The 129,446-nt window shown below is 35.5% G+C and overlaps 8 protein-coding genes, 1 long non-coding RNA gene and 3 pseudogenes across 9 annotated transcripts; 5 read left to right on the forward strand and 7 right to left on the reverse strand.

Annotated features, from left to right (window-relative positions):
- Positions 1 to 640: 640 nt before the first annotated feature.
- On the reverse strand, positions 641 to 2,746 carry LOC147291075 (uncharacterized). Its single transcript, XM_086237700.1, has 2 exons — positions 2,549 to 2,746; positions 641 to 1,202 (listed from the first exon to the last, which is right to left on the reverse strand). The coding sequence occupies exons 1-2, from the start codon at positions 2,705 to 2,707 to the stop codon at positions 807 to 809; spliced, it is 555 nt and encodes a 184-aa protein (XP_086093826.1). The 5' UTR covers positions 2,708 to 2,746; the 3' UTR covers positions 641 to 806.
- A 4,510-nt stretch (positions 2,747 to 7,256) lies between these two features.
- On the forward strand, positions 7,257 to 8,045 carry LOC147291076 (uncharacterized). Its single transcript, XM_086235866.1, has 2 exons — positions 7,257 to 7,320; positions 7,363 to 8,045. The coding sequence occupies exons 1-2, from the start codon at positions 7,257 to 7,259 to the stop codon at positions 8,043 to 8,045; spliced, it is 747 nt and encodes a 248-aa protein (XP_086091992.1).
- A 2,647-nt stretch (positions 8,046 to 10,692) lies between these two features.
- LOC147291077 (coatomer subunit beta'-1-like) lies at positions 10,693 to 12,864 on the reverse strand. The gene is made up of 5 exons (XM_086235867.1): positions 12,847 to 12,864; positions 12,671 to 12,777; positions 12,346 to 12,475; positions 11,791 to 11,986; positions 10,693 to 10,871 (listed from the first exon to the last, which is right to left on the reverse strand). Exons 1-5 carry the CDS (start codon positions 12,862 to 12,864, stop codon positions 10,852 to 10,854), a joined length of 471 nt encoding a protein of 156 aa, XP_086091993.1. The 3' UTR covers positions 10,693 to 10,851.
- A 467-nt stretch (positions 12,865 to 13,331) lies between these two features.
- On the reverse strand, positions 13,332 to 14,352 carry LOC147291078 (uncharacterized). Its single transcript, XR_015121381.1, has 3 exons — positions 14,164 to 14,352; positions 13,776 to 13,791; positions 13,332 to 13,645 (listed from the first exon to the last, which is right to left on the reverse strand). It is a non-coding gene; the product is annotated as an uncharacterized LOC147291078 (long non-coding RNA).
- A 5,994-nt stretch (positions 14,353 to 20,346) lies between these two features.
- LOC147291079 (immunoglobulin) lies at positions 20,347 to 27,622 on the forward strand. The gene is given in 13 exon segments (XM_086236637.1): positions 20,347 to 20,991; positions 21,103 to 21,180; positions 21,568 to 21,725; positions 22,321 to 22,396; positions 23,926 to 23,993; positions 24,176 to 24,428; positions 24,690 to 24,821; positions 24,929 to 25,035; positions 25,141 to 25,194; positions 25,287 to 25,370; positions 27,041 to 27,204; positions 27,477 to 27,587; positions 27,589 to 27,622. Coding segments are annotated over 13 exon segments (1,611 nt in total). The 5' UTR covers positions 20,347 to 20,699.
- Positions 27,623 to 30,952: 3,330 nt separating this feature from the next.
- On the reverse strand, positions 30,953 to 35,763 carry LOC147291080 (very-long-chain aldehyde decarbonylase CER1-like). Its single transcript, XM_086235869.1, has 10 exons — positions 35,704 to 35,763; positions 35,328 to 35,560; positions 34,733 to 34,965; positions 34,291 to 34,510; positions 32,584 to 32,965; positions 32,377 to 32,484; positions 32,004 to 32,204; positions 31,832 to 31,927; positions 31,480 to 31,653; positions 30,953 to 31,322 (listed from the first exon to the last, which is right to left on the reverse strand). Exons 1-10 carry the CDS (start codon positions 35,761 to 35,763, stop codon positions 31,143 to 31,145), a joined length of 1,887 nt encoding a protein of 628 aa, XP_086091995.1. The 3' UTR covers positions 30,953 to 31,142.
- An 893-nt stretch (positions 35,764 to 36,656) lies between these two features.
- Positions 36,657 to 44,773, reverse strand: LOC147291081 (very-long-chain aldehyde decarbonylase CER1-like; annotated as a pseudogene).
- A 543-nt stretch (positions 44,774 to 45,316) lies between these two features.
- On the forward strand, positions 45,317 to 48,619 carry LOC147291082 (beta-galactosidase 16-like; annotated as a pseudogene).
- Positions 48,620 to 51,473: 2,854 nt separating this feature from the next.
- On the forward strand, positions 51,474 to 59,357 carry LOC147291083 (uncharacterized). The gene has a single exon (XM_086235716.1). The coding sequence runs from the start codon at positions 51,654 to 51,656 to the stop codon at positions 57,093 to 57,095; it is 5,442 nt and encodes a 1,813-aa protein (XP_086091842.1). The 5' UTR covers positions 51,474 to 51,653; the 3' UTR covers positions 57,096 to 59,357.
- Positions 59,358 to 64,694: 5,337 nt separating this feature from the next.
- On the reverse strand, positions 64,695 to 70,725 carry LOC147291084 (very-long-chain aldehyde decarbonylase CER1-like). Its single transcript, XM_086235013.1, has 10 exons — positions 70,582 to 70,725; positions 68,903 to 69,135; positions 68,477 to 68,709; positions 68,029 to 68,248; positions 66,326 to 66,707; positions 66,119 to 66,226; positions 65,746 to 65,946; positions 65,574 to 65,669; positions 65,222 to 65,395; positions 64,695 to 65,064 (listed from the first exon to the last, which is right to left on the reverse strand). The coding sequence occupies exons 1-10, from the start codon at positions 70,639 to 70,641 to the stop codon at positions 64,885 to 64,887; spliced, it is 1,887 nt and encodes a 628-aa protein (XP_086091139.1). The 5' UTR covers positions 70,642 to 70,725; the 3' UTR covers positions 64,695 to 64,884.
- Positions 70,726 to 91,140: 20,415 nt separating this feature from the next.
- LOC147291085 (uncharacterized) lies at positions 91,141 to 93,089 on the reverse strand (annotated as a pseudogene).
- A 12,646-nt stretch (positions 93,090 to 105,735) lies between these two features.
- Positions 105,736 to 118,582, forward strand: EMB2411 (DNA replication helicase). The gene is made up of 34 exons (XM_086236335.1): positions 105,736 to 106,220; positions 106,453 to 106,620; positions 106,709 to 106,933; positions 107,264 to 107,326; positions 107,597 to 107,806; positions 107,895 to 107,948; positions 108,030 to 108,091; positions 109,284 to 109,416; positions 109,558 to 109,668; positions 109,792 to 109,888; positions 110,081 to 110,163; positions 110,303 to 110,365; positions 110,781 to 110,936; positions 111,063 to 111,118; positions 111,232 to 111,289; positions 111,370 to 111,480; positions 111,577 to 111,633; positions 112,795 to 112,929; positions 113,041 to 113,289; positions 113,791 to 113,865; positions 114,053 to 114,174; positions 114,269 to 114,341; positions 114,437 to 114,541; positions 114,680 to 114,847; positions 115,194 to 115,263; positions 115,349 to 115,500; positions 115,964 to 116,041; positions 116,127 to 116,219; positions 116,301 to 116,438; positions 117,076 to 117,115; positions 117,218 to 117,291; positions 117,434 to 117,571; positions 117,929 to 118,048; positions 118,338 to 118,582. Exons 1-34 carry the CDS (start codon positions 105,762 to 105,764, stop codon positions 118,494 to 118,496), a joined length of 4,155 nt encoding a protein of 1,384 aa, XP_086092461.1. The 5' UTR covers positions 105,736 to 105,761; the 3' UTR covers positions 118,497 to 118,582.
- Positions 118,583 to 129,446: the final 10,864 nt, after the last annotated feature.

Below are 129,446 nucleotides of genomic sequence, written 5' to 3' on the forward strand. Positions count from 1 at the left end.
GCACTTTTTTGTGTTTGTTGGGGATGCTGATAATCAGGCAAAATCGTACTTTGAGTTCAAAAGAGTCATTTGGTTTGAACATGTTCTTAAGTTTATCAAAGTTAAAATTAGAGGTTGCAATTTGTGTTTTTGGGTTGTATTTGTGTCATGCCTTGGCATTTCATATTAGTGTCGAAAACTAATCGTACATAATCCAATTTGTTTAATTAATCATGTCATGTGACTCAATACTAACTCAACTTATTTAGTAATCGTGTATTATTTGGATTGACCTACATATTTCTTTATTTTTAAACTAAACTATCATTTTTACTTATAAAAAGTCCAAAGCAGTGTGAAAGAGTGTTAAAAAGGGTTACATGTGAAGCCTAAGTTTGGAAATTACCCTAGAAAAAGGGAGGAAAGAAAAAAAACACCAAATGAACCACCATTCATCGTCATTGAATTTTTTTTTTTTTCTGGCCATGGAAGTCCTTGATTTCTTATTGCCGGAAAAAACTCGATTTCTGAAAATTTCAGAATTCTTCCCTGGAATGGCTTTTATGTGTATAAGTTCTGTGTTAGGCCCCTTCGCTTTAACTCATTGAGAAAAGACATATTAAAATTTTGGTGATATTTGCTAGATCATGAAGCATTGAAGGGTCTGAAATCCGAGCAAGTATTACATATATCGTAGAAATACAATGTTAAGCCTACGAAGGATCCCTTATTTAAGAGATTCCTTAACGGAAGCTCCCCATATGTATACACATATATATAGAGAGAGAGATTAATACAAAAATGACCCTGAAACTGATGGGCAGGTTCTAAACAAATATTATACCGTTCTCCTGAATGGTATCAAGGACAATTCCTAGCTTACCCTCAATCCTCTCATTCTTTTTGGGCTCAAAAGACATTGCAAATACATCAGCTTCCATGGACCTCTCTGCAATCAGGTTTCCTATAACTCGACATGCATCGTTATCGGTAAGCGATGGCAACGAATATCTCAAATCCTTGGAATTAGTGCTTGCCACAGAGATCACTTTGCTGGTACCCCGGTGCATCACTTTGGCATGAATAAATCGCTTTGAAAAGAAAACATCCAGTAAAAATGGCCTCATATACATATCTGTCCTCTGCTTCCATGATTTCCTATTAGGTCTTTTTGCAGCCTCGCCTCGAGATCTCCGGGTATATGCAGCTCGAACGAAGGAATCCTGCATATACAAGCAAGAGAAATTTGAAGCCTTTTCCTCCATTTTGGAGGTTGAAGTTTAACTAAGAAACCACAGCTGAATTAACACATCAATCATGACTTGTGAGACTGGCTAATAGACTTACACTTTGTGAAGGATGTTTGAGCCAAAACTCGGACAATTTAGAAACCCTGACTAAAAGAAATAAGGAATGGAGACTCATGCATAAAAAGAAAAGTATCTTATTCAATTTAATTATGCTATTTGTGAGTCTTCATAATAACATTATTGAATTCTTTACTGCCTTCCCAATTACACACTAGCAATTTGTACCATCGTCTTCCTAACTATATTTGTCGCAAAGATTTTATAAAATCATAAGAAATGTACATGCACCATTGTCTGGCTCTGCTCAATATTGATTCCTTGCCAATTCATCCACTTTTCATATTATTGATGGACTTCTTAACCAGCGTATAAAGAGAAAAGCAGAACAAAAGAAATTTAAGTCGATGCTCATTACCGCATGTCAAGAACGAAGATTGAGTACCTGAAAGATTCTATAACTGACTGGAAAAGAAAAATAGATTCTATAATTGTTTAAGTCAGTAAAAGTTGAAGCTCGAGGATATGGAGCTGTTTACAACTTTGGGCAACATGGCTGATTATGATGTATCTTGTGTAATAAAATATACCATCCAGATCATGATCATTATTTGTCATGCTTAAGGATTTAACTAAAGTGACATCATCCAAAAGAGAACTAAAATTGTCTTGTCCAAAACATAAACTCCATATATTGGCTTTCATCAAGTGTCTGCTAGGTTTCTATAAGTCATATTACACAGTTGCTCCGGCATTCAAAATCCAAATAGTTGAGTCCACCATAGTTCATTTTCTGAAAGATAAACCTCAAACTTGTCAAAACCAAAAAATTCCCCTCAGCTACCACATTCAAATAAAACCCATTTTACTGGAGACCAAACTTGACCCATCATTTCAAAACATTTCCTCTTCCATTCTCCTATTGATTTCATCAAACACCTTAGCTACATTAATGCAGCACTTCCCATTCTAAAAAAATACCAACAATAGGATTTTGTATACCGCACAAAATCGAACTGGGTCAGAAGCTGTTAACAATTTACCAATACCTCTCTCAACTAAAGGTGACAAAACCCGGTTTTCTCATTGAAACAATTCAGTCCATATATGCATACAATCACAACATCACAAAATCAAGCTCTATGAAGAATTCCCAACATTTTTTTCATTGTCAATATAAGGATTTAAGAAAAAGCAAACTTAACATGAAGAAGAAAAAAGAGAGAGAGAGAGAGAGTTGAAGCGAAGTAGTGGAAGCATGCCTTGTTGGGAGTGCGGATGAGATTAGGAATAGGAGTGGTTGTGTTGCAGTTGAAGGAGATGCCAAGCTTGGGAAAAGAAGATGCCCATGAAAGCCGAGTGGGGTTTACTGAACCACATGGATATGGCGATGGAGGAGGACGAGCTGAAATGCAGGCCATTCCGAGACTGCAGACTCAAGACTGAAAAGCACATAGATGATAGATATTAGTATATTACTCAATTTTCACTCCAAGGCAAAAATAACGAGATTACTTTACCCAAGGAGTAAAATTTCGGTTTCGAGGAAATTTTCGATGGAAATTTCGACGGAAATTTTCGAGGAAATTTCGATTAAAATTTCGATTTCGACAAAATGAGATAAAAACGACGGAAATTGCTATCAAAATACGGAAATTTTGAATGAAACTTGACCATATGCTTATTTAACATATTATCTACTGTATTGATAAAAAAAATTAAAGAAACCAAATTATATAGTAAGTTTTATGTAATATAAGATGAATATAATGTGCGCTGGTGGTAAATACTGTTAAAAAAATGGGTCACTAATTAGTAATTATATAAATTACACATTTACACCTCAAATTTATTTATATTACAATTTTAACTCAATTATGGAGGAGTGACCTACTGACCTCCCAAAATTATTTTCTTTTCACATAAATCTCAATCGACCACTGTCTTAGTCTCTGTGGAAGGATGTAAAATCAATGATTCGTCACTGTCACTCTTAGACAGTTAGACTCTTAGTATATCCCAAAAATTCCACAAATTTGACCAAAAAAGAAAGCTCTAAGCCTCTAACCTCGGATTCATTGAAATTAACCAAATCCCTAATCTCCCAAAATACAATAATGCAAAAAGCTTTGAACCGTCCACCATCTATATTTTTTTTGGCCAAGAATCCACCATCTATATTTGATAGATGATAAAAGTCTTAAAAGATTAGATTATAGATCGTAGACTATAAGTCTATAACCAAAGATCCATCCATCTGGATATTCTGGAGCTATACTGGCAAAACATAATAAACATCGCTCAACTTCACTAAACAACAAGTCAACAACAAACTATTAAAAATATCTATTCAATATATTCTACAGTTTGAAACTTTGAACAACAAGTCAACAACAACAAAAAAAATATATAAAAAAGACAAAAAAACCCAACCTTGAGAACGTGAAGGTTGCTCAATTTTTACAGATTGAATCTTCTCTTCCGTTGGTTCTCAATCGATTGTGCGAAGATCGCAGCTTTTCTCCCTCAGATGGGGAGACTTATCTCTCCATTTTCTCTATTCTCTCTTCAGATGGGTGTTGTAGTGTAGTGGGTCATGGGTCCTATTTTACTTCTCTGGGGTTTAAATGGATCAGTCCAGTCACAGCCGTCCTTTGATCCTACAGCTGACATTCAATTCACAGTGGGTCGTCCTATTTATTTAGAAAATACCGAGAAATTCTACCATGCAAGTGATGCAACTATGTTACCTTTGCAGGGGGTCACGCCGCGCCGGAGAAGACAGAGTGAAGAGAGAGAAAGAGTCACGCCGCGCCGGAGAAGGAGGCCACTGGGAGAGAAACCTTGTGCGCAGGGGAGAAGAAGACAGAGAGAATAGGTTCAAATTTGAGTGTGTGGATGAAAAGAGGAAGAGATCCGAGTGATAAGGTAAGGGCCGTAAGGCTGCACAGTGAAATTTTTTCTGTTCACTACGAAATTTCGATGAAATTTTACAGAAATGCATGTGAGGGGGATCGAAATTTCGGCCGAAATTTCGCCGAAAAATTACCGAAAATTAAGGGTAATGTGATAAAATTTCGGGATCCCTGAAAAACGAAAATTTCGGCGAAATTTCGCTGAAATTTTCGAAATTTCACTCCTTGACTTTACCCACTAAATAGTAAATATCATTTTTTTTTTCTTTTAAGAAGAGCTTTTTAAGAATATTTTTGGAGTCCAGGCCAAAAATAAAAAAGAGTATTTTTGGAGTACTTTTTTGTGAAGTGATTTTGCTCAATAACCAGGGGTGGGAATTAAGATCAAAAATACCTAAACCGTCCTATTCCGTGCAGTTCCGTTCCGGTCAATCCCACCCCAAAATTTTTTTCTCACATCCCGTCCTGTTCCTAAATGGGATAGGAACGTCCTATATCATTTCAAAATATATTTTATTTATTATTTTGAATTTTAAAACTTTCTTTCTTTCTCCAACATTTTATTTATTATTTTAAAATTTAAAATTTTAAACTTTTTTTCTCTCTCTCTCAAACTCGTGACACACCCCCAGCCCTCACTTTCTTTCGCTTTAGTTTGGGAGAAGATGCAATCAGCAAGGCAAAGGCATTTGATGAGAAATACCAGTTTACTTCCACTGCTTTAGCCACATTACAAGATTAAAATGGAGTTTTGGATATGGGTCACTAATTAGTTAAGTGCTTTAATTTAATTTCTTTTGGTACTAGGTATGTGCTTTACACTGTGTTTGGATGTGAAACTTTTAGCTGGAATTTAGTGATATACGAGATTTTGAAAATCAAAATTCAATAAGTACCTTGTTTGGCAAATTAGAAATGGAATTATGTCAATTCCACAAATTTGAAAGAGTTCAAATGATGCCTAAACATGCGTTTTTTTAGAAATTATGTGTTTGAGTGAAAACAATTTTTCAGCTGTGCTACTCCATGGAGATGGAGGACCAGTGGTGCAGTATGAATTGTATGTTGAAGCTTCTCTGTACTTGCTTTTCAATCAATATGTTGGTGAGATGGAATAAATTAATTTTCAATCAATTTATGTTGCTGAAGACCTTGAATCAGAGTTTTCCTTCATCTGTAACGAAACTGCTCAAGGCCTCTAGTATTTAGACCTTAGTTAATTTCTATTGTTTTCTGAAGTAGAAATAACTCTTCTTCTTGGTATCTCTTTAAATATTAAAAAGGAAAGAGAGATTGAAGAGAACTCTACCCATGATCTTGTATTTTTTATATTGATAAAGATTTCATAGGATCCCTGTAAAATGGATGACGTCCAGTAAGAAGGGGTAGACATTTAACGAAGTTGTCAGTAATTAGAGTTGGAATTGTTTTGGCCAAAAAAAAAAAAAAGAGTTGGAATTAATCATCCTGGTGTAAAAAGATAATTCAATTAGATTTGAACTTAAAATACAATCTGGCATTCATTTGCAATAATAATATGGAACCCAGCCATTTGACAGAACGAGCACCTATTACACCAGGCACATTTACATGCAGTGGATACCCATGATCCCTGTTTAGAGGCTTTGGCATATATAGTAACAAATACTAATTAACATATATAAGATACAAGATTTGTACGATCTGCCCTTTTCCTCTTAACACATTTGCATTAGGAACATTGATCAAACATTGCGAGTCATATGATATAAAAGTGAGTCTCAAGTACATATTGTAAGAGGAATGTCACATGGTACCGAATAATGTAAAATTGAATTAGCTCACCTTGCACATGTCAACGCTAACCAACTCAACATGCTTTCCTCCTAAGGGGGAATATTGATGTTAACTTGGCGATTCCTACAAGTTGAAGAACATCGGCAAGTTTTGCACCACCCCAAATGGCTGAAAGGAGATAATTAATAACAGAAACATATTAAAGTTTAATTTTTCACTTTAATTTGCAGTTTGCACTTGCATTTAATTAAAATATGAAGGAAATTAATCAATAAGCATGTATATATAGTAGCAAATTAACCATTTCCAATGGAAGAAACATCCCAGCCAACACCTTTCACTGCTTTGACTTTGCTCATTGCAGTTCTTCTATTACTTGCACACTAATTATAAGCAGCTTAAAACAAACTGAATCAAACCAGCTCATTGCAGCCCTTCTATTACATGTACCTAAAATGGGCAATTAACCAACAAACTTGTAAAGTGGCTGTCACAATGTGCTTTGGTAGCTTCCTGTTTCAGTATCAAAAATGGAGGAGCTTAATTTTCCAACCATGCATGTTCTGCTTGCTTAATATGTTTATGCATACTGTTGCAGACATCTTTTTTGTGTCAAATATCACATTTATGATCATGCAAATGCTTGACCTTGAAGCCAGTAATTGTCAGAGCTAGGGCACCTTTAATTTGTTATGACTTAGGATATATATCAATTCTAGTAAATTTAGCAAATAATTAACAAGTTAGAGCTATTCTAATTCTCTAGAATCTATGCTTGTTATTTGGCAGCAAAACGTAGGACTTGAATAAAGAGCCTGCAATTACCTCCTAGTTACTGTATATGATTTTGGGTTCCACATTTGAGTGCCCAATAAACTGTTTTTTTTTTCTTGGTCAAGACTAGTGCTGCCTATTGCGCTAAACCCAGAATATTGAAGATAATGATCAAGTAAAGGAGGAGAAGATCCGGTTTATTGATGAGGCAGAGTGACAGAATGTAGTTTTCATATTCTAGCTAGAAAATCTCGGTGTAGTCCTGTAAGTTAGAGATTATTGTAAACGTGTACATGAGTTGTTAGGGTTTGATTTTGTATATATATCTTGTAAACAGTCCTTGATGAATAAGATGAATTCTTCCACAAACACAAACTTCATTATGGTATCAAAGCGCCGTTCCTCGGCCTAAAACCTCGATCAAAACACAACCTCTCTTTCTCAACAAAATCCTAAATACCTCGACCAAAACCTCATCTCCTTTCTCAACAAAATCAATTCAACCATGGACAGTGATGAAAAGAAAGCACTAGCGTTATTGACGGAGAAAATTTTGAAAGAAGCAGCAGGCTCTCCTTCAGGGCCTCCTGCACGCACACCTGAACCATGAGATTATTCTAATCATCCTCTCTATCTCCATCATTCCGACCAACCAGGTGCTATACTAGTGCCTCAAGCGTTGATGGAGGACAATTATGATGAATGGGTTGGATCCATGAGTATGGCTTTGACGATCAAGAATAAGATGAGCTTTGTCAATGGCTCTAGCACTCGACCAACTGCTCAAGATGATGAGCAACAACAATGGGATCATTGTGATACGTTAGTCAAAACTTGGCTAACTGGTTTCATGTCGAAAGAAATCTCCAAAAATGTTAAGCACTGCAAGACAGCTCGGGCAATTTGGACTGAGTTTAAAGAGAGATTTAGTCAGACAAACATGGTGCAATTATTCAACCTTGAGAATGCTATCTCTGCGTGTCTACAAGGTTCAGACTCGGTGACAACATTCTATACAAAGCTCAAGAGTTTGTGGGACGAAAGGGACTCACGGTGTGGCCTTACGGTATGTAACTGTGAAGATGGAATGAAACTTGGTGAGTATGTCAAGAACCAACAAACCATGAAGTTCCTCATGAGACTTAATGAAAGTTATGATGCTTTGCGGAGTAATATTGTTTCTATCGATCCTCTTCCTAATGTCAATAAGGCATATGCAATGGCGTTACGCCAAGAGAAACAAGTACAAGGCCTCGGATGCAGCAACTTTCTTGATTCACAAGCCAAGCCGTGACATCGAGAGGGCTCCTACAAGGGCTCCTGAGCGAGCCCATGCCCGCAACAAGAAACCTACCAATGCCACAAGGTGGTGTGACATTTGCAGTAAAGACATCCATTCCACAAAATTCTGTCGTGCACATTTAACGTGTGAATACTGCAATTGGAAAGGACATGATTCTGAGAATTGTTGTAAAAGAAAAGCAGATGAGGAGGCTGCCAGAAGTTCTAGCCGAAGTAATCATGTACTTGCCATGCCGGATTCTAAGGAAAACCTGAATTTTCCTTTCTCCAAAGAGAATTGCAAACAGATCTTGGAACTCTTGCACAAGAACAAGATCTCCACCGCTAACCAAGTTGGTAATATTCCTCCTTCTTTTGATGAAATTTCAGGTAAAGCCTTTCAAATTACTTGTCATGATCAAAACAGTATTTGGATCTTAGATAGTGGTGCAAGTGATCATATTATTTGTGATAGTAGCCTACTCACCAAGTCGTACGTTGTGCATAATCGTTTTGCCAAACTTCCAAATGGTTCTAGGGCACAAGTCAGTCATATTGGTTCAGTTACCTTCTCTTCTCAATTCACACTTCATAACGTCTTATGTGTCCCATTATTCTATCTCAACTCACTACTAGGAAGTACCCCATTAGAGATCAGTGGAACACTGATGTCTATTAGGTTTACGACCGATAAGGGCAGACGTGATATCTAATGTACCCTATTTTCAATATCGGTTTTTACCCGATGTTTATAAAAACTTAGACATCCTATTTGTTGAATTTCCGATATTGTTAATAATTAATATATATCGAATTTTCAAGTTTCCGCTATCTATATGAATGGATTCCGATATGTGATGTACTTTCAATATCATTAGTTTTTTAAAAACTGACATTAAAGTGTATATTACATATCGGTTTGGTTATATTTTTCGATATTGTAAACTCAGCAAAAGCTATGTTTGGTAAGTTGTTACATCACTTTTTTTATTAAAGCGATATTTAATATTGTTAACACATCAGAGTTTTAAATAAAACCGATATATCTATATAGATTAGATATCTGTTTGTCTGTTGTTTTAGATATTATAAGTCTTTTAAACATCATGTTTGAGCTACCATGTGATATAAAAATTATATTAGATATCGCTATTATTTTTTTTTCCGATGTATATGCCTGTATAAATATCAAATTTAAGACATTAGATATCAGTGTTGAATGGATATTGTAAATGTTTTTTAATTAAAAAAAACAAAATTAAAATGGATTGTTAGATATCAGTTTGTCCTGTCAAATATTTGATATAAAAATTCGAACATGCACCATCCAATTTGTGCAATTTAAATGCTTCCATCAATTTCATCCAACATTCTCATACAATATTTCCAACATCCAATTTCAACCATATTCAAGTTAACAAAAATAAATTACAAATCCCTCAACAAGTAGGGATAACCCTAGCTAGCTAATCCATTTTTAACCCCCCTAAGAAACTTCAAAAATCTGCACAAAATATAAGGCATGGCTAGTTCTAAATTATGCACACTAGTTAGCTAGCTAGCTAGTTCTAAATTCTGCCTTTTCCTTTACAAAAGATTGGAATGGCAGCACTAATACCATATCCACAAAATGTATGTCAAAACAGTATACCAACATGCATGTCTAAAAATAATGCTCGGTGACATAGTCTCCCCACTCAACTCGGACTTCATCAATTTGGGCTTGGGTGTAACCAGTCCGCTTGTTCTTCGTCTTAGACCACTGAAAACATTAAAGACAAGTGCATGATCAGCCACCAAAAGATATGCAATTATATATTCAAATGATAAAAGTTATGGTCTTGCTGCAATCCCAAAACCTATACATGGCAGAGTGCAAATAATATATATAAGGCTAGCTGCATGCTATCAGAGCCACCTAGACATGCAATTATTCAAATAAAGAAGCTAGGCAGCTTATAGCAATCCCAAAATCCAAAAGGAAGAGTTGCATGTGATAGCCCCCAGCAACAAGCTTAAGTACATGTGATGGTCCAGCAAGCTTTAAAGTTCAATTTACCAGATTTACAACAGCCAAAACCATATCCTAGTTTCCTATCAATCCAAAACCAGTTTCAAATTTAAAGATTGAGAAAGCCATATCCAAGTTTCCTATAAATTAAGCTGCATATCCATGAAATTAAAAAAGTCAATTGCATGCAGTTGGAAATTCTAAAGACAAGGGGCAGTTCCAAGTTCAACATGCAAAGTTGCAAACATTCATGCAAAGGACAAATATATGCAGGGCAGTTCAAGCCAATCAAACACCATATCCAAAGGCAGTGCATGCCTATATATATAACTTCAAAATCTCCAAAATAACAGATTGATGACATAACCAAAACAAAAATGCAATCAAAATTACATCGGATAATAATTTATATATACTGAAATAGTCAAAAGGATTCTAACCATGGTCTCAAAGGCAAGGTTTGTGTCCTCAATGATCTCTTTCATGTACCTCATCACATAATATGCACATTCAACACCACCTGGTTGTTTAGGACACTACATACAAGCAAAAGTGCAGGGTGAATGGCTTCTTTAAGTGCATAAATGTGTCGTGTGTAATATGCCCAAACTATTCATAAAGGCAGTAAAGAATGGAAAACTATGATTACATAATCTGATAAAATATCCCAATAATAGAACACACTACCAGATCATCCTACTGGCATTTAACTCTGCTCAAGCCTTGAGTTTGATTAAGTATAATATATGTATCTTTTCTCACCTTTGCAAAGGATCCATACAGCTGGACCAGCAGTCTTTATAGGGACCTAGTGACGTGGTGTAAGCACTGCAAACAGGAAAGAGATGCAAGAATTAGGAAGTAACAAAACAACTTGAGTAGAGAAAATACCAAACACAATCCTTAAGCTCCTCAAAAAATGCAACAGCTAAGAATAGACAACTATATAAAAAAAATAAAAATAAAAACAACTTTTAGTAATTTTTACAATGACAATAATGATAGCTGACAATGAAAAATCCTCACATGGTCCATCCAAATGCAAAGAGAGAGTAACAACAAAACTACCAAGTTCAATCATTTACAAGTTAATTACGCATACAGAAAGAATAAGAGCAATCTCATGTTACAAATGAAGCCAATACTGAAATCAAACAAGAGGAAGCCAAAAAGATAATAGAAAAAACCAATCATACAGAATCAACAGCGAAACCAAGCTACAGAAAATCAATTTTTGGATTAAGTGGATGACAATTGTGCATACTGCTTCCAGGTATTCTATAAAGGAATTCTGGGTATCTATGCAGTTAGATGTTAGATTCACACTGCTTTTTCTCTAAAAAAGTTTTTTTACATGAAAAAAAAAAATTGTTGAAACTGTTAGCAATCAAATCTTCGAATCTATTTTGCAGTTATTCCACAGGGAATAAATAACACATAGCTAACTTCGAATAAAGTCAATAAACACAGCTCACTGGTACAATGCTGAGGCATTCCGTGAAGATGAACCCTAATAGAGTCAGCATTAATAGTACTTATTGTAGTAATTATACCGATAAAAAAATATTTAAAATCTCAAAAAGCAGTTATTAGAGAAAGTGGTATGATTAGTTATATCAGAAAGTTGTCAGAATAGGAGTCAGAGATGGCACTTTAGAATCAATTAATCACCAGAGACAAAATTGGATTTTCACATTGGCCCAACCAATAGCTTTTTAGGCTGACGAGGTTCCTTCATTATTCGTACCCCACTCTTCGTCAGCCTCGTTACCATTAATGAGTACAGCACCATCCGTTGAATCAGCGTCTACCACAACAGGCTCCTCCTGGCTTCCTTCCTCCTCTCCATACTGTTCATCTGCATTCTGTTCCCCATACTGTTCATCTGCAGTCTGTTCCCCATACTGTTCATCTGCAGTATGTTCCCCATTCTGTTCCAAAACCTGTGGTAAAACAGATCACAAGCAGAAATGAAACTTTAGTGTTTAAAAGCCAATTCATAAAGCAAAAGCAAAGAGAAACTATAATATGGGTTCTTTATGCAATGAAATCCATATCAGCTTCATACAAATAAGTCTACAAGTTAGAAGACCTAGCTTGTACCAATCATATAGACCAAACATTCAAATATATTAACTAGAAGTAGTCCAACATGCAGATCACATAAAAAAGAACAAATATGTCCTGAGACAGGCAGGAAATCTGCATATCTTATCATGCAAATATCAACGGTTTAAAATAAATTCGCAATGAGAAATAATATCTTCCAGCAAGCAATATAAAATTTGCATCCATTGTCTACCTCATGATTAGCATCTCCATTTTCAAGAGGTTCCTCTTCATTCAATTGCATGTTCCTGAAAGCATCCACAAGGGTGACGTGTGCTTTGTCAACATGGTTTATGTACTCCTCGGCAGGAGGATAAACACCCCTAAAAAAAAAACAATCAAAAGAAAGCTATTAATACAACAAGGCAAATAGCGTCAAGCCAAAAGAAAAAAAAAATAAGCTGGAGATGTCAAGAAACTTGTGCTAAAACAAAGGATAGAAGGTTGACGTATGTGTGTGTGTGTGTGAGTGAGAGAGAGAGTGAGAGAGAGAGAGAGAGAGAGGGAGAGAGAGATACCTTGTCTCTGAAGCTTTAGATTCAACAGAAAGAGCAACTTGCCAATCCTCAAACAAATTAGGATACTCTTCAGGATTAGCCAAAGACTCAGCAGATTTTGGATTAACCTGCAGGTAACATTAATCAAAATGTAAGCCACATAATGTATTATACTTGAGCATACCAAAATAAATTACAATGAACCCATTGACCATTGTCTATCAGTGTGAAACCATTAATAACATAGCACCCAATATCAAAAATTGAAGGATCATAAGAAAATCACAGTAGAAAGATTGAATACTGTGGAAAGATGGTTACACAAACAAAGCTGCTGTGAAATTGAGAATTAGTAAAACTGGAAATGATGGCACCTATATTTACTAAAAACAAAATGATGACAACTATTCTGGTGAAATTTTTCTGCAGAAATTAGTTTAAAAATGAGCCAAGTTAATTGTTCTTAACTTCGATAGTAGAATTAGTACCTTACTTTCCTAGAAAAACTGCATGCAAAGGAGATATTTGCCTAAATATTTGCAATAACAAAATTGTGGATGAAAAATATATATATATATATATATTTAAAAATAAACTCTGTTATATGTGAATGTCAATGTGAATTTGTGATATCTCTAAGCTATTATAAACTGTGATCAATCATTTATATGTCCCCCATCGATCATCATTATTATGTTATGTAAAGTGCAGACAATGCATAGCAAATTTACTATCTCTAGCTATTTATCATAGATGGATGAAAAGTAAAAGCTAAGAAAAACATATATGTAAAGAAAATAATGGGCATACCAGTTAAGCTAAATCCCTTTGTATCTTTGTTATCAATGGCAATGGAATTCTGAATATCACACTTGCCAACAACAACACAGGAACCCCATATTAGTGTAAGAATCAATACAATTGACCCAGCTAGCAACCCCATTCCAACTGAGACCTGACTTTGAGCTGTTTCTTTACTCCCCGAAAGTCCCGATACTGAAAAGAAGCAATTTAGAGCTAATTATTAAGTACATTATGTTGTAGACGTTGCTCAGATGCACGAAAAGCCAACATGGTAGCTAAGACTGATGTCAACCTCCCAAGTCGACAGAAACTGTACACCTACCAAAGCTCCTGTGGTGCTGAAACCAAAAGCCAGAATTAGCACAAATAAAAACCCAAACTTCCTAAGTTAATTCACAGAATCAATCATGCCAAGAAAACCACAGAATAAGCCCCTAATTAAAAGAAGCAAATGAAGCATTAAGCCCACAAAAAATTAACGCTAATTTGAAGAAACAAATGCACCAGATCCCTAATTTCATGAAGCATACGAACCTAGCTAAGAAATCCATAATTTGAAGAAAAACCTAAACAATAGAAAAGCCCAATTTTGAAACCCTAATTTCAGTAAAGAGAGAAGAGGACAGAGAGAAAGAGAGAACCCAGGATGAGATAGAGAGAAGATCGAGGACAGAGAGAAAGAGAGAACCTAGGACGATGACTAATCTTACCTTTTGGCTGCAACCCAGGACGATGAGTGTGGCAGAGAAAGCTCTTGAGGGCCGACGATATGGCTAAGGTCAACTACGCGACGATGACAAGGCCGGACTGTGAGAACGGCGACGCCACGATGAGGGCGTGGGTGAGAGAGATCGCCGCCACGATGAGGGCGTGGGTGAGAGAGAGAGAGAGAGAGAGAGAGAGAGAGAGAGAGAGAGAGAGGAGTGTGAGAGGAGTGTCTGAGCTATAGTGTTTCTGTGTTAATTGTGTTTGAGAGGGGGGGAGTGTCGGGTCTAACTTAAGTCAAAACACTTAAGTTGTAACAAAAATTTTTATATTTGATTTTGAGCTGAAACAATTAATATCAGTTTATGGTTTAGATATCGGTTATTGTAGAATTTTAATTTTTACCCAAAAATTTAGATATCGAATTTGAAAACTTGGCGATATATAAATGTATTTAGACATCATTTTTAGAAAACTAAAAATCCAACTGATATAAAAAACTTTGACAATATCAATTTGTTTAAAACCGATATATTTTTAGTGATATCTAATGGGGTACTTCCTAGTAGTGACTTGATTTCTGTTAGTAAGTTGTGTAGAGATTCCTTTTGTATCACCATTTTTCTTAAACACGTGTGTTACATACAGGACCTATGCTCGGGGAGGATGATTGGGACGGGATCTGAGAAGGAAGGACTCTATTGCCTTAACAAAGTTCAGCAAGTCACATGCAATGCCGTTGACAGTAGCTCTCAAACGCTCTGGCATCAACGGCTTGGTCATCCATCCTCTAGAATTTATCATTTATTTCCTTTTCTTTCTAATACGTCTTGTGATTCAAGCAAGTGTTCTATTTGTCCGCTAGCCAAACAAACTCGTATTCCATTTTCTTTGAGTTCAATTTCAAGTACTTCTTCGTTTGTTTTAATTCATGTTGACATTTGGGGAGGTTATCATGAACCTTCAACGTCAGGTGCTAAATACTTTCTTACAATTGTTGATGATTTTACTCGTTGTACTTGGGTTTATTTGATGGTACAGAAATCTGAAGCAAGAAAGTTTTTGATCAATTTTATACATATGGTTGAAACTCAGTTTGATACCAAAATCAAAACAATTCGGAGTGATAATGGTCCCGAGTTTAAAATGCCTGATTTTTACTCATCCAAAGGTATTGTGCATCAAATGAGTTGCGTCAACACACCACAACAAAATGGTGTTGTTGAACGTAAACATCGTCATCTGCTCAACATGGCTAGAGCCCTTTTATTTCAAGTGCAATTACCTACGTCTTTTTGGGGAGAAGCCATTCTCACTTCCACTTATCTTATTAATCGAACTCCTACTCCCTTTCTTAAAGGCAAAACTCCTTAAGGTTTTCGGTTATCTTTGTTTCGCATTAACACACTCATGCAAACCTACCAAATTTGATCCCCGGGCTACCAGATGTATGTTTCTTGGGTATCCAAATGGCCAAAAGGGTTATAAAGTTTTTGATCTCGAAATTGAGCAAATCTTTGTTTCTAGAGACGTGATCTTTTATGAAGATACATTCCCATATCCGTCTTCTAGTCATTCTCGGGTTTCAACCAATCCTTCTATTTCGCCAACTAGGGTTTTTGATGACGATGCAAACACTGGGGATTCGGGTACTACTCTCTCTAATCCTACCAATTTCGAAAATCCTAGCGTGCCTAACACTCTTCCAAACCCTATTCTCTCATCCGAACTGTCTAATGTGCCTCCAAACCCCACTTCATCTCTTTCATCATCTACACTGCCTTCTTCGAACACCTCCACTCATCCACCACAACATGCTTCTGCTACAGAACCTCGTCGCTTTACTCGTCCAAAAAGTACTCCTGGTTACTTGCATGACTTCTATGTTGAGGCAACTCTGCCTACTCGCTCTCTCCCATCAGATTCCACGAGCACAGGTATTCCCCATTCTTTATCTACTGTTTTATCTTATGATCACTTGTCTCCTTCTCATCGAGTTTTTAGTGCACAGTTATCCCTTCTCAAAGAACCAAACAGTTTTTCTGAAGTAGTCAATCACAAAGTATGGCGTTATGCCATGTTCCAGGAACTTAAAGCCTTACAAGAAAATAAGACGTGGAGTCTAGTTCCTTTGCCTCCCAACAAACGTCCGATCGGTTGTAAATGGGTGTACAAGATTAAGCTCAATCCTGATGGAACAGTTGAGAGGTACAAAGCACGGCTTGTGGCTAAAGGCTATAGTCAAGTTGAAGGAGTTGACTATCGGAAAACTTTTGCACCGGTTGCTAAACTTACTATCGTTCGAGTTCTGCTTGGCCTAGCTGCTCTTCGCGGTTGGCATCTCCACCAATTGGATGTCAACAACGCTTTTCTTCATGGAGACCTCACTGAAGATGTCTACATGCACTTGCCACCTGGATTTGGTCGAAACGGGGAGAATGTTGTATGTAAGTTGTATAAAAGTTTGTATGGTTTGAAGCAAGCATCTCGGCAATGGTTCATTAAATTGTCACTGGCTCTCAAATCTGCGGGTTTTCATCAATCATGTAGTGATTACTCATTGTTCATCTGAAATCAAGATGGCAAGTTCACAGTGTTACTAGTATATGTGGACGATGTTATTCTTGTAGGAAACAATCTAGAAGACATCACAAGTACAAAGAAGTTTCTCTCGAGCAAATTCAAATTGAAAGATCTAGGAAAGCTCAATTACTTCCTAGGAATTGAAGTGGCTAGGTCTCGGCATAGCATAGCTTTGTGCCAAAGAAAATATGCACTTGAGATACTTGAAGATACAGGTTTCTTGGCCTCTAAACCTTCTCGTTTTCCAGTTGATCGTAATCTTGTTCTGACATAATCAGAAGGAAGTTTATTGGCAGATCCTTCACAATACAGGAGACTTGTTGGACGTATGATCTACTTGACAATCACAAGACCGGACTTGGCATATGCAGTCCACATTTTGATTCAATTCATGGACAAACCGCGGCAACCACACTTGGATGCTGCACACCAAGTTCTTTGGTACATTAAAGGAACACCAGGTCAAGGCATTCTATTGCCTTCAACTGGAAAGCTCTAACTAACAGGCTTTTGTGATGCTGACTGGGCTACATGTAAAGACACAAGAAAATCAATCACAGGTTATTGTGTAATGCTTGGGAGAGCACCAGTTTCATGGAGAGCAAAGAAACAAACTACAGTTTCACGATCTAGTGCAGAAGCAGAGTATAGATCGATGGCTACCACAGTTTGTGAGATTACATGGTTGAGAAATATTTTGCGAGACTTGAATGAGAAGCAGTTTCGGCCAACAAAGTTGTTTTGTGACAACCAAGCAGCCCTTCATATTGCATCTAATCTAGTCTTTCATGAACGTACGAAGCATATAGAGATAGATTGTCATGTAGTACGAGAAAAGATGCAGCAAGGAATCATTCAAACTGCTCACATAAGAACAAAGGAACAACCGGCGGATTTGTTTACCAAGCCGGTAAGTTCAGCACAATTTCAAACATTACTTGGCAAGTTGAATGTGATCAATATACATTCCAACTTGAGGGAGAGTATTGAAGATAATGATCAAGTAAAGGAGGAAAAGATCCGGTTTATTAATGAGGCAGAGTAACAGAATGTAGTTTTCCTATTCTAGCTAGAAAATCTCGGTGTAGTCCTGTAAGTTAGGGATTACTGTAAACGTGTACATGAGTTGTTAAGGTTTGATTTTGTATATATATCCTGTAAACAGTCCTTGATGAATAAGATGAATTCTTCCACAAACACAAACTTCATTACTAGAACCAGAACACGCCAATGTTGCACTGAAACATGCATTTTTGGCTGCCTTTGGGGTTGCGTTGCCTTTGCCCTCTTTTTTATTGTCCTTTTTTCATTGCATAGCCATCTTAAAAGATGGAAATGAATATGATGATCTCTCAATTCAACAAGTCAATGCCTCATAATATGATATTGACAATGGTATATCATGATCATATTCAAATTTGGCGAACATGTGATACACTACTTAATTATATGGGAAAAAAAGAAAAATTCTCAAAATAGAGATGGTGAAGTGCTATTTTGTAGGATTTTTGCCTTGCATTTTCAGCATATAGAAAACCATTATCCTGTGGAGTATCATAAAAGACTTATAAATTTGCTGTCCCATATTCTTGAGCTAGTGCTGACAACTGACAAGCCTAGTTTGCGTAATGAGAAGAGTAAAGAGACTGGGTCACTTTTCCTTTTCGTGGTGAGATCTTGAATTACTTAGTGCAGAACTATGCTTTTGTGGCTAGTGATTTTGAAAATAATTAAGCTCTAAATCAGGTGGTAATGATCCTGTTAAGAACTTGATTCCATACCTAATGTAGGTGAATAAAGTTAAATGTTCCCATCTATACATGGAGCGAAAAATGTTACCTACTAATTTGTCTCTATTTAGAGTAATTTATATAATAAAAATTAAGATTAAATACCAAATATCAATAGTTTTTTTTTTAGTTTAGGTACTAACCTTGAGTAGGACATTTTGGATTATGTCACAAATCGGTTTGCTATACAATTGTCGACAGTCACAATTTCAAATTCATAAAAATTCAAAATTTATAAAGATTTAATGCTTTTGATTTAGGCTTGGGTGATGAAGTCTTATAATCCAAAGATTAAACATTAAAGTTGAAGCCTTATAAATATTGAAAAAACAACAAATCAATAAAAAAGTTATGACTGTTAGACAGTCACAGCTCGGTATAACCATGTTTTTTAAAGTTGGTACATAAACTGAAATTTAGTATCTAAAGTGAAATGACATAAACGTTTTGATAGTTAAAATGAAAAAACATTACAATTTAGTACCTAAAGTAAACGGATTTATTTAGGCTTGAGGAATAAAGTCTTATAACTCAGAGACTAAATATTAAAGTTTAAGTTTTGCAAATATTGAAAAAACAACAAATCAATAAAAAAATTATGACTGTTAAACAGTCACAACTCGGTATAACCATGTTTTTTAATATTAATACCTAAACTGAAATTTAGTATCTAAAGTGAAATGATATAAACGTTTTGGTACTTAAAATGAAAAACCATTACAATTTGGTATCTAAAGTCAACAAACCTTTTTGTATAATTGACCCCCTACGCCAATGACTATCAACCAGAATTAATCAAATATAATTAAATATTGGTATCAAAATTAAGTAGGAGAAAGATTGTTTATCAAAAATTATTACCTAATGTAGCTTACATATATTGTTTTAAGTAGGAGAAAGATTGTCCCTTGTTGAAGAAATCTTATACTTCCAAAATTATTGAAAATTTTGTCAAAAAATTATAAAAGATTAGGATTAAATACCAAATATCAATAGTTTTTCAACAAAACAGCAAGTTAGACACTAATTTTTTTTAGTTTAGATACAAACTTAGAACAAGATATTTTGGATTAGGTCACAAATTAATTTGCTATACAGTTGTAACTGTCGAACAATCACAAATGTGACTATTTCAAATTCATAAAAATTCAAAATTTACAAAAGTTTAATGTTTTTATTTAGATTTGAGGGATGAAGTACTATAATCCAAAGACTAAACATTAAAATTTAAAACTTGTAAATATTGAAAAAATAAAAAATCAATAAAAAAGTTATGACTATTAGACAATTAGTTTTTTAAAATTGGTACCTAAATTGAAATTTAGTATCTAAAATGAAATGACATAAACGTTTTGGTAGTTAAAATAAAAAAACATTGTAATTTGGTACCTATATAAAGTCAACGGACCTAAAAAATTAAGGTGCCGTTATTTGGATCCAATTTTTTTATTAGTAGTCCTAACAATTTAATAACATGTTAATTTCTTATTTTATCCTAATGTAAATTGATTATTGAGGACAAATATTTAATTTAAAATTTTTAAAAATAATTAACTTAAACAGTTAAACTATACCAAACATCATTTTGTATACCTATTATCTCCATATCTTTTCAATATTTCTACACACCTCTCTTCTTTAACAAAACCTTAAAATATGATACTCAATATAAAAATGATTGTAAAAATGAGATGTGTACTTTTAAATTTAATATAAAAGATTTGATGGTCGGTCAAAATTGTGATAAAAATTGAAAAAAAAAAAAAAAAAAAATCTTTAATCCACACAAAATGATTAAAAATTGTGTCCGTCGCAATGAAAATGCCGTCGCGCCAGACGAAAAAAAAAAAAGAAATGCCGTCGCGCGCTGGCACATGGAGTGAGAGCAGATCTACCCAGTACCCAAAAAAATTAACAGAAAAAACTCCAATCGACTGCTCGCATCTACATTCCACCTGACTCATCAACTCAATTACCAAACCAAACACACACACTCTCTCTCTCTCTGTGCGAAGAAGAACAACAACAAACAATAACAGCAATGGACCAACCCAAACGCTGTCGTTCCGCGAGATCCTTCTCCAACGTCCATTCCAAGTTCGAGCTCTGAGCTTTCTTTGCTCCATTAAGATCCAGCAAAACGAGAATTGGAGTTCAAACGAAGCCAAATGTTGCCGGGAAGGTTATCCGCCATTTTCGGAGGCCTCGGTTCCAACACAACGACTGTGACCAGCGACCTCTTCCCCACTCTCAAGCTCCAGACCGATAAGGAAGTCTACAGGCCCGGCGATCCCATTCTCATCACCATAGAGGTTTCAAACCCTAGCCACAACAATGACGAGGATATGGCCTGTTCGCTCCTCATCGAACGCCTAGGGTTTGAGATTAAGGGGATTGAGAAGCTCGATTCCCAGTGGTTCGCCACCCAGAAGCCCGTGTCTGGATCCAAACAGAGGAGAGGTAGCAAAGAAAATTGAACAAGTTGAATAATTTGGTTTCTGTTTCAAATTTTCAATGCGTTTTGGAATTTATTTTGGTTTTCGTGGTTTTTTTGTTACATGAGACGTTTAGGTGAAAATGTGTTTATGGAGGGCTCGACGGCTTCGCTGGTTTCGAATCAGATTGTTTCGCCCGGGGGCACGAAATCATGTGAGTAATGTTTTGTGGATTGTAACATTTTCGATATTTACGCGTTTTGCTTTTTTTTTTTTTTGTGTGTGTAATTTAAGATGATTTTTTAAGTAGTCTTGAATTGTTGGTGTTGGATTTACGTGGAGAAAGATCAATCTTGAGCTGTCTTATGTATTAGAATGGCATAGTGTTGTTGTAATAAACCAACAAGCAGCGAAAATCAATCAAGAGGCTAGTATTATGAAGGAGGGGCCTTGGCCAAGAATTGTATGGTATTTTTATTCCAAGGAAGGTTGTGGACCTGTGGTAACGTGGAGCTTTTAGCTTGCTTGAGAGAGAGCTTTTAGCTTGGAATTGTTTTGACTTTAAATTTCATTGCTGTTAAATAGTTAATGTTTTCTGCAGACGTGGTGAAAACGTTTCTGGCAAGCATTATACCACCATCATACAAAGGTGCTACCATTCGCTATATGTACTATGTTAGAAGTACAATGTCCGGACAATGGCTGATACTGGAGAATGCCCACTCACGTGGAGAATCAGTAAAAGATTTCACTAATATGGTTGGTTTTCTTTAACCTTACCTGATGGCTGTTGACATGACTTTTCTCCTCTGTGATAGATTTATGCACTGCTTATTGTAGATTATATTTTCTGCTTCTGATGTATCATAGTTTATTTGTCTTTCACCATGGTTAACAACCTTTGTTTCTTTAATAAACATTATATATGACTATGTTGAGTGAGAAATGGGCTTGTGGAAGTATTCTGGTGCTACATTCTCTGAAGCATTCTTTGCTAATTTACCAGATTTTGGAGCTAATGTATGCTTATCTGTAGTAATCAGTATGCTCGTGGAACATTTACTTTTTTTTTTTTCAAATTTTGTATTAAACTTATATTTTTATAAATGCTCATCTTTTTGGTCAACAGAAGGAACATTTTTATCTGTAGTTACCATTATCAAACATTCACACAGAGAGAGACAAACACACACACAGATTTGTGTGCATGTATGTATGTGTGTGTGAACATGTGCGTAAGTACATATTGGTAAAAAGCCCTCGACTTTACTTACATTCTAGCCTCTTTCTTTATACATTGATTTGATATGCTCACATTTTAGATTTCTGAACCTCATGAACTTTAATCATCCAGGAAGCTCGGATTCCAGTACAAGTATGGGTCACTCAGAAAGCTAGTGGCTTGGAAATGGAAGAAGGTCAAAGTGATGGTGAGTTTTTTCTTTAGGTCTGATCACTGCTTCTATCTCAAAATTTTATTCTTTAGGTTCAAGATATGGCTTGAAGTTTATTATGTAAGCCTGCAAATTCCAATTACTGTGATTTTTATCTATGCAAGAAAGATTCGAAAGTGATGTTGGCTGAATGTTATTTGCAATTGTAACAAATTTAAGAATTATGTGTAAGTTGAAGCTAAGTTTGAGGCACCATTTAACACTACTTTAGGATTTGCAGCTTAATAATAATTTTAACTTAACTTTTGCTCATGCTCAATATAAATTCACATATAGCACCCGGCAGTTTAGTGTTTTGACTTTTGATCATAACTTAATTGGGACCATAACCAAATCTTAATATCTCATGCACCAGGCTAGAAATATGTACTAGAATTGAGCACTCTTATGCATCTTATGAACATAACAGGTCATTCATCAATGGCTTGTTTGTTTTTCTGGAGCCCTATTGGACCCCTATGTATATTGGATGATGTCTTCTCTACAAACCATATTCTTAAAATGTAGTCATTGTAAGTAATTGGAGATGTCAACTTGGTAATGAGCTAGAATAATTTTTTTGAAAATAGTGAATATTCCTCTTTTAAATTTATGTAAGATCTCATTCTTCAATTGTGTGTAATAAAATTTACAATATATGAATGCTGCTGTTCAAGTTCTTTTGGGCAACAAACATGCCCTTGAAGGTTGCTCATATACACAGAATTTCAAATCAAAGGTATAATTCTAATATAATCAGATACTAGTTTAATGAAGATACTGTAGTATCTCTTTTAATACTTATTTTCAGACTTGTAATTTCTTATATTTGATACATTCTAAAACAAACCAGTTTATTTCCAACGCATATATTTGATTTTTTTTGGGACAACATATAGTTGATTTTTGTTTATACTGGTTAATTGACAATATTTTGAGTGTTTCTTTTCCTATTACATCGATAAGTAGATTGTAGCTGTAAAATAAAAATTGTTTTCTTACAAATATTTATATAAGCTTGTAAAATTTAACCAAAATTAATATAGCACATTTTAATTATTTGGTCTATATAACTCCGAAGTAAATTATTAAAAAGTCCAAATTTCAAGTTTAGGCACAAAAAATTAGTCCAAGTCAATTCAGCATTAGAAACTCTTATTTGGCTTTAATTTACGTACATAGTATAGACTTTTTAACTTAATATGATTAAGTCCCGCGTGCATGCAAACATATGCTCGCACAGCCCTCTTGATACCTTTTCACAATTTGGAAGTAAGATTTACCAGTGTACACACAAATGCTGCTGTGCCATTTTCTGTGACGATTTATATGGTGGAAGAGAGGCAGACATAACATCAGTATGGAGTGGTTGGAGCAGTACATTTTTCGTCCTATTAAAGTAGTTATATGTAAATCTGTAGGCCATACTTATATTCTTAATAATTTTAGAAATATTTTTGTTTGTCTTGATTTCCAGATATGTTAGATAATATTATGAGATATTTCTGTCAATTATATGTTTTCAGGGATTGTTCCTTCTGCAACCATCCAAATGGATATGTATTGGAAAGAGATGGACGGTGACTCTGAATGGGTAGGCTCTTACCACCACAATGTCTTTTTTTCATTTATATGTTTCGGGAATTATGTTTCCCTTTAGGCATATAAAGTCATTACACAATTCTCTATTAAGGAATGTTTATCTCTAGGAGTTCCAAAATAAGAAATTACCCATCCATTTTATCCTTTATAAGGCAGAAATAATTCCTCTTGCAGGTGAAAGCAAATGATATATATGATGGGGTTGAGGAAGGCTATGAAAGCTCAAGAGATGAGATCTCATCCGTTTCTTCATACAATCCCATGAAAGAACATATGAACAGAACCTTTGGAAGTTCACTATCCTTGCAATCAACAAGGTCTTCATTTAAGGATACCACATATCCTGAAGGAGAACAGACAAGCCTATCTTCAAATCTAGCACTTCCACGGCTCTCTGTGGCTGAAGTCTTGTATGATTCTGGTACTGGTGAGTTATGTGACCTAGCGAAATTTTCAAGTGGTTCTGCACATTGAACTTCTCATTATTTCCTCATTTTCAAAATAGTTTCTATGCTGTTTCACCTATAGTGTTGAGATATTGTGATAGTTTTTTCCCTTTATTATTTTGTTGAGTTCTTATTGCAATTTCTTCAGCATTTCCTTCAAGCAATAAGAACCTTGTTTTGCTATTTTCTTTATAAGTCAGAAAGAGTAGCTTTTCTGAGTGACAGATTACATTTTCAAGCAGATCTTCCATCGCCGCTGAATTCATCTGCTATTGACTCTCCAAGCCAGCGGCAGAAACTTGCAAAGCCACTTTCTTTAGATGATGAAGCTAGGGCATCTTCGCCAGCAGCTGGAGCTGTTGAGACCTTAGCATGTAAATTAATGCACTTCTTTTCCTTTTCCTACATATATATCTTCAATCCTATAGTTTCTGCCTGTGTAAATACTGGAAAACTTATTTTCTGCAAATATTTTCTGCAGCAGAAGGCTTTATTCGAGGGAGGTCTTACAATATCCGGCTGGACGACAAAGTTCTGCTTAGATTTTCCCCAAAAAATTCTGATTCTAATTATTACTTCGGTGATATGGTAATTGCATTTTTATTTATATTATCTTTTCACTTCTTTGCATCATATTTATTATATATTTTTCTGTTCTGGGCATGAATTTTCAACAACTTTCCATGGACATAGATTGGTGGAACTCTTACTTTCTTTCATGAAGAAGGAGCTAGAAGATGCCTTGAGGTAGTTGTGATATTACAAGTAGTTGAGAAATCATATACAGTGATTAGTGAAATGTATACAGTTATCACTACAGGAAGGATTCTGTTTTTCAGGTTTCTATAACATTGGAGACCTCAGAGACTATTAGTCGGCGATTTGTCCATCCTTCTCGGAGGAATTCTCCCACAATTACAAAGGTATGACTTTTTTATTTCTGGCTGTCAGTTGAATGATAAATGTATCAGAATCATTTATAGAAAATTTGTTGTGTTTCTCAACAGTTATTTGAATAATAGTGTAAGATTACTTGCTTTTACGGTCAAAGAATCCAAAAACATGAGGCAGTTAAGCAAGCACATTAGTTATTTTAATGATTAGATTGTTAGGAGTGAAGAAACATTTCCAGGTAACAAAACACTATTTTACTGTAGGTTTCTGGTTAAAACAATATTTTCTTTGGGTCTTTTTTTTGAGTTATAAGGTGACTTTTGATAGTAGCTGAATTATAATTTTCTGCAGATATGGCAGAGAGTACTAATTTTAGGGTGTTCTTATGTTTTTGTAATTAATCTTTTCTAGGGATTTTTAGAAATTTCTAAGAGATATATAAGTGTTTTCTTAGTTTTAAGTTGGTCTTTGTATGTGCTTATTAGGCAGTTACTTGGTTGGAAATTCTAGGCAACTAGTAAAAGGAGACTTCAGGAGTCCTTATTAATGCTTAAATCATACCTTGATAACAAAAATTTGAATTCTTTGGCCTGTTGAAGGCATGGTTGTGTTGTGTGGTTCTCTTGATGCTGGATAGATTCCAATAGTGTGTCTAATGAAGGATCATGTAAATTCTGCATCATGTAGTAATTAGAGTTAGGGATATAGTTTGATTTAAAAGACTTGGTGAGAGTAAGGGTTAAGCAGGGTAGTTTTGATGGGTAAAGGTTTAAACTTGAAGGCAAGAATTTTCTGAGGTGTTCTATTTTTTTTTTGGGCAGTAATTATGTTTAGAGTTAAGGATGTTGCAGTGAAGGCTGGTAGTTGGAGAAAAGGCTAAGGCTATAAGAAATGTGGTTTGGCGACTGGAATTTCGGAATTTCCTGCATAACTAATTGATCTTAGATTTACTGCAAATTTAGATCTTTAATATAGAGCATAAAAAGAAATGAAAACAAGTAAAAAAAAAAAAACCTAGGCAATTTCACATAAGAAGAGAGGACAGAGTTTGGAAATTAATGCCTGGTAATTTCACCAGATTTTCAAAGTAATAAACCCAAGAAAAACTGCTGAAAATTAGTTGCATGTAATTTCCAAACTGAAAGATTACATGGCCTTTTAATAGACTGCTGGTTCTCCTTTCTATAATAGAAATTGGTCTCCTGAATAATGAAGGAAAGCAATATGATTTGAAAAAATAATAGGGTACAGTAATTACAAAAGCTTGTCTGATAAACTTGGCCCACACAAATTCACCACACAGAGTTCCTCTCTGATTTATAGAAAGGTGCATGTAATAATGTAATGTGGTTAGTCTGTTGCTTCTATGCTTGTAAGATCAATAAGCTTGTATACCATTTCTGAAATCATGTTGTAATCCATGCATATTCATTTTAAATTTACGTTGCTCCAATTCTTTAGGCCTAGTTAATCTAATTGCTTTCAGAGTAATGATGGAGAGCCATTTGGATGTAAATGTAATCTTAGGGGATAAAAAAAGGTAAAGAAAAACTACATATTACGTGAGAATGAAATAATTGGGCCTGCTGTGAGCTTTAGATGAATCTAATATGTGAAAGCTGATGGATTTTCATTGGTTATAGACATTTGAATGGTTTTGTCCTCTGCCATGTTTGATGTATCATATTATCTTTTGTAGGTTCAGAGTGATCATTATGAGGTCGTTGCGGATTTAGTGCAGACAAGTTTTCTATTTTCCATTCCTATGGATGGGCCTATGTCTTTTACCACTCCCCATGTATCTGTAAAATGGGTCCTTCGATTTGAATTTTTTACCACTCCGAAGAATGTGGATTGGACCAGGTATGACCATATAGCATCATCTACAAACTTCTTACTTCCTAACCAAATGATTAAAATGTTGCAAGAGGTTGTCATGTTAGTTTCAGGACAAGGCATTTTTCTTTTTCATTATTTATGTAGTCTTTACATGATTATTAGATTACAGCTCAAATAAAAAAAAAGGTTACAGAGTCTCAATCAAACATTGCTAATGAAATTCTTTGTATTTGCTTACTATTCCAAACTATTTGCTAATCCAGCTGATCTAAAATTCCTGGATTTTTTTACCTCAGGTACGAGCATCCTCTTCTGATTGAGGGAAGAGAAAAATGTGAGTGGGTTCTCCCAATCACCGTGCATGCACCTCCGGCTGTAGGGTCCACTGGTCACACCCGAAATGAGAAGTCTCTCTTTGGAGCCCTTGTGGGTGTATAATTGAAGGTACTAAATTATCATTTGAATTTTGATGAAGCATGTATGTTGAATGATGATGACTATTACAAAATGTGTTTTGTAATATATGGCTCCGAAACCCATCATCATCATCATGTTCTCTCTCTCTCTCTCTCTCTCTCTCTCTCCCTCCCCCTCCCATGCCAGTAAATCATTTGAGGCAATGCTTTCATATACTTGAAAACGTTAAAGATTTACATTTTTCTTTCTCATAATAACTGGTTTCTACAATCTCTATGATCACCATCTATAATAATTTATATGCATTACAAAGGTTTTTGTGCTGCACAGGTTGATATAAATTTGGCTGTCTGAAACTTGAAGCTAGATTTAATATGTGGATCGATCAGCATCTATTAGCCTGATGGGAGGACCCTTGTGGCTTGGCAGCTATCTTGTTTCTTTGTCCATTGAATGCTGAATCAAAAAGTTGAGGTGCACAAGAAAGATAAGGAAAGTGGACTCTTAGATTTTGTACAACTATAATGTGTAGCATTAGTGAGTTACATTAATTAATTTTATTATTTTTTTCCCTTATATTGTTTCATTGAGTTGAAACGGGTTGTACATTGAGTTGAAAATACACTTTAATTCATTGAAAGGAAAGAAAAAGGAAAATTCACACACCTATGACCTATCTGATGTATTGCATCAAGGTACTTTCTTTATTCTTGCAATCAAATCTCTGCTACTTTGTAGCCTAGACTCGAATTTTCTTTGTTTTTTGTTTTATTAACTGCAGAGTTCCCCTTGAATATTTATCACCTGTTGCATAAGAGCATCTCACAAATATGGTGATGATGAATCTTGAAAATTTAGGATGACATGATAATAAATAAATATTATTTTTAAGTTAAGCTTTATTTATTCATTTAATTATTTAGAGTGTTGCATTTTTTTTCTTTCTTAAAAGAATACAGAGTTTGAGTTAGACAACGAGGGTATAACCCTCCCTGAACAAACTCTGAATATGCAGTACGTAGAATAAAAATGGTCATTCCACAAACAAGTATAATACTCTCGTTCATGAGGTTTGAACTGTTAAATGGTCGTCATAGTTATTTAGAATATTACAAATGGATATCATTTGGGTGAGGAATCTGATATGAAAAAGAATAAATGTGAGTGAAATATCTCACTCCTTTCATATTATGCCGACAAGCTTCTTAATTAGGGAGCAGGCCATTGCCTTGTAAAGAGCTCAAAAAAACGCATGCATGATATATATGCATGGATGGATACGCTTAAACCCTAATGACTCTCTAAAACTCTTCATTCCGTTGTCAATGATTGTTTGTTTTTCTTAATTTCTAATTTTTGTTATTTTGGAAGGAAGCAACATTTTCCTTCAAATCAAACGAGCCAAGGATGAAGGGTGAAGCTAGCTAGCTAGCGTTGACAACCGTGCAAGTTAGTATAGCTATTCCTATTCCTTCAATCAAAAAAGTCGTCATTTGACCCCATATAGTAGAGTAATTAAACCAACAAATTAAAATTTTGGTACAAAAAGCAACATTTTCCTTTGAGGTTCAACCGTTCAACCACATGTGGAAAGGATGAAAGATGAAGCTAGCTATAACATTGACAAACGTGCCTTACTAATCTCTTCCTATTCCTTCAATCAAACAAGTTCAACACTTCTAACTTTGTCATTGGTTGGTGGCGATAGCGTTTAGAAAGTCAATATGAAGATTGAGCTAGCAACACCCACTCTCTTCATTGGAACGAAAGCCAGAAAGAAATTACAGAAAAATAAAGAGAGAGAGAGAGAGAGAGAGAGAGAGAGAGAGAGAGAGAGAGAGAGAGAGAGAGAGAGAGAGAGAGAGAGGATTCAAGTCAATTTGGTGAAAACACCATAGCCATCGGTGATGGAATTAATGGAGCTGATGGGCAAAATAGCAAGCTCCATATTTACCTCTACAACAATCATCTTTGCCATTCGTCTTTGTGCAAAGCTTTTCATGAGGAGGCACAACAACACAATTTTCATCTACCACCCTCCAAATCCCAATTGCAAGAACACTACTAGTACTACTAGTGCCCCATATTGTGTGGTGTGCCTCCATGAGGTGATGGAGGGCCAAATGTACCAAAGCTTACCCACATTCAACCATTGCTTCCACGTTCATTGTATTGATGCTTGGTTCCAATCACATTCTACCTGTCCACTATGCAGAACTCAGGTCTCTCTTGTTCATCATTCTCTTTGCTCTTATTCTCTTTCATTTTTGCAATTTTTACTCTGGAAAATGTGTAATTCTCTCAACTTTGAGGTTACTACTAATCCAATATATGTGTGAAAATATCTTTAGCTTCACTTCTTATTTTTCAATTATCTTTCCTTCAAAATATGATTTTTTTATTTATTATTATTTCAATCAAAGCAATATATGCTATAGGGGTCGTTGGGCCGGGAAAGGGACACAGGTTTCGAGAGGGGCCGCCAATGAGGGTGGCAGGGAGAGGGGGGTTGTCATTGGAAATTTGGAAGGAAAGGGAGGAGAAGGTGATCCTGGGTTTTATATTTTTTGGCTGCTGGTTTTTTTTTTTTTTTTAGTATTTTATTTATGGTTCTTCTTTTCTCAGTTTTTAGTTAAATTTTATTTAAATGGCAAAGTTGGGTTAATCACAAAACAACTTAGGAGTTCAAATGAGTAAATAAGGGGTATGAACAGTGTGAACAGAGTTCCGCTAGCCTAAACAATTTGGTAGGATGCTTTCTCTTCGATTTCCTCTGTTTTTTCAGGGTTTTCAGGAAACAACCGTTGGACTCATATATATTGAAGATTATATATGTATGGCTAACTTATTATATATTGTTGATTTATTTTTCAATAGTTTAAACATTTGAAGTTAATTCAATGGTTGTCTAATATGATATTAGAAATCTACTTTCAAGATGAAGATTATAACTAGGTTTAAAACCTACAACCATATCCCTTACTTATTATTTATCATATACAAATTAAACTAGGCTGCACACGAGGAAGGGTGTTAGCATAGCTTGATATACTTTAATTTTTGATCCATTTCCTGATAGCTTAAATTTATCTGGATGATTATCTAACATTTAAGTTATAGTCCCACATTGGATGGACTAAATATCAAATAAAATGATAAAGAATTAATCTCCACCTGATAATATCATCTAATTAAGGTGATTTGGAGCAGTTGTTAGGTAGCCCAATTAGAAGCCGTAGAATTATACATATGTAATTCACCCAAGTTCGATTTCCCTCCTCCAAATAAAAATAATAATAATTAAATTAAAGTGATCGAGAATGTTTGAGCATGCATAAGTATCTTTATTGACATAAGACGACCAAGCACGTACTTATCCATTAATATCCATAATAGAGTAACATGATCATGATAAAAATTACAAAATTAAAGTAAAAGCCAGCAACAATAGTCATGATCATCACATAACCACCCAGGATTGGTATTAATTATAATATTATGTGGTATTGATTTTATATAATATATGGAAGCTGATCGATGACTAATTAATATTTGGTTTGAGTGGTAGCGATGGTTAGAGGCTGAAAGCCATGTCGAAGAGTTGCTTGCCAAACTTTGTCAATGTTGGACATGGTGTAGCCACACTCATGCTCATTCCAACCTTCCAATGCATGCACTATGCCTGCTACACGCCAAGCACTCATCACCCTTCTTGGCAACCAGTTCTGCATGCAATCACGTACTCACATAATTAATTACTTAATTAATTAATGCAAATATATATATCAATCTTAACTAATTAAATAAGCAGAACAAATAGTTTTAAGAAATTTAGAAAAATATATTAAATGTTAGTTATTAATCAATGACTTATGTACGTACCTCACAAGAGAAAACATTCTCAAGAGACGTGGGAGTCTTCAATGCTGGAGTGCAGTGGTAGAAGCAGTCTTTGCGCAATTTCTTTGGTGGGAATTGGGAGAAGGGAACAAATAGTGTTCCTTTTGGTGCATTCAACTGTTCTTCTTCACTCAGTCCACCTCCCACTAACCAAATCTACATATTAATATTTAAATTAGAATATTATAATATCATATAGGCATAATTAATCCAAATTTAATTTAAATAGAACATATAATTAATAAATAGAAATAATACGGATAATAGGGGTATGTTGGGGCCCACGTCTTTCCACAATTTGATTAAAAAAAAATTGTAGCATATTAATATATACCTTCTGAGTAATGCTTTTTGAAAGAACCACACAATTCTCAGTGCCATTGAATGATTTGGTGAGCTTCAAATACTCAGCCTGGTGCAATGTAGCTACCTAAATTTAAGCACAATTGGGGGTTAGAAGATATGAATTAATTAAGAAACATCTTCCTACAGGTAATAGATGATACCTTGATATCCCTCTGGCTCAAAGCAAAGGCAACGGCATAAGCAACCTTTGTGAGGTTGCCTCTTAGAAGAACTTGGGTAGTCCCTTTTGGAATGCTGTTTAGAATTACAGCCACAGCTAAGCTACTTCCATCCACCACCTTGACTTTCAGCTGAGGATGCCTGTGAACATATAGACCACCATATCTATTCAGCTCCTCACCCTGCAGCATATGCAAGACATGTATATGTTTGCCATCAGACACAGACAGATATATCAACTAATATCATACATACAGAGAAATGCATACATACGTACATACATACATACATAAATTTTCCTACATACATACATACATACATACATACATACATACAGGTACAAATTAAACTTGCCTGATTCAGGAGACCCAGAGTTAAAACTTTGACACCCTTCTCCTCTGCTTCAAGTATGGCTTCCTCAATCAAGCTGTTGATGGCTTCATTTTGCCATTGCATGAAGTACTGCAATTAATTTATAAATAACACATCATCACATTAATTAACTCTATATTGGGGGTTTAAAACACAAGAAATGAATTAATTACTCATTAATGTTCTCACTTGCACGGTGTATTTTGGTATAGCCCAAGTCTGCAATTTGAGTTTATCATCAAAGCGATTCCTCTCAAGCACAAAAGTGCGACCATAAATCCAAGTGAGCAACATGGACCACAATGTGACAGGCCACATGAGCCACAAGTACCATTTTGATGATGTGTGTGGCTTGGAGGCCAAGCCAGCAAATCCTATAGGTAGGTGGTAGATGGACTCAGGTGTGGTCAGATGGGTTAGATGAAGGACATCTGGCGATTCCTCCTCTCTCTTCAGTGAAGTCTCATACAGAGTATCAGTAGACTTGTCCATGGTGCCATAAATGTAATCGTAGATTGGCATGAAGAGGGAGTAGTTGGTTCGAAATTGTGTGTGATGCAAAGAGTGGTACCTGCATATTTTTGCATGTGGGTTTGAGTTTCAATCAAACATCGAATAGATAGGCTATAAAAAAAAATTAAAAAATAGTACTCGATCATTAAATTTTTTAACACAATGTAAAATATATATTACTCCTAATTTTCGAATATAGGGGGTGAGACTCTGAACAATTGAGCGTTTATAAAATTTAGAGATCCAAAACTGACCCTACAAATTACTCCTAAAAATGTAATAGACAGCTAGATTCAAAAAAAAAAATCTATAATAAATGTAAAGATCAAAACCAACACAACGTACTATGATGATGTTGATAAATAGTGACGGTGATAAAAAAAAAACAAAACAAAATCTATAGCATTATGATAATGAGCATTACATGGTCATGGTACATGTTGGCATTGAATTATAAGTTCTATCAGTCCAGCTCAATAAAGTGAAATCCACTTAAGGCCTGGCCCACCCATTTATTGTCCAATGGATATTTCATAAGTACTCCAACCAAAAACCTTCTTTTTTTGGCCAAGAACCTTCTTTTTCATCCAACCAAAAACCTTCTATTAGCCTTTTTCCATTAATTGAAGGTAGGTTACAATGTTAACTGACAAGAAGGACAAGTGCAAGTGCTTTAACTTCCTAAGTTGTTGGATGAAAATCCACCGGATAAAATCTTGAACCATCAAATCAAATTTCAAAATTTTTGATTTATAAATAAATAAAGTTATTATTTGCACTTTAAAAATATGTGAATACACCAAAAAAATTTGAAATGATAGTTTTAGAGTGCATTTATTATTTTTTTAAATTAATTGAAATATTAATATTTTATTAATTCGTATTCTTTTATCGTTAACAGACTAACATCTTATGTACTAGATTACGTGGTAATTAAAAATTAACAAATTTCTTAGGGTCTTTAGTATTGTTGGTTGGTTTTCTATTTTAACCATTTCATCCAAGGACTTAGAATCTGGTAAATTTCGTACCCAAAAGAACTAGGGTCACTTTGTACCACGTCACTTGGATATTAAAGGTTGGAAAACTTCTTTGTACGAACACTACTCGACCCCCACAATATATTTATGGGTGATGTGATCGATCTTCTAATTAATTAAGTTGTAGCTAGCCGCTCGCAAAACACATTAATACAAAGGTTTAGGGTTCCCTCTACCCAAACAATATATTGATTATGATATTATATATATCTTGACACGCGTATCTCTCTACCAAGCTAGGATATTATTATCCGATGTAATTAACATATTTATCTCACATTATATGATTAATATAGTCCAAAAATGTAGTTTTACAGAGAGAGGGAGAAGGTGAGAGACTTACGAAGGGGTATACATGATGTATTTGAGAGGAGGAAAAATAGAGAAGAGCCACTTTGGAATGATCTCGAAATTGCAATGTCCCATATTGTTCATCAAGTCAATAAAAGTCATGTAAACAGTAAGGCTTCCAACAGAGGCTGTTCTAGTGATCAGTGTTGTCACCATTGGTATTGCGAACAGATAGAAATATACTATGTGCTCCGCAAATGGGTGAATCACAGCTGCAACAATTTACACAGATATAAAACAATGAATACATATATATAAATTTGTTCATCTCAATATTTGCTTCATTATTAATGTTAAATAATTAATTGTTATTGGTAAATGTTTTAATTAATCACTAACATTATTATTCAACGTTTTCACCTACCATCCCGGGAAAAAGAAAACAAAAACCATTTTCATCTACCATTGAGACAAAAAACAACAATTTCACCTACAAGTAATTGGCTCGGTGACAATTGAAGAATGGTGATGAGAATGGTAGCGAGAATAAAGGAAGTGATGGTGAAGTGCTCTGTGAAACCAGTAGTAGAGGAACTCCACTGCACCAGCATGTAGTAGAAATGTAATAAGAATTCCATCTGTCCTCCATAGTGGCATGTTTTGACCCCCAGGCAGGTGCCTGCTCCCTATGTAGAAGACGATTCCGCTGAGCAATATTTGGTCATCCCTATACATGTCCAAACAATAAATAATTACAAATAGGTAAATAAAAAACCCAAATTACATGACCACTTTCTATTAATTATATAGGGTAAGGTTCATTTATTGGAACATAAGATATTGTTTATATTGTTAGACTGATTTAAAATTATTAATTGGATTAAATGCATAGTTTAGACTCATAGTCTTACAATATAAGCATTTATATATGCTGCTGAATTTTTTGATAAGAGAATATATATTGCATATTGCGTACTGGACTAGTATTCATTTGGATCTAATTCTCAGTCTAAACCCGCATTTTTCCAAGAATCTACATAATCAACGGTTCATATTAAGAGTTTTTTTCATTATTATTATTATACTGACCAATTTCTTTCTCTGTCAACTTGCTCAAATTCAAGACCCTTGTCAAGAATCCGGGCTTTGCCTTTGGCAGTTCGATAGCGAGAAAGAGAGATCCATAACTGGTTGTGGATCATCCTCCAAACCAAAAGTGGAAGTATGAGGAGATAAAAGAGATCTTTCTCATGGCCTTCTGATCCATCCTTAACCACAAACGAGTATATGCTGTGAATCACCCAAGGAGCCAAGATCACATGCTGCAGCAAACCCGGCCCACATCACACTTCAAGTAATTAGTACAACACAAAAATAAAGGACCTTAAGAGATATTGAGACTTAAGAATGCACATGAAATAAGAATGAGACTTCAGAGATGGGGGAGAGTTGGTGATGAAGAGACCTTAAAGCTTCCAAGAGGTGTCCATGGCCAGTCAGTGAGAATTCCAGGAGTGGAAGCCATATTCTTCTTTGCTTGCTACTCTGAATAGTTACGAGTGTAGCTTGAATTGGATCAAGAGGTGTTTATATATATGTATAAACTGTACTTAAATATGGATCACTGGGTTAGAGTTTTTTCTGTGTACATGTGGGAACACTGAATCTTTGTATGTGTGTGTGGCGGTGTCTATAAATGCAAGCCATTTTCATTACGTACTCTACGTTTATAGATATATTTTGTCAACATGTCCAAATATATGGTCCAGTAGTAAGGTGGCATTAAATGGTTATAAGTTATGCAGATGGGTGATCAAAATTTATTTATTACAGAATTAGGTCTATATACCCACTTGTATAGTTTGATGATTTATTTTAAAATACCAAGAAATTAAGGAAAAGGTCATCAAGAAAATAATGTGGAAATTTAACCAATTTTCGACTGAAATCGTATGTTTTAAGAAAAATAAATGATAAAATTATAGTTAGATCCTAAGATAACAACTCAATATGCTAGTGATTGTGATGGGTCGAAATAGAAAAGGTATATGAATCTTGGAAGAAAACGAAGGAGTTTTTTTACAATTTCGTTTAGCAGTATTATTTTTTAACTAAGGTTTTATTTGGTTAGCAAATTTGGGACCATGGATTTGAGATTATTCCCATATTTGATAAGCACATTATTGAAAATGTGCTACTTTTTACATGAGTATAAAAAATGAGATACCCATAAAGGGAAAAATTTGAAACCCTTGAACCCTCTTGGATTTGCTCTTCACATCACTTAGAAAATTATCTATCGATCTGAATTCTCACTACAAGAAAAAAAGGTTTGGGAGAGGAACGAAATTCGTCGCCCAAAGTCGAGTTTCGTCGCCCAAACGCGCGTTTGGGCGACGAATTGCGTTCGTCGAGACTTTAGCCGCCCAATCTTTGGCCGCCCAATCTTAAAATGATATAACATACCAAAAATTCCGGACTCTGAAAATGAGTGCACAACCACTGCCACTGATCAAGCCGAGATGCCATCTCCGAAGGAGGGCTGGCCAATGTCTCAGCTGCCGATCCAAACATGTTATATTCCCTGTGCAGCTCGTGATTCCATTGTGTGTAAACTTTTCTCAATAACTTCTCCATATGCCTAGCTACATCCGGATCCTCCATCCGAATGTCATAGTTTACCTGAAAAAAAAATTATTAAATTGTTAGGAATGATAAAATTAATCATTTTGTATTAATCAAAATATACTCACAGAAATGGAGCCCATAATGCTCCTCTTGATGGCGTCATCAACATTTTCCCAACTGGGGAAAAGCATGGGGCATTCGGAAAACATGCTACAATTAAATTAACAACAGATTACAACTACAAAGAGTATAAGTAGAAGTCACAGCACAATGCCACAATCCATTGACTGAAGGGAAAACATGCTGCTAAAATAGATATAGAGCATAGCATAGCTACCAAAATGTACAATGCTAAGAATCTCCACCTTCAAAACTATATCAGCTAGTCAATGTCACAAGAGTATGTGCTACTGTATAGGTGGAAAAAATGACTGATGATAGTCCATTTACAAACTGCTAGACAAGTCAATAATTTGGAGCTCTTAGGTCAGTTTTGACTTTTGAGTATCTCAACAGTGCAATTATAAAGACTAGTAGACTACTGCTGGCTTACCGGAGTTTATTGACATCAGAAATTGAAATTGGTGAACAGTCATATCAGGAGATCATAACCTTTTGCCTGTTAATTTTTATGCCCCTAACTCATAGCAAGTCTTTCACGCTAGGCATCATATTCTCTCTTTTTTTCAAATATAAGAGAGCAGAGGCACACCCTGATTTTACTAACTAATGTATGTCCAGGTAATCAATCAATATGACACTCACTTCCATCCTCTTGAGAGTTTCAGTGCCTACCTCACTTGTAAAACCCATTATAATTTTACAATGTGTTAAAACTTTGACACCCTTCTCCTCTGCTTCAAGTATGGCTTCCTCAATCAAGCTGTTGATGGCTTCATTTTGCCATTGCATGAAGTACTGCAATTAATTTATAAATAACACATCATCACATTAATTAACTCTATATTGGGGGTTTAAAACACAAGAAATGAATTAATTACTAACTAATGTTCTCACTTGCACGGTGTATTTTGGTATAGCCCAAGTCTGCACTTTGAGTTTATCATCAAAGCGATTCCTCTCAAGCACAAAAGTGCGACCATAAAACCAAGTGAGCAACATGGACCACAATGTCACAGGCCACATGAGCCACAAGTACCATTTTGATGATGTGTGTGGCTTGGAGGCCAAGCCAGCAAATCCTATAGGTAGGTGGTAGATGGAGTCAGGTGTGGTCAGATGGGTTAGATGAAGGACATCGGACGATTCCTCCTCTCTCTTCAGTGAAGTCTCATACAGAGTATCAGTAGACTTGTCCATGGTGCCATAAATGTAATCGTAGATTGGCATGAAGAGGGAGTAGTTGGTTCGAAATTGTGTGTGATGCAAAGAGTGGTACCTGCATATTTTTGCATGTGGGTTTGAGTTTCAATCAAACATCGAATAGATAGGCTATAAAAAATAAAAATAAAAAATATTACTCGATCATTAAATTTTTTAACACAATGTAAAATATATATTACTCCTAATATTCGAATATAGGGGGTGAGACTCTGAACCATTGAGCGTTTATAAAATTTAGAGATCCAAAACTGACCCTGCAAATTACTCCAAAAAATGTAATAGACAGCTAGATTCAAAAAAAAAAATCTATAATAAATGTAAAGATCAAAACCAACACAACTATGATGATGCTGATAAATAGTGACGGTGATAAAAAAAAAATCTATAGCATTATGATAACTAGCCTCTCGACATGCGCTCTCGCGCGTGTCAATTGGCTCTTTTTATTGTGCATATGTTGAATTCATTTGTTTACGATTTGGGTGGATGCTATGTTTTTTGTGGGTGCCCGGCATGTTGATGGTCTATAATTTGATGCTCTATTTGAGAGACTTATTACTAATTGAAACTAAATATAAATCCCAATCAGATAATTGCTAAATGTAAATTTAATTTCTTGAATTGGCGCTAAATGTATTTGGACCATTGCTAAATTGACCTATCACTGAATTGAACACATCACAAAATTTGAAGTTAAATCTATAATAAACTAATGTCTAGCATCTCGGTGAGCGCGTGAGAATTGGCTTTTTCTTTTGTATGTATTTTAAATATTCTTTTTAATAGTAAATTATGTTTCAGTACACAACTATGATAAAAAGAGCCATGTTCTTGTTCAAACCAACAGAATTGACTCAATATTGCCATCCTGGTGAAGACCTCTGCTGTTCGGTTTATTATTCCTTGGATGACAATGCAATTGAAGATTATGACAATTTGTATGCAGATTTTATATAAGTTCAATAACACAAAGTTGAAAGCTATTTGTATGGATTAATGTATTAGATCTTCTTTTCCTTTGACTGATATTTGAGTCACCTTATTTGAACTATTTGGGATTGTAAAAAAGAGATGCTTAAGTGTAAAAGCTAAATATTAAATCAACTCGCACATGATCAGCAACCACATTTCACTAAACAAAACGAATTACTGTTTTTCCATTTCATTGCCACCTCTCCATTTTTATGTTTTCAAATTAGTTCATGCAGACCAACACAAACAAAAAGAGTCAAATCATAATGAATAATATTAGTGTGTCAATTGCTTATGCAAATGAGTCTTTGGAAGAAAATAATCAAGTCTCTTGAAGCAAAACAACATTTAGATCTTATTTCTGAAGTGAAAAGAAGAATTAGAGAAACCAAAGTATCAAAGTATCCTAACAGGGACATAAATAATCAAAACATTTGTTACAGAAATCGACCATTAAAAATATGTTTTGTTATGGAGGATCAGAAACCTGGAGAGCATATTGAAGATGGAAATTGACTTTGAATGCCTCTTCAAAGCCCAATCCTTCCCTGTTAATATGCATACATAGTGAAAATGAAATGGCTTAATTTATGTGGCTAAGGCGGGTCCTAAAATATTTGAAAGCAGTGTTAACCAATTAGGAAAATGATCGAGAAGCTTACAAAGATTAATCCTACAAATTACTGAATTGGTTTTCTTTGAAAGCAAGATACAAATTGAATGTCATGGCAAGCTTCCTGCACCATGGGGAAACATATTTATTTAAAGATAGAAGAAGCATACCACAAAAGAGTTGTAATATATGAAAGTAACTCATTGTTCTATGTAATTTGCAGAAAATTTGATGAAACACAATCAAAATGCACAAACATACCCTCCAGAAAAGTAAATATATATCCCGATGTAAGTAAATACCTAAAATCTATGAAGAGAAAAATGGAAGAGACCCACATATGTACTTGCATAGATATAAAAAGAAGAAAAAATTGAGCGACAGTCGCTGAAGAGTTTGCCTCTTGGCAGTCACTGAAGAGCTTACCTAGGATTCTAGGAGGGGTAAGGTTGCATATTGGTTCAAGAAAATGGAATGGGAAAAAAAAAGTGAATTCTCACCTGTTTGCCTTAATTGGTTCATCTACTCATTTGCATCACCAAGCATGAAACATTGGTCCCTTAAATGACAAAAAACAAAAAATGATTTACTAACAGAGGAGTTAGAGAGATAAGGGGTTGTTAGGCCAAAAACAATGACCAAATGATCGCCAATTGAGACTAAATGTAAATCCAAATCAAACTCAGACCCAAATCAAATTGAGAGAGAAATGAAGTGAGAGAGATTATCAATCGATGGCCGGTGGAGAATATTCAACGGTGGCAATGGTGGCTGGCGATGTGTAAAATTTAGGCTTAATTTGGAGAGAAGAAAATGGGGGCCTGGTGAAAAGGGTGAGGAGAGGGTGGATGGAAGTGGAGTGCGGGTGGAAGAAAATACCATATGAACTGAAATTGAGAGAGAGTTTTGATGGTGTTTTTTTTCCATTTACAAAGCCACCTAATAGTTCATAATGATCACCATTTACAGAGGTATTCCAACCAAACACATCATATTCAACATTAATAGGCTTGTGATTTCTGAAACTTGATTAACCAAATATAGTAATTAATGAAAGAAAATAAAAACAAAACATTGAATCAATATGAAGGATGAGACATTTCTTATTTGTTTGCAGAACAAAAACCATTATAGTAGCATATGGATGAGATACCAGTTTAAATCTTCGCAAGTAGTTGTCTTCCACACGTGTGAGAGCTCAAGGTGCGAAGAGAGAATTTGTGGAGGGTGAATATGCAGTAGAAAAAAACTGAAGGTGATGGAGGTGGAATGTGGAGACCGGAGAGTGGAGACTCAGAAACAACGTGGGATAAAGAAAAGGGCAAAAAGAAAGTGAGTGGAAGCGAGAGTGTGCCAGAAAATAAAAACTTGATTTATTTTTTATTTTTACTGTCTTTTTACTCTTTTGCCCTTTAATAATGAAATCATTAAGTTTTAACAAATTTAAACAGAGTATGGTTTTTTGGGAATATTTGAAAATTTCACCAAAAGGAAGCCTTTGCTTTATATATATAGATGAGCATTACATGTTCATGGTACATGTTGGCAACTTGGCATTGAATTATAAGTTCTATCAGCCCAGCTCAATAGAGTGGAAATTAGGACCGAAGTGACTGATGCCCAACATCATGTGAAATCCACTTAAGGCCTGGCCCACCCATTTATTGTCCAATGGATATTTCATAAGTACTCCAACCAAAAACCTTCTATTAGCCTTTTTCCATTAATTGAAGGTAGGTTACAACGTTAACTGACAAGAAGGACAAGTGCAAGTGCTTTAACTTCCTAAGTTGTTGGATGAAAATCCACCGGATAAAATCTTGAACCATCAAATCAAATTTCAAAATTTTTGATTTATAAATAAATAAAGTTATTATTTGCACTTTAAAAATATGTGAATACACTTATACACCAAAAAAATTTGAAATGATAGTTTTAGAATGCATTTATCATTTTTTTTAAATTAATTGAAATATCAATATTTTATTAATTAGTATTCTTTTATCGGTAAGAGACTAACATCTTATGTACTAGATTACGTGGTAATTAAAAATTAACAAATTTCTTAGGGTCTTTAGTATTGTTGGTTGGTTTTCTATTTTAACCATTTCATCCAAGGACTTAGAATGTGGTAAATTTCGTACCCAAAAGAACTAGGGTCACTTTGTACCACGTCACTTGGATATTAAAGGTTGGAAAACTTCTTTGTACGAACACTACTCGACCCCCACAATATATTTATGGGTGAGTTGATCGATCTTCTAATTAATTAAGTTGTAGCTAGCCGCTCGCAAAACACATTAATACAAAGGTTTAGGATTCCCTCTACCCCCACAATATATTTATTATGATATTATATATATCTTGACACGTGTATCTCTCTACTAGGCTAGGATCCAGATCTAGGGTCCACAACAATGTCTATCCTCAATTCTTAGTAAAAGATTTATATCACCTCTTTTTTTCAATAAATCATGTACAAGGAATCAAGTTTTTCATTGTATATATTCTTAATTGTGGATTAACCTGCAGATAGGTCTTATTCCAATTGAAATTTTTTAAATTTGTAAAAGGAGAAATCAAATTGGAAATTTTTTTTTATTACATCGGAGAGAATTGAACTCTGTACTTAGTCTAATCTTATCCTTTATTTCATCTACTCTCACCCTTATCATAACCCTGGAGAAACACTATATATCTATAATTTAATGTTTTTGGCCAGTGTATTTGTGTAGGGAGAAATACTAAAGATATCCTATTTTCGTACAATATTATTGGATTGCACATATGTGTACTCATTTTATTAAATATTATTATCAGATGTTAATTAACATATTTATCTCACAATATATGATTAATATAGTCCAAAAATTTAGTTTTATAGAGAGAGGGAGAAGGTGAGAGACTTACGAAGGGGTATACATGATGTATTTGAGAGGAGGAAAAATAGAGAAGACCCACTTTGGAATGATCTCGAAATTGCAATGTCCCATATTGTTCATCAAGTCAATAAAAGTCATGTAAACAGTAAGGCTTCCAATAGAGGCTGTTCTAGCTAGTGATCAGTGTTGTCACTATTGGTATTGCGAACAGAAAGAAATATACTATGTGCTCCGCAAATGGGTGAATCACAGCTGCAACAATTAACACAGATATAAAACAATTAATACATATATATATATAAATTTGTTCATCTCAATATTTGCTTCATTATTAATGTTAAATAATTAATTGTTATTGGTAAATGTTTTAATTAATCACTAACATTATTATTCAACGTTTTCACCTACCATCCCGGGAAAAAGAAAACAAAAACCATTGAGACAAAAAACAACAATTTCACCTACAAGTAATTGGCTCGGTGACAATTGAAGAATGGTGATGAGAATGGTAGCGAGAATAAAGGAAGTGATGGTGAAGTGCTCTGTGAAACCAGTAGTAGAGGAACTCCACTGCACCAGCATGTAGTAGAAATGTAATAAGAATCCCATCTGTCCTCCATAGTGACACGTTTTGACTCCCAGGCAGGTGCCTGCTCCCTATGTAGAAGAGGATTCCGCTGAGCAATATTTGGTCATCCCTATACATGTCCAAACAATAAATAATTACAAATAGGTAAATAAAAAACCCAAATTACATCACCACTTTCTATTAATTATATAGGGTAAGGTTCATTTATTGATCTAATTCTCAGTCTAAACCCGCATTTTTCCAAGAATCTACATAATCAATGGTTCATGTTAAGAGTTTTATTTTATTATTATTATACTGACCAATTTCTTTCTCTGTCAACTTGCTCAAATTCAAGACCCTTGTCAAGAATCCGGGCTTTGCCTTTGGCAGTTCGATAGCGAGAAAGAGAGATCCATAACTGGTTGTGGATCATCCTCCAAACCATAAGTGGAAGTATGAGGAGATAAGAGAGATCTTTCTCATGGCCTTCTGATCCATCGTTAACCACAAACGAGTATATGCTATGAATCACCCAAGGAGCCAAGATCACATGCTGCAGCAAACCCCATATCACACTTCAAGTAATTAGTACAACACAAAAATAAAGGACCACATGCATACTTATATATCATGATAATTAATGAGGATACTTAATTACATATACCTATATATTGCATGATGATGCATAATGAAGTGTGTATATATGATATAGCAAACCGTGTGCTAGTAATCAGCAAATCAATACAACTTTGCATATATGAAAATCTATAATGAGCACTGTGAGACATCCTTGTTTACGGATGATCAAACGATTACGAATTTGACTGATTTTTTACAAGGACGGCTCTTAAAAAAGAACCTAAGAAATAGACGATCCTGATTATTGGATTTTCCACTCTGTAATTACTGTGTGGTTAGGTGAGCGTAGGGGTGTGTTTCGGACGGATCGGATCGGAAATAGGGTGTTCCAATTCCAATCCACAAAATTTCGGAATAAAATTTATATTCCAATTTTCATACCAAAAAATCGGAATTTCAACATCTCATTCCAATTCGGAATTTTCGAATTTTTTCAGAATTTCACATTTTCGTAACTTTCGGATAAAAATTTGAAATTTTCAGATAAAAAATCTGAATCTTCACATTACTTTTTGTGATTAGTAAAAAAAAATTAGTAATTACACGTACAAAAAATGTGGGTGCTTTTGTTAACATTTATGTTATTATGATACACATATATTTATAATATACATATGTTTATATTAATAGTATTAGTTATTTTTTTTAATATATATATGTGTGTGTTTGAAGCAAATAACAAATTAATGAAACATATAGTAAAAACATACTAAATGATATAATATTAATATAAATACAGAATAAATTGGCATAATTTCAAAAATATCGAATCGGAATGCCTTTAGAAAATTTCAGATCGGAATTCGGTTGGAGTTGCCGTTGGCGGTCAAGTACAAACTATCTCATCCTCGTGGGTTGCGGCATCAAAAGGTAAGCTCAGTCTCATCTCTCCTGGGTTCTCTCTTTATCTCTGTCCTCTTCTCTCTATCTCTCTGTCCTCTTCTCTCTTGTTGTTGTTTAGGTTTTTCTTCAAATTAGGGATTTTCATAGGTTCGTTTGCTTCTCGAAATTAGGGGTTTTCTTGGTTTTCAATTTCTCTCTCTTTGGAAAAGGATATTGTCACGTATTTAATTCACTAGGAGGATCTGTTACTAAGATAGATTTGCTAGGAAACTATCTTGCTATGTTTACAAGTTTTGTTCACATGGATTTGTATTTTGACTTTGTGTTGGGATCTTTCCCTTTGTTTCCTTTCTTGACGTTATATTGTTAACTAAATTCATTGGTTAGTTGATCGATGATTTTTAATTTCAGTTTGTGTTCGGGCTCAATCACCATAAATTTCCTTCGATCATCCTAGATGAATATTTATAGGTGATTAATTGGTTGTGGGTTATTTGTAATTTTGTATGTCTTGGTGAATCTGAAATTGAGTTTTCAATATATACGGTGGCAGTATGGAGGCCAAACAGGCAACATTGTAGTTTGGATGGGAGATGAACTGCACAAGATCCCTGTTTTGGATCTTAGTAAAACGAGTAGCTTTTCAGATTGGTTTAGATTTTCTAAGATTTTGCAGTGTGGCAGGTTTCTTGTTGTTGTCTGTATACAAAATTCCTTCACTAATTAAAAGGAAATAATGTTTATTTGGGGGCTGAACTTGTTTTATTTCTTTGCAGGGCCTTTAAATTTTATTTGCTTCCGGGGAAATCATTTATACCCAGAGTTTATTGGTATATGCCTATATGGTAAGGGTGCAACGTACTGTCAGAAAAAGGAAGGAAAACCTTTGATCTCTGCTTTAAGCAACTTAAGGCTTTTGCAGGTAACTTTTCTCTGTTTTTTTTCCTTTTATTGTGCAGCCAATTTTCTTGTAGTAAAGTATATCAAATATACTTGACATGTACTTTGTGGTTGGTTTCAAGAATATGAAGGGCTCACATATGCTTGAACTATACTAAAGGCAAGAATAAATTGATTTCCTGAAGAGAGTGCTTGAACTATAATGAAAGCATCTAGGGTGATGTAGTATTTTGCATTATCATGCAATTATGGGACCAAGCATATCCATTGTAAATCTTACTATTATTAACTACGAAATGAGTTGCTTAGTTGCTTATAATAAATTTGTTTTGTTATGGTTATTTATTTCAATTTGTGCTATAATAGATATAAGATTTAATTTATGTAAATTTAATAATGAAATATGAGAATTAAAATAAATTCTCGCTGTAGAGGACCTATGAGTATATTCTCTTAGTGCAATACTTAAACTTGTAGCTTTTATTTGTCTAATTAATTGCTATAAAAATAGTCTGTAGGGATGAATGATGGCCCATAAATGGTACAAGATAGATAGTTGGAGAAAATGGATCTACTGCTTTCAGTATAATGAACTGTAGATACTTTAGTCACGAGATAAAGAAAAATGGAAGATTAATTATCTTGTTCGTTGTCATGTTAATTTCTTGAACTAACTTCTATTATGAAAAGTCTGTTAAAGCATGCAAGCTTCTACTTAAGATGTAACTCCATTAAATCATGGAGGAACCAATTTTGGAAGATCATCTTCTGCATTTGTGGTGACTAGTTATTATGATAAAGCTCTTCTTGATGAGTATGGTAGGATTTTGTACACTTTTTTTTTTTCTCAGCACACATTTGCATGATTTGGTATTGAGATTTGACAATTTATCTGATGAGTTATGCAGGTTTCAAAAAGCAACCAAAATGGGGTCATCTTAAGGAATTGCATGCTGCAGTAAAGTTATCCTCCATTCCTCTACTTTCTGGAGAGCAAACTAATGTCACTTTGGGTGAACTACAAGTTGTAAGTACACTGATGAGAACTTCTGAGCATTTTCTTTCCCAATCATTAATTTCTTTCAAGCAACTTAACCAATTGAGTGAAGTAATATATACCGGTTTCGATGTTTTTCCACTAGGCCTATGTCTTCAAAGCAAAGTCCGGAGCATGTGCTGCTTTCTTGGTGAACAATGACCCCAAAGATGTCACTGTCCTTTTTCAAAAAGCTTTATAGCAGTTGCCTCAAAAGTCGATTAGTATCCTACCAGACTGCAAAACGATAGCCTTCAACACTGCAAAGATATGCACACTGTCACAAAATCAAACCATGTTATAGATATGCCTTACCTTTCATAGAATTTCACATACTGCAGCAATTATTTCATAAATTTGTTGGTTACTCAAATGGCTCCTTCAACAGGTAAGCACACAACATGATACAAGATCATGGCTGTTAAGTCAAAAATTTGATTCCATTGGGAACTGGGAAGAGTACGGAGAAGCTATTCCTAATTTTGAAAACACCTCAATGCGAGCAAATGCATTATTAGACCAAATGAGCACAGCAAAAGATAAATCTGATTATCTTTGGTACACTTTCAGGTAAACCATCAACTAGACTGAGGAGTTGGCTGAACTTGACTGAACCATGTCATTTACTGATATCCTTGCAATTTACTGTGTAAATGCAGCTTTCAGCATGATTCGCCTAATGCCCAATCCATATTAAACGTGCAATCGTTTGGACATGTCTTGCCTACCTTTATAAATGGAGTGTTTGTAGGTAAATTTTGAATCTCATTATAGATAGTCTTTGATTTGATGGTTGAAAGTGGATTATATATCCCTTCCTCCTTCTTATCCACACCTATCGCTCAGATTAGGTAGGCATCATCCAAAGGGGGAAAGATTTTGGGAAAGGAGTGGAAATTTCCTTCTGTTCAAACTGTATTAGATACAATCTGTAGTGAGAATGCCATATAACAAGTTTTCGAAGTATTCTACCAAAACTTTCTAGGTATTCCATGGTTTTTTTTTCTCATTTATCACAAATTCCACATAATTATTTGGAAATGCCTCCCTATTTTTTAGGATCTGCACATGGAAGTCACATGAATACAAGTTTTTCCTTGGAGAATAAGGTTACTCTAACAAAGGGGAAGAACTACATCTCCTTACTTAGTGTAATGGTTGGATTGCCGGTATTTTTTCAATCTCAATTCTCTGATTATTTTTTTCCCATCACCTTTTTTTCAATTATCATAGCAAAGAAACACACACAATGTAAAGTCACAATTATATTTGTAACTTGTGATTGTTGTCTGCATGCAAGAACTCAAATTTACTTTTTATGTGAAGGATAATGGAGCTTATCTGAAGCGTAAAGTTGCTGGAGTGCATAGTGTAAGCATTCAAGAGAAAGATTTCAACAAAGACTCATGGGGCTATTAGGTGATTTTATCTTGAGCATCTTATCTTTGTAAGCAAAGGTTCAACTTGCTTATCCTTAAAAATGACTCTTTCATAAATTTTAAATTGTATTTTATGAAGGTTGGGTTGTATGGAGAGAAGTCACAAATCTATACAGATCTTGGATCAAAGAAAGTTCAATGGAGTAAATTGGGAAGCTCTGCTCATCAACCACTCACCTGGTACAAGGTAGGAATACTGGTTTATATTAATGTTGTGTCACTATATGTTCTGCAAAATGTGCTAACAAATACAATGTTAATAAAAATGCAATGTACAAGAACCAATTCCTTCAAATTTTGCACAAATAATTGAAATATATCTTAGACTTGGTTATTATAGATGTTTCTAAGTTATTGTCTCTACTCTGCATAATCTCTTTGATTCATGGCTAATTGGCAGATTCTATTCGATGCACCAGCCGGAGATGACCCTGTTGCATTAAAGGTGTTAGGGTTTGTGGGGTTGAAGGGGTTAAAGGAGGAGATTGAATGGGTCTTTGCCTCTTCTTCATGATTGAGAGGGTTCTGAGTTGCAGTGAGAGCATGAAATGCTTGGTAGGAAATTGGAATGTCAGGTCTGACTCCCCCCTCCAACACATAGAGGGGGAAAGAGGGGAGAGGTAAGAAGGGAAATTTGACATTGGGCTTCATCCAGGGTTATTGTTTGTTACATGTGTGTTATAATTTAAGAGTGCTACTATTTGCACACCCTTGCATATGAGTCGCAGGTTAGAATACTTACTCATATTGGGACAGTTAACTGGTATATTTTGATATCCTTTGTACAGTTCTAACTTAGGAAACTTGTAAAAGGAAATTACAGGAGGAAGGGATGGCCTAGCTAGGATACTAGTTTGTTGCTGGTTTTTAAGACTTTGTTTTCTGGCTTTGCATCTTTTTAATTTTTTCTGTGTATGTGTACGTGTTTGGGTTGGTGCTGTGTGCATTAAAGAGTGTGTTTGGGTTGATGGTCTGCATTTCTCTTCTATTTCCATTATTTTTAACTTGCATTATTGCTGAACTCTAGGCTAATATTGTGACTACTCATTTATACTTGCATGATTGATCTGACCATTATTTCATATACTTTTATACTCTTGTTCTTGGATTATTGTTATGTTTTAGGGTGTTTTTAGTTCGTTTTAATTTAGTTTTATATTTTTATAGGTTTGAAGAGTAAAGAGGAGAAAACAAAGCAAAATGGAATATTTTCAGAGTAGAAATTACTGGGCAGATCAGTCAACTTCGCGGAATAAACTGCACTTCCTCGGAACAAACCAGATGTCGTGCCTTATACCGTTGGAAAGATACGGATGTTAGCTTTCCGAGGAATTTTACGGTTCGTGATTTGCATTTTTCTAGGAGAAGTTATGGCTATTTGACTGAAGGCAGTTCAGGCAGAAAATTTTGTGCGAAAATGCAAAGTAATTCTTTTTAGATTTCTTTCTTGGAACCCAATTGATGTTATGTGTATTTGGGAAGTATCTAGAGGAATCCAGGTTTATTATTTAAGGTCTAATCCTATTTTTGTTGGGATTTTGGGTGCCAAACCATCAATGACAACTCATCATAAGAATAATCCAAGTCCAACAAGGAAAGTCTTTACCAAAGAAGAAAAGGATTTGTTTCTTATTTAAAGGAAGGAGATCATCATCTTTAGGGGTTCTTTTGGGGAAGAAGGAGAGACAAGAAGTGGCTGCCATCATTGTTTTCTTCCATCCGTCGTCATAGTTCATAAGTTTTTAATGCTTTCTAGGTTTTTAATTATGTTTTCTTTAAACATGAGCAACTAAACTCTTTTTCTAGGGATAGGATGATGCCCTAGCATGAATGTTTATGGTTTTTAATATTTATTTAATGGATTTTTAGTTTCTTTAGATGAATGCTTAATCACTGTTTTAACTGTTGCTATTTGTTAAGTTCTTTGACTGCGCACCTTAGGGCTTTGCATCTAGTAAATTTGAAGTTGAATTTGAGGCTGAGAGGCAATATAATTTGAATTAGCTTCTTGTGGTTGAGTGTGGTAAATTACATTGTTGCTCGAGAGAGAATAATGATTTGCTTGGTTCTCTTGTTTTCTATAGCGTAATGAATCCTATTTGTTAAATTTGTGCCTGAGAAGGATAAATTGCATGTTAGGGTATACGACCTTTGCCTGAGAAGGAAAGAATCATGCACTTAAGGAAAACTATGGTCTAAGTGTCTGAGAGGAACTTAGATACGAGAATTATCATCTAAAGAATCAAAAGAATTTGTTGAATGTATTAAAACCTAAACTGGATTGCTTGTGGTTGATTCTGAATCCCTAGTTCTTCCAATTGATTGTTAAACCATAATATTGTATTTTCATTAGTTTACTTATTATTCTTGATCCTTGTTTTTAATTGTTGCGTTTTCATTTGTTCTCATCATAAATCATCACAATACTCTTCTCAAAGTCATTTTTAATTTTCAAGTTGTGCTTATGTTTATTAGATCTAAATAAGGAATTTGAGTTTTTGAATTAAATTAATAATCCTCGTGGGTACGACAACCTTTTATCCATATACTATATTACATCCACCCTGTATACTTGCAGGATTTCCATCAAGTTTTTGGCGCCGTTGCCGGGGATTATTTAATTTAGTTTAGAATTTGGATTTCTAATTTTCATCTAATTATTTTTGTTTCTTAGTTAGTTTAGGAATAAATTTTTTTTAGTGTTTAAAAAAAAAAAAAAAAATTTATTTTGACTTTTCTTTCCTTTCTAGATAAGGAGCTGAATCTTTTTTTTTTTTTTTTTTTTTCTCTTTTTGTTTTGTGCCCATTTCTTAGATACAGCAAGAAGGAGAAATTTCTCTTCCTTCCAAAGGTGTGCACGTGATTTCTTTTGGGCAAATGGGCTGGAATTGAAAAGGGAGAAGAAAAGGAAAGCTCATATAGTTACAAAGGAGAACTCGTTTTCCTCGCAGCGTCAAGAAGAGCCCATTCCTTCACACAACCACCAGCAAGAAGAGGAAGTCTCTCAATCACATCGGAACCCATAGCAAGTCACCCATCAGCTCAGACTACACCAGTGTAGTCGCCGTCAGACCCACCATTTTTGCCGGTGACCCAGCTGCTTCTTGTCTCCAAGTTGGTCGCCCCTTTGTTGTCTCGCACCACTATCATCATCCGACTTTGGCATCGCCGGCGAGTTCTTTTCTCCTCTACTCAGCAAGACCCATCAGCTGAGTTGGCACTACCGATTTGAGTCCGAGTCGACGCTACCCAAGACTTCCAGCCACTAGAATTCCTCTCTTCCCGTCGAGCAGAGCAAATGGGTATCACATCTTTGTTTTGACAGCAGCCCACAGCGGAGCCCCGTCGATTAACCGCTCAAAACTTCTGGTGAGTTGATATTTAATTTGAGATTCTAATTAGTTTGGATTTGCTGCCAATCTATTTGAAACAGGGGTAAAAAGCACAAAGTGTATTTGGATTTTATTGGTTATTTTTCGGTATTTGTTGGTACTTTCTGTTTGCCCATTTACTTTGGGGGTCAATAAGTACAAGTTTGCACAAAGTGTATGCACGGGAGACGATCGCTCAATCTAGCGCTCATTCCAATCGATCACGAACTTGAGCACACTCTCCGTAATCAGCGAAGGCAGAAAACGCAGCAGACTATTTTAAGACCAACTATGGGGGATCAACTAATACTACCTAACCCAGAACCACCCAAGAAGCTTCGAGATTACACCGCCCCTGCGGAGTACAGTGCTCCTTCGTGTATTGTCTTAACTCCGATCGTGCAGCGTTTCGAAATTCGTCCACAAACCATTCAATCCTTGCCTATCTTCCATGGAAAAGAAGAAGAAAATCCTTACAACCATCTGAAGACGTTTTTCAATATTTGCTCCACATTCAGCTATGCCGGGATAACTGAGGAACAAGTTCGACTCCGTTTGTTTCCATTCTCGTTGAGGGATAAGGCATTGAATTGGTTAGACTCTCTTCCTGCGGCATCTATCAACTCTTGGACAGAGTTATCCAAGAAATTTCTGAGTAAATATTTTCCTGCTCGAAAAACTAATGCTGTGTTGAATAACATTATGAGTTTCCGTCAACTGGACGGCGAACAATTTCATGAAAGCTGGGAACGTTACAAGGATTTTTATCTTCAATGTCCTCATCATGGGATAGATACTTGGCAGAAAGTCCAGTATTTTTATAGAGGGCTTAAACCTCAGAGCAGGAGTATGGTCGATTCAACAGTGGGTGGAAGCTTAATGGATAAAACTGCAGATGAGGCGATCGATATTTTTGAGACTATTTGTGAGAACTCTGAGCATTGGGACCTTCCTACGACAGATTCTCAAGTTACGGCTCCACCAGTAACAAAGAAAGGAGGCATGTATGAAGTTAATTCTAGGACAGGTTTGGAAGCACAGGTTGCAGCTCTAACAAAGCTTCTCGCACCATTAGTGACCAAGGTCACAGCACAACCATGTACTTTGTGTGCTAGCATAGCTCATGACACCGCAAATTGTCCGTCGAATCCTACATTAGAAGATGTGCAAGAGGTCAATGCATTCAATGGAAGGCCGCGGAATGATCCTTATTCAAACACTTATAATCCAGGGTGGAAACAACATCCTAACTTTTCTTGGAGTAACTCACAGAATACCTTGGGACAGTCTAATTTTTCAAGGCCGTATCAGCAATCCTATCAAGCTCCTCCAGTGCAACAAGAGGACCCTTCTATCAAGGAGATGTTAACTCAGCTCGTAAAGGAGACGTCAAGCTATAAACAAGAGGTAGCATCACTGAAACAAAGCCAATCAATTTTGGAGAAGAGTCAGTCAAAGCTCGAGGTTCAATTAAGTCAAATAGCTACTGCTGTGAGTAGTTTGGTGAGAGGACAAGGACAATTTCCTAGCCAAACCGAAGCTAATCCAAGGAATAATGAGCAAGTTCAAGCTATTACAACTTTGAGGAGTGGAAAAATAATAGATAACAAGGTTGGAAATCATGGAGAGATGGAAGAAAGAAAGGTCGAATCTGAGCATGACAAGCACACAACTAGCCTTGCTAAAGCTGCCAAATCAGACCAGCAAGTGTCCTTTAGTTCCAATGCAGACCAACAGGGTTTTAAAACTGCTCCATTGCAGCAAGATACCTTGCCCAGCCCTCCAATAACTTCTTTGCCTTTTCCTCAACGTGCAAAACAAGCAAGGAAAGAGAAGAACATGGGAGATATTCTAGAGCAATTCAAGAAGGTGCAAATTAATATTCCTTTGCTAGAGGCTATCAAACAAATTCCTTCTTATGCAAAGTTTTTGAAAGATTTATGCACCAACAAAAGGAAATTTGATGAACATGAAAAGGTGATGTTGTCAGAGGAAGTTAGTGCTGTGCTTCAAAGGAAATTGCCACCGAAACTCAAAGATCCTGGCAGCTTTACAGTACCATGTACGATTGGAGCAAGGAATTTTGACAGAGCATTACTGGATCTGGGAGCAAGTGTGAACTTAATGCCTTATTCCGTTTATGAACACCTTGGTTTGGGTGAGCTGAAACCTATTTCAATATCTCTACAATTCGCGGATCGTTCTGTAAAATATCCAAGAGGCATCATTGAGGACGTACTTGTCAAAGTTGATGAATTTATTCTCCCTGCTGATTTTATTGTTTTGGACATGGAAGAAGTTGAAATTCCGGACCGCGAGCTACCTCTCATTCTTGGTAGACCCTTCATGGCCACTGCAGGTACGAAAATTGATGTTAAAGAAGGGTTACTAACCATGACTGTGCAAGATACTACTGTAAAATTTCAAGTCTTTGAGGCTTTGAAGAAACCCATGGATCTTTATGATTGTTTTCATGTGGAAGCTGTGGATCGCATAATTGAGAATACATTTATTGAATCAAGCTCCACCGATCCTCTAGAAGTTTGCCTAACTCAACATGGCATGAACTTTGACAAAGTCTCAGTACTAGCAGCAGCCCAAGAACTCCAAGCTGTGAACTCTTACCCTCCTACAAGCCATCCTAAGTTTGAAGTATTGCCATCTTCACATGCCAAACTCGTTCCTTCCATCATCCAACCTCCAACACTTGAACTGAAACCCCTTCCAGAGACTTTAAAATATGTATATTTGGGTGATTTAGAGACTCTTCCTGTGATTATAGCTGCTGACCTTAGTCGAACAGAAGAAGAAAAGTTGGTTCGTGTGTTAAGGGAGCATAAGATAGCCTTGGGATGGACTATTGCTGACATTAAGGGGATTAGTCCGTCAATGTGTATGCACCGAATTTATCTTGAGGAAGATTCTAAGCCTTCTAGGGAAGCTCAGAGGCGTCTAAATCCCAATATGAAAGAAGTGGTACGGGCTGAAGTTCTCAAATTACTAGATGTGGGCGTTATTTATCCTATTTCAGATAGCAAATGGGTAAGTCCTGTGCAAGTTGTACCGAAGAAATCTGGAATAACAGTGGTTAAGAATGAAAATAATGAACTCATCCCACAAAGACTAGTGACGGGGTGGAGAGTTTGTATCGATTATAGGAAGCTGAATAGTGCCACTCGGAAAGATCACTTTCCCTTGCCATTTATTGATCAGATGCTCGAGAGACTTGCAGGCCACAGTCACTACTGTTTCCTTGATGGTTATTCAGGGTATAACCAGATTCCTATCGCTCCAGAAGATCAAGAAAAGACGACATTCACCTGCCCATTTGGCACTTTCGCATATAGACGAATGCCTTTCGGTTTATGCAACGCTCCAGCAACTTTCCAAAGATGTATGATGAGTATCTTCTCCGACATGGTTGAAAGATTTATTGAGGTATTCATGGATGATTTCTCTGTATTTGGGTCTTCTTTTGATGAATGTCTCAATCATCTTTCATTAGTACTTCAACGGTGTCAAGAAACCAACTTGGTTTTAAATTGGGAGAAGTGTCACTTCATGGTGAAAAAGGGGATTGTTCTGGGTCATATCATTTCTTCACAAGGGATTGAAGTCGATAGAGCCAAGGTGGAGCTGATTTCTAAGCTCCCTCCTCCAACCTCAGTCAAGGAAATTCGATCGTTTCTTGGGCATGCCGGCTTCTATCGACGGTTCATTAAGGATTTTTCAAAAATCAGCAAGCCTTTATGTGATTTATTGGCCAAAGACACCGTGTTTAAATTCAATGAAGAGTGCTTAAAGGCGTTTAATACCCTTAAGGCTGAGTTGTCACAAGCTCCTATCATAAGAGCTCCAGATTGGACTATGCCCTTTGAAATTATGTGCGATGCTTCAGATTATGCTATAGGGGCTGTTCTGGGGCAGCGGGTTAATAAGCTTCCTCATGTTATATATTACGCAAGTAGGACTCTTAATGATGCTCAATTAAATTATTCAACAACGGAGAAAGAATTGCTTGCGGTGATTTTTGCATTGGAAAAGTTTAGAAGCTATTTACTTGGCTGCAAGGTGATTATTTATTCTGATCATGCTGCCCTGAGATATTTATTGACGAAAAAAGATGCTAAGCCACGCCTCATAAGGTGGATCCTTCTTTTACAAGAGTTTGATCTTGAAATAAAAGATAAAAAGGGAGCTGAGAATGTCGTTGCAGACCATCTGTCCCGATTAATACATGAAAAAGGGGTCGAGATTCCTATCAATGATCATTTCCCCGATGAGCAGCTTTTCTCCATCGAACAACTTCCGTGGTATGCAGACATAGTTAACTACTTGGCTCAAAAATTTATACCGGCTGATTGGGATAGGCAACAAAGGAAGCGCTTCCTCTCTCAAGTTCGACACTACTTCTGGGATGACCCTTATCTTTTCAAGCATTGCCCTGATCAAATCATCCGACGCTGTGTTCCTCAAAGTGAAGTGCAAAGCATCTTGACGTTTTGTCATTCATATGCTTGCGGAGGTCATTTTGGTGCAAAGAAGACAGCTCTAAAGGTATTGCAAAGTGGATTTTATTGGCCTACTCTATTTAAGGACGCATATGCTTTTGTTATAACATGTGATAGGTGCCAACGAACGGGCAATTTATCCTCCAGATCACAGATGCCTTTACAGAATATTTTAGAGGTTGAATTGTTCGATGTTTGGGGTATTGACTTTATGGGGCCATTTCCAGTATCTCATGGTTATCTCTACATTATTGTTGCTGTGGATTATGTTTCTAAATGGGTGGAGGCGTTGGCGACAAGGACCAATGATCACAAGGTTGTGTTAAATTTCTTGAAAGAGCACATCTTTACCCGTTTTGGTACACCTCGTGCTATCATTAGTGACGGAGGTTCCCACTTTATTAATAAGCCTTTCGAGGCTATCATGAAGAAGTATAACATCACTCATAAGGTCGCTACTCCCTACCATCCGCAGACTAGCGGACAAGTTGAAGTGTCAAACAGGGAAATCAAACAAATTCTGGAGAAAACAGTGAATCAAAACCGCAAAGATTGGGCTTTAAAGGTGAGTGATGCGTGTTGGGCTTATAGGACAGCTTTCAAGACTCCCCTAGGCATGTCTCCCTATAGGCTAGTCTTTGGGAAAGCCTGTCATCTTCCAGTGGAGTTGGAACATCGTGCATATTGGGCTCTCAAGAAACTAAATTTCGACATTAACAAGGCTGGGACAGCAAGGAAGTTTCAATTGAATGAGTTAGATGAATTGAGGAATGAAGCTTATGAGAATGCAAAGATTTATAAAGAGAAAACCAAGATTGCTCATGACAAAGCATTAATTCTGAAGCGTTTTGAGCCAAATCAGAAAGTCTTATTATTTAACTCGCGGCTTCGACTATTTCCAGGCAAACTTCGTTCAAGATGGTCTGGGCCTTTTCTAGTCGTTCAAGTATTTCCTCACGGAGCGGTCGAAATCAAAAACATGACTGATGGCTCCGTATTTAAAGTGAACGGCCATCGTTTGAAACCATATTTGGAGCCTGTCAACACACTAGAGGAACAAACTCAAGCCATTGAGGTCGTGTACCTTAGTGTCCCTTCAATTATGTGAGTGTTGCTGAGTCGGGCTGACGACTTTAAATTCAGCGCTTCTTGGGAGGCAACCCAAGTTTTGGGATGGATGAGATGAGAGCTTGACCTTCGTATTCGCGCGCTGCTGCCAACCATGACTTCTAATACCCAGGGAGCTCTAAACTTAATCTCCTTGATCTGCATATATATATATTTTCTCTTCTTTACTGTGTCTATTTGTTCCTCCCTTATTTATCTGATTCCTTGCATGTTGTTTTCAATCTTTTAACATTGGGGACAATGTTCTATTCAAGTTTGGGGGGGTGTCTTTTAATTTCTATTTGAAAAAAAAAAAAAAAAAAAAATTCGTTTTTGTGTGTTTAGTTGCCTTCCAAATCCAATGATGGGAATAGGAACTTGATCTGCAAGAGCTAGAGGGAACATTGAGCATTGATTTGGGTCTAGATCTTAATTTGTAGTTTTTCATCATGCTTAAATTCTCATTGTACGTAGCCTAGGTTGGTGTGGAACTTTTAATATCTGAAAAACTATGTGAGAACTAAGTTGGACTTGTATAACCCCTGTGAGTATTGAGCCTAGTTGCTTATCTTTGAGAGTGATATTTATTGTTTCATCATCTTTCTTTCTCTTGTATTTTTATGGTCGATCTCATTCTTGAATTGTAACTCTAGAACTTCCTTCAATGCCTCTTGAGACTTTGAATTAATTTGCATGATCTTTAGGAAGTGATTAAGGCATGTAGGATTAACCACTATGACCAAACAAGCTTGTGTCCTTAACATATTATCCTTTAGATAGCCCTTTGTGCCTAAATAAGCCGTTTCTTTCATGAAACCACATCATCCTCAGCCCTGAACTTAAACACATATCCTTACCCTATTTTATGAGATTAGTAGAGAAAAATTGCTGTAAGGGAATGCATGATTATTAATGGTTCAGATTAGTTCTCAGTCAGCAGGTAGCAGTTCAAAGAAAAATTTAGGGGCTGGAAGGTGTTAGAAAGTCAGGGAAATTGTGTCTTGGACATATTTGAGTACACAAATCTTATGTTACTCTGAATATCTGATCTTTGTGACAGTTGCATTAACTATATTGATAATTTTATAGCGATTTGGTTGCTTATCTTTTGTTAAAAAAAAAAAAAAAAAAAAAGAGCACTTTTGATGGTTGACGACATGATGGGTTGAGACTAGTATGTTTTGTTGAGAAGAATAAGGTTGGAGGGGCTACCAAGAAAAAAAAAAAAAAAAATTCGAAAATAAATGAATGAATTGTAGATACAGCCTTGATCCCATCAGGTCTTGAAATCTTTAGTACATGGCATTGATCAATATTCAGATACCATTATTCTTCTTTTGTTTTCACCTCAGCATAAATGTTCATCTGGACCTAAGAATTGTTGGCATTAGAATTGATTTTGGGTTTGGAAAATTTGAATTCTTATGCAACCTCTAGTTTTGAAGTATTTTCCAACTTACCCTGATCATGCGTTCTCTGCTAATTCCCTTGTGATCATCATTTGCTCTACTAATTTTCATAGAATCTTTGTGATATCCTTATCCTTTCTTTCTTTTGCCCTTACCCCCAAGCCCCATTACAACCATGAGTAAAGACCTTTTGATCTTAGAGATTATGTGAATTTGATCTGTGGAGATAAGGTAAAGAAGGGAGCATATGGAAGCAATTTCCTATCTTTTATTGAGATCATGTTATTTTCAGAAAAAGAGCTTTCTTTTATAATAAATTTATGTGAGCTATTTGTTGTCATTTACATTATTCTTCTCACATAAACATGAGTGAAAAGTTATGGACTAGCTAGAAAATCTGTGTGCTTCATTGTGAGTGTATGTCTTGGTGAGATTTTGGAGTTAAAACTAATTCTTACATGTTTATTTGGATATTGAAGTTCTGCATGATCTCATGACTATTTTACACTATATTTGAGCATGATTGATATGAACTTTGTCTACACGTGATTAAGAGTTCTGATGGACCTGTTTTAATGTTTTATGAACCTTTGATACTCTAATGCTGCACTTTAGTTCTCTGAGGTAATTATTGGAAGGTTTAGGACTTTTTATGGTTTATTCTTGGTGTGTTTGTGTCTTTAATTTCTGTTTTTATTTTGTTTTGTTGCTTGAGGACAAGCAAAGTTCAAGTTTGGGGGTGTTTGATCTGACCATTATTTCATATACTTTTATACTCTTGTTCTTGGATTATTGTTATGTTTTAGGGTGTTTTTAGTTCGTTTTAATTTAGTTTTATATTTTTATAGGTTTGAAGAGTAAAGAGGAGAAAACAAAGCAAAATGGAATATTTTCAGAGTAGAAATTACTGGGCAGATCAGTCAACTTCGCGGAATAAACTGCACTTCCTCGGAACAAACCAGATGTCGTGCCTTATACCGTTGAAAAGATACGGATGTTAGCTTTCCGAGGAATTTTACGGTTCGTGATTTGCATTTTTCTAGGAGAAGTTATGGCTATTTGACTGAAGGCAGTTCAGGCAGAAAATTTTGTGCGAAAATGCAAAGTAATTCTTTTTAGATTTCTTTCTTGGAACCCAATTGATGTTATGTGTATTTGGGAAGTATCTAGAGGAATCCAGGTTTATTATTTAAGGTCTAATCCTATTTTTGTTGGGATTTTGGGTGCCAAACCATCAATGACAACTCATCATAAGAATAATCCAAGTCCAACAAGGAAAGTCTTTACCAAAGAAGAAAAGGATTTGTTTCTTATTTAAAGGAAGGAGATCATCATCTTTAGGGGTTCTTTTGGGGAAGAAGGAGAGACAAGAAGTGGCTGCCATCATTGTTTTCTTCCATCCGTCGTCATAGTTCATAAGTTTTTAATGCTTTCTAGGTTTTTAATTATGTTTTCTTTAAACATGAGCAACTAAACTCTTTTTCTAGGGATAGGATAATGCCCTAGCATGAATGTTTATGGTTTTTAATATTTATTTAATGGATTTTTAGTTTCTTTAGATGAATGCTTAATCACTGTTTTAACTGTTGCTATTTGTTAAGTTCTTTGACTGCGCACCTTAGGGCTTTGCATCTAGTAAATTTGAAGTTGAATTTGAGGCTGAGAGGCAATATAATTTGAATTAGCTTCTTGTGGTTGAGTGTGGTAAATTACATTGTTGCTCGAGAGAGAATAATGATTTGCTTGGTTCTCTTGTTTTCTATAGCGTAATGAATCCTATTTGTTAAATTTGTGCCTGAGAAGGATAAATTGCATGTTAGGGTATACGACCTTTGCCTGAGAAGGAAAGAATCATGCACTTAAGGAAAACTATGGTCTAAGTGTCTGAGAGGAACTTAGATACGAGAATTATCATCTAAAGAATCAAAAGAATTTGTTGAATGTATTAAAACCTAAACTGGATTGCTTGTGGTTGATTCTGAATCCCTAGTTCTTCCAATTGATTGTTAAACCATAATATTGTATTTTCATTAGTTTACTTATTATTCTTGATCCTTGTTTTTAATTGTTGCGTTTTCATTTGTTCTCATCATAAATCATCACAATACTCTTCTCAAAGTCATTTTTAATTTTCAAGTTGTGCTTATGTTTATTAGATCTAAATAAGGAATTTGAGTTTTTGAATTAAATTAATAATCCTCGTGGGTACGACAACCTTTTATCCATATACTATATTACATCCACCCTGTATACTTGCAGGATTTCCATCAATGATCCATTTTTTGAATCATATATATGTGCAGCCATTTGAAAGCCCTTGTTGAATGCAAGAAACGTAGGCCATCTGAAAGCCATCTGAATCATATATATGTGCAGCCATCTAAATTCAATACTTGATGCAATCTTATTAATGCTTTTGGCCTATATTTTCTTAATGCCCTTTGGGATCCTTGCTAAATGCACTTTTCAATACTTTGGGATCCTTGCTGCAATTTTATTAATTAATGCACTTTTCTTTCTTGTTTTCAGTGGAGTCACCTGAAGAACAAGAGGAGCAGTTACACACATGAACAAATAGATGAAGTCCGGGTTGAATGGGAAGATTATGTTTCCATGAATTTTATTTAGACTAACATGCATGTTTTTGGTACCTTTTGGAGCATTTTGTTGTAGATATGAAGATATATACTAGCTAGTTCACATTCAAATCTTTTGTATAGGTAGAATTTAGGCCTAGCTGAATTGCACATGATGAGGGCTATCCATCTTTTTATATGGATTTGTAATCTTATTTTGTTAACTTCATTACTGAATTTGGATGTTGGATTCATTTATATGAATGGAAGAATTTAAGTTGGATTACTTTAGAAGCTTAGTAATTGTTGCGTGGATGCATATTTACCAATTAATTTTTATCAATATCAGAAGCTTATTGCATATCAGATTATGTAAAAATGCAACGATAAGGAATGATGTTTCAACATCATTTAAAAAACAAAAAACCGATATGTTATACACCTTTTATATCCGATTTTAATTACAAAACCGATATGTTATATACCTTTTATATCATATTTTAAGTACAAAACCGATATGTTATGCACCTTTTATATCAGATTTTAAGTACCAAACCGATATGTGATACACCATTTATATCCAATTTTAATTACAAAACCGATATGCTATACTCATTTATATTTGATTTTAAGTACCAAGACGATATTGAATACATTTTTTATATCGGTTTCAAAATTACTAATGATATCATAAGTATCTTACATATCGGAATGCAGTTTTTAAGATATCAGAAATGATTAATATCTGATAACGATGGTGGTATATCATATCAGATTATCAAACAAATACAATATCTAATATAGTATAGACATCAGTGTATAACCGATATGTAATATGGGAGAATAGATATTAGCACTCAATATATCGGTTGGAAACCTAAATAGATATCGGTTTATCACTGATATATATTAAGGTTTTTCTTGTAGTGATAGAAGGATCATTATTGCTTTGTTTGAAACCAATATGGTGGAAAGTCTTGTGAAACTTTTCGAACCAAGCCCGTGGAGCCTGTTTAAGGCCATAAAGAGAACGACGTAGATAGCGCGCAGACATCAGATAAGGAACTACTAGTGACACCTGGAGGAAGCTTCATATAAACTTTTTCTTTGAGATCACCATGCAAAAAAAGCATTTTTCATGTCCATTTGAAAGAGGGGCCAAGATTGTGATGCGGCAACAGCAAGGAGTACGTCTACGAACAGTTGTCATCTTTGCCACAGGAGCAAATGTCTCCTCATAATTAATACCATACTCTTGCTTGTTTCCAAGAGCCACTAAGCGAGCTTTATAACTATCCAACGATCCATCATATTTGAGTTTAACTGAGTAAATCCATTTGCAACCAATGGGTTTGTGACCAACAGGACAAGGAACAATATCCCAAGTATGATTTTCTTGGAGTGCATCCAATTCTTCATGCATAGCTTTCTGCCAACATGGATGTTTTATGGCCTGTGAATATGAAGAAGGGATAAAAGTGGATGACAAAGTGGTAAAAAGTGACAAACGATCAGGAGGCTTTGTTTGACGAGTAGATCGTCGAAGAGAAGGTGCAGGACTTGCATCAGAAGGTGTAGTAATTGGATCAACATGTGAAAAATATTGATCTAGAGGTGCTGGACTTGGATCGGCAGGTGCAATACTTGGATCAGAAATGGATGATGGTGGATCGGAAGGGTCGTCTTCCACACGAGTTGTTGATGTACCTCTTCGCTCATAAACCATTCGAAATCAGAAGTTTTGCAGATGATTGAGTTGATTGCTTGAACTAAGGGATTGAGCCTTTACCTGCGATATCAGCAAGGATACTACAGCTGTTATATGTAATTATAGCATTCATTTGTAAATACTCAATCTTAGGGAGTTTATAGCTATAGTTTTGGTGTATATAACGATAGCATTGTACTAAGGAAGGACACAGAAATATATTTTGAAAATCTTTTTGACACTTTCAAGATGAAGGTTATAACTAGGTTTAAAACCTACAACCATATCCCTTACTTAGTATTTATCATATACAAACTAAACTGGGCTGCACTTGAGGAAGGGTGTTAGCATAGCTTGATATACTTTAATTTTTGATCCATTTCCTGATAGCTTAAGTTTATCCAGATAATTATCTAACATTTAAGTTATAGTCCCACATTGGATGGAATAAATATATATCAAATAAAATGATAAAGAATCAATCTCTACCTGATAATTTCATCTAATTAAAGTGATCTAGAGCAGTTGTTAGGTAGCTTAGTTAGAAGCTGTAGAATTACACATAATTCACCCAAGTTCGATCCCCCTCCTCCAAATCCCAATTGCAAGAACACTACTAGTACTACTAGTGCCCCATATTGTGTGGTGTGCCTCCATGAGGTGATGGAGGGCCAAATGTACCAAAGCTTACCCACATTCAACCATTGCTTCCACGTTCATTGTATTGATGCTTGGTTCCAATCACATTCTACCTGTCCACTATGCAGAACTCAGGTCTCTCTTGTTCATCATTCTCTTTGCTCTTATTCTCTTTCATTTTTGCAATTTTTACTCTGGAAAATGTGTAATTCTCTCAACTTTGAGGTTACTACTAATCCAATATATGTGTGAAAATATCTTTAGCTTCACTTCTTATTTTTCAATTATCTTTCCTTCAAAATATGATTTTTTTATTTATTATTATTTCAATCAAAGCAATATATGCTATAGGGGTCGTTGGGCCGGGAAAGGGACACAGGTTTCGAGAGGGGCCGCCAATGAGGGTGGCAGGGAGAGGGGGGTTGTCATTGGAAATTTGGAAGGAAAGGGAGGAGAAGGTGATCCTGGGTTTTATATTTTTTGGCTGCTGGTTTTTTTTTTTTTTTTAGTATTTTATTTATGGTTCTTCTTTTCTCAGTTTTTAGTTAAATTTTATTTAAATGGCAAAGTTGGGTTAATCACAAAACAACTTAGGAGTTCAAATGAGTAAATAAGGGGTATGAACAGTGTGAACAGAGTTCCGCTAGCCTAAACAATTTGGTAGGATGCTTTCTCTTCGATTTCCTCTGTTTTTTCAGGGTTTTCAGGAAACAACCGTTGGACTCATATATATTGAAGATTATATATGTATGGCTAACTTATTATATATTGTTGATTTATTTTTCAATAGTTTAAACATTTGAAGTTAATTCAATGGTTGTCTAATATGATATTAGAAATCTACTTTCAAGATGAAGATTATAACTAGGTTTAAAACCTACAACCATATCCCTTACTTATTATTTATCATATACAAATTAAACTAGGCTGCACACGAGGAAGGGTGTTAGCATAGCTTGATATACTTTAATTTTTGATCCATTTCCTGATAGCTTAAATTTATCTGGATGATTATCTAACATTTAAGTTATAGTCCCACATTGGATGGACTAAATATCAAATAAAATGATAAAGAATTAATCTCCACCTGATAATATCATCTAATTAAGGTGATTTGGAGCAGTTGTTAGGTAGCCCAATTAGAAGCCGTAGAATTATACATATGTAATTCACCCAAGTTCGATTTCCCTCCTCCAAATAAAAATAATAATAATTAAATTAAAGTGATCGAGAATGTTTGAGCATGCATAAGTATCTTTATTGACATAAGACGACCAAGCACGTACTTATCCATTAATATCCATAATAGAGTAACATGATCATGATAAAAATTACAAAATTAAAGTAAAAGCCAGCAACAATAGTCATGATCATCACATAACCACCCAGGATTGGTATTAATTATAATATTATGTGGTATTGATTTTATATAATATATGGAAGCTGATCGATGACTAATTAATATTTGGTTTGAGTGGTAGCGATGGTTAGAGGCTGAAAGCCATGTCGAAGAGTTGCTTGCCAAACTTTGTCAATGTTGGACATGGTGTAGCCACACTCATGCTCATTCCAACCTTCCAATGCATGCACTATGCCTGCTACACGCCAAGCACTCATCACCCTTCTTGGCAACCAGTTCTGCATGCAATCACGTACTCACATAATTAATTACTTAATTAATTAATGCAAATATATATATCAATCTTAACTAATTAAATAAGCAGAACAAATAGTTTTAAGAAATTTAGAAAAATATATTAAATGTTAGTTATTAATCAATGACTTATGTACGTACCTCACAAGAGAAAACATTCTCAAGAGACGTGGGAGTCTTCAATGCTGGAGTGCAGTGGTAGAAGCAGTCTTTGCGCAATTTCTTTGGTGGGAATTGGGAGAAGGGAACAAATAGTGTTCCTTTTGGTGCATTCAACTGTTCTTCTTCACTCAGTCCACCTCCCACTAACCAAATCTACATATTAATATTTAAATTAGAATATTATAATATCATATAGGCATAATTAATCCAAATTTAATTTAAATAGAACATATAATTAATAAATAGAAATAATACGGATAATAGGGGTATGTTGGGGCCCACGTCTTTCCACAATTTGATTAAAAAAAAATTGTAGCATATTAATATATACCTTCTGAGTAATGCTTTTTGAAAGAACCACACAATTCTCAGTGCCATTGAATGATTTGGTGAGCTTCAAATACTCAGCCTGGTGCAATGTAGCTACCTAAATTTAAGCACAATTGGGGGTTAGAAGATATGAATTAATTAAGAAACATCTTCCTACAGGTAATAGATGATACCTTGATATCCCTCTGGCTCAAAGCAAAGGCAACGGCATAAGCAACCTTTGTGAGGTTGCCTCTTAGAAGAACTTGGGTAGTCCCTTTTGGAATGCTGTTTAGAATTACAGCCACAGCTAAGCTACTTCCATCCACCACCTTGACTTTCAGCTGAGGATGCCTGTGAACATATAGACCACCATATCTATTCAGCTCCTCACCCTGCAGCATATGCAAGACATGTATATGTTTGCCATCAGACACAGACAGATATATCAACTAATATCATACATACAGAGAAATGCATACATACGTACATACATACATACATAAATTTTCCTACATACATACATACATACATACATACATACATACAGGTACAAATTAAACTTGCCTGATTCAGGAGACCCAGAGTTAAAACTTTGACACCCTTCTCCTCTGCTTCAAGTATGGCTTCCTCAATCAAGCTGTTGATGGCTTCATTTTGCCATTGCATGAAGTACTGCAATTAATTTATAAATAACACATCATCACATTAATTAACTCTATATTGGGGGTTTAAAACACAAGAAATGAATTAATTACTCATTAATGTTCTCACTTGCACGGTGTATTTTGGTATAGCCCAAGTCTGCAATTTGAGTTTATCATCAAAGCGATTCCTCTCAAGCACAAAAGTGCGACCATAAATCCAAGTGAGCAACATGGACCACAATGTGACAGGCCACATGAGCCACAAGTACCATTTTGATGATGTGTGTGGCTTGGAGGCCAAGCCAGCAAATCCTATAGGTAGGTGGTAGATGGACTCAGGTGTGGTCAGATGGGTTAGATGAAGGACATCTGGCGATTCCTCCTCTCTCTTCAGTGAAGTCTCATACAGAGTATCAGTAGACTTGTCCATGGTGCCATAAATGTAATCGTAGATTGGCATGAAGAGGGAGTAGTTGGTTCGAAATTGTGTGTGATGCAAAGAGTGGTACCTGCATATTTTTGCATGTGGGTTTGAGTTTCAATCAAACATCGAATAGATAGGCTATAAAAAAAAATTAAAAAATAGTACTCGATCATTAAATTTTTTAACACAATGTAAAATATATATTACTCCTAATTTTCGAATATAGGGGGTGAGACTCTGAACAATTGAGCGTTTATAAAATTTAGAGATCCAAAACTGACCCTACAAATTACTCCTAAAAATGTAATAGACAGCTAGATTCAAAAAAAAAAATCTATAATAAATGTAAAGATCAAAACCAACACAACGTACTATGATGATGTTGATAAATAGTGACGGTGATAAAAAAAAAACAAAACAAAATCTATAGCATTATGATAATGAGCATTACATGGTCATGGTACATGTTGGCATTGAATTATAAGTTCTATCAGTCCAGCTCAATAAAGTGAAATCCACTTAAGGCCTGGCCCACCCATTTATTGTCCAATGGATATTTCATAAGTACTCCAACCAAAAACCTTCTATTAGCCTTTTTCCATTAATTGAAGGTAGGTTACAATGTTAACTGACAAGAAGGACAAGTGCAAGTCCTTTAACTTCCTAAGTTGTTGGATGAAAATCCACCGGATAAAATCTTGAACCATCAAATCAAATTTCAAAATTTTTGATTTATAAATAAACAAAGTTATTATTTGCACTTTAAAAATATGTGAATACACTAAAAAAATTTGAGATGATAGTTTTAGAGTGCATTAATCATTTTTTAAAATTAATTGAAATATCAATATTTTATTAATTCGTATTCTTTTATCGGTAAGAGACTAACATCTTATGTACTAGATTACGTGGTAATTAAAAATTAACAAATTTCTTAGGGTCTTTAGTATTGTTGGTTGGTTTTCTATTTTTAACCATTTCATCCAAGGATTTAGAATGTGGTAAATTTCGTACCCAAAATAATTAGGGTCACTTTTGTACCACGTCACTTGGATATTAAAGGTTGGAAACTTCTTTGTACGAACACTACTCGACCCCCTATGTGATTATTGTTTCATGGATCTAAAAAATTTGGGTCAGCAATTAAGTCTGGGTGATGTGATCGATCTTCTAATTAATTAAGTTGTAGCTAGCCGCTCGCAAAACACATTAATACAAAGGTTTAGGGTTCCCTCTACCCAAACAATATATTTATTATGATATTATATATATCTTGACACGTGTATCTCTCTACCAGGCTAGAATATTATTATCCGATGTTAATTAACATATTTATCTCACATTATATGATTAATATAGTCCAAAAATGTAGTTTTATAGAGAGAGGGAGAAGGTGAGAGACTTACGAAGGGGTATACATGATGTATTTGAGAGGAGGAAAAATAGAGAAGAGCCACTTTGGAATGATCTCGAAATTGCAATGTCCCATATTGTTCATCAAGTCAATAAAAGTCATGTAAACAGTAAGGCTTCCAATAGAGGCTGTTCTAGTGATCAGTGTTGTCACTATTGGTATTGCGAACAGAAAGAAATATACTATGTGCTCCGCAAATGGGTGAATCACAGCTGCAACAATTAACACAGATATAAAACAATTAATACATATATATATATAAATTTGTTCATCTCAATATTTGCTTTATTATTAATGTTGTAAATAATTAATTGTTATTGGTAAATGTTTTAATTAATCACTAACATTATTATTCAACGTTTTCACCTACCATCCCGGGAAAAAGAAAACAAAAACCATTTTCATCTACCATTGAGACAAAAAACAACAATTTCACCTACAAGTAATTGGCTCGGTGACAATTGAAGAATGGTGATGAGAATGGTAGCGAGAATAAAGGAAGTGATGGTGAAGTGCTCTGTGAAACCAGTAGTAGAGGAACTCCACTGCACCAGCATGTAGTAGAAATGTAATAAGAATCCCATCTGTCCTCCATAGTGACACGTTTTGACTCCCAGGCAGGTGCCTGCTCCCTATGTAGAAGAGGATTCCGCTGAGCAATATTTGGTCATCCCTATACATGTCCAAACAATAAATAATTACAAATAGGTAAATAAAAAACCCAAATTACATCACCACTTTCTATTAATTATATAGGGTAAGGTTCATTTATTGATCTAATTCTCAGTCTAAACCCGCATTTTTCCAAGAATCTACATAATCAATGGTTCATGTTAAGAGTTTTATTTTATTATTATTATACTGACCAATTTCTTTCTCTGTCAACTTGCTCAAATTCAAGACCCTTGTCAAGAATCCGGGCTTTGCCTTTGGCAGTTCGATAGCGAGAAAGAGAGATCCATAACTGGTTGTGGATCATCCTCCAAACCATAAGTGGAAGTATGAGGAGATAAGAGAGATCTTTCTCATGGCCTTCTGATCCATCGTTAACCACAAACGAGTATATGCTATGAATCACCCAAGGAGCCAAGATCACATGCTGCAGCAAACCCCATATCACACTTCAAGTAATTAGTACAACACAAAAATAAAGGACCACATGCATACTTATATATCATGATAATTAATGAGGATACTTAATTACATATACCTATATATTGCATGATGATGCATAATGAAGTGTGTATATATGATATAGCAAACCGTGTGCTAGTAATCAGCAAATCAATACAACTTTGCAGTATGGATATATGCCATGCATAGTATGATCAAACGATTACGAATTTAACTGTGAGACATCCTTGTTTACGGATGATCAAACGATTACGAATTTAACTGATTTTTTACAAGGACGGCTCTTAAAAAGGAACCTAAGAAATAGACGGTCCTGATTATTGGATTTTCCACTCTGTAGTTGCTGTGTGGTTAGGTGAGTGTAGGGGTGTGTTTCAGACGGATTGGATCAGAAATAGGGTGTTCCAATTCCAATCCACAAAATTTCGGAATAAAATTTCTATTCCAATTTCCATACCAAAAAATCGGAATTTCAACATCTCATTCCAATTCGGAATTTTTCGGATTTTTTCGGAATATCACATTTTCGGAACTTTCGGATAAAAATTCGAAATTTTCAGATAAAAAATCTGAATCTTCACATTACTTTTTGTTATTAGTAAAAAAAACAAAAAAAAATTAGTAATTACACGTACAAAAAATGTGGGTGCTTTTGTTAGCATTTATGTTATTATGATACACATATATTTATAATATACATATGTTTATATTAATAGTATTAGTTATTTTTTTTTAATATATATATATGTGTATGTTTGAAACAAATAACAAATTAATGAAACATATAGTAAAAAACTAAATAAATGATATAATATTAATATAAATACGGATTAAATTGGCATAATTTCAAAAATATCGAATCGGAATGCCTTTGGAAAATTTCGGATCGGAATTCGGATTAGATCGGAATTTACAAATATATTCCAATTCCAATCCAATTATTTTCGGAATTTGGCATTTTCAAATTTCAAATTTGATTCGGACGTTCAAAAATTAGAAATTTTTGGATTGGAAGCGGTCGAATTCAGATTTTCTAATCCAAATCACACCCCTAGGTGAGGGTGAAATTTCCCGCTTTATAGTGAGTGAGTGATCATTTCTGATATATATACATATATGTATACGAGAAACTTAAAAACAAGGATGTCTCACAACATCTGAAAACTCATGTTGAGCGTTGTGAAACATCCCATCATATCACAACATCCAAAAATCCATAATGAGCATTGTGAGACATCTCATTAGACCGGATCCCATCTAAAAAGTTCCTCCTGTATATATATATGTATATGTCGATTAATATGAAAGAAAATGTTTGGAAACAAATTGTGTGTGTGTGTGTGTGTGTGTTGCATGCACATGAAATAAGAATGAGACTTAAGAGATGGGGGAGAGTTGGTGATGAAGAGACCTTAAAGCTTCCAAGAGGTGTCCATGGCCAGTCAGTGAGAATTCCAGGAGTGGAAGCCATATTCTTCTTTGCTTGCTACTCTGAATAGTTACGAGCGTAGCTTTGGATGAAGAGGGGTTTATATATATATGTATAAGCTGTACTTAAATATGGATCACTGGGTTAGAGTTTTTTCTGTGTACATGTGAGAACACTGAATCTTTGTATGTGTGTGTGGCGGTGTCTATAAATGCAAGCCATTTTCATTACTCTACGTTTATTTTGTCAACATATCCAAATAAATGGTCCAGTAGTAAGGTGGCATTAAATGGTTATAAGTTATGCAGATGGGTGATCAAAATTTATTTATTACAGAATTAGGTCTATATACCCACTTGTATAGTTTGATAGATCGATTTATGTTAAAATACCAAGAAAGGAAAAGGTCATCAAGAAAATAATGTGGAAATTTAACCAATTTTCTACTGAAATCATATGTTTTAAGAAAAATAAATGATAAAATTATATATAGTTAGTTCGTATTATAACAACTCAATATGCTAGTGATTGTGATGGGTCGAAAAATGTATATGAATCTTGGAAGAAAGCTAAGGAGTTTTTTTACAATTATTATATATTCTATGTACGATTTTATTTTGTGTTTTTCTTCTTTTTTTTGTTCATTTATGCTACATAGAAACAATATGCATATCATATACTCTTAAATTTTGTTAGACAGTTTGACAATAACAATATTATATATGCTTTTAAAAACTATAAATTTGTATCACACATTAGTCAACTTAATAATGATTTAGATTTAGATTCTGACATTATAACATTATAATGTTGACAAATTATTTGATAAAAAAATATTTATGTACTTTTAAAATACATTTGCTTAAAAAATCTCCGCAAAAATCTTTATAAATCTAAATGAATGCAACCCCCAGTCTTTTATAAAATTGAAAAATAAATACGTTCTACAATACTATAATATTTATACAAATTTTCACTCCAGTCCTCATCAAAATATTGAAGGCAATATAGCAAAAATTAGGTGGAAAATTAACGTTTTAGCTGCAAAGCCTGCAAGCTAGGCACAGAGAGCAGTCCCTGTCACTCTTATCAGATTCAGTAGTACAAGCTGTACAACCACAACAAACACAGTCCAATGGGTCCATAATATTGGAGGATCATTTATAAGTCCACCTGCTTCTGCTGGTCAACATTGATTTGCCATGCCGGACTCTGCTCTGTTGTCCTCTAGATGTCTGCCACATGGCCTTCATAAAGTCATATATGACCAATATCTCAAATTAAGGGCGTGTACTTTTTGTATGGGTTGGCCAATGGATCACTACCTTTCTGTGTATCTTGGTTTCTGTCTAACTATCGCAGGAAAATGTGATGCATGTCCTTAAGCTCATGGTCATGCTCATCGATCGTTCTCTAAACATGAGTTATCCCCTGATTAATCATCAAAAGGTTGTTAATCCATCTTATCTGCATGTCTACCCTATTATATTAGCAACACTAAAAAGGCATATATGATAGTGAAAATTCTTGGATGAGTTGATATATATAGATTGACTGTAGTGATCTTGATGATATAAACTTATTTTGTACGTTATCTTAGGAGGAAATTAAATTTGAATGAACATATATGATCTTTTTTTATTTCAATATGAATAACTTTCGAATTATAAATTTGAGCTTATTCGAACTTATTTTTCTGACATTAGGGAAATTAATAGTCAAACTTAAGACATTTTCAGTTGGAGAAAAATATTATTAGACTAATAGTTAATGAACATATTTTCATTGTCATATATTTTGCCCCTTAACTTGCTCCTTATGGAACCAAGTGTGCATTTATACTTGTAAGACATAAAAAAAGAATTAAGCATATTGTAAATACTAAATACACATGACTAAAAACAGTGAATTCTCCTTAATTTAAAAAGGTCAAGTGATAGTGAGTCATACGTAGTTCTAGCTAGATAGTGAGTCATACGTAGTCTTACGGACTCTCTTGAGTGGTATTATTTTTCTATGATCTCAATTTGAGGATTGAACTTCCAAAACTTCTAATAAAAATTCCAACATCTCTAAATAATTCTCAATAATCCAAATTAAATTCTAACAACCTCTAATAATTCTCCAAAAATTATTTTAACCTCAAATAAATCTCAAAAAACCACCAAAATTATCATTTTCTCCAAAATCATTTAGAAAAACTTTTCAAAGATCAACAACGGCTATAAGGATATATTTATAGAGAAACACAAGAAGTTGGATGACCTAAATGATTTGACGCTCCTAATGAAAGATCACATATCTTGAGTGTATAGATCAACAACATATGAACTTTTGGAGAAAGACAGAAAACTTAAATAATCGACCAATACCTGGCCTAGTGTATCAATTGACAGTTCAGGAAAGCTTAGTGTATCAATGTTCAATCAGTGCTCTATTGATTGTTAGTGCACAAAATTTGTCTTGGTAAAAGCTAACTAGATAATTTGTGTATTGATACACAAAATCGCTAAAAAATGATTCATCTCAACAACCTTCAATCAAAAGAGTATTTTGAAGAATTATTAGAGGTTGTTAGAATTTAATTTGGATTATTAAGACTTATTTGGAGATGTTAGAATTTTTATTAAAAGTTTTGGATGTCAAATCCTAAATTTGAGGTCATAGAAAAAGAGTATTACTCGATAGAAGTCTGTAGGATTTTTAGGAATATTTTTTGGACACTTGAGCTATATTTAATGAAAATATGAAGTTAGAGGATTCTAAAAAAATTAATAAATAATAAGATTTTAGAAAAATAGAAAATAGGAAAATGTTGACATGGATTGACTATGCTGACACAGACTATCTATTTTTACTAAATATCAGATGGAAGTTAACCGAGGAATAATATTGATTTGCGGTTGTAAATATGAAAGATGATGAGTAAAAATAAACTTTAAAGACCAAATTGATATATTGATGAAATTGAGGAATCATTCGTGATAAAGTCAAAAAATTAATAGGATTGATGCGGAATGGTGGAGTATAACTTTAATTAGATCATCTAGTAATTGCCTTTTTTCTTTCTAGGATTGTTGTGTTAGACAAAAAGATCATATTCTTAAAAGGCTTATTTATCAATTTGCCACCCGAAATTGTATTTCATTCCCATATTACCACCTGGAAGTATTTTTGTCCCACTTTACCACCTGTAACTTACACTCGTGTCCCATTTTACCTTGTTCCGTCACTTTTGTCAATAAATCCGTCAAAAATGCTGACGTGGCAAGGGCTATTTGGGTTTTTTGCACCCATTGCCATTCTGGATCATTTCTCTTCCACATGGGCACTGGGTATCACATGTGGCATGACACATGTGTATTTACGGGGCCCACCAGTGTGAAGAAAGAAAAAAACACGTATTGCAAAACCCAAAAAATGGAAATCCCCCTGCCTCCCCTGCCATCCGCCATTAACACCCATAAACTTGCAGACCAGTCTCCATAAACCCCCCACCTCCATTATTTAAGAGGAAGACATCTCTCTGCAAAGAGGAAGAAAATATAACCAAGAATAAGGTGAATACGAATTTTGCATAAATAGAGGAACTACTGAACATCAAAACATCCAGTCATTAATGAAAAATAAAAGTTCATGAAGCATGGCTATACATCAGAAAAGAAAAATAAAAACAAAAAAACAACAAAAAATCTGCCTTTAATAATCTCTCCTTTTTGTGAAGTAGACAAAAAGCTTGTTTCTTAATACAAATGAAGAAAACCAGAGGTTTTAGTTGCGTGAAATGAAAAATTGCACCAATAATGATCAAAGGAAGCAGATTTGCTCCTCTGTTATGTGTCAAAGGTATAAGAGAGAAGAAAGAAAAAGAGGAAATAGATGCGTGAGAGAGTTTGGTTGTGGTGGTCAATTAATTGATGCCACTTTTTTGATATTTTCTTATACATAGGATTCTTTTACAAACACAGCAAGCAAAGTAAAGAAGCTCACCGACTACAGTCTTAACAACAAGTCAAAGACATAATAATTTCATCTAAACTAGCTTTCATAATATATTAAAGTATTGGAGACATGATTAAAGCACAACAACAAGTGTTGGCATTAATCTTTAACATTCTGCAAGTGCTCCAGCCATTAGCATTTGTTTTGTAATTGTTTTTTGTAATGAATGAAGGCCTTTCCAATTTGCTTATTTAAGTACATTTACATGTGAACCTGCCATTTTCACCATTTATACAAGCTGGAAAGCTAAATTTCCAGAAAAAAAAAAATTCATCACAAGTAAATCAATTAAGTTGCCAAGCTAAATTGCATGTTATATAAATAAACCTGTCTTTTGAACTTGGTAAACCAAACTGTGTTCCACAACTTGTCAAGTACATCTACAGCTCATTTCCATGTAATTATGCTGGAAATGCAAAAAATAGGGGATAAAACTGTTAAGCACATTCTCAAACCCTTGCACAAAATTATGAATCAAATTAACCCCATCGTCTTCACAAAAAACTTGACCAGTTTCAACATAAGACCTATTTCTACTTCAGCAACCTACTATGCAAGCACACAATCATCTGACCCATGGGAAATGCAGCTTCTTCTTTGTGAAATCACAAGGATGCCTCAATGCATTCTTCTTCCTTGTTGGTGTCTTTTTCTTGGATGGAGACTTGTATTTTTTCTAACCAATTGGCTGGGATGAAGACTGCCCTGCAGGTTGACTCGAAGACTGCCCTGAGGCGAAACCTCTGTCTCGTCCTCTCCAAGCAGAGTCATTGCACCTTTGCAGGATTCTTCCTCTGGAATACAAAGCCACATGTGTCATGCCACATGTGATACCCAGTGCCCCATGTGGAAGAGAAATGATCCAGAATGGCAATGGGTGCAAAAAACCCAAATGGCCCCTGTCATGTCAGCATTTTTGACGGATTTATTGACAGAAGTGACGGAACAAGGTAAAATGGGACACGAGTTTAAGTTACAGGTGGTAAAGTGGGACAAAAATACTTCCAGGTGGTAATATGGGAATGAAATACAATTTCGGGTGGCAAATCGATAAATAAGCCTTCTTAAAAACAGATTGGACTCAAGAAATAGATTGGCTTTGAAAGTAGAATCCTACGCTTCATTTTTGGTTCATTAATTAGTTATTCAAATGTAAAATAAGTATAATTGAGGTTGTCAAGTATATACGTAGGGCCGAAAGACAACAAAGGCTGCCAATTATGGTTGAACGGAAATTATATAAGATTTCAAAATCATGTGTTAAGTAGGCCGGTAAGGTTTAAATGGACATACCACATTTATTATTTGAACCCAAGTCATGTTAGCCGTTGGGCATGCTTTTTATATGAGGGCCACATATATAACCCTTATTTCCTGGCCCAAAAAAAAAAAAAAACACTTATTTTTTATATTTAAATAGTATTTCTTTTTTGGGTGTAATTTTTCATCTTATTTTTAACTTGACACATCACAATAAAGACTCTAAAATATATATATACATGTCTTTCAAGTGTGAGATCTCATAAATAATATTATTTGTAGGATCTCTCATAGGGCTCACTTCATATAATATTTCAACAATCCGAACCGTCTATTCTTTAGGTCTTTATTTAAAAATTATTCTTGCAAAAAATTAGTCAAATTAGAAATCATTTGTCTATCTAACTTTGATCAGACAATAGACGAACCGAATATTTTCCACAAAACCGTTTATTTGTTTGATCAAAATTAGATAAGCAAATGATTTTCGATTTGACTAATTTTTTACAAGAATGATCTATGAATAGAGACCTAAAAAATAGACGGTTCGGATTGTAAAAAAAAATACATAGAGTGGGCCCATCTGCCTTATCCCATAAATAAGGCTGAATGTGGAATCTCACACTTGAAGGGGTATGTATGTATGTGTATATATATATATTCATGTTTTTATGACTTCTTTTAACTTTAATACAAAGAATTTAAACTAAAACGTTAGATGCACATATCTAATGAAATATAACTAACATTTTGTAGAATGGTTACAAAACAACCCGTAGACATTGGTTTGAGATGCGGACAAATCGAAGCACTCACAAACCAATATGTTAGGATAAACTTGTTGATAGAATAGTAAAAAGACATTCACATTATACATACTGTTCATACGTTCGCATGGTAATCCATTCTTTAATATTATGGTCCATTCCAATATTAGATAAATCAACTTTGAAGTAGATGATCACAATAAAGACTAGTTAAAATGACTCTAAAATATATATTTTCTTTTGGCTTCTTTTAACATTTGATATAAATAATTTAAACTAAAACGTGAAAATTCAAATATTTCATTTTACATGTATATATCCTGTGGAATTTAGTTAACATTTTTGAGATCGAATAGTTACAATACAAACGTCTATATGGGATGCAAATAAATCGAAGGACCCACAATTTATATATATAGTAAAAAAGAATAATTATGTCGATTCAAGCATCCAACAACGAGAATTATATCCACATCATGGGATGTTTGCATGATAGCTCATTTCAATATTTTATGGTTCCCTTCCAATATTAGGAGAAATTATTTTGAATTATCAATATACTGTTATGTAGTATAATTAATCTATATGTTATGATATAAGTGAATATTATTAATATTATATCTTATAAATATAAATATATTATTTAATAATATTTTTATATATTAAATTAATTATATTACATAATTGTATATTAGTTATACTCAATAATATTTTTAATATTTAATAAGTCAACTTCAAAGTGGGATGATTTGAGTTGAAAAGTAATCAAGATCCGCAGCTTCTGTGGTCAAGGATTTGACAGAGGCTATTGTCTTGCAAGTTTGCAACAACATTAATAAATGGGAAAGTCATTTCATTTCATTCTTAGGTTTTAACGTGAATTCATAAACCTAGCTAGACGGTTGTAGCTTGTAGGTGGGTGGCATTTCAATATTGGCCTCTCTAACACTAGTTTCCCTCAATTTAAGCCCGTTTAATTTGCCTCCATCAACTTTCTCATAAATTCTATGCCAAAAAGATGAAAGAAACAAAAGTGATTTCATTTTAATAGATACCTTTTTAGGTTCTGGCCAATTCTCGGTGTCACATCACCAGAGACCCAATATAGATGGATCATGGATGCATCTGCCATGTACGGTTTCTTGAGTGATATGAAGTCCCTGGTCCAAAGTTCCAGGCCAGTCCCATTGCTACAAATATAGGAAAATGAGTTTACATGGCTATGAGGTTGGAGTAGTAATGTTATGCTGCATCCACACGTGGAGATGATGTATTTGCTTTGAAATTAAGAAACAATTCTCATGGTCAATAAAAAAAAAGAAACAATTCAAATAATTAAGATTTATTCTACAGTATCAGGTCGGGTTGGTATTAATACAATAATACCCACTTTTTAAACCCATTCATATTTTGTCAGAAACGAAACATGAATAATAAAAATTAAAAATTTGGACTAAGAGTTTAGGATACAATCCCTATAGCTTTTAATATTTTTTATTAATTATTAATTATTATTTATGAGATTTAAATTCAGATTTTATCGCACAAAAAGAAAATTAGGTGTCATTATACATTTATACTAAATGGTCATTAACCATGTAACACTTAACATTATTTTTGCCCCTATATATTTATAAAAAAAATAGTATGAATTGATTTTGTTTCACTCACATACATATCCTGACAGAGTAAATCTCCAATACACTAGAAATATCCCTTCAAATCATCCTTTGTGTCATTGAAAAATTGGGTATTTTTTATTTTTTTTCTTGGAGCTTGATTGGGTTGATGCAACATTCACAGGGAAAATGGAAGAGCACTAACCCAAATTCTTGCTCTCTCTCGACACAAGAAGTTTCTTGGTTTCTTCGTAAGAAACTTATAAACTAAGAAGGCTTTTATACTTTGATGAAATGGATGGGGTTGTCAATCAAAAAAAAAAAAAGAGAATAGTAATGAAATGGAGAATGATAAGCGGGGAATCGTGGGAATTTTATATATACAGGGACATTTCTCATTATCCTTATTGCAAATGTACATTAATTATATGGCTGACCATTATGTTTTTTTTTTTGTCAGAAAATATAATGGAGAAGAAAATTACAATTTGAGTGATTTCTTATCTAGACAATTATTTTCAACCTAAAAATAGACAATTTAGACAATTAAACTACTTTGCGAGGTAACTAAAAAAAGAAGTCGGCACTTTTCCTAACATATGTCCACAACTGAAATTCTATATTTTTGACAATATTATTTGCACCTCCCATAAATTTCTTACACTCCTCTTTGTGAGTGCTTAATGTAAATTTTTTTCGAATGAAAGATAATAAAAAATATAATATATTTTATTTTCATATATTTCACTTTTACTACAGGAGATCAATCTAGGTTTTTTTCACCAAATTAGTAAATTAATTATTAATTATTGGTCAGTGACATTTTTTTGACAATATTAAAGAAGACATTCTAAATTTGAATTCCCCTCTCTATAGATAAAGAAAAATAGATTAAAAGATCATAATGTGAGACTCCAATCTTCTTAGAATTGTTTTGTACTTAAAAGGCTTTATAATGTGGGGTAGCATTTGTGCATGAGTTGTTGACAACTTGACAATTGCAATGAATTTCCAACTGCTAATATTTATCCTAGTTTGGGAAATCACGCTCTTCAAAGCATTCACCCCCACTTGTCTTTGTCTGTCCCTTATTCTGTAATTGCCATAAATGAAACAAGTGACATAATTCAAAGTGTTGGAACTTGCAAAACATTTTGCTTCATTTTATGTAGGAGTAAGAATATAAGATGTGTCATATCATATATGCAAGTGTGGACGATGGGACACAAAGTGATGGAGGGACAATTGCTGAGAAAAACTCGCTTGCTGCAACAGTGCTACTGAGGTGGCATCCAAAGCAGAGAGAAGGGTGGACATTAGTGGAACCTATTTTTTTGCCTAATCTTCTCTTTGCACCGGGATGCACCTAAGTGACACCGGTGCACAGGTAAGTTTCTCTCAACAATTACTTTGGTTGCATTGAAATTTTGAAGGAGAGTTCATTTGTATGAATGAACCATGGAACAAATCAGCAGCAAACAGATGGAGGGCGAAGCAATTGCCAACAAAGTGTACTTGTAGGTTTTCACTTTCGTTTACAAAGCCGGTTCCAACATGACTACATGATACACTGCCGATTAATTAATGAAGGTGGGCAATCGTTACATACATTTCTTAATTAGTGAAAGTGAAAGCTGCCTTCAACTACTTTTCTCAGCCGTTTCCAGCACTCAAACTAATTAATATACCGTTGGGGGTGGAGGGGGTCCAAGGGTATAATTAGGTGATGCCAAAACTTGGACTTGATATTTTATGTGCTAATGTTGTGTTTATCTATCCTGGCTTAATTTTTTGTTGGGTTTCAATCTCATTGTAATAAAAAAAAGTTTAAAATGACGTAATTTTAAATTTAAGAACTCATTCATATATAGAAAAGAAAAATAAAAGGCTTAGACTTAAGTGACCTTGGATGGTTTGGTTACTAAATCAAAACGGATCTACCTCTTCAAAAAAACCCAATAAATCAAACTTGAGGATCTAAATGGAGATCTAATATTTTGTCCGGAAATATAAGAATTATAATTAATTATTAATTTAGTGATGATATTTGTTTTTCACAATATTAAAGATATGTAAATTCGAATTCTCGTTTCAAGATATTAAAAAAAAAAAAAAAAACCTTTATTGGTATACAATACTTACACCTACCCGTTTGACACTGTTTTTAGAATTGTCAAAAGCGTTTTCAAATTAATAAAAGCGCTTTTGGTAGCGTTTGACAAAAATAAATAAAAATGTTTATAAATTATAAAAGCGCTTTTAAGGAGTTTTTTGAGAAACATATGTCAGGTGCTTCCTCAAGAAGCACTTTCAAGTGCTTTTGCATAAATAACTTAGAAGTTTTATAAAAATTTATATGTGCTTTTTAACATAAGCGTTTATGATAAAAACATTATTAAATAAAAGTGTTTTTAAGAAACAGTGTCAAACGGGTCCTAAGAGTTTGTTTTGACTCTTACCTTCTTTCCTGAAAGGAAAATGTGGATATAAGAATATATACTACAATTGTGAAGTTCTAGAGTAATGATAAATGCTCTAATGGTGCAATGTCAAACACCACGTGATGCATTATATGTAGTTATGCACAACTGTTTATCATAACAAAAGGGACCATAACTCATGAGGGACCACATGCATGTCGACAATTTCGTTTAGCAGTATTATTTTTTAACTAACGTTTTATTTGGTTAGCAAATTTGGGACCATGGATTTGAGATTTTATTCCCATATTTGATAAGTACATTATTGAAAATGTGTTACCTTTTACATGAGTATAAAAAATTAATGAGATACCCATAAAGGGGAAATTTTCAAACTCTTGAACCCTCTTGGATTTGCTCTTCGCATCACTTAGAAAAATATCTATCTGAATTCTTATTACGAAACTACCCTGTTATAAATTAAAAATAAATCCTAAATATTATAAATAACAGTATTAATTAATCTTGGTTCATAATACCAAACATAATAAATAAGAGTATATTTTAGGTGGTAATTCTTAATTTATTTTTTAGAAAAATCTTTATAATGGAAAAGGTAGATTGCCCCTTTGTTCTTTATTTTTTGGTTTCATGCAAAAAACAGATAGAGCTTTAAGGTGAAGTCTGATTTTGCCACTTCTGTCACTCTTGCATGTTAAGCATATGAACATTTTTCTTCCCCCTTCTGCTACTCGTGGTGTGTCAAACTCTAATTAAGAAGGAATGGTGTTGGGAACTCACATTTTTAGAGAGAGGAATTCTGCTATTGATGCTATTGCTAACTTTGGATTGTCGAGTTGGGCTACTCAATTCTTGAAAACCCCCTTATTGCTGCGAACTGCAAATGTACCACTTATTGATGATGTTACGGGTGGGCCCGAACTCATACTGCCTTTTTATTTTTGGTATGATCCTGTATAATTAATTTTATTTATTATAATTAAAAAGGATAAAGAAGTGTTGCCAATGAGTGTTGAACTACTGACCTCCAAGGTGATCCAAAAGTGCTCACCCTTCGCTGCCTATTCATTTAGTGACATATAATATATTTATAAGGTTTCACTTTACTCCAGCAAATATAAGTACTTTTCTACCTAACCCTAGTCATATGATTTTATATATGGTTTTAATACCTATTATAGAGAAAATTAAACCCCCTATTATAGTTTGTATATGTTTATTATAGTCTATAATTTATTGTTTATAGTTTATAATGCTATATAATGTATATAGTTTATAATACTATATAGTATAGGGTATAGAGTATAGAGTATACTAGTATAGGGTTTAGACTTTAGAGTATACTAGTATAGGGTTTAGACTTTAGAGTATATATACTACTATATGATACAGGGTATAGAGTACACTAGTATAAGGTTTAGACTTTAAAGTATACTAGTATATGGTATATGGTATAACGTATACTAGTATAGGGTTTAAAGTACAGGGTATAAGTATAGGGTTTAATTAGGATGAGGTATAGGGTTTATAGGATAGGGTATGGGGTTTAGGGTATTAATATATAAAGGGTTAGGTATTGATTATGTTTAGGGTATAGGGTATTTAATAGGGTTTAGGGGTTGCCCATGCTAAGGGGAGGTGAACCAGAAGAGGTAGGCAGCCCTCGTTATTGATGGACATCGGGTTTAGAATAATAATTTTATACTGTAAAATAGTTTATATATGTTTTAATTTGTTTAATTAATTAAAATTTTCAATACCATAAAATAAAAAAATGCAAAGGTAGAAAACCTTAAACAATGTTCAAACCCAACCCACAAGATAGATGAGCAAACACCTTGACCACTAATCACTTATATGTAATAGATGTTCAAATAAATATATTTATGATAATACTACGTATATAATAAACTGAAATTGATACTTGTAATATATTAGATGATGAGATGTACATTAAAACCCTATAACTTTCTTTTCTTCCTGATCAGTTTGCGCAGTTGTTGCTAGTTTTGTTTTTTCTTTCTCTGTCTCTCTCTCACTTTATACCTCAACCTCCAACGAAGCAGCCCCCCCACCACCACTAGAACACAAAAGGGCTATTATAGCACTCAAAAAACGCTATAAAAGCCCTTTTATAGCGTTATTGAAAACGCTATGACAGCCGACGTTATAATAGACCTAAGGTTTATTATAGCGTTTTTGGAACGCTATAAAAAAAATTCTTTCTATAGCGTTTTAAAACGCTATAAAAGATCTATATAATAGCGTTTTGAAATGCTATAGAAATATGTACAATAGCTTTTTTAAAATGCTATTGAAGACTAAACGCTATTATAAGTATTTTCTATAGCATTTATGTAGTGACAACAGCATGTCTCAACTCATAGTGATTTTGGTAGCATTTTCAAAGTAAATGATAAATTGGATATTGGATATTGATTACAAATATATATATATAACTAAGCAAATGAACATGCAATTAGAACTCACATATTCATTAGTAATACTGCACTAATGTCACAACTACATAAATGTAAAATACTTAGGTTCTAATAATAAGGTTGCATGACTAATCCATATGTTGGTTCTCCTCATCCCATCCTCGCATCTTCCATGAACTGCAAAAAAAAGAAAATATGCCAAGAATTTTAAAGTTTATCAAAAAGATTTCATAGAATAAGTAGTATTAAATTTCATGAGAGGCAGCTCCCAAACCCAAAAAACAAAAGAAAAACACTCGAGCATAAATGGTTTGTTAGTAAAATCCATAATTGGAATTCTTGCCAAGCCCTACAAATAGATCAAACGGAACAAAGTCAATTACAACTCTAGAACCTTCATAAAACATTTTTCTAGTTTGATTGCACATGAAACCATGCAGGACTATAAGTTTGGAGAGACTTAAATTGTTGTAATGGCAGAGTGGAATGACAAAATTAGCAAAGAAAAAAATCTTAAATTTACATAACATAGATTGCAGTTACCTTGATTGGGTTGGCATTAGTAGTTTCAGCATCCTCAAAAGACTTCACTGGGATTTCTGAACTGACTTGAGTTTCTTCTTCCACTATAGCAAAGGCTCACCTACTTCACTTGTTTCTCTGTGATTAACAACAAGAAGTTCATCAGCTACTTGGTTACTTATGTTTGTTTCATTGTTTGTTTCAATATTCTAAAGGGAAGTAAAAGTTCCAATAATGTGGTCGGTATCTTCCCAATTTCAATTGGTACAATAAACCCACAAATGAGTGTAACAATTATTAATTTATCACTACTATCATGTGACAAAAACTAACAGCTACAGAAATAAGGGGTGATCAGTGTGGATAGAGATATAGTGTGTTAAGCAGAATATATAGGGCAGGGCACATTATATGTCTTCCAGTCAAGTCATTCTAGAGCAGTTGAAATACAAGCCATTCAAGTTATATGTGCTCTAACCTAAAACTGACTTGTATCCAGATTGAATAGTATTCAAATATAAGATGTGAAATACCTATCTTCTAATTACAGGCACAAACAATCTAAACTCAATTGCAGTCTTGCCTTGTTGGGGTAAGAAAATATAAAAGCAATATAACTATATAAGCATATGTTGTTAAAGCCCCATGGGCCTAACTCATCCTTAAAAACCTACTTGTAAGGAGGATTGCCCAAGACTTATACACTGTACATCCCAACTATATCCAGGTGATATGGCTTACACATTGTACATCCCCCCTCAATGCCAGGGTGGACCCCCTGCCACTCGCATGTCCCCCTCCAAACGGGTTATCGGGCACAAATGGCCAAAAATACACCAGACTCTGATACCATGTTAAAGCCCCATAGGCCAAACTCATCCTTAAAAACCAGCTTGTAAGGGGAGGATTGTACTGGCGATGTTGGATATCTAACAAGTAACAAATGTATCCTAATGCACGTGTTAGGCCATAAAAAATACGTGAATCCATCACACAGATAGCTGACAAAAATACAAGTCATCTTCTTTTTCTGTTGTAGGAGGACCATAGCATTTTGATGGCGATGATGTGAAGCTACTAATACCACAGTAAGGCATTTTATCCTAACAAGTGTGTAAAGAGATTTATTTTCTGTGCAATAAGAAAGTAGATTGGCTTGTAAAGGTAGTAATAAGATGAGACTTCATAACAGATCCACTGTGTCATATGACCAGATAATTCATTCTGGAGGCGTTAGCATAGAGTTTAGACTGGATGATTTCAAAAGATTGCTTAACAAACCATTATTTCAGGTAACTTGTATTCTTGAAATATTAACAAGTCTATATGAAGTTACATTTGTAGATTTAAGCCTTTCTAATGAAAACTTAGGTTGAATTGAACAAAAATTTAGGCTTGCAGACAACTGAGTATCATATTGCTATAGCATAAAAGGGAAAAAAAAAAAAAAAAAAAAAAAGGACATGCATACAGAAAATAAATCCCAACCAATAGGTCCAATATGATGCCAACCTGATTTTCTTCAGGGACACCATTCCTCAACCATGACCGGCACAGCACATATAGAGAAGCTCCATCTGTTATCCTGACCTGCATACATAATTGAAAGTAATTAACACCAACAGAATTGGTAAAATAAGTATTATGTTTGACGGGGATTGGGTTGGATCAAATTGTGTAGAGTCTCCACAGGAGGCCAAAAGACCTGGAGTCAGCTCAACAGTTCCTAATTAAATCCAAACCTAACTAAAAAAGTTCTGTCCAAGCTTGCACGATGTTGATTTGGGGTCAAGTCAACCAACAAAGTTGTGACCCCACATTCTCCCTCCCTTCCCTTCCCCCTCACACCGCTCTCTTTCATGTAAAGAGAGGTCATTCAAGACATATCCGTGGATGACTATGCCCAATAACTAGAATGCATTACTACATATTTGCAAGTGGAATATTTATGTGTATCATATACACCACACTATTCTTCCTACACATACAATATGTACAGACGCACACACACACACATTAAGGTTCTCTAGAGCAGCTCTCTCAGTCCAAAAGTAATTCTCAAAACAATGCCTGCACATTGTTGAGCTCACTCTACACTGCCATCATAGGATGTAGATAGTAGATACATGTTATAATGTAAAGAAAGAACAAAAACATATCTGATTTTTTCTCTCTTACTAATCATTCAAGGAAATTTAAAGGAAAGAGAAACATCTAATGACAGTTTTCTTCCCTCAAATATAAGTAAAAAGAACAACAAATTAAAATATTAATATAATGCTGATTCTAATCCAGCCAATTTCAACAACATTAGACAGAATTTAAACCACATATTTCTTAGTGAGCTACTCCATATCTTAAAACTTTCATTAAACATTTAAGTCAGTATAAAAACAAAGATTCTGAAGTGGTTATGGGTTAGAAAGGAAAAGGAAAAAACTAAGATAATGTCTCTCAATCAAGAATGTGTCCACCCATAAAACATGGGCCAATCTGGGGAAGAGTGGGAAAATTAGCAGCTAACGTAGCACCATCAGAATCTACAACAGGTGTCGATCACTACACATCACCTGTAAATCACATCACCAGCACACACAACCACACAAATTCTCATTTAAATCGGTTCAGCCTAAGATATAATCCACCCAAAAATTCATCAAATTATCAAAGCAAACATAAAACTATTTCGGCTTCACAACAAACAACTAAATAAGATGAGGAATTTCAAGCTCATTCATTTCAAAAACAGAAAAAGAAGAAAAACAAAAAGAAATTAAACCTAACACCACACGGTCCACACTTCAATTTTGGAGCTGAATCATGTGGAAAATTACAAAATGCTCACTTTCACCTTCCCCCTCAGATTCTATGCAAGAAAATTAACAACCTGAAATTCGTGCAGAAACAATAGAAAATGTAAGAATTTAAGAAGCAAAGTACCTGACTAGAGCAACCAAGTGTGATGGTGACCCTGGGATTCGAAACCCTAAATCCTAAATCCCTAAATAGAAACCCTAAATAAAAATTACCTTCTTAAATTAGCGATGGGTGACTAAGTGAGAGTGATGGGTGAGAAAGAGAGAGGCGACGGTGGAAAGTGGGTGGCGAGAGGACGCAACGGTGGCGAGAGGGTAGCGAGAGGACGTGATGGCGGCGAGAGGACGCGATGGTGGTGAGAGGGCGGCGAGAGAGAGTGGATCTGGCAAGGGAGAGAGGGCTGCAGGGAGAGAGACAGTGACAACTGGGTGAGAAAGTAAGAAAGTGAAGAGATCGACTTTCTTTGCTCTTCTACGGAGTTTAGAAAAGAAAAAAAAATAAAACAAAACAGCCCCATAGCATTTTTAAAAAGTAATGCTATAATTATACTAAATATAATAGCACTTTTGAAAAAATGCTATAATCAAATGCTATTATAGGCCTCTTTTGTTGTAGTGACACCTTCATTGTGTCGTCACATCATGAGCCACTTTCTCAATTCTCTGTCTCTCCTTCTCGAATATCAACAACATGTTTCATTTCTTTCGAATTTCTGTGTTCAAAACTTCAAATTACAAATTTGTTGTTGTTGCAATTTTTTTTTTTAATTTTTGGATTGTATAATTTATATTGTTTTGAATTGAATTTTGATTTGAAAAGTCATATTGTCATTGATTTGAATCGTGCCCACCCCTAGATGATTTGGTTGGGTATGCTAGACCCAGTGGGGACTCATGAATTTTTCATGGTGGGGCAAGAAAAATGATTGACTATTAATATAACTATGAGGCATTTCAGCTCAAATATATAGGAATTGGAATTATATTCATGCAAATTTGCCCTATTTCATTATGTATATATATATACATATATATACAGATCCCTTCCATTGAGGGATCTCTCAAATAATTTTATTTAAGGGATTCCTCATAGGGCCCACTCCATATAGTTTTTTAACGATCCGAACCGTCTATTTTTAAGTCTATATTCAAAGATCATCCTTGCAAAAAACCTTAAACAATGTTCAACCACTAATCACTTATATGTAATAGATGTTCAAATAAATATATTTATAATAATACTACATAAGAAACTGAAATTGATACTTGTAATATATTAGATGATGGGATGTACATTAAAACCCTATAACTTTCTTTTCTTCCTGATCAATTTGCGCAGCTGTCGCTAGTTTTGTTTTTTGTTTTTTTTTTCTCTCTCTCTCTCTCTCACTTTATACCTCAACCTCCTACGAAGCAGCCCCCCCACCACCTTCATTGTGTTGCCACCTCATGAGCCACTTTCTCAGTTCTCTGTCTCTCCTTCTTGAATATCAACAACAAGTTTCATTTCTTTCGAATTTTTGTGTTCAAAACTTCCAATTACAAATTTGTTGTTGTTGCAATTTTTTCTTTTGTTTTGAATTGTATAATTTATATTGTTTTGAATTGAATTTTGATTTGAAAAGCCATATTGTCATTGATTTGAATCGTGCCCACCCCTAGATGATTTGGTTGGGTTTGCTAGACCCAGTGGCACTACAAGAAAAAAGGGTTTGGGAGAGGAACAAAATTCGTCGCCCAAAGTACAGTTTCGTCGCCCAAACGTTTGGGCGACGAAATGGGTTCGTCGAGCGTTTGGATGCCCAAAATGTGACGCCCAAGAGTTTGGGCGACGAACTGATAAATTTCGTCGCCCAAAGACACCTGGGGCAACGAATTTTTTTCGTCTCCTAACACATAAAATTCGTCGCCCAAAGCCTGTTTGGGCGACGGACAAATTTTGTCGCCCAAAGAGGGTTTGGGCGACGAACACCCTTATTCCTCGCCCAAAGCATGTTTGGGCCACGAAACTATCCGTCGCCTAAACAAGATTTGGGAGAGGAATAACTGATTCCCTCGCTGAAACGTGCTTTAGGCGACGGACAAGTTTCGTCGCCTAAATATATTTGATTTAAAAAAATTGTTTTTATTTAAATTATATATATGAATTTAATAATTTAAAAAAAAAATCTTTATTCAAAAACTATATAAAACAAAATTAATAAATTTATATATCCAAAATATCCATACAAAGTATAAACAATTTAATTAATGCATACATACAAATAACTAATGGCCCCCTAGGTCAGTAGCATCATCGACACCGGTAGAGGAGTCTGGCATGCACTGGTCAATGTTGGGCGGCAGCACAAACCCAGGTACAATCCTCGCCAATTGGCCAAACATCTGCTGCATCTGCTGCACCTTACTCGTCTGCTCCGCATATGCCGTTCTCGATTCTTCTAGTTGACCCTTCAACAGCTGCACTTCAGTGGTCAGGTTGACTAATTCTGCAGATGGCTGAGATGAAGACCCGGCGCTGAGATCACGAACCCTACCCGCTCCCATTCCGCGTATCTCCCTACCACGCCTAACACCCAGTGTCTCCGTCATAATACGAAGACCGGCATCGGGATCGGGGACTGAGATCGACTCCAACGGAGTGTCCGGAGGGTACTGGCTAGCCACCTCCTCCAAATAACTCGCCTTCTTGGCGAGCATCTTAACCTTCAAAATATTATACACAAGTTAGGAATTAAGAAATCAAATACAAAAATTTAAATTTGTGAAATAAAACTAAAATATAAAAAACTAACGTGCTTCGCCTTGCCCTTGTCGTTGTCGGGTCGGGCATAAACATCCCCGTAGTTGTCGACCTCCGGAAATTGCGAACCAGCCTGAAAAAGAATGTAATGTTGACAAAAACTCAAACAATACTAAGGAATATATATATATTAAATTAAATAATAGCGCACCTGACGATACGACACCACCCGGTATGAGAAGGGCATGGAACCACCATGATGATCAATCCTTGCGGGCGCTTTCCGGTTCTGAAGATTGGCATTCGACTTCCTCTGTTAAATATTAAGCAAATTGGAAATGCACATATTAGTGTATACACAATAAAGGAATAACATAAGAAAAAATAATTTTGAAGTCCTAAAATGATATAACATACCAAAAATTCCGGACTCTGAAAATGAGTGCACAACCACTGCCACTGATCAAGCCGAGCTGCCATCTCCGGAAGAGGGCTGGCCAATGCCTCATCTGCCGATCCAAACATGTTATATTCTCTGTGCAGCTCGTGCTTCCATTGTGATTACACTTTTCTCAATAACTTCTCCATATACCTAGCTACATCCGGATCCTCCATCCGAATGTCATAGTTTACCTGAAAAAAATGCAATTATCAAATTGTTAGAAATGATCAAATTATTCATTTTATATTAATCGAAATATACTCACAGAAATGGAGCCCATAATGCTCCTCTTGATGGCGTCATCAACCTTTTCCCAACTGGGGAAAAGCATGGGGCATTTACCACGGATAATCGATCTGACAAAGGAAGCGAAAGTACTATGGACCTCCTTGCTCGGTCGTAGGTGACCTTGCTCAAGAACGATTCGAATCCTCTCGTTCGTCGTGCGAGTGATTCGCGACGCCTTCAACCCTCTACTTATCCCCCTCGTGGTTTTGGTACCTAGAAAAGCAAATACTAAAATAAATTTCACAGTAATCTTATAACATCTAAATAAAATTAAACATAAACACAAGTGATGTGAAAACATTTTTCTTACTCTCTGATGATGAGGCAGTACGAGTGGATGATGCAACATTATCATATGCACCATAACGGTGACCCCGTCGGGCCCTCCGTGCCGACTGAATCGCAGACCCAGTACTAGATGAGAGATCTGGGGATATCGCCGGGGTCGAGTCGCCCTGGGCTATGAGGTCGGGCTGTACTGCAGGGGCGGGCTGGGCTGCAGGGGCGGACATAGATGCTGAAGTGGATCTCCGAGATCCACCCCTGTTCGAGATCAAACTCATCTGCACAATTCAATAAATATTTATGTTAGTAAAAAAGAAAACTAAAGTAATAACTTACTAATCTGAATCATCATTATCACTTACTAATATGAATCACCATTATCAATTACTAATCTGAATCACCACTAGAAATACTCATTTCATCATCATCATCATCGATACCATCAACATCATCATCTTCATATTCATCTTCATCTTCATCTTCATCTTCATCATCTTCATCATCATCATCATCATCATCATCATCATCATCGATGAAATCATTAACATCAATTCGGGGAAGTGGCCCAAGATCAATTGATAAGGCATCGATCTCAATTGGAGGAACGTCATGTATCTCGACTTGTTGTATGATAACATCATTGTTGTATGGATTAGGTATGGTCGAAGATGAATCCTCTTGATAGGCCATGTCATCCTGATTTTCTTTTTCCGGAATATCCCATATATTTCGATTCTGAATCATCTGAGCTACTTTCCAACCCACACCCGCCTTAGGGTCATCCAGATAACATACTGGTTTTGCCATTGTGGCAAGAATAAATGGATCATTCTCATACCATCGAGTGTTTGTATTCACAGATATTAAGTCGTAATCGAGTTTAATACTGTTGTTCCTATTCGGGTATGTATTAAATCAATGACACTTAAATAACACAACTTGAAAGCGATGCGAGTACAAGACTTGATGTACACTCGTCAGCTTGCCGTAGAAATCAACCGTGCCAGTCTCCAAGTTCTCTACACAAACCCCGCTATTTTGAGTGCTCAAGATGGCATCTCGTTCTACAGTTAAAAACTTGACTCCATTCACATTACATCCAGAAAACGTTTCAACCCATTGAATACCACTCGCCAAACTCATTAACTCCTTGTATAACGGCGAATTATCATCAGTCAGCTTTTCCATCTGTTAAAAGACAATGGAATTAATATATTACAAAAAATTTACAAATACATGAACGAACTGATCATTATTGTCAGTAATCACTTACATGTTCCTTAAACCATTTAGGAAACAATTCCCGATGCTTTTTCTGTACACGTTCCATGTCCCATCTTGGATAGTCGCTATGGAGCCTTCGGGGCGTGCCTGGTTTCGGACGTACCTTTTGTAATTACCCAACATTCTGCAAATGTAATTACATAGTGAGAAAACTTTTATGAGTAACATAGAGCTAAACTTGGAGAATAGTAATGAAATAGTTTAGAAATTGTTACCTTTCTATTGGGTACATCCACCGATAACTGACCGGCCCAGCAAGAATTGCCTCTTGCGGTAAATGTATCATTAAATGAATCATTATATCAAAAAAGGCCGGTGGAAATATTTGTTCAAATTTGCATAGGATGTACACAATCTCATCTTTCAATTTTGACATGTCCGACACGCGCAACGTCTTAGCGCAGATATGCTGAAAGAACCTCGACAACCCAACAATCGGTTCAACCACATCTTCGGGCAAAAACTTTCGAATACCCACCGGAAGCAGACGTTGCAATAAAACATGACAATCATGACTTTTCAAGCCCAAAATTTTTCCAGAGTCGATTTTCACATTTCGAGAGATATTGGCCGCGTATCCATCTGGAAATTTGACCGATGCAAGAAACTTTAAGAATTCTTTCTTATCCACAGGCTTCATGGTATAAAATGGATGTTTCTTTATCATTTTATCACCCTTCTTCGTTAACCACAAATGTTTCCTGATGCCCATTTCTTGCAAATCTTGTCGAGCCTTAATTGTGTCCTTTGATTTTCCTCAATGCCCAAGATTGTCCCCACCAAACTTTCGCACACGTTCTTCTCAATATGCATTACATCGAGATTGTGCCTGATTTTCAACTTGGACCAATACTCCAACTCGAAGAATATCGACTTGTTTGTCCAATTTAGATGTGCAGGTGACCTTGGCATATTCGTTCTTTGTTAGAGGGATGTTTACCAATCCGGCCAAATTCTAAGTTATTCAACTGCCTGAAGATGTCATCACCAGATAATTCTTTAGGTTTCACGCCCATCTCCTTTTTTCCGTCAAAGGCCTCCTTATTGTGACGCCATTTATGATCCCCTGGCAACCATCTTCGGTGGCCCATATAACATACTTTACCACCGTGCCAAGCGGAAGTTATATCTTTATTACAAGTAGGACATGCCATATAACCCTTGGTGCTCCAGCCTGATAAATTCCCATAAGCTGGGAAATCATTTATTGTCCACATGACTGCCGCATGCAAGGAAAACATTGTTTCGGTGGACTTATCATATGTCGGCACACCATTTTGCCACAATTTTTTCAGCTCATCAATCAACGGCCGCAAATATACATCGATCTCCTAGCCAGGGGATTGCGGTCCTGGAATTAATAGCGTCATAATTGTGAATTCTTTTTTCATGCATTTCCAGGGAGGCAAATTATAAGGAACCACGACCACTGGCCAAGTGCTGTGAGATGTGCTCATATTTCCGAATGGATTAAATCCATCAGTAGCAAGTCCTAATCTGACATTTCGTGCATCTGCTACAAAATCCGGATATATCTTGTCAAATTCTTTCCATGCGCTTCCGTCTGCAGGATGTCTCATCACATCATCCTCAACCCGCTTATCTTTGTGCCACCTCATGTCACTTGCAGTATGTGTCGACATGTACAATCGTTGCAACCTTGGCTTAAGTGGGAAATAACGCAACACCTTTTGCGGAATCTGTTTCTTTCTCTCTACAGACTTGTTCTTATATCTCGGTTCATTGCACACATGGCATTTATCCTTCCCTTGGTGTTCTTTGTAAAACAATACACAATCATTCTTGCATGCATGAATCTTTTCATATCCCAAACCGAGATCTTTCAACACCTTATTCGCAAGATAATGGGTTTCAGGTATATGATTGTTCTTTGGAAGCATTCGTTTCAAAATCCCCATCAACTGATCATAACTTCGATTCGAATGTTGATTAAGTACTTTCCAATGCATTAACTCCACAACAGCAGTTAGCACTGAGAACTCTTCACAACCAGAGTACAATTCCCGCTGAGCTTGTTTCAACAATCTCTCGTACTTATCAAACTCTTCTCTTTGGACTTCGGGCAACCCATCATCTTGATCCATATTATCGCTCTCTGTATCATCCTGACTGACTTCGTGATCTAGCGATGCATATGGATAAGCATCGTTTATTATGCCCATCACTTGGTCATTATCATCAGCAATAGATTCAGTAGGCTGCAGAATTGTTCGGGTCTCCGAGGACGTCGAAGCATAAACTCTCGGTTCACCATGATAATACCATGTCGTATAGTTGTGTGACATCCCATATTTCACCAAATGAATTCTGACTTCACGCACTGTCTTTCATAAAGAGTTGTTACAATTCCGGCACGGACACCTTATATTATTCTGAGCATTGACATGTTCCTGTGCAACTTGGATAAATGACTCGATCCCATACAAATATTCATCACTAACACGATTCGTATTACGTATCCACTGTCGGTCCATGATGCATGTTTCCATATTACACGACAATTAGAAAACGATGCGACACCATTCTTCGTCTCCTTATGCCTCCGGTAAGGGCCCTATCCCATTCGAGAATGCACATATGTGTCGTGGTTGTTGGCTCACACGACGTAGTTTCGATCTGGGAAAATTTCGGCAGCATCTCCCTATGGTTCTCCAAGTGCACGACGTAGATATTTAAAACAAATATCTAGTATGCACTCGAAGAACACATAAGGAGATGTTGTCGAAATTTTCTCAGATCAAAACCACATCACATGAACCGCTAACCACAACACATAATTGTGCACTCCCAAACTGTCCATGGGTAATTTGGACAATTCAAGAATCATATTGGAGCGCAGTCACGCCAAACGCCCATGCGCGCGTCCAATAGACTCTCGAACGGGTCTAAGGTGAATTTAAATTTAGTGTACAAAGTTATCCACTGATAACTTCGCACGACTAGTTAAATGTACAAAGTTATCGATTGATAACTTCGCACAAGCGCTTCGTGCCACATGACCTCACCCAGTACTCGAGGAGTGCTGGACTACGTCATCGGAAATTTTGCAATTACAACTAAACTAAATGTAACATACAAACTAAATTATAATTAATCTAACAATATACATATAAGCATACAAACAAACTATTAAATTTTAGCATATAAAAACATACAAATTAATTAATCAATTTTATAATTAATTTTAACATACAAACTAATTCACTCAAAAATTTAATACAATTATATATGAAACATTAAATACTAAATCATACAAAAACTTAACTAAAAGATAGATTAAACACATATCTCACCAAAAATGCAATTATCCTTCACAACAAATGCAACACTATCCTTCCTTCACCAAAAAAATAAATCATTGTCAAATATGAGCCCAACATCAATCTAAATTCAGATTTCACAACCAAACCACTAAATTAAAAAAACCCACAACATTAACTAATTACCACTAAAATCAGAAATTTCACAATCAATTTATGCAAAATCCACAACAAGTACAAAATCCACAATATTATAAAACATAAAAAACAGAAAATACCATAAAAAATAGAAAATACAAAAAAAAAAAACAGAAAATACCATAAATTAAAAATAAAAAACAGAAAATACCATAAAAAACAGAAAATACCATAAAATACCATAAATTCAAAAAAAAAAAAAAAAAAACCTGTGTTGAGCTAGTTTCGGCTTCGAGGGGGGGTGGGTTTCGGTTGGGGGGGTGGGTTTTCGGGGGGGGGTGGGTTGCCGATGGGGGGGGGTTTTGGGTTTCGGGGAAGGAGGGAGGAGGAGGAGGAGGCGGAGGGAGGAGGAGGAGGGAGGAGGAGGAGGAGGAGGAGGAAGAGGGAGTGAGAGCTGAGGGAAGGAGGAGGCGGGACTGCGGCGCTGCGAGGGTGAGGGAGTGAGTGAGCTAGAGTGACTGAAGTGAACCCAGAAATGGGTATAAACTGAACATGAATTCGTCGCCCCAAGTATATTAAAGCGACGAACATGAATTCGTCGCCCAAAGTCACTTTGGGCGACGAACGTGTTAATTCGTCGCCCAAAATTCGTCGCCTAAAGTCACTTTGGACGACGAATTCATGTTCGTCGCCCAAAGTTGTTGACTTTAGGGCACCGTTTTATCCCGCCATAATTTCAGACTTTGGGCGACGCACTGTTCGTCGCCTAAAGCTACATTTCGTCGCCCAAAGTTGAATTTTTTTATGAACCATGATCGTTCATACGTTCGAGCTCCAATACCAAACTTCTAGATCTCCAATTGACCTAATATTTTAGAGGAATGATCTTTGAGTGACAAACTAATAAATGAATGGTTTAGATCGTTAAAAACACAATCGACATATAAGGTTCTACATATAAATCAGTAGTTTTTGCATTTGAAGAATAAAATTAGATCAACTCTTTCGTTAAAACCTTGTAGCTTCAATAATTGTGAAGACCACAACGTGATTATCACAATCAGAGCCATTCTTCATATATGTTCATACTCAAAGATCAACCCTGGAAAAAATCGGCTCAATCGGAGTTCATCTACCCGTTCGATTATTATTATAAGAATCAAGATCGTTCATACATCCTAAATGCTAAACCTAACTTCTACATCTCCAATTGAGTTAATTTTTTGCATGGATGATCTTTGAGTGAGGCACTAAGGAATGATCGGTTCGGATCGTTAAAAACACAATACAAAAGTGATCTTCTACATACAAATACACTTGAAGAGTATAATTATATTAACTTTTGGGTAGAAATTTTGGTGATTCAACAATTTGTGAAGACTACAATGTGATTTCAACGATCGGAACCGTTCATTCTATTCGTTTATACTGGAAGATCATCCCTGCAAAAAATCGGCTAAATCGAAATTCATCTCATACTTCGATTCGTATTAGAAAATTTACAATCGTTCATAAGTACAACCACCGTTACCTAACTTCTACATCTCCGATTGAGCTAATTTTTTGCATGGATGATTCTTAAGTGGGGAATTAAAAAATGAATGGTTATGATCTTTGGAAATCCAATCGTATAGTATGCTATTATATATATAAAATTGTAAACAAAAAAAGTATTCTTACTTTGGGCGAGGAACTACAAATTTCGTCGCCCAAAGTTATCTTGGGCGAGGAACCTCATAATTCGTCGCCCAAAGTTACTTTGGGCGACGAAATGTTAGGTTCCTCGCCCAAACCATTATTACAAAACAGGATGACCCTTTGGGCGACGAACAGGTTCCTTGCCCAAACATAGTTTGGGCGACGAACATAATTTCGTCACCCAAAGAGTCTTTGGGCGAGGAAATCGAAAATTTGTCGCCCAAAATGAGTTTGGGCGACGAAATATTTTGTCACCCAAAGTAAGTTTGGGCGACAAATTTCGTTTTCCTCGCCCAAAGGCACTTTGGGCGACGAACATGTATATTCCTCGCCCAATGTATTTCTCAATTAATTGTTTGTTGTTAATGTTTAGGCGACAAAATGTGTTCGTCGCCCAAAGTTACTTTGGGCGAGGAACGTGTGATTCGTCGCCCAAACCTCCTTTGGGCGACGAACATGTTCGTCGCCCAAACTTTTATGACATTGAGCGACAAATTTTCTTGTTCGTCGCCCTAAATTGCTTTGGGCGACGAATATATGTTCGTCGCCCAAAGTGTGGTCGCCCAAATATGTTTTTCTTGTAGTGTGGGGACTCATGAATTTTTCATGGTGGGGCAAGAAAAATGATTGACTATTACTATAACTATGAGGCATTTTAGCTCAAATATATAGGAATTGGAATTATATTCATGCAAATTTGCCCTCTTTCATTACGTATATATATATATATACATATAGAGTAAATTGCACCGTTGGTCCAGTTATTTTCACTTTTTTCCCAACTTAGTCCACGATCTTTTTTTTGTATCATTTTAATCCACTTTCTTTTCAAATTGCGCCTAATTAGTCCATTCCGTCTAATATTGGCTAACTGCCGTCAAATGCCCACACGTGACCAACATGTGAGGCCCATAATGGTCTTTTCCTCCCAACAGGAATGCCTAAATCTGAGTTAAGCAAATTGTTATTCATCGTGGTTAATCAGAGGGTTTTGGAGGAGATAAGCAATTTCGCGCCTTTTGCTGGAATTTGGGCATCCGAGGCATCCAATCAGAGGGTTAATCCCATTTTCGGCATTTATCAAGCATGATTCTTGATTTTCGAACGGAGGGAGACAATCCCATCTACAGTAAGTATGGAATTGTCTTAGGTTTCATTTGGTTACTGCAATTGCATTTTGTTTTTGGGCATTTAGTTATTGCGAATCTTTTGGGTGGGTTTATGGTATTTGGTTACTGTGGGTTTATGGTATTTGGTTGTGGGTTTATTGTATTTGGTTGCTGTGAATGTTTTGGGTGGGTTTAGGGTATTTGTCAGTGTGACTTTTGTGTCCTTTTCATCTGGAATCTTTTGGGCATTTGGTTACAGCGAGTCTTTTGAGGGAAAGGGATGGAATTGTTTGCCACATCTACATTTTTTAACTGTGGTGTGGTCCTGAATGTTTGTTTTTTCCATAGTTTTATAATATCCGACCCTTAACATGTGTAGTCAGTGTTCCCATTCAAACAACACACTTCTGTTCTTTTGTATTATTATATTGATTTTTATGTTTTCAATTTTGGTTGATGGGTGATGTACTGCTTATATAAGAATTTTGACTGTAAGAATTTTATATTTTTCTTATTTGAGTGTTGAATTTATTCATTAAATGTTTAAGTATCTGAATTTAGGAACTCCTATATATCCTCAATCCAAGGTCTATCTTTGGTCCACAACCTAGGATTTATGTGGTTTACATTTGCTTTATGTGGAACCACAAGGACTTTAATAGTTTCACCATCAAATCTAACTCATAATTTCATCACTTGGTTTTTTTGACTATGTTTGCAGGTGATCCTGATGGGCTGACATTAGAAATCCACTATGGTGGTAAGGTTATTGGTGATGGATATAAGGGGGGTTTTGTTTGCTGGCTAGACTACCTTTCAGCAGACCTCTTTTCCTTATTGGACCTTATGAAGGTTGGTGAAGACTTGGGCTATGAGGTGAATAGGAAAAAGATCGAGCCCAATAAATGGAAAGTGTACTACAAGGATCCAGATATTAATGGGCCAGCTGGATTTGTGTATATTGGGTCTGACAGTCAAGTGCTTACAATGATTGCAAAGGTACCAGCATCTAGGGTTGCTGTTGTCTATTACGAAGGGCCAAGTACATCAAGGAATGATGTTGATGCTAGTCAGTCTGCTACTGTGTGGCCAAGCTTGCATGGTGCAGAGTATGAGTTAGGTATAGATGATGTTGATACACTCAACCTTCTAACACAGGCTTCTGTGAATGAACAAGATAATTGTGCAGTGAGTGGATCAAGGGATGGGCCAGATCATGAGGAACATAATGAACAAGGTACTGGTTCAGTGAATGAGCAGCAAGATGATGTGGATGCTGAAGATGGTGATGAAGACAATGAGCAGCAAGATGATGTGGATGCTGATGATGGTGATGAAGACAATGAGCAGCAAGTTGATGTGGATGCTGATGATGGTGATGAAGACTCAGAGTTTGTAGATAGTGACTATGAGTTCTCAGAGGAAGATAGTGATGATGATGTATTTGAGGAGGAGATTGACCCACAAATTGACCCTCTGAATGAAATTAACGATGCTGGTGAAATATCAGATGAATGTGAGAGATCTGATGAGCTTGAGAGTCTCAGTGAGTCATCAACTGATGGTGAAGATGAAAAGAAAGTGAAGAAAAAAATTCCAAAGTTCAAAGTTTTCAATAAAGAGACAGACTTGAAAGATCCACAAATGGAAATAGGACAACACTTCCCAAGCAAAGCTGATGCAATGATGTTCATTAAGGAATGGGGGATCTTAAATGGCCGAAAATTAAAGTTTGTAAAAAATGATAGGATAAGGCTGAATGCAGTTTGTGTTGGCACAAAGGGCTGTCCCTTCGAAGTTAGATGCCACCCACAGAAGGGTGGCTCTGATACATGGGTGATCAAGACCCTACAGATGGAGCACCATTGTTCCACTTCTGGAAAACTGAAGCATGCAGATTACAACTGGATTGCTGAAAAATATCAAGAGAGGTTGAGAGATGACTCTGATTGGGGCTTATTAAGCTTCCAAAATACAGTCAAGAAGGACTTTGGCCTCACTGTCTCAAGGAACAAAGCGTATAGAGCTAAGAAGAAGGCTCGTGGCTTGAATAAGGGATTTTACAAAGAGCAGTATGCAAGAATACATGATTATGCAGCTGAGTTGCAACGATCCAATGTTGGTTCGACAGTGAAGATTGCTTCAAGAGAGACACCTAATGGCCAAAAAGTATTTCAAAGGATTTACATCTGCTTGAAGGGTTGCAAAGATGGGTTTTTAAATGGATGTAGGAGGGTGATTGGCGTTGATGGGACTCATATAAAGGGTCCATATCCTGGTCAAATACTGACAGCAGTTGGTGTAGATCCTAACAATGGATTATTCCCAGTGGCATATGCAGTAGTAGAAATTGAAAATAAGGATTCATGGAAGTGGTTTTTGGATATTTTGATAGATGACTTGAAGATTGACAAGGGGGCAGACTGGGTATTCATGAGTGATAAGCAAAAGGGTCTAGTTCCTGCAATAGAGGAACTCTTACCTGATGTTGAACATCGAATGTGTGTTAGACATCTTCATAATAACTTCAAAATGACCTATCCAGGGTTGGGGTTAAAGAATGCCTTGTGGGCTGCTGCTAGAGCAACTTGTGTACCATGGTGGAAGGTTGAGATGGAGAAGATGAGGGGATTAAATGACAAAGCTTGGGGATGGCTGAATGCTAAACCTGCAACACAGTGGAGTAGATCACACTTTGGGACTGTGACAAGGTGTGATTTATTGTTAAATAATCTGTGTGAAAGTTTTAACAGTGCTATACTTAACACAAGGGACAAGCCAATACTAGATTTGCTTGAGGGAATTAGACACTATCTCATGCTTAGGATGGCGAACAGGCGAGCAGCTTGTAGAAGTTGGAAGACTAATGTTGGCCCAAGAATCTTGAAGATCATGGAGAAGAGAAAAGCTGACAGTCGAATGCACAGTGTTCAACTTGCAGGAGATAAGCAATTTGAGGTTGAAGCACCTGGTGGGACAAGGATGTGTGTTGATCTTAGGCAAGGGACTTGCAGCTGCAGAAGGTGGGATCTTAGTGGGATTCCTTGCTCCCATGCAATTGCTTGCATTTGGGACCTAGAGGAAAACCCTATTGACTATGTCAATGAGTGTTATAGTAAAAAATCTTACCTAGATGCCTATGATCCTATGATAAGACCCATGCCAAGTATGGATCTTTGGGCAATCACTGCCAATGACAAACTTGAGCCTCCACCATTCAAGAAACAACCTGGGAGGCCAAAAATGGTAAGAACAAAAGGACCAGGTGAAGTCCCAGCCACACATCCTATTCCTGAAAATTCAAATGCAAATCCAATGGCTCCAGCACCACCACTCAAGTTGAGAAGGTTGTGGGTTTCCATTAGATGCAGTAAGTGTGGGGGAGAGAATCATAACACCAGGACATGTAAAAGAGAGATTGGGAGCTCAAGCAACCAACAGGTTTGTTGTTTGTTAAATTGCATGAAGTCTTTTTTTTTCCTAATATTAATGTGATTTTCAAACTGTACCATCTGGTCTTATGTGCAACTATGCAGACCGAAGGTCAACATCAACAATCACATGCCCAATCCCAAGCCCAAGCCCAACCAGCAACTGAATCACACCCTTCCCAAGCCCAACAGTCACCTAATAATTCAAGGGTAAACAAGAGATATTAGTTGTGTACTGATTGCTTAATGAAATAAATGTTCATGTTGTTGATTATGCTTGAATTGGCAGATGACAAGAGGGAGAGGGAGAGGGCGAGGAAGAAGCAATGCAAGGGGAATAGGAGGATTTGTGTCTGCATCTGATAATGGAGGGAGAGGGCGAGGGCGAGGGCCAGGAAAATGCATTGCAAGGGGTAGAGGAAGATCTATATCTGATTCTGATAATGGAGGCAGAGGCAAAGGGAGGAATGGAAAAAGGGGCAGGTTCTGCAAACCCCATGAACATTGACTCAAGATTGGTGTTCGTGCTTCTTGAAAGGATTTTGAACTCTATGTTATGAGTTTTGATGTAATTAAATGTTGCATTTGATTAAATGTTGAGTCAATGTAATTAAATGTTGTAATTAAATGGTATTGGCATTTTGGGTCAATTAAATGTTGCATTTCATGTAATTTTAGCTTAAGGCCATTTGCTGTAATGTGTTTTGAGGCCTTAAAATGTGTGTTTTGATGGAATTGTACTAAGGATGTTTGATGGATACTTATGACACATGAAATATGGTATTGGCATTTTTGGTCAATTACAATGTGTATATTTGCTGGAAGTAGTTTTGTGTATATTTTCTGGGAGACAAAATTCATTAACTGGAAGTGGTTTTTGTGTATATTTTCTGGGAGACAAAAATTCAAAAACCATTACATCAAATGTATACATTTGCTTTTGCTGGAGGTAGTTTTGTATATATTTCCTACCCTTCCAGTTGAATATAAAATGTCACTTGCCATTTCATTGAAACCATTAAAGAAATGCACCAAATCTATATTACAAAACACTACCATATCACCACATTTTGCTTCCCTGCACTGAGCTTTCCAAAACAGAGGAGTTGAATACAACCAAAACACTCCTACCATACAAGTTAATTCTTACTGCTTAGTTCCATACAACTACAAAACAAGTTAATTCTTAGTTCCACACAACCTACATCACTTAACACAACTACCTAAAATAGCATACCCACAAGCTATTTTCTATTTCATTACCATCACCATAAAGAAGAAAACCCAAGAGCAAATCAAATAAAGCCGCAGCATCTTCTCCCTTCTCCGATGCAATTGAAGTTGCACTTCTAGTGGATCAATCCTTCTTCGCAATCTCAGCATCACTTGTCTACAACGTGGGCACATCGGAGGGTCCACCCAGTTAAAAAAATTGCATCCTCCATTTCGCTGGAAAAAAAAAAAAAACACAATTTGCTAGCATAAAAAAATACCCATTCCAATACCCATTCGATTTGAATTATTACATTTACCCATTATCCAAATTTCCTTACCCTTGGTATTAAACAGGTCTCAAACTGTCTTCCCGGATTCAAATCCGTCCAACTCGTCCTCACAACGGCAAGCCTTCCGCAATCGCAATAGCTACCTGGTGCATGGGGGCTGTGAGTTGATGATGTCGAGTAGGATGACATAACGAAGGACAAAGAAGTGGAGAGATTTTGAGGTTTTGGTAGCCCTAACTACTGGGTTGAATAGAAGAAAGAGGATGGAAGCCTCAACTTCATTTGGCGGGTGGAAATTCTGCAAATGGCGGGATGAAATAGGTTAAAGGTTAGGGATACTATATATCTGGTAGGAAAAGACCATTATGGGCCTCACATGTTGGTCACGTGTGGGCATTTGACGGCAGTTAGCCAATATTAGACGGAATGGACTAATTAGGCGCAATTTGAAAAGAAAGTGGATTAAAATGATACAAAAAAAAGATCGTGGACTAAGTTGGGAAAAAAGTGAAAATAACTGGACCAACGGTGCAATTTACTACAGATCCCTTCCATTGAGGGATCCCCAAATAATTTTATTTAAGGGGTTTCTCATAGGGCCCACTCTATATAGTTTTTTAACGATCCGAACCGTCTATATTTTAGGTTTATATTCAAAGATCATCCTTGCAAAAACTTAGATAAATCGGAAACCATTAAACTATCAAACTTTGATCAAATAAATAGACGAAAACAATATTTTTGATAAACACTTGAAATCGTGACCATTTAATCAATGGTAAAATGGTTTTTGATTAATATAATTTTTTGTAAGGGCAATTTTTCAATGTGTTGAAAAACTATATAGAGTGAGCCCATAAGAGATCCATTAAATAAAATTATTTTAGGAATCCCTTATTTAGCCTTACTTATCTCCGATTGTTTCTTGCGCATGAAATTTAGTCTAAGGCTTCCAATTTTTCTTTTCTACTTTTCTAGAGTAACTGTTAGAGGGCAGCCTGATGAAGATGCAGTCCTACTTTTTAGGGACTTGAAGGTTCCAAGTCTCTCTGCAGAAGGTTTGCTTCTCAAATACACTAGAAGAATACAACCAATTGCTGACGCAGAACTAGTTTTCAGCTCAAGATAGTGTTAGAATATATGTTAATTGGCATTTCTTTGGTAGTGTAACTGTGTGTGTATTTAAGTGGGTCCACTTTTGAATTGACTATATTATTAAACAATTGGGGAGCTGTCATCTGCTTAATATAATTCCACGTATTGTACATCAAAAGATTACTTGATTTTATTCAAAAACTATTATAATATCTAAAACTTATTCAGAGATATTTATTTTCATGTCATGTTTGGTATTAGAGAAAACCTGAACAAGCTTACTTGCAATAACTAACTGGTCACATAGCAGGCCTTGTACGTTTCTAATGTTTGTTGGTAAAGCTTAGTCCAAATATGATTTACAATAGTGTGAACATCATATATGTGTTGATTATTACATAGATATATGCATATTTGGTTGCCCCTAGTTATGGAAGCCACTGATCTGTCTGTGATAACATCATTGTCTTTTCTCATCATATATAAGTAATATTGGATTTTTCTCAGTGATGTTTCCATAAATTTTATTCTGGGGGGTTATAGTGTAAAATCCGGTAGGAGGCAGCAAGTCGCAGGCGGGTGTCGACTTGTAGGCTAGTGGGGCGGCGACATATGTGGTTGGGTAAGGGGTTAGGGTTTGAGAAAAATGTGAATTGGGGATAAATGGTAAACACCCATTGGGCTCTTCTTTGTTTATTTACTAAGTTTTTTTTTTTCAATTCTTAGCTCCAAAACGACGTCGTTTTGGGTCAGGCTTTAAAAAAAGAAGAAGTGAAGAACGCTTCACAACCACTTAAATATTTCGTCAAATAAGTTGTGAGTGTGCTTGCAGGTGGTCATTTTGAGGGGTCAATCTGGCGAGTTTGACAAGGCTTTTTCAGCGGGCGGGTGGTCAGGCGACTACCCTTGTCCCTTGGTGGATCCGTCCCTGATTTTACTTGCAATTGTATTATTCTCAATACAATTATGTTGATAACCTGATATGTAAGGAGCATCTAATATGTTTTTCACGAGTATCAAAGAATTGTCATGTACAAGTACCATTTAGAATCTTTTCATCAAATACTTGATATGGAGACAGCATGTGGAACAAAGAAAAAGGATGCACCCAATTATGGATCCCAAACATAATTTTGGAACGATCACCCATAATCCAACATAGCTCTTTAAACAACATATCATGGGATTCAAATGTTAGTACACGGTCATTTGTTATTCGTGTCGAATACTAATCAATCCTACATTGAACCGTTTAGATAATGAAATGACTAAACATAAATCCACATCATTTATTATCACATATTGTTCGAATTGACTCATATATATGTAGAAGAATTGCAGGGAGTCAAACAAAAAGTATGTTGATTGGGGCCGAGCATACTATACTTAATTCATCCACCATCGTGATCTAAAATCTTAAGACCAAGTATTCTTTATATCTACCAAACCTATATTTATACATTACATATAAAATAAATAGCCACATTACCTTGATGCTAACAAAATCACAAAAAATAGTCCTACAATTATTGTGTCAAATTTCATACATGGGTTCATGTCAAGTAATGATGAATCAAATCCGTTAATTTTGCATCAGGTTAAGTAAAATTTTCAAAGTATGAAGGTTAGTTAAGGTTTTCACCGTATGTATTTCCAAAAGGGGAAGATCCTAATGTGTTGCCTCAAAAATTGCCACCCGTACTTGTAATTAATTACGAGGATCCAAAAGAAAGTATGGGCCAAAACCCGGCTTCATTGCCATTGCCATATCCATCTTAAGATTTGGGCTCTGATTGAGCTGGGTTAATTCATCTTGCCCCGAAAGCCCAACCCCACCCTTTTTTCATTTCTCTTTCTGGAGCCGTACGTTTGGGCGGGAAATCACAAATCAGCATAAAAGAACCGAAATCCCCAATCTCTCTCTCTCTCTCTCTCGCAGTCGTCTCTCGAAGCTGAACCAGCAGAAACCGGAAGCTACCACACTATTGCCCTCCAATGGCTCCAAGAAAGAAACCCAATTCTTCAACTTCTTCTACGACGTCGTCTAAGAAATCCAACTCCAAAACTCAGCCTCCGCCTGCCAAGTTCGGCATCCAACATTTCTTCGAGCGCCACACCCAGAACTCCCAAAAGCCCAAAAACGGCGCCGTCTCCACCCCTCAGAACCCCGAACCCATTGCCGTGGGCTCCGCCCCCGTCGTTCCTGCAAAATCGGTTCCGGAGCTCCGAAACCCAGCGCGGATTGATGATGGTAATGCGGTTTTAGCTTCGGGAAGTCACGTGAATCGGCTGAATTCGCAGTGGAGTAATAAGAACGAGACGTCACAGAACACGCCGCCGGAAAATTTGATGGCAGTGAGAGTTGTTGATGCCGAGGAGAATGTGGATGAGGAGGCCTCACCGGAGATATCAAAGGCTGCGCCTTTCAAGCGGTTCAAGTTCTCGCCTGGAATGGTAGTTTTACCTTCAATACTTTATAATGGAATTGTCAATTTCATTTCTCTATTAATCATGAGTATGCTACCATTGATGGAAATGTATGAGTTTTTACTGATAGTATTAATGGAATTAGTCTAAAATCTCTGTTTGTTTCACTTGTGAGTGCTTGAGCAATGCTGATTGCAATGATTTTTTTGTTTTGTTTTTAATTTAATTTTTCTGATTGCTGATTGCAATTTGGTGATAGTTGATAAAGCAGAGCCAAGATGATGGGGGTGATGAGGTGACATGGAGGATATCTCCGGTGAATGAAAGACTCCAAGCAGTTTCAAAGCGCATGCCGGAGATGATGAGGGTGTTGGCAGACTCTTCAAGGCTTAAATCTTTAAGCATTCAACAATGCTCACTAAACAAGGCATGTTTTTCTGTTATTTCTTTATTTATAGGTTTTTTTGCTTCTCTTGGTATTATCATCAGATTATTAATGAATGAAAAATGTACAGACTTCTCCTGTTAAAGCTGAAAAGGTTGATAAGAGGCTTTCTTCACCGACACTGAATACTTGTGAAAGATCTTTGGTATCCCTGAACAGGGTTGGCATAAAAAGGGTTAACCTAGATCAGGATATGGATAGTAATGAAACTTTGGTCGACATGACTATCTCTGGAATAGTTAGTAGGCAGAGTCCATTCCGAACTCCACCTTCTCTATCTTACTGCCATGATAAGGTAATTATCCCTTCATAGTTTGAGCGAACATACTTAATCATTTATGGCTTTGTTTGGACTTTGGAATTCATAGAAATGGAGAAAGTGAGAAAAGGAACATTCTCATACACGGGTGATTAATTAGGGCACAAGAGAAGACAACAAAAAGAAAAGGCAAAAAACATAAGGAAACTATGGATACTTTGTTTTGTTTACTTCATTTTTTTTCTAAATTAATATTCACTCTTTTCCTTATTATATATATATATATATATATTTCCTGTCTTTGGAGCTGCTAAGTAAAGAGTGTGGAATCATCTTTCTCTAACTGATGCTGTAACTGAAATGCAGCTTGCTAATGGGGTTGCGTGTAATGGAGTTTCTGATCAGCTAGGGTCGAGGCAGCATAAAAAGGTTTGAATGAAAGAAATTATCTATTTGATACCAATTTTTGGATCATGTTATCCTGCTTCGATCAATCAATATTCATGATCTGTGTTCTGTTTCCTGACTTAATAAATGGGTTATCTCATGAGTTCTACTCATAGAAAAAAATTACTCGGTTATTCTTTAAGTTGCAAGTTCCCCTGGTTTTGTTGATCTGTATGGCAGGAGTGGGTCAATTATATGTTCTCATGCCATGGTAATAATTACAATTTTTTATTTGTTTATCTATTCTTTTAGGCATTGCTTGAACTCTTAGATCAAGTAGAAGATGTTATTTCTGTTGAAGATTCAGTATCTAATGATGTGGAGGCATCTCCATTCCAAGTTAGAGATGGAAAAGCTGATAAGATGCCTGCCAAATTGGATCTTGCAGTAAAAAGAGTTGTGGCAGCTCTAAAAGAAAAGGTTACTTGGGCATCTTCCAATTGTAATTTACTTGTATTGGAGGTATGATTTACTAATTCAGTATCTCTTATGATAAAAGAATAGTGAGTTTCTTCAAGATTGATCAATTTGTAACTTTTTTCTGCTATAGGCATCTGAGAACTGTAAACCTGCTGACTCATCTGGTGCCAAATGCATATATAAGGTTTCTAGTAAGCAACATCTTCAAATTTAATTCATTCCTTCTTTAGGTTATGTATGATAATAAAGATCCATTGATTTTCAGGTTCTTCGCTTACTGAATGAGCACACTGGAGAAGAGCGTGCTGTGTATTTATGGGACGAGTGGTAAGTACTTCTTGATATCTTGCTTTGAAGCACTTTAATACTTATGCTATTTTTTTTTTTTTTCTGAAATCATTTTCCAATAATGATATACTCTATCTTTTTTGTATTATTTAGAGGTCGATTATTGGTCCCCCCAATAATAAAAATGCACTTTCTCTGCAATTTTAACTTGTTCATTCCTGATAGTGATTATTATTATAATAATAATAATAATTATTTTCTTTTATTAACTTATATGGCTCTTTATAGTTTCATGACTTCATCTCCATAGTCATCCACTTTAGGTAATAATGCTAGAGCATACTTATCTTGTGCCATCTCATTCCAGCCTTGGTCATTTTTGGCACTTACATGTGACTAGAAATATAGAATGCTTTTGGAAGGCTAAGGTTTCTTGGATTATACCCCATGGGAGGGTCAATACTTTTGATAATGTTCAGCAGAGGAGGCCTTACATGTAGCTGTCACGCTCTTGATGAGTTATTTGCAAGAGAGGAGAGTAAATATTTGGTCACTTTTTTCTCCATTGCCCAATTGCCCTTAGATTGTGGCAAAACCTTTTTGAGGAGGCAAGGTTGAGTTGGGTGATTCCAGCCTCTTGTGTGTCTTTATTAGTTGAGAAGCACTGTGATTATTATTATTACTATTTTTCTTTTGGACCGGGGGAAGGAAAGTTTTTATGGAAGTGGGGTTGGTTGGCTGTGTTTTGGGTGGTTTGGTTAGAGAGGAACACTAGAATTTTTGAAGAAAGGTTAGGGGATCAGGTGTCATCTTTATGGGATAGAGTAAGGTTTAGGCTTCTTTATGGGCATCAATTTCAACTGTTTGTAGAGACATTCCTTTTAATATTCTTCTTTTGGATTGAGAGTAGCTATTAGTTGATCTTAGTCTTTGTCATTTGTAGTTAGAGAGAAGTTTGTAGTTTGATTCCTTGATGTAATTGGCTAACTTTGTTCGTTTGATTCCTTGTGAACTCCTGCCATGGCTAGGAAATTTTTTTGTAACTTTTGGCTTTTATTGGTAAAGTCTATGTTTTCTCTATCTAAAAAAATGTAGTTTGTACATTTAATTAAAAATGAATGCTCTTGGTGGGATTACAAGAATAAAACATGAAAAATGCAAACACCTCTTTCTTTCCAGATATTATTATTAATATTCCCCACTCTTTTTCCTTTTGAATTATTTTTCTCAGGTTTTACAGTGTCATTGCACCTGGAGATACTGTCAATGTTATTGGTGAATTTGATGACCAAGGACAGTGTCATGTGGATAGTCACAATAATTTTATAATTGTTCACCCAGATGAATTGGTGTCGGGAACTCGGGTATACTGCCTTTTTGTTCAAATGTTCTTCATATGTCATTATATATTGTGTTTTTGTAATTGTGACTGCTCTGATCTTTGGTGACTAGTTTTGTGGTTAATGTTACCCTGCTTGGTCCTAATAAATAAAAACATTTTTTAGGTTGCAGCTAATTTCTTTTGCCCTAGGCGAACTGTCCTGGATGAGAGGCTGAGAAGCAGTGAGCATTCAACTGCAGCACTAATTGGTACAATATTGCACCAAGTTTTTCAGGTTTCAGAACATACCTATGACTTTGTAAACTTTTCAATAAATAGACATGGTCAAGAATCTTTCTCCCTGAAATAGCTTCTAATTTGTTCATCTATGATATGTAAAATTTCTCTATTTTTGTAGGCTGGACTGGTGGAGGAGATACCTACAATAACTTTCTTGGAGGAACACGCAAGAACAGTGCTGCAGAAAAACATTGAGAACTTGTATGCTTGTGGAGGTTGGATTTTTTAAAGACGTTTACTTTGAAATAATTTATAATTACTCTTTCATAATCATTCAGTTTAATTTTTATATTTGTTGCAGAACTGTATTCTCTTAAATTTTCTAGTTACTACTTTTGTTAAATTTTGATTTGTCAATTTTATTAATCATCTTAGTAAAAATTCTCCCTTTTATGTTGACATTGCAGTGAATGAAAATGATGTGTACAAAACGCTGATTGAGGCTGTCCCAAGAATATTGAATTGGGTTAACCTCTTCAAAAACACGCAGGTGCACCCATGTTGGTTATTTATCTATTGATTTACTTTATATGTTATTCAATTGAAGTGATGAATGGTTTGACATTGTATACCTTAAAGAAGCCATAGAGAGTATAGACTCTATTCTGAGGCTACTGATACTTTGGCAGGATTCTAAAGCTCCTGTTGATTTTGGATCTGACGATGGGTTGAAAAAAGTCAAAATATCTGAGGTAAGACATCATAGTTGGTCTATCTGTACATAAATTGTTGGTCTATCATTAAGCAATATTGCATCCATAGATATGCTTTCAACAGATGTACAAGTTTATGGATAATTTGAACATTTACATTTATGCACCTTACCTACTTTTCTGGCAGCCTGCATTTATTAGATGCCTTTTTGAGCTACTGGTTTTCATAATAATGTCAATATTTACCTGCATGTTTTGTCCATCGATATGCTAATGGACATTATAATGGTTACTTCTCCTGTGCATCACTCTCTCATCGTTATATGTAGTTTCTGCTTGTGAGCATGGTGTAATTTTGAAATTGTTGTATGCTTTCTTGTGCTATTCTGTAACTGCTGTGCACTATTTTCAGAAACATTAAGCCATCTCTGAACTATATCCATTTTGGTTGTAGGTAATTGATATTGAGGAGATGGCCTGGGCTCCGAGGTATGGTCTGAAAGGCATGATTGATGCTTCCGTCAGAGTGAAAGTTGAATCTAACAAAAATGAATCTGATGAGAAGGTTATGCCTTTAGAGTTCAAAAGTGGGAAAGTACCCAATGGCCAGGTAAGTCTGTTGCCTTCACTGAAACTTGTCTAGAATGGTAAAGAACTTGAGTGATGTATATCATATTATTAACTTATGTTGCCTAAAGTTATTTTTCTTCTGACTAATGCTTTATTATGCGTGCAGTCATCTATGGAGCATAGTGCCCAGGTGATCTTGTATACTCTTCTTATGTCGGACAGGTGCTTATGGTTTACCCATATTTTTTTTATGGTTTCCAGAGGGGTATTTTACAATTTTTTATTGAGATCTTTTGAAGAGCTTTCATTATTTGCTCTGCATCTCCTGTATTCAGGTACCAGAAGCATGTTGACACTGGTCTTCTATGTTATCTCCAGTCAGATCAGACGCAGGTAGTATCCAATGCATCTACATCACATATTTCTATTTTATGTGTTTAGTCTATTCAGTCTTCTTCTTTTTAATAAAATAGGGAATTGTGGTTAGAAGATCTGACCTGGTTGGGCTAATCATGCGACGTAATGAACTTGCAAGTAATATTCTCAAGGCATCAAGAACACAAGTACTGCCCCCAATGTTACAGGTTTGAATGGTTTTTGCTGACTTATTAGCAGTGTTTCCACCAAACTCTTTACTGGACTGCCATCTTTAAATTCTTCCCTTTTTTTCTCTGTTGTAGAGTCCAAGCATGTGCAGTGGTTGTCGCCATCTGAATGTTTGTACCATTTATCACAAGGTAATTTGATTTATTCTTGTAAGGTATTGAGCGACATGAATAATTGTTCCTAACTAGGGGTTCAAACAAATTGAGCCATTCATAAATTGTTTGAGATTGGTGTGACTTTGGCTTGGCTTGCGTTCATTAATTTGAGCTCAAGCCCAGATTTCTTTCATTTGGAACTGAGTCCAAGTTGAGCTTTGCTATGTTCAGCTTGTAACCTTGCTAGCCTCTATACATTGTTAAGAAAAAAATTAATTAATGAGAATCTTTGCAAACTTCTGCATTCTCTTTTCAATGAAGATGCAGCATCGAATTTTCTTTCATCTTTAAGGTTGTGATGAGCTACCATGTTTCTACAATTTTTCTCATTTCTTTTCAATTAATTCCTTCTTAACTTCTTTCCTGAAAATCTTTATATGTCTCATCTTTAGACTGATTTTTTCCCTAGAACTTTACGTGTCTGAATAATAAATCTAACCCTTCCTTTATTTCTTACTATCATTTAAATTGTAAACTGTTGCAACCTTTTCCTGTTGAGTTTATCCTTTCTTTCTTTGTTTTTTTTTTCTAAAAAAAATTGGGACTTTGCCATTATTACATTTATTGTGTTCTTTAGGCCTCTCAAGAGATTGACTTGTGGAGAACCTTAGTTCTACTTCATATGCACAACCCCCTTGAAAACCAATCTTCAAGGGGGTATCTTCACATGAGACGTAGTTCCTGCAGGGACTTAACAACCTGTAAAATTGAAAACCTAATAATTCCTTTGCTATCCAGAAATTCCTGCAATACTTTCTATATCATTTGACCTAGAAGATGCTAAGAAAAAAAAAAGTAAATTTAACCTTCATTCGATCTGTCAGGCCTTCCAGAAGAATCTGACTGAGGAAGATCACTAGATCTAGCTTCCCTTCATTGGAAGTTAAATTAATAAGTTAATTCCCTTAACTGATCAACGACAAAGCTAATCTCCAACTTTACAGGGATTTCCCACAAAGACTTCATGAGCCATGAAATATAAAATTTTAAACTAGCTATAAATTGTGCCTTAATTGTTGTTTTCCCCTGAAAAAGTTGCATATTTCCACGGGATACCTTAATGTAAGAAAGATATTCATTAATAGTCATACAATAAGAATCAGTGTTTATCAATGGCCATCATCTTTAATGCCACAGGCACATGGAGGAAGCACAGAGAACAGTGGACTGGGAGATTTATTTGATTCAAATACTCACCACCTAACAAATGCGCATGGTGTTTTCCTAAGGCTGTGGGATTGGTTAATTGATTTGGAAGCTAACGAGATGCAGGTGCCTTTTGTGAAGTCACTATTGCATAGTGTATAAATAGTTAACTCCCAAATTTAGTTATTCTGATATTATAGCCGCTCTTTCCTTCTTTTTTGAATTTACCTATTGCAGCTTGTAAAGAAAGAAATATGGCGGTCACATAGTTCGAAGAGTGATCATGCCACGGGTTGTCTTTCTTCTGTTGTTCTTGATTATGAACTTCCATATTCGAAGTCTAAAAAGGATAACAGATTTGTTTATCGTTTTCTGCGTAATGGTTTGCCTTGTCTTAGTGGGAGAACATCTAATGGAGATTTTTTGAATGCTGCATCTTCTCCAATAACGGATGCAGATTGCACACTAAGATGTGGTGACTTTGTGGTATGGTTGCTTTTATAATGTGGTTTTTCCGTCGTTCACACTAAATCTGTTTGTACAAGTTTAACATAAATTGCTTATAAATTAATAGGTGTGCATTTTCTGCACTCAAGGTTGTTTTGTTGGAGTCATCTGAATTATTAAAGCATATGTGTTCATTATTCATTTTTCAAGTATCTTTTGCTGTCCTTGACATCTTGTATTTTGACCCTAGTGATTAAGCAATTAAGTATATTAGTTTACCCTGTGATTTCCCAAGTTCAAGGATGTCTAGACCAACTTTATGCATTCATGCTTGTTGTCTATGCAAGATAGTAGTTATGAGTTTCAGATTCTGTTTCTTCATGTTTCCTTTTAGCATGTGAACATTAACACAATTTTTTCACATATGTTGTATATTTGGAATTTTTTATTGTAAACTCAATATAATGCATTCTGTTTCATATTTTACTTTCAACCTCACTAATCAATTTATTAATTATTTGTGTGTTTTTCCTTGTTCAGATACTTAGCACTGAATCTGGTCATCTACCACTTGCAAGAGGGGTCATAGCAGATTTAAGTCGCTCACATGTTTCTGTAAGGATTATATCTGCCATGTTTCCTGTTCATGTGTACTACTGTAAGCTCAAAATCTGTTTTATTAGTGCTTACCTGATCTTTAGGGATGCCGGCTAATAAAGCTAATTGGTGTTATAGCATTAAACTCCTAAATTCATATGAGTGAATCCGTTTTATAATTGTATTATCCTCTGCAAAACTCTAGGTTTCTTTTTCCAAGTGCTTACGACTTCCTGGGAGCAACCCTTCTTCAGAGGCAAGTGATCTCCTTCAGGAGGTCTGGCGGATTGACAAAGATGAATTCATGACATCATTTGCAATAATGAGGTAATTACATGACTTTAATTATGCCATAACTATTCTGAAAAATGACCATGACTTTAATCATTTTCAATAATCATGCTTGATTTTGTTGCTGAAGGTTTAACCTTGTTCAACTTTTTCTCCAAAGTGCACAAGCTGCTCACCTGAGAAAGATGATTGTTGATGTTGAGGTGAATGTTAGGGACCCGTATTGCATTAAAATCACCATCTTTTTGCTAATTCTAACTCTCTTTTCTGTTGGTGTGCATGTGTGGATTATTTTTAGGCTCCTAGATTTGACAGTGGATGTTTATTCAGCCAGGATCCAGCAATATCATATATCTGGTCCCAGAGAAATTTAAATGATGATCAGCGTCGAGCCATTCTTAAGGTTCTTTACATTTTCCCTTATACTAAATATCTCAATTTTCCTTCAGCAAGTCTATCTTCTTAACCCTAATTTTTGTTGGTACTAATCTTCAATTATCTATTGAATACGGACAATAACTAATTCAACAAATTTGTTCAGATACTTACAGCGAAGGACTACGCACTTATACTAGGAATGCCTGGAACAGGCAAGACATCTACTATGGTGCATGCTGTGAAAGCATTGTTGATTAGAGGTGCATCCATTTTGCTTACGTCCTACACAAACTCTGCTGTTGATAATCTACTTATCAAATTAAAGGCTCAGGTCATCTCTATTTCACATCTTCTTGAAAACCATATTTGTTTCTGTTTTAAATTTTGTGGGGGGCCTACGAAGAAAAGAATGTTTGATTGCATGTAATACATTATGTCCAGGCAACATACTTAGGTTGCCTTCAAATCAAATCTTCTGCTGCTAGATACTCTAATTTTCTCCACCAATCCATCCATTATTACCATTCACCATTGGGGATGATGCTGCTCTTTGCATTTTGATGTTTGTTTTTGCGTTCTCTCTAAATTTTCTGGTGTATGATTTACCCATCTTTGTGCCATATCTTGTGTCAAATACTACTTTGTGTTTCCTTGTATTGAAATTTAGAGCTTTGCAGAATATTGATTTTCTACGCATTGGAAGACATGAAGCTGTGCATGAAGAAGTTCGAGGGCTTTGCTTTTCAGGTCAGATTTAATATTATTGAGAGCATTTTGGTACAATATATCACTTGATTTCTTCTCAATGTTTTATCAGTGGTTTCTGTGACAGAAATGAACATACAAAGTGTGGAAGACATTAAGTTAAGATTAGACCAAGTCAAGGTGGTCGCTGTTACATGCTTGGGGATCACTAGTCCCTTGCTTGCCAACAAGAGGTTTGATGTATGCATCATGGATGAAGCTGGACAGACCACCCTTCCAGTACGTAGATTCATGGATGTCTTGACAGTGCAGTTATAATTAGTGGAACTAGAGTGTGATGCATATTATGTTAATTGATAATTGGTTTTTGAATATTACTGGATTAAGTCTGTCCTATTCAATCACATTTTTTGACTTATTGATTACCTAACTCACTGTACCTTCACCCACATAAAGATTCTGAATCTATTTTACTGTATAATTTTGATTTCACTATTTTTTTTTAGTGCTCTTTCCCTAAAGTTTTTATCACCTGAGAATTTTGTTCCCTTTTAATACTTTAGAACTTATGTTCGCATTTCTCTTGTTGCAAGTAAAGATTTTGACAAAATTCATATCATGTTATTTTGCTTGTTACATTAGTTGGAGTTAGGCTTGGATGGGTTGAGTGTATGTTCTTCATCCCTTTATACAGAACTATATCAAAGGAAGTGTATTCATGAGCAATTTTCTGTTCTATCAGGTGTCTCTTGGGCCTTTGATGTTTGCTTCAACGTTTGTCCTGGTTGGTGATCATTATCAATTACCTCCTCTGGTCAAGGTGTATATCTTTGTGCGTGTGTGGGGGGTTGTTTTTGTTTTTTAGTTTTGGCTCAATGAAATCTCGTATGCTTTTCTATCTCTAGAGTACAGAGGCTCGAGAGAATGGAATGGGGGTAAGCTTGTTTTGCAGGCTCTCAGAAGCTCATCCTCAGGCAATTTCAGCATTGCAAAGCCAGGTTATTATACATTTAGAATGGAATATATAATTTTGGCAATCTTTCTGTAGCAATGATATTTACTATGCTGTTTGCATCCAGTACCGTATGTGTCAAGGCATTATGGAACTGTCAAATACCTTGATATATGGTGACAGATTGCGTTGTGGCTCTCCTGAAATAGCTAATGCCAAACTCAAGTTTTCAAGTTCAAAGTCTCATTCATTGTGGATAAAGGAGGTGAGAGCAATTTCTGAAGTAATTCCATATTTCTATTGAAATAAATTGTCATCTTTATACATAATGTGCACTTGCATGGCAAAGTATATCGTTTAACCTTGTCTAATCCATTCATAATCAGTAATGGTAGTATCCAATATCAAAATTCTTATGACACAGCTTGTAGCATGTTCCTTGTGCTTTTATTTTTAAAATACATCCTTCCACCATCCAAGGTTATCTTCATATCGTGTTGTGGCATTGGAATTTAATGAAACATTATGTGGAAGAATTATGAGTTGATGTTCATTGCAACCTGTTAGCATGTTTCAAGCATAGGTTGTGTTTAGGTTAAAGCCTGAATTCATTTTTTAAGAAATGGCTCTAAAGTGGATTGGAGTAAGCCTACAAGGTTAGCTGGGGAAATATCACTTAATAGTTTCTCTGTTTATTTTGTACAGAAATGTTTTTCTTATCATCCGTGACCTTCATTTTGTGCAAAGTGGCAAAAAATTTCTTATCATTCGTGACATTTCAAGGCTTACTGAAAACTTGTAATGAAATCGATGTTTTGGTTGATAAACATAGTGCACTTTCCTAGTGTCAAAAACTTATTTAAATTCAGTGTCTTAGGACTTTCTTATGCTCATGGTTGCAGGTTCTAGATCCAAGCAAACCAGTTATATTTATTAATACAGGTTCGTAGAAGTACTATTTATTGTTTTCCATAATCATCTCTATCGAATTAGCAGACTTGGTTTGTGCTTGGGTTTTAATGTTTTTCATTTTTCACAACCTAGATACTCTACCTGCTTTTGAGGTAAAGGACCACAAGATTGTGAACAACCCAATGGAAGCTCACATAATCGTAGAGGTTTGATCCTTGCTTGAATATATATTGCAAATAATGTTTGTTGCTTGATGAAAAAATACTTTTTCTTTTCAACTTTTCTTGTCTGATGCAAAAGTAGCTTGTAGTTTTACAAACTGAAATAAAATCCTCATGTTGATCATAGGTTGTGGAGGAACTAGTTAGCAGTGGAATCAGGGGAGAAGATATTGGCATCATCACCCCATATAACTCCCAGGCAGAGATAATTCAGCTTGCCATCAACCTTACCTCTGTGGAGATACATACCATTGATAAATACCAGGTCAGATGGAAGCCTTCATTTTCTACATTGATGTACTATTTTTATTTTCTAAAGTTGATTAAATATATGGAAATTCTATGTAATATACCTGTATTATACAACCTGTTCATGCGATATTGTGGCCTTTAATAAACCTTGGACAGAGTTTAACTGTTTAAGAGTCTATTTGGAATTCTTTTAAAAAAAAACAAAAATTAAAAAGGAGAAATTGTATCTAGTATTTGACCCTACTATTTATCCTTGATCTAGCTATGAGTTGCTTTGGAAGGAAAAGAAATATCAAATATGGCTTTGTTATGGAAGTTAAATTATCATGACCCCACTATTGTCTCTTACGTGCATTTTTGGTTTATCCAGGGAAGAGATAAGGATTGCATACTAGTTTCCTTTGTTAGGTCAACTGAAAACCCAAGAAATTGCTCTTCCTCGCTGCTAGGAGACTGGCATAGGATTAATGTGGCTCTCACTCGTGCAAAGGTAAGAATCACATTGGTGTTTTCACTTGCTTAGAAAATCCCATTTCTATGTGATTTCAAGAGGACTTTAGTATATTGGTTGCTATATATAATGATATGTGTTTATATATGCGACATATCTTCTTTTTCCGTGCCCAATGAATTATAATGAGTGAATTTGAGATTAAAGGGAAAAAATAGAGCATCCTCAGTATTTGTATTTAGGAGAAAGGGGAACTGAGTGGTGAAGCTGCCATGCATATTTTTGGAGTAATGTCTCATAACCCATTTTATCTTATTTGCTTGTGTAGAAAAAGTTGATAATGGTAGGGTCATGCAAAACACTGTCAAAAGTTCTGCTGATGAAGCTTCTTATCGAGAAAGTTGAGGAACAATCAGGCATCTTAAATTTGTCGAAGAAGGATATCAACTTTAAAAGAGAGCTCAAGAGATGCTCTCAGCTCAGATGATGATGATTGTAAATTTTTGATACTCTTTTCCAATTTTGGCCAGTGTACATATGTTGTTCATCCTTGTAGATTATTCGGAAAAGTTGTCTCTCTCTCTCTCTCTCTCTCTCTCTCTCTCTCATGTTCTTAGTTGATCTGTATCATGTGCAAAGTTTTCTGATAGATTAAGTGTTTAATTAGTAGCACATGTTAATGGCAAATTAAATATATATATATAATAGTCTATACCAAAAAAAATTAAATGAAGATTGGAGATCAATAAATGAAATGAAAGAAACAGTATACATAGTGGAATGAGAAATAAAAATTGAGGAAATTAAACAGGTAGTACTGTGTGTCAAAATTAGCTATAGCTAGCTTGTGTACATGCTTGCGTGTCATCTCCAGCTGCGTTGGATCCAATGATGATGATGAAGCTGTGAATGTGATGGACAAATTAAGGCATGAATGGTTGATTGACAAAGGAGTTGGACCAACAGTCGTTGATGATCATGTCGTCCAATGCTACTTGGTATTGGTTGCTGTAGCCTCCTGCTACTACTTGACCCTGAGCCATTCCTGCAGCAGCGTAAGTTGAGTAAGTTGTTGTGGAGGTCAAGGGTTGGTCTTCAAAGACGACGGTGGTCTGGTTGTTGTCGTAGTTGGGTAGTGACTGTAATGCTTGATGAACGTCCACCACCGGATCAGAACTCATCAACGCAGAATTATAATCAAAGCAATCAGCGTCGTCCAAGGATATCAGATCAGCAATATCAAACATGAATAGGCCATCATCATCATCAGCAGTGGCACCACTAGTATAATGGCTTTGCTCTTGCTCTTGCCCTTGCCCTAGTTGTGAATAAAGATCATTCATCAATTCTTGATCATAGGCATCTCCATTAATAAGATCATCAAGGACGGGAACCACAGCACTATTTAGTTGATCATGATCAGTGGTACGGTAGCTTTGCTCTTGGGCTTGCCCTAGTTGTGGAAGATGATCATGATAAGTAGAAGTAGAAGTAGAAGTAGTCAGAGTACTAGTACAGTCTTGCCCTAGTTGTTGTGGATGATCATCAACATCATTAACCCTTGATTTTTTCTTTGAGGCGCATGATGATGATGATGACTTCCTCTTGTTTGATCCGTTAGCACTCGTAGAAGACGACCTGTCGTTTTTTCTGAGCCTACAAATGACCAACTGATCATAACATGAACGAGCAGCAGCATCAACAAGAGTGTACTCGTCAATGAACCACCCTCCGTGGTGTTCGGACCCTTTCTCTTCATATCGCAGTTTCCTCTTCCTTCCAATCACCACCTTGTCAACAATCTCCTTCTCATCATCATCATCATCATCATCATCATCATCATCATATATCAATCTAGACGCCTCTCCCTCACTCCACGTCCCCAACCCCACCCTTCGATCAACGCGTGAACGGCTCGCCATCTTCAACTTGGTGAAGAAGTACAAATCTGTGGTGAAGACTTTGGGGACCCGAAGCTTGTTCCATATCTCCCAGGGTTTGGTTTTGCTAAAATCGTCCACTACTGGCAGATGGAATGGTTGCGCTGCCGTTGCTCCTCTCAACTTGTTCGAAAGGTAATAACCGAGCAGTTCTTGGTCCGACGGGTTGAACCGGAAACCCACCGGCGCACCCACATACGAACTGGAATACTTACGAACCACCATTGTTGTGTCCATTAAGTGATCGAGATGAACGAGAAAAAGATTGCTAGGGTTTTGAGTTTTCTTTCTTGCAGAGAAAGAAACAATGCAAGGAAAGAACTGAACTAACAAGGTTTCTTGTTTTGATTAGGAAATTAGACAGGGTATATATATATGGGGGCGTGGGTCGGTCATCCTCAGACTTCAGGTTGCCTTTTATTATTTTTTGTGGCTTCTTATTTTTCCGCTGGGCTTCGCCTTTGGGCCTCACAATTGGGTTTGGATGGAATAAACTTCAACATTATTAATTTAAATCAAATAAACATGTAAACATAGTAAATAAGAAATTAATTGAGGAAATTAAACAAGTCGTACATGTTCTTGTGTAGATGCCCTTGCGTGTCATTTCCAAGTCATGAATAAATTAAGGCATGAACAGTTCAACATACGTGTCACTTGTAAATACAGTTTTTCTTATTTTTTATTCTATTACTTTATTTTTTTTAACATTACAAAAAAATCAAATGCACTTAACTTAAAATTCATTTGAATATTTTTTCATTTAAATTTGCCAACTTAATATTTGTACGTAATTTCTACAATCATTGATGATTTATTCCTATAATTTCTTTTGTTCTAAGAACTATGTATACCTCTTAAAAGCCCAATTTTTTTAATTAAAATCCCTCTATTAAATTAAACCAGAAAAATATTTAAGAGCTAGATATTACACAAAGAGTCAAAGACAATTGGTGATGATGATTAGTGCAACAAATGTGTAAAACCCCATATTCCAACAATAATTGATTAACATGATCGTAATAAATAAACTCTAATTTTAAATATCTAGGTGAATTCACAAAATTCTTATGAATATATTTTGGGGTGTAGTGTCATTCATGTCATGCTATTCATGCTAATTATATGAGGATTTAATATATGTATATGTACACAACTTGATAATTTCATACTATTCTTTTTAATAATAGAAATAATTAAAGAAAAAAATTTAGACTATTCAAATTATTTGGTGAGATATTGGTGAGAATTAAACAATTACAATCAACCGAGAACCCCTACTATTCGTATCTTAGCTTTCTCTTCCACCCAATGGCCACCTTTTCAACATGGGCGTCCAACTCCTCCTCCTCCTCCTTTTCTCGTTCATAAATCAACTTGCAGCCTCTCCCTCACTCCAAGTCCCCAACCCAACCTTACGATCAATGCGCGAACTAGGCCTCACCAAAAAGCCCAAGGCCCGAAGTCCACTCGAAGCCCGCCCGGCCCATTAGGCCCGAAGCCCGATTTGGCCCGAAATTTGGGCCGGCCTGGCCTGGCCCGAAAGTCTCTTGGGTTGGGCTTGGGTCATCCCCTTGAAGCCCATGGGCCGCCCGAGCCCGACTCGTTTAGGCCCGCCCAAAGCCTGACCTAAAGCCCAGCCCAAAGCCCGACCCAAAGCCTAATTTGGGAATCATAACATATTTAATAGGTTTTTTGTGTGTTTACTCTAATAAATTATTAATATACTTATTAAGTTATTATATAATACTATAATGTTAGTAAATAGTAATAGTGTAAACTATGTAATACCATAAATAATAAAGTAATAAATTTTTAAAATTATATACAACATTACAACTATAATAAAACATAAATGTATATGTATATATATAACTTTTATAATACAACTATAATTAAAGTTATTAAACCACGATCGTCAATTCATTAATTCAACGATCTAAACTGTTCATTTTCTATTTTCATAGTCAAAAATCATCCTCACCAAAAATCGGCTAAATCGAAATTTATCTACCCATTCGATTATCATTAAAAAAACCACGATCGTTCATTAATTCGACCACCGTTACGTCACTTTTACATCTCCGATTAAGCTAATTTTTTGCAAGAATTCTCTTTGAGTAGGGAACTAAAACTTGAACTGTTCGGATCGTTGAAAACACAATCGATATGTGAGCTTCTACATATAAATACACTAGAAGAGTATAATTATAATAACTTTCGCGTTGAAATCTTGTTGTTTCCATAATTATGAAGACCACAACGTGATTTCAACAATCTGACCCGTTCATTTTCTATGTTCATAGTCAAAGATTATCCGTACAAAAAACCGGCTAAATCGAAATTCATTTTCTTATTTTTTATTCTATTATTTAATTTTTTTTAACATTACAAAAAAATCAACTTAAACTTCATTTGAATATTTTTTAAGTAAATTATTATAAAGTCCAATTTTGGACTTCTATTCCCTCTTAGACCCACCTATTTAATTGAATTTCCCAGCCGGTCCACTTTATTTTCTTCCGGCCCACTTCTAATTTTTCATCTCTTCTCCGTCTCTCTCTCCGTCAATCTCTTACTCCCTCTCTCATTTCTCTCTCCTCACTCACGCCCAGCCACCCCTCATCCTCGATCTGTGTCGTCCCACGTGGGCTCAGAGGTTGAGCAATGGTGCTCGGATGGCGTTGCGATGCCGATCTCAGAGCAGCCAGGTTCAGTGGCTTCGCTGCCACTGTCGAGCTATTGTTTTGAGTCCGATCGACAATACCGAAACAATTTGCGCTACCTTCGATGTTGGAGTCGATGTCGTTGGCCTCGGTGGCGTAAGAAGCTGAGGCCTTGGCTACAGATCTAAGACACTGCGACTTTGGCTATGGCGAATGAGACCTTGATGGGTTTGGGTCTTCTGTTGTGTTGGGGTTAACTCTTATTTTGGGGGTTTGCGTTCTTGTTTTTGTGTTTTTTTTTTTTCCTTTTTGGTTTCTAAATTTAGGAAATACAAGATTGCTGATTCCTATGGTTTTTGAATGCATAGGTGTAAGATTGTTGATTATAATAGTTGTGAAATGCATATGTGTTAACTTTTTTCTATTTGAATATCTAGTATTAATAGCGTTTGGTAAATAAATTTTGAAATCTCAAATTGATTTGATCTAAGTCATCATTCTAATAGGTGATTGTTACTGTTGTGCAGTAGCAATGGGTGATTGTTACTGCCGGGCAATAGCAATGGGCGATTCCTACTGCCGGGCAGTAGCAATATGTGATTGTGCTGGCGGGCAGTAGCAATAGGTGATTGTTACTGACAGACAGTAGCAATAGGTGATTGTTACTGCCGGACAGTAGCAATAGGTGATTGTTACTACCGAACAGTAACAATAGATGATTGTTACTACCGGACAGTAGTAATAGGTGATTGAAAAAGATTATGGATGCTTCATCTTGATTTGTTGTGTTTTATGATGGTTATTATTTTACATGTTTATGGAATGAAAAATACCTAAATTATGATTTTTTTTTTTTTGGGGTCCCAATTGGCATTGAAATGAAGAAGAAAACAAAAATTGGCTTTTTTTTTTTTTAAAACACTGTAGCGTGCTACAGTAACGCCGTTACTGTACCACCGGGTTTTTTTTAAATAGTGGGCCGCTACAGTATTTCACTGTAGCGGTTGGGCCGGATGAACAGTAAATTTTAAAAAATGGACTTTAAAAAAAATAACCCATATTTTTTTCATTTAAATTTGCCAACTTAATATTCGTACGTAATTTCTACAATCATTGATGATTTATTCCTATAATTTCTTTTGTTCTAAAAACAATACCTCTTAAAAGTTAAAAGCCCAATTTCTTAATTAAAACCGCCCTTCTATTAAATTAAACCAGAAAAAATATTTAAGAACTAGGTATTATACAAATAGTCAAAGACAATTGGTGATGATGATTAGTGCAACAAATGTTTAAAACCCAATATTCCTACAATAGTTTATTAACATGATCATAATAAATAAACTCTAATTTTAAATATCTAGGTGAATTCACAAAATTCTTATGAATATATTTTAGGGTGTAGTGTCATTCATGTCATGTTATTCATACTGATTATATGAGGATTTAATATATGTATATGTATACAACTTGATAATTTCATATTATTCTTTTTAATAATAGAAAGAATTAAAGAAAAATTTTTAGACACTATTCAAATTATTTGGTAAGATATTGGTGAGAATTAAACAATTATGATCGACCGAGAACCCCTATCGTATCTCAACTTTCTCTTCCACCCAATGGCCACCTTTTCAACAAGGGCGTCCAACTCCTTCTTCTCTTCTCATTCATATATCAACTTTGTCACCTCTCCCTCACTCCAAGTCCCCAACCCAACCTTACAATCAATGCGCGAACGGCTCACCTAGACATATGTATTCAACAGTTTTAGCCCTCCAAGCTTTTTCCATATCTTTCACGGTTTCTTTTCTCCAAATTTTTCAAACTCCGGCACGCTGTAGTATGGCAACGGTGCCGCCGTCGCTGCTGGTGTCACCCTGTTTCGTAGGTAAAACCCTACCAGTTCATGGTCGGTGGGGTTGAATCGGAAACCCACTGACATGCTTATAGCAGTAGAAGAACAAGAAACCATGATTTGCTAGGATTTTTGTTTTCTTTCTTGAAGAGAAAGAAACTTTATTTTGATTTTCTGTTGAAGTTAAAGATCAAAGAAAGGAGATACTCAATCACACAAGGAAACTGATCGAGGGTGCAAAGTAGTAAATTCAAATCAAATAAACATGTAAACATAGTAAATAAGAAATTAATTGAGGAAATTAAACAAGTCGTACATGTTCTTGTGTAGATGCCCTTGCGTGTACTCCTTATTTAGATTTCACTCAATGGTCTCTTTCTATTCTTCTCCTTCATTAATAGTACACGGCAGTATGTAGGCTATGAACTTTTTTTTGGTGAATGTGGGATATGAACTTTGATACTGAAAGATGCATGAAGATATTTGTATACCTAGCAACATTAATCGATTAATGTTGCCTACAAAGTGAAAAATCAATTACAAACACATAATGTCTCTCTCATTAATTTGGAAAACACAAAAATTAAAAAGCATAAAACATTAAACATTAAACGGTAAAACATTGGAACCCTACCCCATGCAATTTCTTAGATGAGAGGAACAACATGGATGGCTCTTTTTTTTTTTTTTTTCTCAAAAAGTTATGAGATTTAGTGGAGAACCTATGTCTTGGTTGTTTGAATGTTTTGGGTAACAATGTCACCTCAAATGTGCAGCCAAAGTTTCAAATCTGAATCAAACACTAAAAACTAAACCCTCTATAACTTTGATTAAACTTCAACATTTGATTTTGACAAGCAAGCATACTTGGGTTTTGGGTTCTTGTATTGAACCTGTGCCTACTTTGTTATTACTTTCTAGGCAGCAATATCAGACTAGTGTTAGAAGAACATAGGGAAAAGAAGTAGAGAGGCCTTCATGTATAAAAGCCTTCCATATCCTATATTGCTCTGCACTATTAATGGAGAAGAAGATTAAAAGAAGAGGACTCAGATGAGAGAGGAGTCTGAGTGGTGCTAGCTAGGGGGGAGAGATTGAGAGAATGACTGCCTTGGGGACTAGATTTGGAAGGGCAAATTTGTAATACAATTAAAATAAATTATGAAAAAAATATTAAAATCATAAAAGGAGTGTAAGTGGAGAAACGTGAAGTGTAGATATCGTCTCCATATAAGTGTTGGGTCGGTGATCTTAAGGTTGCCTTTTTATTTTATTTTTTTGTAATTCGCCTTTGGACCTGACAATTGGGTTTGGATGGGAATGTTCAATTTTTCCAATAAAAAATTTTAAATTTATGGTTTTTGTTTAGATTTTTTTCTTTCTTAAAATGGTAAAATAAAATTTTGTTCTGTTCTAAAAAATGTAAGATTTTAAAATTTTACTAATAGAATTTTGTATTTTTCTTTATCAAATGCTTATATAAAATTTACCAACATTAAATGATTGTTTTTTGGGAGACTTGGGGTCCGTCTCGTAACGTTTTACAAAATCATTTTCTAAAAATTGTTTTGCAAAATGAATACGAGAAATTAAATTTTGCATTTTTAAGATTTGAGAATGCGTCTAGTAGTATTAGCCTAAAAACGATTTTTTGAAAATAAAAAGAGTAGAATGTGTATGGTAGCATAAACCTAAAAACGTATTCTTAATGAAATGCTACATATAATTTTCAATCTAGCATGTTACATATAATCAAATAATAAATTTATTAATGAATTGGCATTTTATTTTTATCAAATGAGTGACTCAAATTAAAGAAATTGAGTTATATTTCCATCATCTTATATATGTAAAAATGAGATTTCAATGATTTTTTTTAACAAAAACTTTTATTTTATTAGTAGATATAAGAAACTAATCCTTCTAATCAAATAAAAAAAAAACAAACCAAAAAAACTCAATTAGTCTACAATAAACCAGAAGGCCCTAGAAACTTTGTCTAGTGCCCATCAATGCTGCAGACGCTTGAAAAGAGACCCAAACTAGAAGAGCATCAATTAGACCCATCAACAAGGTCAAACTCATCATCTTCCAGCCAATACCACCAACACCAAACAAATTCCATGAATAGAGCCCATCAAAACTAACAAAGAGAGAGAGAGAGAGAGAGAGAGAGGATACGTGGGTTTGGGGATGTGAGTTGGCTGTCGGAGAGAATATTAATAGAAGGTGAGAAAGTTGTGTTTCTTCGTGGGTTGGTGTTTATGGTTGGGTTTGAAGAAGACAAAATAGGAGGTGGATAACCATAGTGTTGTTCTATGTAATTTACAGTCATATGAATTTTGGCAGATGAACTGGAACAAGAGAGATCGAAGAAGAGAGTGAGCGGCAGGAAAAAATAGAGGAAGAGATTTTCCGTGTTTTAATTTTGTATCCCGCGTTTTCTGAAAACAATGAGAACGCCTTTATGGTGTTTTCAAACTTAACACACAATTTTGGATCTGTTTTTCAAATATTGTATTCCGTATCTTCGTAAGTGAGCTCACCAAACGTGAATTCCATGTGTTTATTATTTTGTAAAACGAAAAATGGTATTGCAAAACGTTACCAAACAGCCCCTTAGAGTTCAGTCCATTTTATGAGTCCTTTTTATACTAAGATCGGTACTAATTTAAGATTTTTAATTAAGTCCTTTTATTTTTCTTTTTTTGACGGCTTTATGTTATGTTTTAACTCCAAGATTTTGGGCTCGGAGTTAAAACCTAACATGCGGCCTCTATAAAGTCCACTCTACACCCTAGGAGGGGAAATACCCTTCAAATATGGGTAAATACTCTTCAAATCGGAAAATGACTTTATTATGAATTAAAAGAATTTTCTTTTAAATTATTATGTTTTAAAAGGATTTTCTTATAAATTTTAAAACACCCCCGATCTCCATCTAAAAACTGTTTTTTTAAAGAATCTAAGTCTAACTATCTCTTGTTTATTTAAGTCTAGTTCAAAAATAAAGCTGATAACCCAGTCTTGTTCACTTTAATGAAATGAGTGCTACAAGGAATCCACTAGCGCTCAGTACTATTCACCAAATGTTCGACAATTGTTACTGTGCGACAGTAACTATTTGAAGATACATAAAAATAATACTTATTGATATATCTTATATCTTTTTTTATATAAACATGTCAAAAACTAATGAAATCAACACAAACACACAATTCAAGCTTATGAACTCACATTCAACCGTGTTTATTTTAGGAGTAAAATTGTCCACCACTTCAACTTATCTTCCCCAACCATGTACTTCTCTCTCTAGAAATGAAGATTTCGACATAATATAATTTTATTAGAAGTAGAGTTAGTAATAATTATAAAGTTTGAGATTTTTTTGGAGAGAGAAGAGGTTGAGAAATGTAAGTTAAAGTGGGTAAGTGATTTTAATTGATGCAATTCTAGCTCTATACTTCCATGTATTGTTTCACTCACTATCATGGGCTTTTAATTAATTCATACTTACTCTCATAATCATTTCCTCTGTTCTTAAGTAAAGTAGTCTTTGCAGCTATATCCTTGGTGTTATTCTTGCAACAAATGAAGTATTATTGTTTGGCTGGTTTTGTTTTTCTCATTAATTATTGTTTGAGATCGTATAGTGTATCATTACTACCTTAATTAATATGGTTTTAATTGTCATCCCGATCATCAGCTTTTGAATGTTAAGAGTAAACAAAAATCAAGCACAACGAAATTTATCTTCGTTATTTGTTTCAAAATGTGTGTAATATTTGTTTGGCAAGGCTGTTGGGCAAGGAATTGATATATATTCTTCTCAAGATTTTGGTGTTGAAGTTGAACCGAAGTATAATTTAGGCACATAACTATATAAGCTATTTCAACGGGGTCCATGAACTTTAAAATATTTCAAATATACACCCGATCTATTATCTAAATTGAAAAATGAATTTCTGTCCATTGATTCGTTGAGAGATCAGTTAAATGACAGCTTGGCTTTTGTTGACCGGGATTACTTGACGACGTGACGATATCTCAGCAAACATTTCCCGCCGAATGAGCGACACGGGCCCATAATTTAATAATAATAGAGAGAGTGAGAGTTTGTGGGCCCGTGTCAGGGGTTAGGTGGACCCGTGTCGCTCATTTCCTGCCAAATGAGTGACACAGATCCACCTAACCCCTGACACGGATCCACAAACTCATCATCTCTTTCTTGCTCGTTGAACACAAATGAGAGATTTATATTCAAATTTGGGGGAAAACGTGATGTTTTTTGGAGACTAAATGGTCAGGAGAGCGTTCGACGAGCGGGAAGGAGGTGATGGGTGTGTGGGCCCGTGTCAAGTGGACATGTGTTGCTCATTTGGTGGGAAATGTATGCTGAGTTGGTGCCACGTTGCCAATTAATCCCCGTTAGCAAAAGTCAAGCTAACATTTAACTGATCTCTCAATAAATTGATGGACGGAATTTTATTTTTCAATTTACATAATAAATCAGGTGTATATTTGAAATATTTGAAAGTTTGTGGACCCCGTTGAAATAGCATATATAGTTATGTGTCTAAATTAAATTTATGCCTATGTGGAAGACATTTGGGTGTGCTGAAAAATGGGTTAGGTAAATTGGAAGGTTGAGCTAAACGTATGAATGCATGGATGAATCATCAGATCATCCTCAGCGTATGAGTTTGCTTGAGCTAAACGTATCTCTACTCCAAGTGGCTAAGCAGATTTTCTAAATAGTGAATGCTTAATTATGCTATAATTAAGCTGTATATATTGTTCTTATGCTATATTGTATTAAGATTGATTTAACTATAGCTAGTAAGAATTTTTTATAGGTGGCATCATTTGCAAAGTATGGGTGGTTATTGGTCAACAGTTTTTTATTGGTAGTATACTAGTGTTTGCGCACATAATGCAAAGTCTAGATGGTAAATATGCAAAATACCAAAACT

The sequence above is a fragment of the Dryas octopetala genome, chromosome 3 (genome assembly GCF_963921425.1).
Source record: "Dryas octopetala chromosome 3, drDryOcto1.1, whole genome shotgun sequence".
In the NCBI taxonomy this organism is placed as follows: domain Eukaryota; kingdom Viridiplantae; phylum Streptophyta; class Magnoliopsida; order Rosales; family Rosaceae; genus Dryas; species Dryas octopetala.

Bases quoted from the DNA above. Each gene is read 5' to 3' on its own strand.
- LOC147291077 (XM_086235867.1), bottom strand. The intron at 11,987-12,345 runs GTAGACAATGGA...GTTTTACCACAG, and splicing joins ATGGAGATGCTAATCATGAG to GTTTTGGAACAGAATGGGGA. The intron at 10,872-11,790 runs GTACGAATAATG...TCCTGTTTGCAG, and splicing joins CGAGGCTGACGAAGAGTGGG to TGCTTACACCACGTCACTAG.
- LOC147291083 (XM_086235716.1), top strand. From the start codon at position 51,654: ATGCACGGGAGACGATCGCTCAATCTAGCGCTCATTCCAATCGATCAC.
- EMB2411 (XM_086236335.1), top strand. From the start codon at position 105,762: ATGGCTCCAAGAAAGAAACCCAATTCTTCAACTTCTTCTACGACGTCG. The intron at 109,417-109,557 runs GTATACTGCCTT...AACATTTTTTAG, and splicing joins AATTGGTGTCGGGAACTCGG to GTTGCAGCTAATTTCTTTTG. The intron at 111,290-111,369 runs GTAGTATCCAAT...TTAATAAAATAG, and splicing joins TCCAGTCAGATCAGACGCAG to GGAATTGTGGTTAGAAGATC.
- LOC147291084 (XM_086235013.1), bottom strand. From the start codon at position 70,641: ATGGCTTCCACTCCTGGAATTCTCACTGACTGGCCATGGACACCTCTT. The intron at 66,227-66,325 runs GTGAGAACATTA...AATTAATTGCAG, and splicing joins TACCAAAATACACCGTGCAA to TACTTCATGCAATGGCAAAA. The intron at 65,670-65,745 runs GTATCATCTATT...GCTTAAATTTAG, and splicing joins TGAGCCAGAGGGATATCAAG to GTAGCTACATTGCACCAGGC.
- LOC147291075 (XM_086237700.1), bottom strand. From the start codon at position 2,707: ATGGCCTGCATTTCAGCTCGTCCTCCTCCATCGCCATATCCATGTGGT. The intron at 1,203-2,548 runs GCATGCTTCCAC...TTGTATATGCAG, and splicing joins TCATCCGCACTCCCAACAAG to GATTCCTTCGTTCGAGCTGC.
- LOC147291076 (XM_086235866.1), top strand. From the start codon at position 7,257: ATGGACAGTGATGAAAAGAAAGCACTAGCGTTATTGACGGAGAAAATT. The intron at 7,321-7,362 runs GCTCTCCTTCAG...CTGAACCATGAG, and splicing joins AATTTTGAAAGAAGCAGCAG to ATTATTCTAATCATCCTCTC.
- LOC147291080 (XM_086235869.1), bottom strand. From the start codon at position 35,763: ATGGCTTCCACTCCTGGAATTCTCACTGACTGGCCATGGACACCTCTT. The intron at 34,511-34,732 runs GTAGGTGAAATT...AAATTGTTGCAG, and splicing joins TGTCACCGAGCCAATTACTT to CTGTGATTCACCCATTTGCG. The intron at 32,966-34,290 runs GTAAGTCTCTCA...AAAAATATGCAG, and splicing joins TACATCATGTATACCCCTTC to GTACCACTCTTTGCATCACA.